The sequence below is a fragment of the Candoia aspera genome, chromosome 3 (assembly GCF_035149785.1).
Source record: "Candoia aspera isolate rCanAsp1 chromosome 3, rCanAsp1.hap2, whole genome shotgun sequence".
Taxonomy (NCBI): Eukaryota; Metazoa; Chordata; class Lepidosauria; order Squamata; family Boidae; genus Candoia; species Candoia aspera.
Window position 1 is genome coordinate 177,609,025 of NC_086155.1, and position 144,179 is coordinate 177,753,203.

Sequence of the window (144,179 nt, forward strand, 5' to 3'; positions counted from 1 at the left end):
GCCCTGAAACCCTCCCCCCCCCCCCAACATTACTTTGTCTCTCTTTTCTCCAGCTGATGGACACACAGTTCCAAACATAGCACTTGGGGGCAATTCCCACTTTTTCTCCAAATAATATCTATGGAGCCCAGAGGCCCATATGAAAATAAAGATTATGCTAGATGATGGTGCTTTGCCCTGGAACTTGGAAGCTTTCCATTTATTTCTACTTAAAATTGCTTTTGAGATACTGTCTTACTGTGATGCATATTGAAGGGTATGGCCTCTTCCTGTAAGTTATACTGTATATTCGATCAGGCTTCGCCGTTTCACTCTTTCACGGTCCGATTTTGAAGCTCCGCCCGCTTCCTGAAATATTAGTTCCTCTCCAGGGCCAAAGCAGTGACGGATGTTTGGGAAGGGATAGGCTAGCCTTCCCCAGCCACGGTTAGTTTAGGGAAGCTGGCCTGTAGTTTGCAAGAGTATCCACTAGATGGCAGGGCTAGGTCTCCGAATATCTTTGATGGCTGAGTCTTAAAGGCGCTGGGATGGGACGCATCGCCTGCCCTCAGGTCACACTTGAACTTACTGCTTTGAGGCTGATGAACTGCCTCTCTGGACGGTTTCACTTCTGCAGTTCGCGATTTATAGAGATTGAGAGGAGCGCTCTCGCTCTTCCAGCAGTAGGAAAACATGCACAGGAGAAGTTCTCTTCCCTTATTCAATATGCGGCATCAGACTTATGCAAATGCAGGCTCGTTCCATTTCACCTGGAAATTGGTCTTCCCTAATGGAGTATCTGATACTGGCACTGTCGGCTATCCCCGTGGGCCCCAGCAAATCCCGGGAAGATAAGAGGAAGGGCGAGGGGAGGGAGGTTCCCTCATTCCACTAACTCGTGTGATCTCTAAGCGCCTTGATCTCAAGGGAGATGCCGTTTTGCCCTTCCTTGCAGCGCGAACAGCAAGACGCTAAATAAAACGGAACAGCTGAATTCACACCACATTGGAAAACTGAGCAGGAAAATTATGGGATGAAATGCCCCTTGACGTTCCAAAGAACAAAACAAAACGCGAGTGATGGATACAGTTTGGTGTCCTCCTAACGTTCAGATTGACTTCCTCCCAGTGTTTGTCAACCTCAGCAACTCTAAGATGTGTGCTCTCCCAGAATTCTGGGACTCGGAATCCACACGTCTTTAAGTTGCCGAGGTTGAGAAACCCTGTCCTCACCCATCGACCTCAGTCAAGGGGGCTACCGGCGAGGAATTGTGGAGCTGCAATCTGGCGGGCGCCGAGCTTGAAATAAACTCAAAGAGCTTTCCGTCTCCCTGCTCGTAGGAAAGTAGCCCTTCAGGGACAGAGCTGTGCTTCACCGTTGTCCTCGACGGACTCTGGGTTTCAGAGACTGGAAACCCTCGATCTAGCCCGCTATCTGCGCGATCAGAATTTTGTTTAAGAAGAGATGTTAACATGGGTTGTCAGCTCTCCGGGGGAAACCACGGATTGCAGTTCAGCGGGAACGCCTGGCTTCTCATTTGTTGCTAAGTATCTTCAGTCGCAGAAGAGCAGGTCCCGGGGGTGGGGGGTGCTGGGGGGTGCGGGGGGGTGCGGGGGGGTGCGGGGGGGTGCGGGGGGGTGCGGGGGGGGTGGGGGGCGGGGGGGGTGGGGGGCGGGAGAGAAGCCACGCCACCGGCCCTCCTGCCTGCGCCGGATGATCCAGCTTCTTCGCGCCCCCAGGCTGTTTCCCGCCTCCTACCCACCCCCCGGCCCCCGCCCGCGTTTCCAAGGGAAAGGCCGGGCCGGGAAGGGCGCGTTGCTCTCGCGCAGGCTCCGGGCGCACCGCCGCTTTCAACTTTCCTTCAGATAGTTGCCAAGGCACCTTCGCAAGTGTTTTGCCTCGGCTTTATTGCTCCTGTGATAATGGCTCATAAAAGAGGGAAAATTCGTCCCTTCTGTACGTGGCTTGGCGACTGTCCCCAATGCTTCAGGGGGGGAAAGGCGGGGTGTGTGTGTGAAAGACAGGTTCCTTTCGAGGAAACAAGGAAGAGGAGTCCTGAGGTCTCTCGAAAAGTCCAGCACGTGGCCAACTGCCCACTTCACCCGCTGCCTCCAAGCGAGTGGGCTGGAGTTCACAAAAATCTTGGCACCGCCCGTTTATTAGAGATGCCACAAGGCTGTCCACTTGTTTGCGGGGGGGGGGACCCTTCGACAGATGTAACCAGCTTCTAGCAACTGTCTATTTTTAGAGGAACCACCAAACCTTTTCTTGCCAGAGAATATGGCCAGAGGCAGCGTGTCTACGCCCCAGCTCTCCGGATGACTGTGTCCCTGATTCTCCGGCTGCAATTCTGCAGGGCGAGCAGTGCCACCCCCACCCCCACCCCCACCCCCCCACTTGGCCCACCCGACTTGGAAGCCAAGCCTCACTCAGAGCAAAGGTATTCTTTACACCCCAGTCCAAGGCAGCTCGAGAGAGCGTGGCGCCCGGGACGAGCTACGCAGGATAGCCGCGCCGAGGAGCGAGAAACAGGCGCTCACGGGGGTGGATTTTTGCAGGCAGCTTCTCTTCCCCTCCCATTCCACGACGGGCTGCTAGCTAATTTTTCTCTTTCGGTAATGGGAACTCGGTTCCCATCGGGAACGGACGGTCACAGGAAATGACCCGCCCCACGAAGCGTGGATGAATTCAGTCTCAGAACGCCCTATAAATTAAATAACAGGAACAATATTGCAAAGCCAGTTTCCGTTCGTGTGGCCGAAAGGAGACCCCTTCCCCCCATACCACTATCTGTTGAGGGAGCTTCTCTGAAGACTTTGCCTCCGCAGGGCTAACCCGTTGTGCCCTCCCCCTCTCCTTCCTTCGCGGCGATAGAGGTTTCTTTGCTCCGCTTGGTGCCTCCATCAACTGAAAGAGGGTGGAAACGCCCAGACTTATGTCTTTTGCCTGTCCTGGGTGATGGGTTTACAAGCTCCTGCCTCGCGAGTATCCGAAGTGGTGGCAGGGTGATGTGAACATACTCGGCTAACAGCTGGACCTTGACATTGTCATCAGTCGAGCTCCAGCTGTTAAACGAGATGATGATGATGATCCCACCGATTTCCCCTGAACTGCGTTGACGATTAGGATGATTAATTTGGGTGGAATCGGTAATCTTTTTAAACTGCCCTTTAACAGATCTGTTATTAAGAGAATGGCGGTGGAATCGCGTTTTTAGAAAACCCGTCGCAATTTCTTGGAATTTGGAAGTCAACTCTTAGGGAACCATGAGACTTTCTTCCAAATAAATGGGTATGGGACGAGCCCACAGCCCCCTCCAGTTTTCACAGTATTTTAGCTAATCTTAGAATGAGACTGATTCAAAGATATGTAGGTTGTGTACAGTATTCCGTTGCCCGATTCCCTTATTTAATTTTATTTCAGATCCATTTGAAGGAAAACAAAAAATGATAACGTGATGATTTCCTTTCCTTTCCTTCGAACCCTTTAAACAGTTGGATCTCCGTGAAAGAGGACGAGCACGATTCGGAATTCCTTGACTGACCTAACCAGGCATTCATTTTTTAAATTACTTTTGGGGGGCTGAAAAACCCAGCCCTTTTCAACGCCTGTCCCCTGATCATGGGGGACGGCGAAGACTCTGACTTTGCATTTGGCACGGCCCCCTGCGCTTGATCTTCTCAGGCTTCCGAAGGCACAACACAATCATCCCGCCGGAGCTATCGCAACCCAATCCTATTCGCAGCTATTCGGACCTGAGCACCCCCCTCCCTCTCAGCTTTGTGGGGTGGAGTTTAATTACGGGTAAGAGTGACCCGGATGGCTGCCTTCTGCCACTTAGAGTTCAGCCACCCCTGCGCTCAAGTGCTCAGGATAAGGCGCTCTACAAGCCACTCCGCTCCAAGACTTTCCAATCTCGTAAAACAGAGAGCTTTTCCTTGAAATCGGGGGGCGGGGGTTATCTCCCCACGTTTAGGATCGTTGAATCGTTCCGGCTTGCTAAAACCGGTCAGGCCTAGGCAACACTATTAAGCTGGAGGTGAGGGATTTCGGGTTCCCCAGCGTTGGGAAATTCCATCTCTTATTATCCTGAGAATTGGCCAGTCTGGCTGGGGCTGATGGGAAAAGAATCCAACACTACCCGGAGGCCCGTAGGGTATTCTCCGAGACTACCTTAAAAGCGGCACGCTAGGCAGGAACCGAACAGGGGGAAAGGTACCCGTGGAAATCTGGTGGAACCGCTTCACCGGTTGAATTTGTTCTTCCAAATAGTCTGCACCGCTCTTCCATTTCCCCACCTCTGAATTCGCTGGAAGAGAGAGATGTAACTTTCTGCTGTAATGCGTGTGTGTTTTAAAATGTGACATATATACCCATATGCGCACACACACATATATGCATATCGCGTATATAGGTATATATGTCACATACATACATACATACATACATACGGACAGCATTTCCCAACCTGGAGACCTCCAGGCGTTTTGGACTACTGTTCCTATATTCCACCGGAAATTCTAACATTTCATCCTACTTGTAGCTAGTGAAGTCTATTCTAGAAGTATGTCTGTAGGAGCATATCGCCTCGCTATTACAGATACTAGCTGGGTTTACACGTTGTGCTAAACCACAGTTCAGTTAACAATAGTTTGTTAAACAAACCATCGGGCTAAGGAATAAGTCACGGTTTACAAGCCATAATTGGCTGCGAAAACCCCTCCTATAAACAGCACATTTCGACGCAATATGTGAACTCAGCCTTGGCACCGAAAGCTTAAATGCACGAAATGTTATTTCTTTCTATGAGCGTCGGTTGCAATGATTAGAGGGTGATCAGCAATAGGCAGTGTTTCTGAGCATTCGCAGAGTGCATCTACCCAATTGCACCTCCATTCTAGGGCCTAAACAAATCAGGTGTTCTGTATCTCCACAAGACTTTTAAAAGTGGGGTCCTTTTCTAAGGAACGCACCTCAAAAACCTCATGTTTTTCAACGGAGTAACAGCCCAGGGGATCTGAAATTCACATATCTCTTCATTGCCCGATGGCTCCGCAGACAGAGCGAAAGCCGCGTCCCGTTGCTGAACTAGGCTTTCTTTCGTGCCTCTTCCTAGGCGTGTTTACTTGAAAGTAAAGCTCAGCCAGCTACGGGAGCCCAAGGATTGCCCAACCAGCCTTTACCGCACTGAAATCGGGAAATTCGCACGACGGCATAAGTCAAAGATCGGTCTGGGGAGAAAATCAGCCAGTTCTGGTATGAAAACCTGCCCCATTCTTCGCCTTCTCGTTTCCCACCCCAGGTGAATTAGTGATGAAACTTAGAGGTGGCCGCCCTGCTTAATCGCCTCCGAAAGTAGAAGAGCCTGTTCGAAGTTTAATTTTGAAACAAAACCACAGGTAATCGTCGCTGGCATTCACCGAGATTCAGCCAGGGGAGATCAAATAGCTGTTTACTGAGTCCGCTCCGGTTAGTAATTCCTGCTGCCGCCCAGTCGAGAAGGCTTGGGGCGGGGGCTGGGGGGGGAGATTATTCACCGTAAAGCGGACAAGGCAAGTTTTCTGATTAGGCCAACTGCACATCAGTAGTTGAAGATGAGGAGTGCTGCGAGACCGGAAAACTTGCTTCATTAGAACTCAGGAAAAACCCCGCAGATATTTAATACACACTTCGCCTTTATTTTCTGTTCAAGCAACAAACACAAGCATATACAGTCCGCATACTTCAGATGAGAATTTCGTGGTCATCTATCTAATACTTAGGATTGCGGGCAAAACACTCGAGAGGATCTGAGGCTGAAGATGCCCGCCTAACTCTCTGAAATTTCTCTGGGATTGGATTGCCAGAGCCTTCGCTTTCTTCTTTTTATTATCCCATTTGCCTGGTCTCAACTGGTCTTCAGCATTTCTCCTTCCACAAATTGCAGGGCATTTCTCTGGGTGGATCGGACGCTATTGCCTGGCCATTGGGACGGGCACAGGACGGGAATGATACCTCACCGGGCGTGGCCTGCCCTGGGTAGCACCGTAGGATCTTCTGTCGCCCCTCAAGAGCTGCGGCAGCGATCTTGGCAGGTGCCTTCCGAGGGCCAAAGCTTGAGGTCGTCAGCGGCAAAGTTGGGTTCACAGAAGACCCTAAATGTTTGTGTTCGGGGTGTGGAGCGAATCAGCCCGAAATGCGAGCCTCACCTGGTAGGTAGATACATAAGGGCAATGTAAACCCTCTTCGCCAAAAGCTCCCTTAAGAAAGACACAATCAGAGAGTAGAAGTTGCTGCTACCCATTGAAGCAAACGAGCGGTGTAATTTTGCCTCTGTTGAGGCCAGTCCGATACGCTCGGGGGTGGAAATGTAGGGCAACACATTTGTATCCCTGTAGCGATACAAAGCATATATTCATGGCAGATATGACGGCACAGCGATGGTTGTATGACGCCATAAATCACGTCGGAGGAATGGCCCTAGGAACAGAAACTCTCCGCGTACTGGTGTCTGCATTTTGTAACCTTCACCTAGGCTTGTGTTTAAGTTGTTTCCTAACGCCGGCAATCCCACCTGGTTTATGCATGTTCTATCGAGTTGGTAATCAAATGAACGAACTTTGGAATCGGGCTAAATTAGGACGTTTGAGGTGCAAAAATCGGGACGAGATAGCAGAAACCCCCAGCTCAGTGTTTCTCAGCCGCGGCAACTTTAAGACGTGTGGACTTCAACTCCCAGAATTCCCCAGCCAGCATATGCTGGCTGGGGAGTTCTGGGAGTTGAAGTCCACACGTCTTAAAGTTGCCGCGGTTGAGAGACACTGCTTTAGCGCCTACTCTGGGTTGCAGATAGTGGGTGTCTATCTGCCGCCCAGACAGGGTAACCCTGGACTACCTTTCAATGCCAAACATTTTCGAGGGTTTACCCATCCAGCCAAATCCTGGTGCCAAGTACCAATCTGAAGACGAAATCCAAGCCCGTGTTTAATTCCCACTGAAGTCAGCAGTAGGATTAACGGTTACTTTGGCTGTACCCCGCCCCCTTTTTAATGTATACCTCACTACGGATCTGATGATTAAAAGAAAAAGGTTAGAATTTACATGTGCTTTTAATGGACTCGCGGGAATTTGGTTGTTCAACCTCTCTAGGTCTGCGCAGATATAAATCCTATCAATCCACGATGTAGAGTCGAGGCTTGTTGTCGCTTTCTGACAAATTGTTCTTATCCAACCCCTGGCAGAGCCCAACTCCAGCTGGCGGAAAACCTATAGAAGTTGGGCTCCTGCCCGCTAGCTTTGAATGGAGGAGACGGAGAGCAGAACGGGCTCCGTCCAGCCTTGCAAGCGATCGACGAAACCCGTCGAATCTCACGTTTGATTATGCAGAAATCCAGTTGAGTACGTATCTATATCTATATCAGTGTATTCTTTCAGACCAATAAATGCATGGACTTAGAACGCCATCAGCGTTCATCCAACCGCATGCACATTTTCTTGGGACGTAAGTAACGTTGATTCCAGCGTCCCAAGAACCGGAAGCAAAGGTGCTCCTCGCCCCACGCTTTTAGCGTATTTAACGGAAACCTACTTTCAGGACAGGTACCGTAAAGCCCAAATAGAATCCAGGCAGCCGGCTATCACCGTGGCCACGCCCAGAGTCCCATTCAAGGAGGTCGCTTTGTTACTTGCAACCCTCAGTAGTGGCTCCTTTGTGGGACGGCGCGACCCTCTGCAAACCAACCTGGACTAAAATTCCAGTGAAGGCAGAGGGCCAAATTTGAGTAAACACGCATCTTTGTTTAAATGGCAGTCTAGAATTTGAAATCCCTGTTTTCCACCCGCGGCGGAAGGCAGCTATTCAGAGTTGCATTCTGTTCAGGCTCAGAGGCACTTTTTTTTTCCAGCCCAGGCGAGGCTCAGCGCCGAGCGCAAGGGGCCCGGAGCGCGCCTGGGGGACTGGGGAGGAAATGGAGCCCGAGCATAGGAAACTGAGGCCCAGGCGAGATGCGACATGGCAAAGGCATGGGGCGGCAAAAACTTTCAGTTTTCCGTGTGCTCTTGGTTACTGTTTAACCTCCCCACCCACGTTTCAGTTTGTTTAGTAAATTGATCTGAAGCGGCTGCCGGGGCTCCGGCGCTGGCCCCGTCGCCATTAAGCAAGGTTCCTATTTTTCCCTCCGGGGCATATTGTTCTCAGGCGCCGGGCGAGCGAAAATCAAGGCCCGGAGAAACGGAGGGAGGAAGCATGGAGATGTTCAGCAGGCGCCTCTAAGCTGACTCGCAGCTGCTTTACCCGCCAGGTAAGTTTTATTTCCGCCGGCGCCTCTAGAAAGACGAGTGCTGAGCGCCCTCGCGCCGGCGCCTTGCCTGCCCGGAACGAGGCTTTCTGGGCCAGCGGGGGGCTGGCGAGCTCCCGCACCGCTCGCCGCCGAGCTGCCACGATGACAAGGCGAAAAAAGAAGAGCGACGGCTTCGCAGCTGAGGGGTCAGGGTCACGCTCCCGCTTTGCCTGCCCGAGGGCCTCCCGCCCCTTTCAGCGGTGGGGCCGCACCCTTCCGCCCGGCAGCGAAGGAGTTTCCCGCGGGCCGCTCTGGCTTCTCTTTCTGGCTGGAATGGGCGGAATCCGCTTCCCTCTCCGAAAACGCTAATTCCAGGGCGGCTATTCTAGCCCCGTTTACCTGTCCTTTTATACTGAAATAAGTTTTAACTCACTTTGACTTGGATTTAAAACAAGTTTGGAAGAGCGACAGCTGTCCTCCCCAACAACCGGAACCCTTTCTTTTATCCCACCTCTGGTGGGATGGGTTTCAAAGTAGATTGTTAACCAGAGGTTGCCCCGCGATCTTGGTTCATCTCAAGATTAAAAACAAAACGAAGCCTCTGGAAGAGGAACTTGGACAGCTTCCTCAAGCGTGCCTGAGACTTCTGGTAGTCCCAGGGCGTTCCCCAGGCCAATATAAATTCCACTGCCATTAGGAAAGAATATACCCTAGTGTTTGCTTCCGCCTGAGAGGTAACAAGTGAGTCCTGCAACAAAATTTTACAGTATATTGGTGCCTCTTAGTGTTCTGTAAACCAGGGTTCAGGCCTTATCTTTCTCCGCAGTTCAGCTCCACTGTGGCATTTCCATTTTTCTTCCTTAACTGACCAAATGCTGACTGGGATATTATAGCAGGTGGTGGTATAATCCTGCCCGTCTTTGCCCTCATTTTAGAATTCAGTTCTGCAGCCACACATTTAAGGCTGAGAGGTCTGCATAAAGCGAAGATGCTGAGAATCAAGTGAAAAAGAATGAGAGATCACAACCCTGGTGGAATGCCAACCTTTCTAAAACTATCCAACTCCCCCCCCCAACATCCTAATTCTTAAAAAAACATTATTTTGATATGCAAGTATTTCAGGCTTTGATTAATTTCACCAGGTTACTTCATACACAAGATAGTAAATTTGCACTCTTAGTATGCTTTTAAAAAGCAGCTATATGAAAAAGACTTATATTTAAAACGACAATAACTCTAAAGATATGGTCCGCTGCCACACATAGCTACTGCCTATAGCCCAAAGGGGCTAATTGTTCAAATCAATATATTTCACCTCCTCCCACTCACATATGTCTCGGTTGCATTTATTTCCAAAAATAGTAAAAGCAGCATTCATTATTTCTCTCTCCTCTGTTTTGTCTTCACAACAACGCTATCATCTACAAAAAAGTTAACTAGCTCCAAGTCTTATCTACTGCCTTTTTAGGATAGCTACCAGGACATAACCCGCATTCCTCATCTTCAGCTCTTGAAGGAATAGTAGCTTTCTCGAGAGATTGTCCCAGCATATGAGGGGAATGTTGAGGTAGAATATGGACTATTTAATTGAAATGAATGCTAGAGCAGATGGTAGCAAGGTCCTGCAGATGCCATTCTCCTTCAGTTATCCTTCACTAAGATTCCTCTTTTTTTTCAGCCTGTTATTTCCTCTTTATTTTGATTCCACTCATCTAAGGCACTCAAGATCTTAGATGGTTCTTTCTCACAATAGCCTTATAGCATAAAGTGGTAGGTGAGTTTTACCCATCAGCCTCCTAGGTCTAGATGAGGGATGGGCAATGGGCGGCCCTGCCGCTTCAATATTATTGAACTCAGTTCCATTGCCCTAGTCCCCATGGATAATGGAGGCATCCAATGGAGTTGCAGTTCAGCTCACATCCTGTAACTCCTAAGCCATCTCAGTCCTATTTTACCATAATGGCTGAAAACTCAAAGCACAATTTTAAGATAAGAAATAGTTGGAAATGGTGGTGGAAGCCATTAGATATGTATAAAGCAATTGAAAATAAATAAATAAATAAATCCAAACTCCACCTAGCCCTTGTGTACTATGTGCCCCCCACCTATGAAGTGTGGCTATTGTCCACCTGAAGATTGCTGACCTGGTCTAAATCATCATTGGCCACTACAATGCCCTGTTTCTGCACCCTTTTTTCCCCAATCAGGTGGTATTATCTTTCTGGACAGAGTGACAATTAACTTGTCCAACTCTCTGGAGAAACACCAACAGTCAGCCTGCCTGCAGAACTATTTCTACCTCTAGGGCAGGCCTGCACAACATAAGGCCCGTAGGTCACATGCCGCCTGTCAACCTGCCTTGTGCCGCTGGCATGTTTTGAAAAATAATCTCCTGCCGCCAAACGTCAACACTGCCAGGAAGGATCCGCTGCATAGGTCCTCAGAGCCACATCTGCCTGAAAGACACACTGCCTCCAGGCTAATGGACACTGTTCAGTTCCATTGCTGCCACCAAACAGCTGATTGGCATGCCAGCTGTTCTTTCACATCCTGCCATTGTTTTTAAGATGTTAATCTAGCCCTTTCCTCCCTATGAGTTGTGCAGGCCTGCCCTAGGACCTGGAGCTACCACAGTACTGGTATTCAGTACTGCAATGAGAAAAGTGACCTTGTCTTTTATAAAACCAGTAAAGCAACTTTCTCCAAGACAGACTCTGAATCTCATGTGGCATGTTGGTTACTCTCTATAGCAGTGTTTCTCAACCTCAGTGACTTTAAGATGTGTGGACTCCAACTTCCAGAATTCACCAGCCAGCTATGTTGGTTGGGGAATTCTGGGATTTGGAGCTCACATGTCTTAAAGTCGCTGAGGTTGAGAAACACTGCTCTATAGATCCACAGAGTTCAGTGCAATAAGCAATGTCTAGTAAATTCTTGAACGTGAAAGTAAGTCAATTGAAAATAGAGGACCTCTAAACATGTGGAGGAATAGATAGTTATTACTGGATCAATGGGATTTACTTTGAATCAAATGTGTTTAGAATTTAGAACTGATCCCATAAAAAAAAACACTTCTGTGTTCTCCAGTATTAGGTGTCTTTTATTTGTGTATTCATCTATTTCTGAGGAATTTGGAGCTCTAAGCTCCTTGTAGATAAAACCCAATCTTGTACCTGATAGCTTAGAAGTAGGTCCTACTGGGTTTAGTGTGGTTTGTTCCTCAAGAAGATGATTTTGCATTTCATGTAATATCAGTAGACACAAAAGCAGACTATACACCATGAAATATTCAGGTAAAATGCCAATTGTGGGGAGGCTGTTTTGAATTTTTTATTGATCCCCCCATTCTCTTTTTCTCTTCTTGCTCCTTTTTGAAAATGTGTTTAAAGGGAGTTAAGGTAGAAAACACTTAAAATGTTCTTTTGTAACCTGCTCCATGCTTCCCATAATTCCTCTGTCACTCTGCAGCTTTGAGAAAGGAAAAAACCCAGTTTAGATGCTGTTTTCATTGCTTGCTACTTGCTTCCCTGTCTCTTTCTTCCTGTCTCACAGATGCACAACAGCTCTGCCTGAGGCACACACATACACATTAAAAAAAATCTAGTGTAGGACAAGATCCCAGTGCAGCTACTTTTTTCAGAACATTGTCTTTCCTTTTTTGTGGCTTGTGCAATTGGAAAGCAGGACAATTTCTCTCCTTTCCCCAATGTTCATCAGAATTGATTAGGGATACCCAAGAAGAAATTCTGTTTCCCCATTTAACACTGAGTAAATGTGGAGGAGCAGGTCTGTTTTTAAATTGACAGAAAGAAGGGTTGCACTTTCCACTGTGGCATAAAATCCCAAGTGATATGTAGTGGGAAAGAAACTATTGGCCAGTGTTAGCTGTCATGCTGTCCTTCAAGATGGGTTGGACCAGCATTTTTCAACCTCAGCAACTTTAAGATGTGTGGACTTCAACTCCCAGAATTCCCCAGCCAGCATTCTGGGAGTTGAAGTCCACGCATCTTAAAGTTGCTGAAGTTGAGAAAAACTGTGTTGGACTATAACTCCTATATTCTCAGGCTGCAGTGGGTGATGGAAGTTTTAGTCCCATGTCTCTGGATAATGCCATTTTGGCAAAAGCGTTAATACTTTTCATTAGTATCCAACCTCAAGTTAGCAGAAACTGTGTCTTTAGTTTTTAGAGCATGGTCAGAAGGCCACAGACTCTGAGGGCTCCAGCAAGAGGCTTGGAGGGCGTAGCATGCCCATCCTGGCAGTTGGCCAAAATGTTTGTGGCTCCATAAAATGTACTAATTGAGGCCACTGAGCTAATTCAGTAAACTATGGTTCAGATACATGGAGGTTACTGTGTTGCATAGAAAACACAGTTATTGTGAAATTAGGCTCATTGGAACATCTTATCCCAACTTTTGGAATCTTTTATTTATTTTCTACTGTGCTTTTTTATTATTAAAAGCTAGCATTGGTGGGAGTAGCTCCCTGGACAGTTGTACTGAATTATTTCTGGATTCTTCAAATGTATTTAAACCATTATCCTATTTTTGTTTTGTTCTGTGCATTGCCTTCAGTGTATCTCCTGTACAAGCCTATTCAGAAATAAGCTCAGTTGCACTGAGAAGGTTTATCTCTAGGTAGTAAGTTAGTATTGGATTGAGGAGTCTTACAGCACGCTGCTGTACTAGAATAACTAGAGTAACAAGCTAGTAACTAGAGTAACAAATTAACTAGTAACAAGCAAGTCTCAGAGAATTCAGAGAGACTTACCACTAAGTGTGTATAGCAGGGATGGACCAGGTTTTGGTGGATGGGAGGGTACAGAGGTTTGATGCAGAATGCACAAGGCTAAAATACATACCGGCAGGTTATGATTTTTGAATTTGGGGAGCAATTGGATTTTGTGGGTGGGGCTTTGTTATTTAAATATGTTAAACCTTTTTTTCAGACTTATGCTACACTTCCGGAGCTTCCTGCTTCAATACAATAAGAAACTGTTACGAAGAAGACTTTAGGGCCAAAAAAGATGGTCAGATATCTTTACAGTACATTGGTGCATAGAATGGCAGATTTAACTATGAATTTAAGCAGTTCACATTTTGCTTCTATGCTGAGCTCCCCAGTGTAGACTTAGGCAAGCCACTCCCTTGAAGCTTCAGTCCTCCTTTCTTTAGTATGGAAGATGATAATAATTTATTTCACAGGGTTGCATTACATTTAGAAGCATGCTGAACTCTTGAAAGGGCAGGAATGACATCTCATACTTCTGTAATATCATACCTGCTTTTCAAGGAGGTCACTCAGAAAGCTTCTCTAGAAGCCCCCCCCAAAATTTTTGTTTTACCTTAATTTTTTACTTGTGGATTCCTGAAACAGAGTATCTAAAATAAAGTCAAGTTCCTTTTGATTATCAGAGTAACCAATAGATGACAATACAGTGGTGTATGCATAATTGGGACTTTCAGTTTTCCAACAGTGCTCCCTTTTTCCTTCAGTCTAGGTATTCAGTATAATTTCATAGCATTTAAGAAGATTTTGAGTTTTATTTCCCTACCCAGGAAGGCCTTTCTTATTATCTGGTTTAGTAATAGTGATGGGAGGGAGCCATCTACCTGGGCTATGAAAAGCTGGACAAACCCTAGATGGCAGCAGAGAAATTTAAAACCCCTGAAAACAAAACTCTGACTCATTGCTGCCATCTGGTGGTCATCTGGGTTTTTTTTTTTGCTCAATCCAGGTCTGATAGTCTTAGGGAGTGGAAATTTTAAAGACTGGAGTTGCAGTTTTAAGAACTATTTATACTAGACCACATAAATAAATATATACATGTGATTTCTTTGGTTCTGGCTAAATGTAATGTGCAAACCCAGCACTGTTTTTGTAAACCATAGTTTTTGAAATCTGAACCCTGCAAATTGTGCTTTAATCAATAAAACCTGCTTATAGAAACTGTAGCTTAGCATGTTGTGTGAACTAGGCTGTAAAGTATAGGAAACAGTTGGAAGAAAAACCAGCATGGATTAATGCAGGGGAACCAAACAGGCCCTGTCTCCCTGCAAGGAGGGGTGATACCAGTGAGCCAAAAAGCAACCATGGAGTAATCTGTCCACAGCAACAGACTGATGTTAATGTCCTCCACTGCTAGATCACATCTCAACTGCCCTAAGACAAAAACAGATCTAATGTGTGGCTTCCAATATGTGTCGGTATGTGACGGTGTGCATTGGGGCATCAACTCCTGGGACAGGTCTTTGGTTGCCATGGAGGCCATGAACTCCTGAGATGCCCTGGACTCAACATCATCATCCCAATTCCCATGGACCAACAGCCTTGGGGAGTGTATTGCCAATCCAGCAATGGAATCCAGCAGCTCAGGCAAAGATGACACTGGTCAGCAGGGAGGGTGGTACTCCACCAACAATCCCAACTGTTCCCTTGAGCCCAGCTTCAGCCAGAGATCCTCATATCCAGTTATCTGTGGAGTGGAGCCCCTGTAATGACTCATGGATGATAACAGTCCCCTTGGGCTCTCAGCTGGTACAGAACCTGAAAACCAGGTGGGCACATTTCCGAGAGGGGAACCCCCAGGCCCAACCAAGTCTCAGTAAGACATGCCATGTTGGCACCGTCCTCCAATATGAGATCATGGATGAGGGCAGCATTGCTACACACCTATCAGGCATTTAAAAGCAACAGCTAAAATCCAGGACCACCAAGGATCCAATTGCCAGGCATTGAGGGTAGAAGCCAAATACTGGACAGATAACTATGGAACATGCACTGTTAATATTTTGTAATAATGTAGTTCTTTTTAACAAAAATAATAGAAAAATGCTACTCAGGATACTGTGTTATCTATTTTGGTGAGTCTAATACATAGCATTACTAAGTTCATAAACACTGTCTTTAATACAAGAGCGCTGATAGTTTTATGTTGATATTTTTAATTATATTTATTTACTCTATTTGGCATTTATTTAAAAGGTTGCTTGATTGATATTGGGTATGCAGGGTTTGTACGTATGTGAAGATGTGTATGTTTTACGCAAATATCACTTTTAAAGCATGAATTAGAATGATGTTTTCCTCCTTTTGCTTGGCAGCATTATGGTTGACACTGAAAGGATTTTTTTTTTCAAGTTAAACATACTAAAACCCCTGCTGTACCATCATGTGCAACATTCCTGTCATGCTGTGGCCAAGTGATTGCATTTGGGAAGCTCCACAAATCTGGGTTGGAAGGTAATAGGCCCTTCCACTGTTGCTGTCCTCAGCTACCAGTATTTAAGGTCTGCTGCCTATGATTCAAAAAGTAGTAAGCCACCATTAATATTAGCGGCCATTGATAGTTGACCCTCCATGAACTTATCCAGTCCCCCTTCAAAACCATCCAAACTGGCTGCTGTTAACGTAGCTACTAGCAATGAATATGTGCTTGGTGAAAAAGAATGACAGTGTTCAGAATGACTTGGAATTCTAACATTTTAAGAGAGGGAGAGAAAATTCTTCTCAGTATCGTCTAAGCCATGCATGATTTTATATACTTCTGTCATGTTTCCCCTTACCCTCCTTTGCTCCAGACAGAACAGCTCCAGTTGCTGCTCTATTTTTTTCTTATAAAGGAGCCACTCTACCCCCCCAATCCCCCCCCCAATAATTTTGGTTGCCTATTTTTGCTCCTCTTCTAGGTCAATATTCTTTTTAAAATGATTTGTACACAGGACAAGTGTGTACTCACAACAGAGTTGTATAAGGGCATTATTGTACCAGTGGCCCTGTTTTCTGTTCCATTTCTAATGATTCTAAGAATGCAATTTGCCTTTTTTACAAGAGCTGCACACTGGGCTGACATTTTCAGTGAGCTGTCCACCATGACTTAAGGTTCCCTTTCCTGTTCCGTCGCTGCCAGCTGACATCCCATTAATGTATAGGTGAAGTCTGGATTTTTTATGCCAACCAAGATTACATTTACCATTTAAAAGTCCACTCATCTCACTGGGAGAGATCTTTTTGGACCTTTGCACAATTCCTCTTTTATTTTTTCCATTTTGAATAGTTTGGTACCATCTGCAAACATGGCCACTTCAGGGTTTAGTTCTAATTCCAGATTGCATATATGCAAGTTAAAAGGACTCAGCTCCAGCCTTCCATCTTGCATATCTCACCAATGTGAGAATTACCCATTTATTCCCATTCTTGGTTTTATTAGCAGGCATGGCAGTTAATTTTCACATAGAGGAAAATAACGGTATTAGATTCGGCTAGTACCAAAACTAAATACAGATGGAAACTGGACTTCCTATCAAAAGGGAGGGCAGTTCAGCACATGGCATAGCTTGGGCAAGAGAAAGAAGTGCAAAAATTGGATTTCACTGTAAGTAGAACTTATACTTGACAAACAGCAATTGCTGGAATTCTTTCATATTCTTGGTTTTTCTACACTACAGGTAATCCTTGCTTAACATCCACATATTCAACGACTGTTCAAAGTTACAACAGTGCTGAACGGGGGCAGGGGGGGGGCTTACAACAGGTCCTTGTAGTTGTGGCCATCGCAGCATCCCCATGGTCACATGATCACAATTCGGGTGCTTGGCAACTGGCTAGCTATTACAACATCACAGCATACTGTGATCATGTGATTGCCATTTGCAACTGCCAGTTTCCAAAAAGCAAAGTCAATGGGGAAGCCAGCAGGAGGTCGCAAATGGCAATCATATCACTGTAGGATGCTGCGACCACACGGGATTTGCCTAACGATGGCAACTAGGATTACCGGAACTGTTGTCGTAAGTTTGTGCAGTCATGAGACATTGCACCTTACAACTGTGTCGCTTAGTGATGATGTTCCCAGTCCCAATTACTGTTGGTAAGCCAGGACTACCTGTAAAACTGCTTATCAGAAATTCTTAGATTTTTGTGTGGTTCCAGCTTAGTCTGCTAGGAAGAAGCATGACAGCAGTTGCCAATGCAGAAGAGCCCCTGTCCTCTTAGGTCATGGCAGCTGAATTTGCTCGGAGACTTTAGTAAGGGAATTGTCAGGAATTTTTTTGAAAGTCTATGTACACAGTATCTATTGGGTCACCCAGTTAGACCTCTCTCTCTCTCACTAGATAAAGATACAGATATATTACTCATAATTTAAACCCACTCTATAACATGAAATTTAGGTCAGTTTAAGATTACAGCTTTAGACCCGAGAGCAGCAAAGAATGTGATTTGTCCGATCACATAATAGCAACTGAAAGGTAGGCTTGGGATGCTGAGAGGCTTGCCTCAGAATGCTTTGGCTCATTATCTTCTAACTTTATTTTTTAGTAGTATTAATGGTAATTTTATAGGTAGGCATGCAGTTTTAAATGATGATTAATTTCTTTCTGACATCTTGTTTAAGTGAACTCTGTATGAGAACCTGTCCTTGCATCGCAGCTAAGCTGAAAAAACAGGTAAAAGAGATTCCCTATTACAGTGATGTTAAGCATGAAATAAAAGCAGGGTTGCATATCCAGTATCTGTTATACGAAACCAATTCTTGTTGCTACCTGATTTATTGTTCTTGATAGCTGCTTTATTCCAGTGCTTATGCAGAACCCAGCAGGATGAAAGGAATGCTGTTCTTTTGCTGATAGGTGAAATTCGCCTAGAACATTATCACTGTAACATAAAATGCCATAACTTTAAGCAAAAGAGCATATAGTATTCTCATTTTATTTGTGCTGTATGTTATATTAAAACTAAAAGTTCAATTTGATGAACACTAGATGTGAATATTGCCTATACTAAACTTTGTAGTACATAAATCTAAGTAAATATTCTCAAGGTTAGGTCGTGAATGTATTATTATTGTAGAATTCTGATGTGATAACGTAACTACCATAATTGACAGGTGGATACATCAAAACCAAAACAAAAAAAGTGTTCTAAATTTTTAGGTACTTTGGAGATATTTTAAAATATAATTCAATCACTGTGATTGAATCAGCTTTTCACTTTACATTTTCTTTCTTCCTTCCTTTTTTTTTAAAGTTAAATTCAGGTTGGAATAACACGTATAATGTCAAAGCTGAAATCTATCAAACTGAAAGAGCCAGGCTACATTTTCAACCCTTTTCCAATTGTCAATTTAAGTTAATTGAAAGCGAAAGGTCTCGGATTCAGGATTGGGCCATTTAAACATAAGCGTGCTGCTTTCATTTCGTAGAAGGGCAATCTCCCTTCACACACGTATTTTTAAAAGGTTCATTCATAATTCTCCCTTCACACTTCTATTGGAAATGACAGAATTCATTATTTTTGAGCTTCAAACTATTTTCCTCCAACTTGGGTGATGAATTGTATGAGATTTACTTCACAACATGACATGGCAGCCCTTGAGATTTTAAAATACTATGAGCTAGCTGCCTGCCCTTTGTAACTTCTCAGGAGGAAGAGTAAAAGGAACTTTAGGCTTGCCCTCTGCATCTCAGGATCCTAGGAGGGATAACCAAATTTCTGGGCCATCATGCTTGCCATCATTTCGGCCTGCAGCACTAACAGTCAGAAGCTTTTGAGAGACGAGTTGGCCTCCCTGTCCTGCTTTAGTTCCATGATAGTAACCAACTGGCTGGTTCCTGCTCTTCCCAGATATTCCACATGTATGCTAATTCTGAAAAATGGGCTATTATTTGGTTGGGTATCTCCAAATTTCTTCTGCCAGACATGAGTATTATATATGTGTGTATGTAATTTCTTTAGACCAGGATTTCTCAACCTTGGCAACTTTAAGATGTGTGGAGAACACCCAGAATTCCCCAGCCTGCATGGCTTTGGAAAGCCAGAAGGTTCTTCTGAGCCTATGGGGATAATATATACAGGTAGTCCTCACTTAACAACCACAATTGAGACCGTAATTTCAGTTGCTAAGTGAAGTGGTCATTAAGCAAATCCAACCCAATTTTATGACCTTTTTTGCAGTGGTCATTAACCAAATCACAGCCCTTAAGCAAACCACATGGTTGTTAAGTGACTCATGTGGTTCCCCATTGATTTTGCTTGCCAGAAGCTGCCCAGGAAGGTAAAAAATGACGACTTTGTGATCATGGGATGCTGCGACTGTCATAAATGCAAACCGGTTGCCAAGCATCCAAATTGTGATCACGTGACTGCAGGGACACACCCATGGTTGTAAGTTTGAGCACTGGTTGTAAGTCTGTTTTTTCAGCACTGTCTGAACCATCATTAAACAAATGGTTATTAAGTGAGGACTACTTGTAGGACAGATCTATAAAGCCAAATGGGCACTGCATGATCCCAAGGAAAAGATGTCACTGCTTGTAGGTACTTGCAGATAGGTACTATGTGAGTGCACCTTTGTGCTCCAAAGTGCCTTTTTGCCTTTGAATCCTAAGTGCTGGACAGTTGTAATTAACAGGCTACAGAAATTGGATTGTTAGGGCAATATGACTCAGAGTTTGATTGCGCGAGTTCAGAAACTGTAGACAAAGTTTCAATTTTTCTCTGTAAAAGTTGTTTCCAAATTGTCATTTTTAATGGAGTTCAAGTGAAAAATCATTATATTCTTGTAGAATAATGTTTAATTAAATTTAATTTAAGCTAAATTGATATGGGAGGGGACCACTGGCATGTGACTTCAAGAGCAGCATTGGCGCCAAAACAACAGCATTGGTGCATATCCCTGATCTATGGAAAAAAAGCCTCTACCTTAAAGGTGAGAATAGATAACTGACTTTCAAGGAAGAACAAAATATATAGCAATTATGCTGCATTCAGGCAATAATTTTTTAAAAAAAAATCTGACAGTGGTAAAATGTTGGCATTGTTGCCCTTGGAATACAGACACATTATTTTAAATCCCATTTGCATTACTTTTGGTCAAATAGAATTTGCAGGGTTGAAGCACACCAAAGCTCTGAAAAAATATATTAATTGGAGACAACACTGGATAAATATGCATCATAGAAGAATTGTATTAATAGCACTTTGGTGGGTGGAAACTATTGTCTTTCTTTTAATGGGCCATTCCAATAACTGGGGGAAAAGCTTGCTGGAACTATCCATCCATTGTGGATGGAAAAGCTTGTTTGTCATGATTTTGCCTTAAGAGGGACTGAGAAACCCTCCTGAAATTATGATCTATCTTTTCTTGGTCTGGGGGTTGACTTCCTTTTCTCTGAGACTTTAATGCATTTAACGTTACTAAGACTGAATTTTGCAATATGGATGTATTGAATATCTTGGAAGATTGGCTGAGAAAATAGACCTCTTGTTTGTGCTAACATCTGCTATTCTGGCTGATCATATGCTAAACAAACAGGATTGCAGTTAATCTGATACGAGCTTCAGTCCAGTGCTTAGTGTAATCAGAGAATTGAAACTGACTAGCCTCTACTTTACAACAGGAGCATGCAGGCCTGCACACAAAATAGATGTCCTAAGAGCACTAAAATGAACCTGATTAGACTATTCCATATATGTGACTAAAGTATATATCGGTAATATGATTAACATTTTGAATAAATACTGTTCATATTTCAGCAGGGATGTCACAAGACATGCACTTCACAAGGCATTCATTCTGATTATAGGAGACATTGTGTATGAAACATTATACCAATTCTTCTCATGATGTTTGATTTGTAGTCTTTCATTCCTTTCCTTGATAAAGGACAAGTGAGGGAGTATATGTGGCTACTCTTCAATTAGAGAAGCCCATCATCTCAGAGTACACGACGTGGAATCATGTTAATAAATTAAGGAAAACTTTCTAATAGTAAGCAGCTTGACAATAGACTCTTCCACCTCATTAGTGGGATATGCTCTAGCAAAATCTGAATAGACATTTGCAAAGGATGCTTAAATTTGGATTCCTGCATTGAGCAGAAGGTTGGATTTAATGGCCAATGTGGCCCCATCTGACTTTACACTATAATAATCAAAGTGATGGGCATGCCTAGATTTTCCTTTCTAAACTTATCAAGTGCACAGAAAGCAGGCTGCATTAGCAAAATAGAGTTGTTAGTAACTATGGGCAGTAATAGTTCTACTTTCTTTCTGCAGTAATCTAGCCAATTCTACAGGTCTGGTTCTGGATGTTGCACTTTAAGGAGGATGAAGACAAATAGGAAAGAAGCTCAGAGGATAGTAGCGTAGCTAGTTAGTAATGTAGTAAACAAGTCCTATGGAGAAATATTGAAGAAACTCGACAGACTTAGTCTACATCTAAAGGGCTTAGGAAAGAGAAAAGTAGTTTTCAGCTAAACATTAGGGAACAATTACACCAGTTCAGCAATGAAAGTATTTATCTTGGAATATGAAGGTAGATTCATTTTTGCTGGTGGGCTTTATGTATCATCTAGACCTGTGCTTCTCAAACTTGGCAACTTTAAGATATGATACATGGCTGGCTGGGGAATTCTGGGAGTTGAAATCCACACATCTTGAAGTTGCCAAGTTTGAGAAACACCAAACTATACAGTGACTTACTGGGGAAACACTACTTTGGATAGGGATATAGAAATGAATGTATGTCTAGTCTGTGTGAGTGCTACTGTATGTGTAGCTTCACATTATTTCATTCAGTTTTTCAGTGAATCAGTCACAACATCAAGAGTTTGGGGGAATCTGCAGGTTTTGACATACAGGTTTTGGACATAACTTTTTACAATAAGTTTTTTCTATGCAATTTACCTAAGTACCTGCAATCTACTTTTTTCTTATGTAAGCACACATTATATGTATTATATCTGCACAACCTTCTCAAATCAATGCCGCTTTGCACAGACTGTCCCTCGCAGAAATAATGGATACCAGAAGGCTGTTTACTACTGTTGCCCATGGTATGGCTGAATACATTTTGGAGAACTGTAGCATGTTGAGGTAAAAGGAATCCATGCCCAGGGATATCTGCAGGGTGTGGTAAAAAAAGCCAAAGTGGCCACTATGATAGGTAGAGCTTCAATCACCCTGTTGTGGCTGCCATCTTGACTTTTTGAACCACATCCTGCAGACATCCTTGTCCATGGCTAATTTCTTTTGCATAATTAGCTCTGGATACCCTGCATAGGGAAGGGGTAGAGGTTAGACTAAATGATCTGCAACCCTTCTACCACTTTAAAATGATACATCTGTTAGCAATACTGCATTGGATGTGTTGGTGTTGATGTTCCCAAAGAAATAGGTTGTCATTACACAGCACAATTCATGTTCTTCAAGAAACAGTTTCTGCTACAAAACTATCCAGTAGCTCCCAACACATGTCTAATTCTTCAGTACTGACTTGTTAAAGTTCTTCATTTTTGCACTTTCTAAATGAAGTTGCACAACATTGATTTCTTCCAGGAATCTGCCCTTTTATTCATGACTAGCCCCAAAGCATTTTTTTTTCTAATATGGCTAAGGAATTATGTGTGTTATATCTTTAAAGAATCTCAGTTTATCAGTACCTGGATGGATGTCTGATGTGTGAGATGAGATAGGCCACTGACGATCTTCCCCCACTGACGAGAAGCATTTAATTCTGTTATTGGTATATGACATTCTAGATCACTGTTGATAATCGATAAGCTGCTAAAGGTCAGCCTTACAGCTTGACCTAAATCCATTTAGAGTCACTTTATATACCTCATTAGTAATGTAATTTAAAGCTAAAATGCCTTACCCACATACTGTTATATAGTGTCATTAGTATGTTTATTTTTATTTTTCCCGTCACACAGCATCTTGATAACTCTGTATGTGCCCAGTGGTCTCTAGACACTTACATTTACAGAATAAATAGATCAGAGGTTTTTGCACTGTGGTCCAGAAAGCTTTTCCTGCTGGTTTGCAAACAACTGATGGATGACTTGATGGTATATCTTCTTCCTTATTTACAACGAGTAAATTGTATTAGTAGAAACTAAAAACCCATTTAAATTTTTCCCTTCTCATATTATCCATATGAGTAATTGCAGTAATTTCAAAACAATCATATGCACTTTTGAGCATGAGAAGTGAGCTTATACAGAAATGCCTGTCTACTACAAAATAATTCATAATGCAGCTTAATATAACATGAGAAGATCTTTACACACTTCTAGTGAGTTTATTGAAAATTCTAACAAAGTTCATCCAATCAAGAATCATCAAGTGAATCTTTTCCCTGATTCTCCCAGATTAATGACATCATATAATTAAGTTGGGTAAAAAATAATTCCAGGCATTTGTTTGTTTGTTTATTGCAAAGATTTATGTGCTACTTGATTTTCCAGACTCTAGAGATACAAACTCCATTCTCATATCTGCTCTGGTAACACTATTAGAAGAATTAATGAAATCATGAACTTCAATGTTGTCTAGTGGTTAAGGAGTTGGATGTGGACCAGGGAAACTCAGGTTTAACCTCCCACTTGACCACAATGCTTGTTGGATGACTTTAGGCCAGTTATCTTCTCTCAGTCCAACATACTCCACAGGGTTGTTATGGGGACATATGATGCCTTGAGTTTCCAAGAGGAAAGGTAGGATAGAAATGCAATTTTATTCTTTTTCCTTCCACCTTTCCTATTGTTAAATCTTTCTCCAGAAGGCTTTGTTAAATGTGTCCAAAAGTACTCAGGTGAACTATTGTGAGTACTGCAGACTTTTTGTGAGTACTGCAGACAGTGGCGCACTTCAGGCATAGCTGCATACAGTTCCCAAACTCTGCAGTCAAGGTGCACACAAGTGCAGAATTAAGAGTGATGTAGGCCAATGTAGTACATCAGGTTTGGAAAAGCTGCTTGTGGATGGAAAGCAGCTTGCATTTGAATCATATATTCATTTCTTTTGCAATTTTTCACCCTTCCATCCCTGAACGGGAGGAGCAAATCTGCACCCCAAAAAAAGCCAGGGAAGCAGCACTCTACACTAAGTTCTTTTGATCATAGCTCCTCTGGTAGAGTGCCCCAAACACTTTTGCATAAGTAGCTGGTCCATTATCCCATGATGGATGCTCAACCTAATTTTTCAGTTACCCAGCCAAATTTATTTTATGTGGTTTCAGGAAATAGTCCTCATTCCAGCCTGCCATCTGCTAGATCCCTTTGACTACAATCCCCTTCATGCCCCATCGGCATGGGTATGATTGCAGTCTGTGATGGGAGGTGTAGTTTAAGGCTTCTAGAGAACAACAGATTGGGGACAGGTTTATAAATGTGTTTTAAAGCTAATCAAAGGATTTTGTTATATACCGCAAGTCTGTTCTACCATTTGGGAATACTTCAGGAAACTCTAAGAACAGTTCAGAAAGGGCCTTTTTTTAAAATCCATTGACAAAAGCATTTCCCCTATCTATTGAAAGTGCTCTGGAGACTTTAGTTTTATGAGGACATGCCATTCTGGAATGGCAGGTGGCTGATGTCATGTTAGAGAAAGCATCAGTGGTATGCCAGTGTCTCATGTAATTGTAGCTGCGTGTATTTTATTATTTTTTAAAATAATTTCAATGAGACACAGAGGTATGTGAGCAGGCCCTGCACTTTGTGCCTAGCTCTGTTTAAAGTGGCAGAATAGTAGATCAAGCGATTAGCATGTTGAAAATGCAGGTGCCACACCAGAACTACTAGATAAAAGGATTAGTTTGTCCTGGATGGAGACAGATGTTTACGTATTCTGGGAAATAAGTTGTTGTAAGTCAAAAGTTATGAGGTTGACTCCAGAGTTAGCATTGTGACAAATATATTCGCTGAAATTAATGGGACTTAAGTTAAACCTATAGGGACGCAGTGGCGCTGTGGGTTAAACTGCTGAGCTGCTGAGCTTGCCGATCAGAAGGTCAGCGGTTCAAATCCGTGTGACGGGGTGAGCTCCCGTTGCTAGTCCCAGCTCCTGCCAACCTAGCAGTTCGAAAACATGCAAATGTGAGTAGATTAATAGGTACCGCTTCGGTGGGCAGGTAACAGCTTCTGTTTAGTCATGCCGGCCACATGACCATGGAAGTGTCTACGGACAAACGCCGGCTCTTCGGCTTTGAAACGGAGATGAGCACCGCTCCCTAGAGTCGAACACAACTGGACTTAATGTCAAGGGAAACCTTTACCTTTACCTTTTTTAAGTTAAACCTAACTAACTTGATTTGTTGACTCACTAGGTTCAGTCTAAGCATGACTTCTCTCCTAGAATTTTTTAGGATGGAGCATAGAAATTCCTCCTAGCAGAAGGAAATACTTTTTGTTGGTTGGTTGTAAATATTTGCCTGTGGGAAGATCTGCTGGAACAATTGTCCTGATGGCCAAGATATTTATTTATTTATTTCTCAAATTTTGTCACCGCCCATCTCACTCAAAGAGCAACGCTGCAAAAAAGCTGAACAGAGAGTCTAAGTGGGTTATTGCAACAAAGGGTTGAGTTATGCCATAACCAAACCTTCTGCAGGCCAAGAAAATGCCTGCAATGTTGGCATGGTGTTAGTCCATTTGTAGATTGCTGATTAATTTTACCATAATCAATTCAAAGAGAACTCTAAAGCCAATTTCTTAACCCCCCCTGCCAAATACAAGCCACATCCATCATGAAATGAAAAAGATTAGGATGCCACATAGCTTCAGTCGGTTTAAGGTTGTTTCAGTCTCATTTAGGTTTGAGCATCCTGTCTGGATCCGACTCATAGCTTGCGTATTTCTGCTCTTTCCATATTGTATCTACTGAGTGCTGAGCTAGCAATTGGTATTAACAATCTACTGCATTTTGTAGGAGATCTCATTTTATTTAATCCCTTTGTTGCCATTCCCTCTGCAATAGCAAAAACTGCTACATACTCCCTGAAGCTCAGGTTTGTTGATGAATCAAAAAGAATTTGCAGAACTTGCGAGAATGGGACTTATAAGATTGGTTGTGGTTGGAATTCTCATATATGATTTTTTTTCTTTTCTTTCTCTTTTCTCACCCCTCCCCCTTTCATTTTGTTTGAGATTGAATTTTAGAAAGAGCTTTGTTCCAGGCATAGCTTTTGGCAGTGGGCTGCAGAGATGAGATTTTGTTGAATCATGTACGAACAGAAAATATGTGAAAATTGAAATGACAAGGTAGAGTAGCTTGGTTGTCGAGGAACATAAAATAACTAGGTTTGCAGGGAAATGAGAAGGGTTGTATGTGTAGGTGTGTATGAATCTTCTAAACCTATTCAGCTTGAGTCACAGTTTTTGTTAATATGCTTATATATTATGAAGATATAATATATAAATGAAAGAAATCTCTTTCCCCCCACATAACTGTTGCAGCTATTCCATTGTCTGATGAAATGGGGCAAACAGTTGGAGAAAGGTGGTTGAAATATTGATAAATAAGCTATTTGTCAGTAGTTTTATTATTCTGTATAATTTCTACATCATATCACTGTGTCTCTTACTCCAGTGATAGGGAATTTGTACTTGGAAATGGCTTTTCCTGCATAGATCATCTGCTCCATGAATATAAAAGGTTTATATGAATGAATAAACTCTATTATTCCCAGCTTTCACCGAGTACTGTACAGCAAAGTTGCTATATCTGTGAAGTCTCCATTTTTTTTTCACTTTCCACCTATTTCATAGACCTCAAAACTGATGCAGTGCATGAATCTGTATTTAAGTAGGGTGTATTGTTATAAATTTCAGTAGCAGTGTTAACGGATTCTTTTTCCTCATCATTTTCACATTTGCTATTGGGGATGTGTGAAGCTTTATGTGGGTGATTAGATTCAAAGGAGATTTGACCAAGTCATTCCTTCAAACAAACCTTTGAACCAATTCAAGGCATCAAATCAAATCAGGTGCCTCTGAATTACTTTGGAGAATTCAGAAATTGTTTGGAGATCTGATGGACTCTCTGGCTTTGAGGAGACTCAGACATTGTTGCAGCTGCCCTCCCATATAGGGACAAAGTTGAGGGGGCGAGTTGACTGATATGATGTTATATATCCATCCATCCGCTATATTTTAAATCTTCAGAAACATACATTTATAAAGCAACTGGTCACAAAAGAGCACCAGCATGCATGCATATGGGGAGATTATCTATCTATCTACCTACCTACCTACCTACCTACCTATTACATTAGCAGTATTTATTTGTTTATCATATTTATGTTATTCATTTAGAAAATTTATATGGCTTGCCATCTTAAGCAAATAACTTTGGGTGGCTAACAGTATAAAATTGAAGAAATTGTTCAAAAATTGGAACACACGTATTCTGTTCCAGGAATTATTTGTTTGAGCAGTTGTACTGACCATGTAGAATATGAAATATGTTAAAGAGCCCTTAGCTGTTTACTGTAGTGGATTTATTAAACCACATTATCAATAATCACATTGGGCTGGACAGGCTTCTTAGTGGGGCAATTACCTTCTTATAGACCTTTGTTCTTCTTAGTTCATAATATTGAGTGGAAGGATCTGATGGGCTGTTCCTAAAAAACAAAATAAGAAAAGAGAGAAAGAGAGAGAGAGAGAGAAATAAATACTTCCTGGATAGAAGAAGCTGTTCTGATCTCCTTTCAGTACAGCTGTAATCTTGATGAGCAATGCTAAGAGAGGTTCTTTTCTTGGTAGGTACATCTAGTGGAAATGTGAGAATGAACCATTTGGATGGTTGTTTCTCTTTTAAGGGAAGTCAAGTTACTTTCCACTTTTATTAATATTTCATCACATCATAGTTGTTGTGAAGCGCTAGTGTATTTTGTTGTTTTGGGTGAGGAATTTCCAAAGGATTTGCTTCTGAAGAGAGAAGCCAGTCTAACAAACACTTTTGTCAGCAAGCACGTGGATAGGAGTGGTCTAGCAAATAATATTATTTGCTAGACCACTCCTATCCACGTGCTTGCTGACAAAAGTGTTTGTTAGACTGGCTTCTCTCTTCAGAAGCGAAGTTGAATCTACCTCTGCAAGGTACTTTTTTCCAATGTGCTTGATAATTTTACCCTTAATAAAGTTCTGAATCTATATTTTGCTGCCTGCTTTCCTGAACAGTTCTCTGCTGGGTAATAGAGATCAAATTGCTGGTTCCCGCTATTATTAGCAGTGGGGAATTGTAATCGTTATCAGGATTACTGGGCTCATGTGGATAAAACTCATCTCCACCCAGCTGGCCTGATCACAGAACTGCTGAGCCCTGGGGAAGAGAAAGGATTTAACATTGCACATATCCCTGGTGAATTCCTGTCGAAATACATGGGTCTTTAACAGGATCACTTGGGTTGTGTGCCTGCAGGCTAATTCCTCTCAGTGATTCTATATGTGAGAACATATATGTGGCGTGTGTCCTGGGCCAGCTCACCAGTCTTATCCATCAATCTCATGTATTCCTTGAGATCTTCAGAATGATTATTATTTATCTCTTATTTTTAAACTTTATGAATCTAAGGACACTCCTCTACGATGGTACAAGTTAATTTCTGAAAATCACCAAAGGTGAAAGTTCTGTTTATACTGGATGGTTTGCAGTTCAGTTAAAACACTAATTTTAAAAGCTGGGAACTATTTTTATTTATTCATTATTCCAATTTCTATCACCGTCCATCTCCCCCCAGACATACTGTCTGTTAAGACAGGCATTTATTTGTTTGTTTGTTTGTTTATCTATCCATCTATCCATCCATCCTTTATTATTTTTATAAATAACTCAAGGTGGCAAACGTACCTAATACTCCTTCCTCCTCCTATTTTCCCAACAACAGCAACCCTGTCAGGTGATTTGAGCTGAGAGAAAGTGACTGGCCCAAGGTCACCCAGCCAGTTTTCATGCCTAAGGCGGGACTAGAACTCTCAGTCTGCTGGTTTCTAGACCATTGCCTTAACCACTAGACCAAACTGGCTCTCATTTTTGTGACCATTTCTGAACTGAGTAATTTATTTCATCCCATAAATGTTCCATTTTCTCCTAATATTTTCCTCTCTCTTTCTTTGGAAGGTTCAACTATTGTCTCTTATCAGGTAGTGGGACTTTCCAGCGTCAAGAGAGGTGGGGATTTCTCAGAATAGAGACTTTATCAGTGTTTGCTTAGAATTTATTGCTTCTCTGCCATAAAAATAGCTATATAGCTTACAGTGGCCATAAACCTATGGATCAAACTTTTTTTTTCTCCAAACAAGCTTAATGTAACTTCTTCAATAAAGCCAGATAGGAAACCCTTTCAGTGATTATTTTCAGTATTAAAGCACTTCTGATGATGATAATTATGATGGCTATTACTATAAGTTTTAAAAACTACTATTTATTAGGATATAAAATGTTTGTTCTCAAACAGGCCTGGCTGGATGAAATGTCCTTTAAGATTATGGGTTTAGGATTGGCATATCTCCTTATTCTGGATTTAAAGAGGAATCTGAATGAAAATATTCTTGCTTGCTTAAGCTCCAGTAATGCAATTAGGCATCTTGGGATATTTATGTTACTTTGACAGTCAAAAGTATTCACAAAAAGACTGCTACTCTTGGTATCTTCTGTCACCTACATTTCATCTATGTTCATTTTTTATTTCACTTGCAAAGGACAACAGTACAGTTACTGCGGAAGATAAAATGAAAAAACTTTTAGGGCAATTCAACTCCAAATTCATTTCCAAGTGTCAGTTTGAAATTCTTCCTGGATTTGCTTATACCCTAAAGCAGAAATTGGGAACTTGGGGCCATCGTGATGTTGCACAACAGCTCTAGTCAACATGGCCAGTGGTGACGGTTGCTGGAAACTGTCATTCAGCAAAAACTGAGAGTCACAAGTTTCCTTCCCCTGCCTTAACTGAATAATATAAGCCACTGTTTACTTTCTTAAGCCTAGAGTAAGGGTATACTTTTTTATGTTATTTTCATTTAGGTATGAAATAAAATGAAAAAAAAAAGTGGCCAATTATTCATAGGCCACTACAAATAGTTTGATAAGTGAAACATCCCTCTGGTTCTGCTGTTTGAAGCCAAAAAGAAATACAAGCAACTGGAAGATTGCTTCCAGGCTATCCCATGATTATGAGTCATCTTATGGATGCCCAGAAGATGTTTCCACAGAGACAGACAGCAAAGTATTATCTGTGTTGAGGCTTCAAGGAGCAAAGAGGCTTTTTGTTTGGTTTGTTGTTGTTTATTCGTTTAGTCGCTTCCGACTCTTCGTGACTTCATGGACCAGCCCACGCCAGAGCTTCCTGTCGGTCGTCAACACCCCCAGCTCCCTCAGGGACGATTCCGTCACCTCTAGAATATCATCCATCCACCTTGCCCTTGGTCGGCCCCTCTTCCTTTTGCCTTCCACTCTCCCTAGCATCAACATCTTCTCCAGGGTGTCCTGTCTTCTCATTATGTGGCCAAAGTATTTCAGTTTGGCCTTTAATATCATTCCCTCAAGTGAGCAGTCTGACTTTATTTCCTGGAGGATGGACTGGTTTGATCTTCTTGCAGTCCAAGGCACTCTCAGAATTTTCCTCCAACACCACAGTTCAAAAGCATCTATCTTCCTTCGCTCAGCCTTCCTTATGGTCCAGCTCTCGCAGCCATATGTTACTATGGGGAACACCATTGCTTTAACTATGCGGACCTTTGTTGTCAGTGTGATGTCTCTGCTCTTAACTATTTTATCGAGATTTTTCATTGCTCTTCTTCCAAGGATTAAGCGTCTTCTGATTTCCTGACTGCAGTCAGCATCTGCAGTAATCTTTGCACCTAGGAATACAAAGTCTTTCACTGCTTCTACATTTTCTCCCTCTATTTGCCAGTTATCAATCAAGCTGGTTGCCATAATCTTGGTTTTTTTGAGGTTTAGCTGCAAACCAGCTTTTGCACTTTCTTCTTTCACCTTCATCATAAGGCTCCTCAGTTCCTCTTCGCTTTCAGCCATCAAAGTGGTATCATCTGCATATCTGAGATTGTTAATGTTTCTTCCAGAGATTTTAACTCCAGCCTTGGATTCCTCAAGGCCAGCTTGTCGCATGATGTGTTCTGCGTACAAGTTGAATAGGTAGGGTGAGAGGATACAGCCCTGCCGTACTCCTTTCCCAATCTTAAACCAGTCTGTTGTTCCGTGGTCTGTTCTTACTGTTGCTACTTGGTCGTTATACAGATTCTTCAGGAGGCAGACAAGATGACTTGGTATCCCCATACCACTAAGAACTTGCCACAATTTGTTATGGTCCACACAGTCAAAGGCTTTAGAATAGTCAATAAAACAGAAATAGATGTTTTTCTGAAACTCCCTGGCTTTTTCCATTATCCAGCGGATATTGGCAATTTGGTCTCTAGTTCCTCTGCCTTTTCTAAACCCAGCTTGTACATCTGGCAATTCTCGCTCCATGAACTGCTGAAGTCTACCTTGCAGGATCTTGAGCATTACCTTACTGGCATGTGAAATGAGTGCCACTGTTCGATAGTTTGAACATTCTTTAGTGTTTCCCTTTTTTGGTATGGGGATATAAGTTGATTTTTTCCAGTCTGATGGCCATTCTTGTGTTTTCCAAATTTGCTGGCATATAGCATGCATTACCTTGACAGCATCATCTTGCAAGATTTTGAACAGTTCAGCTGGGATGCCATCGTCTCCTGTTGCCTTGTTATTAGCAATGCTTCTTAAGGCCCATTCGACCTCACTCTTCAGGATGTCTGGCTCTAGCTCACTGACCACACCATCAAAGCTATCCCCGATATTGTTATCCTTCCTATACAGGTCTTCTGTATATTCTTGCCACCTTTTCTTGATCTCTTTTTCTTCTGTTAGGTCCTTGCCATCTTTGTTTTTGATCATACCCATTTTTGCCTGGAATTTACCTCCAATGTTTCTAATTTTCTGGAAGAGGTCTCTTGTCCTTCCTATTCTATTGTCTTCTTCCACTTCCGCGCATTGCTTGTTTAAAAATAATTCCTTATCTCTTCTGGCTAACCTCTGGAATTTTGCATTTAATTGGGCATATCTCCCCCTATCACTGTTGCCTTTTGCTTTCCTTCTTTCTTGGGCTACTTCTAGTGTCTCAGCAGACAGCCATTTTGCCTTCTTGGTTTTCTCTTTCTTTGGGATGTATTTTGTTGCTGCCTCCTGAACAATGCTGCCAACTTCTGTCCAGAGTTCTTCCGGGACCCTATCTACTAAGTCCAGTCCCTTAAATCTATTCTTCACCTCCACTGCATATTCCTTAGGAATATTAGTGAGCTCATATCTAGCTGATCTGTGGGTCTTCCCTAATCTCTTTAGTCTGATCCTAAATTGTGCAAGAAGAAGTTCGTGATCTGAACTACAGTCAGCTCCAGGCCTTGTTTTTACTGACTGTACAGATGTCCGCCACCTTTGGCTGCAAAGGATGTAATCAATCTGATTTCGGTGTTGTCCATCTGGTGAAGTCCATGTATAAAGCCGTCTCTTAGGTTGCTGGAAGAGAGTGTTTGTTATGCAGAGTGAATTGTCTTGGCAAAATTCTATCAGCCTATGTCCTGCTTCATTTTGTTCTCCCAGGCCATACTTACCTGTAATTCGAGGTGTCATTTGACTGCCCACCTTAGCATTCCAGTCTCCTGTGATGAAAATAACATCTCTTTGAGGCGTGTTGTCCAGAAGGTGCTGCAGATCCTCATAGAACTGCTCTACTTCAGCTTCTTCAGCATTTGTGGTTGGGGCGTATATTTGGATCACTGTGATGTTAGATGGCTTGCCCTGAATTCGAATTGAGATCATTCTGTCGTTTTTTGGGTTGTATCCAAGCACTGCTTTAGCCACTTTACTATTAATTATGAAGGCTACTCCATTTCTTCTGTGGTCCTCTTGTCCACAGTAGTAGATCTGGTGGTCATTTGATGTGAAGTGGCCCATTCCAGTCCATTTCAGTTCACTGACGCCCAGAATGTCTATCTTTAATCTTGACATCTCACCAATAACCACATCCAATTTGCCCTGGCTCATAGATCTTACATTCCAGGTTCCAATGGTGTGTTGATCCTTAGAACATCGGATTCGCCGTTCACCACCAGCACCGTCGGCCGCTAGCCGTCCTTTCGGCTTTGAACTAGCTGCGTCATCACGTCTGGGGCTAGTTGAGCTCATCCTCTGTTCCTCCCCAGTAGCATTTTGACCATCTTCCGACCTGGGGGTCTCACCTTCCGATGGTATACCGACATATCTCTGGTTGTACTGATCCATTTAGTTTTCACGGCAAGAATACTGGGGTGGGTTGCCATTACCTTCCCCAGGGATCGCATTTAGTCTGACCTCTCTGTCATGACCTTCCCGTCTTGGGTGGCCCTTCACGGTTTAGCTCATGGCATCATTGAGGTGCTCAAGCTCCAGCACCACGACAAGGTAACGATCCTTTGCTGAAGTTTTGTTTGGTGGTAATCTGCAAATAACCAGATCTTGGAAGGACTTAAAGCAGCTGTGCTGAGCTGTTGTGAGTTGACTGCACGCAACTGCTTCATGGCTTGGAAGAGTGAATCCAAAGGAGTGTTTCTTCACAGAGACCTAATAATCAGTACTAGGGTTTTTTTAACTAAATGGTAAATTGTCATACTTCCTTCAACATCTTGAAAGGACATCTATTCAGAAACGTAAATAGAATGCAATTAAAAAAACCCTTAATGAGCTGATATATTAAAGGCATTAAAGCTGATATATTAAAGACATAATTAAACATTTTAATTAAAAGAATATGCTTTATTTAGTTAATCTCTAAGTCAGATGTATATATCTTCTAAGCAGTCTGCATAATGCGGTTAGATAATGGCAGTGTTGGATTCTGGGGCAAGTGGTGTAGTAATTTCTTTGCTAGTTAGCATGGCGCTAACCCCCCAAAACCCTGAACTACAACATTTAATTCATTTATCACCTTTGATTAAATGTTATAAAAACTCCATTTCATTAGTCAGCCAATAGATAGATTTTTTAAAAAATAATTGTATTTCCTAAAAACTGGAAATAGAAAAGCTTTCTTAGAAAAAGGAACTTCTTGCTGTGGTTAAAATGGTGCTAACACATGCCTTCACCCTCTTAAAGTGTCCTTTTTGGAATCTTTGTCCAAAAAAGTATCCATTAATTGGATGGTGGCCCTAATTTTTTTCTCTGTGTATGTGTGTGTGAATGTATGTATAAGTAATCCTGTGGCAAAGAGAAAAGTAATAACTGGCATTATTAATGTGTCATCTTACAAAATCAATGAAGAGTATGATCCCATTGTGTGGTGTTAGTTCTACAGTCTTTCTGAAGATCCCAAGTAATTTCTCCAGCCAAGGAGTGACTTCCATTAGTGGGCCTTCTCTACCCCAGTATACTGTTCAAATCTCTCTAGAATTAGGGATCCCTCTGGAGCAGACTTTGAAGGATATGGGTTATAAGGGGAGTGGCCCTGACCCTGTTAGCCTTTGGTATGGCTCTGAAGATCTGGCTTTTTCCCCAAGCATTTGGTCCAGAAGTTTAGGCAAGCTCTGTTGTTGGTGTGAGTTTATGATTGGAATGTATCATTTTCCTCAGAGGTCATGGCCTATTGTTTTTAACTGCTGGGTTTTTAGGTTTTGTATGCTGCCAAGAGTCACAGTTGTGGGATGAGCAGCCACATAAAGTATTTAAATAAAATAAATAAAAGTAAATAAATACATAAGTAGGAAAAGTTTACTTGCAAGAATTGAAGTTTTGCATTGTTTGATTTGTCCCTAATACTTAATCCTAATTAATTGTATTATATTGATACTTGATACTAATTACTAATTACTAACAGGCAATATGCAGGAAACTTAGGTTCTGTCAAAGACAGCATTTTAGTAATGACCAGGATAGTTGTTCAAGTAATACCATATTTCACTTACACCTTGTTTGTTCCAGTTGTGTGTGAGAGAGCAGAATGGTTATTATTAGCATTTTAGCACCAAGCATCTGTGGCTTTCAAGCCTGGCCACTGAAAATTGCTTGTTCCATGATAGGAAAGTAATATGCCAGGTTGCTTGGGAAGAGCTCCATTACAAGGCTAAGTTCATACGTGAGAGTCAGAAATCTTGAAGCATATTTGTTTATTTGCCTTACATTCTGCCTTTCCTCTGAGAGCCCAAGGTAACATACAGAAGGTCTCCCCACAACAGCTATCCTGTCAAGTAGGTTGAGCTGAGACAGAGTGGCATGGACAACAATCACTCAGCAAGCTCTGCAATCGGTGGGGACTTGAATCTGGGTCTCCTCAGCTAATAACTTAACTGCATCACTACGCTGGTCTTTTGAGGGCTGAGATGGGTATGGGAAATTAGTTTTGTGATATTCTTTAGCTACAAGCATTGCCTGATTCCAAGGACTGCCATTAAGAAGCACAGCTAAATAAACAACTTGGGATATGATTACTTTAGTGCATTTTCCTGGCTTTATGCCATTTTATTGCCCTTCTAATGGCTATTAGATTAGGTGTGTAAGACCTCTGGAAATGTACACATTGAAATATACAAGAAAGTAAATGGTTCCCACAGAGAATCTTGCTTTTCTTTACAACAGATGATGGAGAGACTAATTTACCTTGCATTGATAAGCCATATTATGGGTGATGGGTTTAAAAACAGGTTCATTCCTAGTTTTTATTATGCTCTATGCAGCTATGATTTTTATTGCAGTGAAGGGGCCCCACTGGGAGACTAGCTGTTATAATCAAGTGTTTTTCTTTCTTTTTTTTTAAAAAAAGACAAAGTAACGACATTTTCAATCCAAGTATGAAAAGGTTTAGTGTTGAATTACTTTTGACTTTAATTTTTAAATAAATATATCTGATATTTCCCAATAAATTTCAAAGATAGCATTAGCAGCAGTGGTTTCAAAATGACCAATGATAGTTTAGTAATTTTTCAGCTTTCTATTTTACATTCAGTGCAGTTCTCCAGGGCAATAAAAGCAAAACAGAAAAACCCCACCCGGTCAATGGAAGCTTTGCTTAGATCATTAGAATTTTGTTGGACCTGATTTACCACATTTTCTTTCTTTGTTTAATGTAATAGATGCCTAATAACTGCTATTCACCAAGCAATGTGCAGCCCATAATAAAACCATAAAAATACAAAAATGGAATTCAAAAACAGTACCAAGACTGCCAATATAAAGACTAAGAGAACTAAAACGAGTTCATACTGAACCCTGATGTTCACTAGATTAAATATTTCAAGGAATAAATTGGATTTTATTCATAAGTACAGTCATGGTGACATTTAGCACAAGAGTACAATATATTTTAACAGTCCATTTCTTCACTGAGGTTCAAAAGCTTGTTTTAGGAAGTAGATGAATATATATTTTAAAAAGGAGAATCCATTTTAAGATCATTGCAATTACAAATATATCACAATAATTAAAGCAGTCTTCCTGGCACAAGCTAAATGAATAAACAAAAGGATTTGTTTCTTTGATATGCATATTTATTTGAAGTTCAAATAATAAGTGATTACATACCAGTTTATAGATCCAGTGACTGACCAAGAATTTAATGCCTTTTGTGAATCACACTTCGCCTTTTCTTGTTTATTTCATAGAGTTCAGAATTGATGTGGGACCTAGATTCAAGTTCTTCAGGGTCTGGCTTTCAACTTAAGTGGTATTTTTTGGCCTATGTTCCAAAATAGGAATAATAATGATCTGCTCTAGGATGCTATGACGGCAAAAGTAATAGAATTTGAAAAATGTAACACAGATCATTAATATAATAATTGTGATATAGATTAGAATATAGATTATTTATAGCTGCCAAAGTTCCTTCTGATCTTAAACTCCTTGGATACCATCTAGTCTAGGACAGATGTGGCACTGAAATAATTTCCACTGCAGTGGGGAAGGATGGAATGCTGTATGAAACAGATCAGTTTGAATTTGTTGAATTACTTTGGCTTAATACAGCCCAGTTCAGTGGATTGCAGTCCTAACATTAAAATTATGAAGAGCTAGGATCATATGCAAGAAGTGTCAGTCTAAAGGAGAACAAGTTTACATGACACAATTTATTTTTTGATTTCTTTTTTCTTCATATTGTTGCTTTCTTTTGGAAATAATCCCTATCTTTGGGGTCCCTAGATGTGGGACTATAACTTCCAGCTATGCTTGCTAGGTATGGAGGTTGTTCAACAGTAATTGGGATTCCAAAATCTGAGAATCACAGTTCTGTGGGAACAAGGGTAATGGGTGGCCAAGAGCACCATGCAATATTTTTGACTCTCAGATGCAATATACTTGATTCTCAGATGACAACATGATGTTTGACAGCAAGATGAAATATAAAGTAGCATTATTTATATCAACACATTTGGGGCTTTTGGCAGGGAACAATAATGCAAGCGCTTGAGGTCTTCAAACACAAAGCAGCACCTCTCTAAGAACTAACTCTTTGAACATGAATCAATCAATCAACCAATATTTTTCATTCAAAGTAATAAATAAGTGAAATTATAGTTCCTAGATTTGTTTAATTGCTTTTGGGTTTCCACATATACTCAGATTTACAAGGTTTTGGACCAAATGGACCAAAATAAAACAAAAACAAAACGAATGTAAGGAGAAGAAAGATTAGCTTGTTTCAGAATAAAGTTAAAGTAGCCAGTATGTGTGTGTGTCAAATTAACATTTTACTTCTTTGCCACATCATGTTTTTAAAAGGCTATAACAATTCTGGTACGCTTCCTTGGTACAGATGCATCAAATATATGATGCCCATGACTGCATAGAAGAGGTGATGAAGGAATCTTCTTCCTTTATGGTCTACCTATATCCATAGATCACCTTCAGAAGTCCTGTTCTAGGTCCCTTCAGTGCTGAGATATGGTGGATCCCTACCAGGAAGTGGAACTTTTCTATGGTAGCCTCATGACTTTGAAATATTTTTATTGAGGTATTCCTGGCATCATTTTTATTGTTTTTAATGCCAAACAAAGTTCTTTTTATCCCTTCAGAGTGTTAAATACATTAATGTGTAAATTTAAAATTTATATATTGCACAAAGGCTTTTAAGATATTCTGGTTGCTGCTTTTATTGTTTATTTGAATATTTAAATAATTTTGTTTCTTTTGTGATAGATTTTAATCATTATTAAAAAAAATTGTTGTGATTTTAATGTATTTCAACTCCATTAATAAACTCCTTTTTATTAATGAGAGCAGTATTCACATTTTAATAAAGAAATAAATGAATACTTGATAAATTAGAAGTTGTGAGCACATTAATACTCAGGTACCAACTCCTCAAAATTGCTGCAGATAAAAGGAAAATTAGTTCATGGAATCATGACATTTCTGAATCTCTGGTTCACGACAGGCTTATATTAACTAATTACAACCATAACAGTTCAACAGCTCTAAAATATGTGTGAAAGTGTACATAATACTTGTGCAATTATAACAGTATTGCACAGCTGTATAATTCTTCAATAATCTTGTGTAATCCCAATCAATTCCCATATAAGTTGGGTAGAGAAAACCAGTCATTATGGTATTTACAGCTTACATTCCTGGTATTGTTTGATCACTCTAACCCCTGTCCTTTTAGTATATGCCCAATATAGGTTTTCAGGGATATACTAAAATTTCTGGCAACATGATACAATACTTTGGATGATAAGAGTGAAGCACTGAGAATACAAGTGTTGATCATGGTAGTCAATATTTCTCCCCCAAACTTCTTCACAGCTCTTAGATGGATATTGGTGGATATTCTGCTATATATCTGGAGGATATGTAGCAGAACTAACATTATCCAAAGAAGGCTGGTTGTACACGTTTCCTGACAACTGATGTCTATCGGAAAGCTCCAGGATTGTAAAAATGAGAAAGAAAAATTGCAAGAAGGTCAAAGTGAGAAATCTCTTCTATGTTATGACTGCTGGTGGTTAAAAAGGCTGCATAAGTGATCAGAAGAGAAGAGCCCTTCATTGCTCTGGGACATGCTGTTGTCCCCTTTTCATCTGTCTAGTCCTGACTTTAGTGGTCTGTGCTATCTATTTAAAAGCATGCATTTATAGCTAATGCCATCAGGCCCTAAATAATACTTCTGAATGGAAAAATCTTGAGCTGCTGATCATCATTTCAGAAAGCCAAGGAACTAAAGCATTTCCAACTTGAGGCTAGGATGAAAATCCATCCACAGTATCTGAGATACAGAGCATTGTGATTTCTGTCATCCTTCAGCTGCAGACATCTTGAAACTTCTGCTCCTGTTGCCCAGTTTGGCTGAGGGCTCATAGGGGAAAGCCCATCACACTGAAGCAGACCTTGAGAGGCCCAGGGGCAGCATGCCTTTTTGGAGCCTTCCCTGGTTTCTTTTTACTGCATGCCAGGGAATGTTTTTTCCCTTCCATTTTTTGTTCTCTGAAATCAGTAGCCCAGGAATCAGAAATTGAATAAAAATACTATATATACTATAAAATACTGTTTATATTATATTATATTATATTATATTATATTATATTATATTATATTATATTGTAATATTATATATAAAATATTTCTTTAATGGGTCCTCTCTGCTGGGAAGAGCACTCAGCTTCATTGCCTCTGCTGACCCACCTTAAACACATGCCTGTCATGGAGGCTGAGCACTTATATCATAGTTTATGGGATTTAATACAGATTACAATATTTTAAAAGATGGGATTTCTCCTTGGTCATCCATGCGGTTGAAGTCCAAAACAGATTCTTGTCTCTTCTTCCCTTTAAATGTCATGGGAGTGGGGAGTGCAAAACTCCTCCTGTCCCACCCCCATTTCCACCCTTCCTTTACTAAAAGGAAGATAGATAACATGAATTTTTACGTTGCTTTTTTTTTTTCCTATGATGTTCACCTGTTAGGAATCACAGACCCTGCTAGAGGTGCAAAAGAGATGGATGGCTGACCAAAATAAAAAATAGGAACGTTGCCTAATTACTGTGAAACAGTCATATTTGGGAACCGCTATATTTTGTGTACATATTGGACTAAGACAGGTATATAGAAGTATAGGAGGCTGCAGGACTCATGTTAGAATTAAACTGAGCAGTTTCTTTAAAAAAAAATGGGGGGTAAGTTTTATCAATGAGTATTTTAACATGGAATATATTTTTCAACCACTGTAGTTTCTTCTGCTTATGAAGCAAAATTGATTCCTTGAATCACAGGAATGTAAAATAAGACATAAGTTATTAGAGGCGCCTTCTCTCTATAACTAGTCAAACTGCCAATAAAGTCTCACAATAAACTACATATATGCCTTATGTATATATGTACAGAGTTTACATTTCATTAAGAAGGCCTGACAGTGCTTTAACAAAGGAATTGCTAACTTTTGAATCTTGTATTGCCTATTTGGTGGAGGGAGCCACATTTCCAGAGGTAAGCTTCAACTTCTTTCTTTGTTAATAAAACAAACAAACAAACAAACAAACAAACCCACCGAAGTAATGGTGGGCTCATAGGAGGCTACTTTCCCATCATGAACCTGAAGAACCTCAGGATATCACAGTTCCACTGTCACTGACAGCAACTGGTCATAGAATAACTAGTTAGTAGAATTTTCCATTCCTTAACATTTAATTTTGGGGACTGAAATAGTGGAGATTAAATATGATATGGCTTACCATGAGTTTTATACTTAATAGTATAAAAATCTTAGAGAAAGAGAAGGAGTGAATGAGTATTGACTTGGCAAAGTGATAAAGTGGGGGAAAAGGAATTTTATTCTGTACCTATTTAGCTATAAAAACCACATTTACTGAATAAGTATATTGATTAGAGTAGAGCCACTTTTGTTCTTCACTTATCTCAGTATCTTGTGAGAATCTTCATCAACATCTTGTGATGAAGTTCTCCAAATGACAAATGCATCCAAAATAGGATATTAGTGACAAGTATATAGAAAGTCTGAATATTAAAGGCTGCATGTTAAAAGAAGAGGAACTGGTGAAAAAAATAAGAGGTTTCTATAAAGTTAAAGGCCAAAATATATGGGCATTAAGAGAAATGCTTGTAAACAAATATACAAATATTTCTGTGGCTTCTGATACATAAAATCAGAAACTGATGAAAAAACAAGAATACACACTAAGGATTTGAAAAGCTGAGAGAAAGAGAAATCGACAGACTTTGTCAAAAAGTATTAAGACAGAGTATATGTTGGAAGGGGAGGGATACTAATATTAACTACTAATATTTAATACCATCTGATAGTTTTTTTCTTTAAGGCATTTTCATTCCACCCTTCATCTAAAAATGCTCCCAGAGCAATTTTAATCAACTTAATGAAAAAGAGATCCCACCCACAGGCTTATAAACAAAAATGTATGATATTAAAGGGGAAAGGATGGAGACAGACTAAATAAGCAGCCTCAATCACTAGTCCTTAATGTTAAATTGTGGCATTTATAAGGACCGACTGTGATATAATTCAGAGAAAATTAGAAAAACCTGATAAAACTGATCTTTTAGTGGGGCTGATGATAATGTCCTTGCTTTCCCTCTCATTTCCCCTTGCTGCATGATTTCCAAATGCCATCTCTTTCGGTTCTGCCACATTTGGCAGAAACTCAGAGAACAGCATCTCTCACAGACCTTCAAAGGCAGGTTCATAAGAGAGAATGTGATAGCTCAGGTACATTGGTCCCCAGTTGTACAGGGATTTACAGTTTATAATCAGCATTGTGCATTCTGTTCACGCCTAGAACAATATGCAGTAGAATTGTTTTAACACGGATTTGCAGGAGAGTAGTCACTCCCAGCTATCATCATCATCATCATCATCATCATCATCATCATCATCATCATCATCATCATATTTATTACAGCCCTAAGGCCAGACACAATCAAACTATACAGTAGCAACAATCTTACATTAATACATACATACATACATACATACATACAAAAGCAATTAATATGCCACAATCCAAATTTAATTAAGAATTGAAATAAAATACTATGTTCAGAAATTCAAAATCTAAGTGATGGTGTGGCATATTGTGCAGATGGTAGTACAAAACTGGGCAACCTGAGAGGATATTTTTGGGTCCTTGTCCGAAAGAAGTAACATTAGATAGAAGTCACTCTCCCTGCATGGAAATTTTTTCAATAATGGATATATAAGGATAACCATCTGTCTGGAATCCTTATATAGGGAACAATATAACAACATATGGCTTAGGGTTTCTGTTGAGCTGTCACCACATGGACATAGTCGAAGGTGCATAGGAGCACCCTTAAAATGTCCAAAAAGGACTGCTGAGGGCAGTGCGTCCAGCCTGGCTAAAGTGAAAGGTTTACGAAATTTGAAAATTGTGATAGATGATAGATAAGAAGCTGGAACGAACCCCTCCGGAAGAAAATGATAGATATTGGGGTGTAGCACCTTACTTAAATTTGTTTGGAGATCTACAGTATATCTGAGATTCGTTGTTTCAGGGCGGTTCTAGCATTATCAAATCCTAATGAGCACAGACTTTCCATAGAGAAGCCCAACAATTTAATTTTGCCTAAGGCTTTTTTTAGCCAAGATGACTTAAAATAATATCTAAATATTAATGAGGCTAAACCTATAGGCAACGTACTTAACTTTAGCCAGAAGGTAAGAAGAAGGAACTATGCTGTGGCATCCAATGAAATTATACCTATTTCTACCCTTAGGATAGCATTTTTGATACTTTTTGGTACCATCAATAGGGCTCTAATGAACTTATTCTGGATTGTTTCAATAGAATTGAGTTTAGCAAGGGAGCAGGTTTGAGAGCCATAGAGAAGCTGAGGGACTACCTTAGCCTGAAAGACCTTGCAAGCTGCAGGAATATAATGGGCTTCTTTGGAATGGTAGAATTTTATAATAGCTGATGCGGTACGCTGTGCAACACTTGCCTACTACAGAAAATGAGTGTTCCAGGATAAGGAAGCATGGAACTGCACTCCAAGGTATTTATAGGTGCGCACATGTTCAATTGGAGTCCCATTTATTTGCCATTTGTGAACCTTATAGTGGTGTCGGGCAAAGACTAAAACTTTGGTTTTTTCATAATTTATTAAAAGTTTTTGGTCTGTGCAAAATAAAGCTAGTGCCATAAGTGCTTTTTTCCCAGCTATCAGTCTTGCATTTTGAACCATCTGAGATTCTTTTCAAAGTCTCTTCTGTTACTGAGCACTTCGCAGGGATCCAGTGTGTCATTGTAGTCAGATACAACAGAACAGGCACACAAAAGGCACAATAATATTATTTGTGCAAATGTCTTTCTGACCAAGAGAGCCAGTTTGGTGTAGTGGTTAAGGCACCAGGCTAGAAACTGTGAGACTGTGAGATATAGATATTCTGCCATCAACCTAACCTTAGCATCAATGTGCAAGGCTCTGTCTTCAAGGAGAGTGCAATCCCATCCAACAAGGCTGAATTTCTATTCCTATATCTGACTTTGAATTAACCAGTGGGCCCTCACACTTTTGTCTATTCATCTACTGACATCAGACATGACTGTAATTCAAAAACTTAGCATCTTCAGCCTTACCAGCATGTGTTAAATACCATCAATGACTAGCTGGAATCCTGGGGGACACCAGAGGCCATGGTCTTGTAGTCTCCCACTACCACCTTCTGAAATTTTCCCTCAGAGAAGGATCAGAGCTACTACAAACAGGTTCTCTAAGTCCCAACTGAATGAACTTAGAAGAATAATCTAGACAAACTATGTATTTTCTCTTATTACTTCTTTCTAATGTAATCCTGCATGTCAAGTCTGCCCAGCCTGCTACTCTCTAGGAATGTTAGGAATTCTGGGAGTTGTAATCTAGAAATTACTAGGTTGGAGAACACTACTAGACAGGACTATTCAGAAATAATTTATTTTTTTTCATTGAGGCTTTCTGGAATTGAAACACTGAAGTTGAAATTAGCAGAATTAGCAGTGGGAAATACTCAGTCTGAACGTATTGTACAAGTGATCTGCCAATGAATTTAGACTATTCATGATATAAGAACTGACCTTTGATTAAGAAAATTATCAGAATCAATTCAATCAGTTTTTAATATACTTTTTGGAACTCCAATTCCACTCTGGATTTTTAGCATTGTGCTCTGTTTTGGAGTACACATAACTGTAATCACCAGAGTAACAAGTGTCATATCTCCCTTACTGAAATTTTATTATGAAATGGTATGTTTCTCATGGATAAGATGTTTGTAAAACTTATCTAATCATCTGTGTAATTTTTTTTATAATCAAGCACGAGTTTTGAATGACTGATTATTAATGAACAACTAGTTACCTAACTATTCTTCAATCAGGAGGCTTTTTGTTTAATTTTATAAAAGTCAAACATATCTTGCATTTGAACTGTTTGCCCTTCTTTGCCCATCTTGAAGTATTTTCTTAAATTGGAAAAGAATAAGTAGCTTTGTTTAAATGATATTTAACCGTCAGTTCTGATCACCTACCATTTAACTGCAACTCAGCAAATTGCCAGTTATTTATTTAATTATCTAATTCCACTTTGGTGCAACCCACCTCCAATCATCTCTAGGTGGCTCACAGCATACAAACAACAAATATATAAAAAGCATATAAAAATAAGCATAATGAGATGGAAGAACTAGTCAACAAGATAAACATGTCATACACCCACAAGGGGCTCCAGCACCCTAGCCCAACACTTGGGAGAAGAGCTAGATCTTCAAGATTTGGCATGCTATTAGGGTGGCAGCCACCTGGATCTCAGTGAGAGCATCATTCCAGAAGCCAGGCATTGTGACAGGGAAGGCAATTTTCCAGCGTCCCAAATAGATGGCGCTGCCTAACCAAAGTCACCTGGAGTACACCAACCCTGTCAGATTGAACTGGCTGGGCAGACATGATAGGAGATAGGCAGTCCCTCACTAACCCAACCCTATGATATGTATGGCTTTGTAGGTCATAAGCAGCATCTTGAATCACACCTGGAAATTGACAACCAGTGCAGCTGGTGAAGCAGAGGTGCCACATGGGGATGCTGAGGTATGCCCGTCGCTACGGGCATTGCTGAATTCTGTATCAGTTGAAGCTTCTGGGCGGTCTTCAAGAGCATAGCCACATAGACCTTGTGGCAGTAATTGAGCCACGAATGACTGTCAGGAAGAGTCTCCCAACCTAGGAAAGGGAGCAACTGGCACTTCAGATAAAGCTGTGCAAAGGCCTTTGTGGCCCACAGCTGCCACCTGCTTATTGAGCAGGAGCTGTGAGTCCAGGAAGACTGCCAAGTTATGCACTATGTCAGGCTCTGCCTGCTACCCAGTAAAAACACAGATGCTAGTGTAGGCTTAGGTTCTGGTTTTATTTGAGTAACAGTATGCGTGCCCTTTAAGAAAGCTGAGAGTGAGTGGAGCGCGCCGGAAAGGGATTTAAATAGCCCATGCTGGTCAGCGCTCCACCCCTTCTTACTCTGGGTGCGTCCCCGAGCCCCGTCGGTTCCGTCTTCGGTAGGTGAGGGGTCGTGGAGCCCCTCCTGTGCTCCGGGTGTTTCCTTGATTGCTTCCCTGGCCGGTGATGGTTCATTGCCGGGCGATCAGGTTCGTAATCTCTTTGACAGCTCGGGCGTGCCTCGTGGTCTGGTCTTGTCAATTGCTTTCTTTGCAACATTGTATCTTTCTCTTCCATGCCTCGGCTAGAGTTGATACTTTGTTGTCAGCACCTGTTGCTCTCTTTTGTTACCTAGTTGCCTTTTCCCTTAATCCGCCCAGGACCCATTTCCCTGCATTGTCATGTGAGCCGTTGCGATGTCACAAGCATCGCAATGGTGATCATGACATACTGCCCCCCTTTGAGAAGGTTAAGCCACGGGTTTGGAGGGATAGGTGGTATGGAAGGTGTGGGTCAGGTCGGGGGCCTGGACATCGTGGGCAGCGACCCACTCAGGGTGTGGAAAGTGTTTCCACTTTACTAGGTATTGGAGGGAGCCCCGCCGCTTGCGGGAGTCAAGTACCTCCTTCACTTCGAAATGTTGCCCGTCTATCATCACTGGGGGGTGTGTGTGTGCGTGGGTGCCACCGGGAGGGATCACTTGCCAGCTTGAGTAAGCTGCAGTGAAATACCGGGTGCAGTCTCTTTAAATTATGGGGCAGGTCCAAGTGCACCGTGACTGGGTTCACGATTTGTGTCACCTGGAATGGTCCAATAAACTTGGGGGCCAGCTTCTTTGACGGTTGCGGCGATTTTATGAATCTGGTGGATAGATAGACCATGTCCCCCACCTGAAACGTTGGTTGCTGGTGCCGGTGTTTGTCCGCTTGCAATTTGTACGCGGTTTGTGCCTCTTTAAGTGCGTCCTTGATGACCGGCCAGGAATCTGCGAGTTTCTCACCCCAATCACAGCCGGCCACTGCTGGGGACGGAGGCTGAGGTAGTTCAGGGATGGGGACAAACTCCCGACCCAACACCACCCCAAAGGGGTTTTTTCCCGTGCTTTGGTGTATCGCGTTGTTGTATGCGACCTCTGCAAATGGGAGGAGGTCCACCCAGTCGTCCTGGTGGTAGTTTATGTAGGACCGGAGGAATTGCTCCAGTGTGGCATTAAGGATCTCTGTGGATCTGTCCATCTGGGGATGCCAGGAGGTTGACAGGGCTTGCTGGGTGCCTATCAGTTTCAAAAAAGCCCGCCAAAACCTCGAGGTAAATTGTGTGCCCCTATCGGTCACCAAGTGGGAGGGGCAGCCATGTAGGCGGTACACGTGGACTAGGAACAGTTTCGCCAGCTGTTGGGCTGACGGGATTGAGGCGCAGGGTATGAAATGGGCTTGTTTTGAAAAGTAGTCTTTTACAACCCAAATGACTGTTTTCTTTTGGCTGGGTGGTAAGTCTACTATGAAGTCCATTGAGATTTCATCCCAAGGGCGGGAGGGTTCAGCCACGGGTTGCAGCAACCCCTGGGGTTTGCCAGCCGGTCGCTTGGCCATAGCACACACTGGGCAGGACGCCACATATGTCTTGACGTCCTTCCTCAGCGAGGGCCACCAAAACTGTCTCTGAGTTAGGTGTAGGGTTTTCAAAAACCCGAAGTGACCAGCCTGTTTGCTGTCATGCGATCTGTTGAGGATCGCCTGCCGTTGTGAGTCGGGTACATATAACCTTCCCTCCGCCCATGTGAGGTCCTGTGCCATAGTGACCTTGTTGGGGTTGGCGAGGAGCCAGGGGTCAGATTTTAACACCGTTGTAAAATCTGCCCGTAACCCACCTGGCATTTGAAGTTGCCTGCGTCTAGGGGCGGGTTGCACAGTAGTTATTTGCGAGGGGGGGCAGGTTGTCCCCGAGCGCGTCCCCGGGTGACAGCTGCCATACCCAGTTGGGAATCGGAGAGCACCGTCTCTACGATGTCGGAGATAGGCTCCACATCCTGGGGCAGTCGGGAGAGTGTGTCTGCTAGGAAATTCTTTTTTCCTGGTATGAACTTCAGCTGGAAGTTGAACCGGCTGAAGAACTGAGCCCAGCGTATCTGTTTGGGGCTGAGGCGCCAGGGCGTACGGAGCGCCTCAAGGTTGCGGTGGTCTGTCCAGACCTCAGACGGACAAGTCGTCCCTTCCAAAAGGTGACGCCAAGCCTCCAGTGCTGCTTTAACCGCAAATGCTTCCTTTTCCCACAAGTGCCAGCGCCTCTCTGTCTCTGAGAATTTCCTCGAGAGATAGGCGCATGGCTTCAGGATTCCAGCAGCATCCTTTTGCAGCAGGATGGCGCCTATTGAGAAGTCAGAGGCGTCCACCTGCACCACAAAAGGCCGTTCGGGGTCCGGGTGAGCTAGAATTGGCTCCACTGTGAACAGCGCTTTTAGCCTGTCAAACGCGGTTTGACAGGCAGGAGTCCAATTAAGTACAGCCCCTGGGTTTTTGACCTTGCGTGTCTCCCCGACGCCTTTGGTCTTGAGCAAATCAGTTAAGGGCAGGGCAATTTCCACAAACCCCCTCGCGAAGGACCTATAGAAGTTCGCGAACCCAAGGAAGCTTTGAAGCTGGCGCCTTGTGCGTGGGCGTTCCCAGCTCAAAACTGCCTGAACCTTTGCGGGGTCCATCTCTACACCTTTGTCAGAGATTCTGTACCCTAAGTAGTCCAAGTGCAACTTGTGGAATTCGCACTTGGACAGCTTAGCGTAGAGTTTGGCTTTCCGGAGCTTAGTGAGAACTTGCCTCACTAGCCTCTCATGTTCCCTCTGCGTCCTCGTGTAGATGAGGACATCATCCAGGTAAACCAGTACACCCTTGAATAGATGTTCATGCAGTACCTCGTTGATGAGTTGCATGAAGACCCCCGGGCCCCCCGCAAGACCGAATGGCAGTACCTTTTATTGCAAGGAGCCCAAGGGGCAGTTGAACGCCGTTTTCCACTCGTCCCCCTCCCTGATGCGAATTCTGTAATACGCCTCGCAGAGGTCGAGTTTGGAAAACACCCTTCCCTTTGACAAGTGTGCCAGCATGTCCTTTACGAGGGGTAGGGGGTATTTGTTGGATAGGGAAGCGGAATTTAATCCGTGGTAATCGGTGCATAGTCTCAGGGTGCCGTCCTTCTTTTCACGAAATAGGACAGGTGCTCCAACCGGCGGGTTTGCTGGTTCTATGAAGCCCCTGGAGAGGTTTTTGTCCAAGAATTCCTGCAGCGCCGCTAATTCTCTCTGGGTCATGGGGTAGATCTTGGGCTTGGGTAATGGGACGTCTGGGAGCAGTTCAATTGTGCAGTCTGTCTTGTGGTGGTGGTGGTGGGGTAATTGGTCTGCCTCCTCTTCTCCGAAGACATCTACAAAGTCCACGTTGCTCCGGCAGTCCTTCTGGGGTGGGGGGGTCGTGGGTTTGGTCGATGACCTCTGCCCTCACCACCATCAGAGCAGATGGTTTGTCTGGTGTCGGTGCCTGGTAGACCCCGTCTTTGAACTTGATGGAGCGTGTCCTCCAATCTATGTGTGGGTTGTGGCATGTTAGCCAGGGGATCCCCAGTACTACTATGGGTTTCCCCACCTGGGTTACCACAAAGTCTATGGATTCCTTGTGGGTGCCCATTGTCAGGGTGACCTTTCTGGTCCTCTGGGTGGCCGGTCCCCGTCCCCCCCCCGCTGTCGAGCCATCGAGTTGTTGGAACACCAGCGGTTTAGGGAGGGGGGAGCAGGGCAGTTTAATGCGGCGACAATGTCTGGGTGGATCAGATTTCTGGAGCATCCAGAGTCCACCAGAGCCTCGACTGCGATAGCTCTAGGGCCATACAAGAGTTCAATTGTCCCTGCCAGGATGGAGCAATCGTCACTCACCCTGGGGTTGTTGCATCCCTTCTTCACCACCTGCCCAGCGGTGCTGCTTAGAGCAGGTGGGGGGCGTTTTCTGCTGGCTGTTCTTGGGCGTTGATCACATCCCCTGCGAGGTAGGCATCCTCGTCCGGGGTTGCTAGCGCTCCTGTCATACGTCTGGGGGGGTTGGATGGCTTGTGCGGCGTCTTCGGTGTTGGTCTGGGCGGGCGATCCATTGTCCTGTTCTTGAAACAGTCCGCCGCTCAGTGGCCCGTCTTCCCACACCGGGTACATTGCCCGCGGGCAAGCCTCCGTTGTTGGTCTGAGTGCCAGGTTGGGCCCGACTGTGGGACTGGTCCTCTTGTGCTGGGAGGGACTTTGTCATCTGTGGTTGCGAGCAGGAACGTGCGCTGAGCGTGCTCCGCTTTTCCGGCTAGGCAGATCCACCCGTGAAGGGAGGCTGGGTCGTCCCTGTAGAGTGCCCATTGTAGTACCTCCCGGTTGAGGCCACACTTGAACATGTCGATCAGGGTGGCCTCAGACCATTCCGTGATTTTGCCTGCGAGGACCTTGAACTCGAGGGCGTAGTCGGCCACCATTTTTCTTCCTTGGCGCAGCGCTTGAAGTGTGCACTTGGCCCTTTCTTTTGCCAGGGGGTCCTCAAAGTAATGCTTCAGCTCGGCTAGGAAGTCATGGAAATTGGCCAAGGCTGGGGCTTTGGACTCGGACATCTGCACGTACCAGTCCACAGCCCTGCCTTGGAGCTTGGTGGCCACTGCCAAGATTTTGGCTGCTTCTGTGCTGAAGTAATGGCCGTATTGGGCCATGTAGTCCCTCACATTTGTGAGAAGGAAGGACAGTTTCGTAGGGTCCCCGTCAAATTGTACGGGGAAGTCTTTGGCGAACCCCCAATTTGCGGGACCCATGCCTGTGGGTGGTGAGGGATGGCTCCCACTGGCCTGGGGCCACGAAGCCCTGTGACAGAGTCTCGTGCTTGGCCCCTTCTGCTCGGGGTTGTTGGCAGGGTGGGTAGGGTGCCCCGATCCCCTCTTGCCCCCTGTGCCGCCTCTGTCTTGGAGCGCTCGCCTACGATCATTGCCAGGGACTGGAGCATGTGTTCCAGGTCTCGTACCCTGGCTTCCAGGGCCGTGACCCTGTCTGGATTGCCCTGGTCATCCGACGTCGGTGCTGCCGGATGCTGTTCGGTCTGTAGTCTTGCGCCTTCCTGCTCGGGCGTTTGGGGGTAGCGGAGCCTCCAGGTGGAGTAGGGTGTTCCCGTCCAGGGTCCTGCTCCGCCGGCCCATGTGAGGAGTTGTTGGTCCCCGACTTCGTCTTCCGTCGGGGCTCTCCTGTCTGGGTTGGAGCTCCAGGTCTGGAACTGGGGTGCGGTGTGGGCAGGGAGGGTGTCCGTGTCCCATTTTGGGTGCGCCACCTCCAGCAGCTGTCGGGTTGCCTCTGCCTCTTGCGGGCTGTCCTTCACGCCTCTGGTGCGAAGTGCTGGCTCCATTGCTGTCCCCAGTTCCGTTTTTGCCAGTTGATCTCTCCCGCGGAAAATTTTTGTTCGGTGGAGCTTGGCGACTTTGGTTTGGTGACTCTCAGCTTTATGTCAGGCTCTGCCTGCTACCCAGTAAAAACACAGACGCTAGTGTAGGCTTAGGTTCTGGTTTTATTTGAGTAACAGTATGCGTGCCCTTTAAGAAAGCTGAGAGTGAGTGGAGCGCGCCAGAACGGGATTTAAATAGCCTGCGCCGGTCAGCGCTCCACCCCTTCTTACTCTGGGTGCGCCCCCGAGCCCCGTCGGTTCCGTCTTCGGTAGATGAGGGGTCGTGGAGCCCCTCCTGTGCTCCGGGTGTTTCCTTGATTGCTTCCCTGGCCGGTGATGGTTCATTGCCGGGCGATCAGGTTTGTAATCTCTTTGACAGCTCGGGCGTGCCTCATGGTCTGGTCTTGTCAATTGCTTTCTTTGCAACATTGTATCTTTCTCTTCCATGCCTCGCTAGAGTTGATACTTTGTTGTCAGCACCTGTTGCTCTCTTTTGTTATCTAGTTGCCTTTTCCCTTAATCCGCCCGGGACCCATTTCCCTGCATTGTCATGCGAGCCGTTGTGATGTCACAAGCATCGCAACGGTGATCATGACAACCACTCTTGAATGGGGAAGTGCTACCTCACCCAAAGTTAAAGATGGCCTAACATCCACAACCACTCAGTTCTGGTAGGATTTAGTTGGAGATGGTTTTTCTCCAACCAGACCCACACAGCCTCCAAGACCCTTGAGCTGATATTTGCCATCTATCTCATAGCTGTTTTGCTTCTAAAAAATGAGACTGATCACCAATTTGTTTCAGTGAATGCAGTAGAAAATAATGACAGGGAAGTATTTTTTAGAAAATCCACACATACTTGCATTTTATAATATGAAGTCACCTCTTTACCTGGACCTTTCTGTTAGAAATTGTGAAATATTTTTTCTCTCTTCCCATTTTAACGAGGAAGTTCTATTGGGTATTGTTCTACTATTGCTTTAAATTCTGTTTTATTGTAAGCATTTTTCATCATTTATTTATTTATTTAAATTTGTTATAGCCACCCAACTCCAATGGACCTCCTTCCTGCCTTCCTTCCTTCCTTCCTTCCATCCATCCATCCATCCAGATTGTCCTTGACTTATGACCATTCATTTAGCGACCATTCAAAGTTACAACAGCACTGAAAAAAGTGACTTAGTTTGGGTGGAACCTTTACAGATTCTTCTTCTGTTGCTTGCCATATTTCTGTATGTTCCATCTGTATGTTCCATCAATTCTTGTAGCCTTCTGACTTGGTAATGACTGAAGTGCTGATCTCACTTCATCTTCTAGTACTGAAAGTTCTTACAAATTGGGAATATCCATCTCTACTGTAAAAAAATTCAGTATACACCTTCCAACTTCCTTTGGTCTTTGAATCAGTTCTAGTGGACCATTGCCATTCTTTGGTATACCAATTTGAGGTTGGGATCTCCTGAGTTTTCAGATCTTTTGGAAGTCTTTGTTTTTCTGTTCCATCTTTGATTCTTCACAGATGTTGTTCTAATACTGCTTCTTGTCTCTTCTAGCAGCTCTTTGAAATTCTTTGTTAAATACCTTCCTGAGATCTCTGTTTTTCTTGGCTTTGGCTTCTCTTCCTTTATTGGCTATTTCCACCATCTGTTCTGACATCCAGTTTGCTTTCTTCTATTTCTTGGTCTTTGGCAGTCCCTTTTCACATTAATCCTTAATGACTTTGATTTCATTGCACAGTTCCTCTGGTTCCCTGTTAGAGAGGTTCAGAACTTCAAAGAGATTCTTCTTGAAAACGGTGGGTATATACTCAAGAACTTACTGTGGAAATTGGTTGGCTTTCTTCTTCCGCCTTAGCTTGATTTGGAACTTGCATAGGAGCACTTCTTGATTTGTTCCAGTCAGCCCCTGGCCATGTCTGCTGTTACAGCTCTTCCACCTCCTTGTGTCAATAATATAGATAATTTAATTTATGTGATGTCTTCTTGTGATATCAGTGTATAAAGACTGTGTTCACAAAGAAGAAATTGAATTGACAGAAATTAATACATTGTTCCCTTGCTTCATTTCAATTTCCTAGTCCATACAGCGAACTGATTTTAGCTCCATACTATTTCGAGTTTTGGCATTCCAATCTCTAACCACAAGCAGCACATCTTGCTTATATGTCATTTCGGTTTCATATTTAATTTAATCATAAACCTCTTCTTCTGCATAGCAAGGCTGGAGGGTCATCTGTCAAAGATGCTGTAGTGAATCCTGCACTAAGCATAGGGTTGACCTCGTTGACTTCTAAGGTCTCTTCCAATTCTTTCATTCTATCTACTGCTCTCTATGGAAATTAAAGACATAAATTAAACTCTCTATTTCAGTTTTTCGTTCTTCTCAATTTTAAGATGTATTCATCTTAAATTTTGATATCACTCTAAGTTTTAAAGAAGAAAATTACATGACATTTTATATAGAGTGTGCATTCTCATATATGAATTTTTGAGTGCACTTTTCCCCATAAAAGTGTTTTGCAAGCAATTTTCCCTATTATCCTGCATATGTGTTAATTATTTTAATGAATATGAACATTTCCCCCCAATATGTATATCTTTATATTTGTTGTTTTTAAGAAGTATGTCATAAAATTTGGAAAAGTTAGCTTTTTGAAGAGTGCCTGTGTTTAGGTTTATGTACTGGCTTGGAAGTATGGTACTGAGTAATTTCATATCAAGCTAATTTAAGTTAGAACTGCATACATTTCTCCCACTGTTCTCGTTTCTTGATGGCAGCATCCATATGTGGACTTCCCACTTCTACTTTATGGGAGCTGTTGGCATGTAAAAAAATCTTCCAGCTTAATTTATTTTGTATTTAATTTAATTTAATTTAATTTGATTTTTGTTTTTGTTTGGTTTTGCTACTGATATATTTTTGTCCATGTAATGTGCTAACATATTTTTATTACACTTCTACATTCCATATACTAGGTTTCAGTGAATTCTTTTTTTGAAGGGAAAATTGCTGTATATTTTCCCTTAAACAAATAAATAACCATTACTGTTTGCTGCTGTATGTGTGCCAGGGACATAATATCTACTCAGAGTATGACTCATTAAGTTTAATAAGAGTTTTTCTTTGCTGTTTGTATATCTTCTAACACGTGGATCCCCAGTATGTACATGACCTCAAGTACCTGCAGATACTTCACTTTCTATTTACCAGGTAACCTGCTCTACCTGACTTTTTACATTAAAAAAAATGGAAAGAAATGGAAAACAGCAGTGAGGCAGCCTCTTTGAGTCTCTTGATTTCAAAGAATGCCTCTTGGCCTCCCAATGGTCCTATAAACTTCCCTTAAAATTTTTAAAAATTATGGATGGCTGCTTCCAATGCTGAGTTTGGAAGTAGTAAATAGGGAACATGCTTCTAGAGTGGGTAGCAGGTTTCATTCTGGTCAGTTAGTGCTTTCTAACCAGTTATGTCCTCTAGGGCAGCCATTTGGTGAAAGTGGTCTCAACATATTCTTACTTTTCCAAATGTGCCCACTAGACCAAAATACAATAATAATAAAATAAAATAAAATAGGATAGGATAGGATAGAATGGTTAGGATTACACCCTAAATTCTAATTAGCTCTAATTCTTCTTCTCTTTTCTCTTTTGACTTTTTGACCACAAGAGATTTTATGTTTAGAGTATAACATACAACGTACTGCTTGAGCACATAAATGTATAGGCACAACTGATAAATCAGCACTCTTCAAGTTCGTTTTGTTTCTTAAAGATATGCAGTTCAGTTTCAGCCTATGATTGATGAATGCTGTAAAAATCCTGGAATACTGATCAGTGTGGAAATTAACCATTGCTTTTGATTTACTCTGGAAAACAATGGTTGAGAACCAAAGGCTGTGGGTGGTGCTACTGAACAATCCCTTGGATTTCCCCCATTTCGTCTTAGACCACAGCAATTCATGCTGCTTTTCAGATGACTCCTTGGAAATATAGGGTAGGTTCTAAGAAACTGGCATTAATGGTCTTAGCCCAGTTTATAACCCAACACCAGTTTATTACAACCTGCCCTATATTTCGAAGAAATCATCATATAGACAGAGGAACTCATGATCTAATATATGCACTTCTTTTAACTGACCTTGTAACATATATTCATTTGAAGAAGCTCATGTTCCTGACATCTTCAATCACTTCTCCAGATGGCAGACCCCACATGAAGGATGGACATCTTACCTTCCAGATGTCATGAGGAACTCCCATCCCTTATTATTGCCTGATGGGAACTGGAGTTCAGCAATAGCTGGAGGCTACCCATTGTTCATCCCTGACCTGTATAATTTTTTTCTGGAAATATATAGCTTTAAGTTCACTCACACGTTGGCCAAGATCACCTCATGGAGCCAGTTGTACAATGAACATCTCCACATGGTGACTGAATGTGCAGCTGACTTGTGACCCATTCAGCCACATGGAATACAAGGGGTATCAGAAATGGTAGGGGTATTTGACTTGAAGGTGCTTCTTTGGTGAGGATGTGGCAAATGTCTTTTGTGAAGAGATATCCAGGGCCATGTTGTAACATGCCAATCTAAGAACTCTCAGTTGCTGCTTAATTTGATTTTCTCAGATGGTGTATAGAGAAATAACCTTGATTTTTATTAGCTTGTTTTCAATTTTATAACATGATCAGCAAAAGTGATTAAATGCAATAAGAAAACAGGACGATTAGCACACAAAGAAGTTTTACTGATAATGTTGGAATGCTTTCTGATAGCATTCTTATCAGCTAACTAGTTGTTTAGAATCTTTTTTCAGTACAAGACAGTGACCTGCACAGCCATTCTTCATTTTAAAGGTAGAATAATACAGGATTTTTCCTAGAAAGGGCAGCATCTCTTTCAGTTTTTGCTTTGTGGTAGATAGAATTTCATATATTGTGTTATTGTTATGCAGTATACTTTTATTCTCAATTGGTCCCAATTCCTTCCTTGGTGGCTATGAAACAGTGTTACCACATAATATAATTAGTTCATGACATGCACTATTACTGGCGTGTGTGCATGTGTGTACACATCCACACCCATACACCACTTTCTGTTGTGTTAGAAAAAGGGCTAGATTGGCCTCCTTTAATTTGGCACTGTGTAGAGTTTTGAAATTGAAACTTCCAAACCTCCTACTTCTGAGAATTGCCAACCCACTATATTTCAAGGTTGCCAGATTGGTGAAGGCTGGTGTTGATTAAACTAGTTTTGATTGTGCCAGAACTGAGAAGTACTGAGAACCAAATATTGAATAAAATTCTCCACAAGCTTTGTTGATTTTAGAGACAACTATCACACATATATATTCTCATATTCTAATAATTATACAATATTTAGTTTAGACATGGTTTTTAGATGTTGTTGTTTATTCGTTTAGTCGCTTCCGACTCTTCGTGACTTCATGGACCAGCCCACGCCAGAGCTTCCTGTCGGTCGTCAACACCCCCAGCTCCCCCAGGGACGAGTCCGTCACCTCTAGAATATCATCCATCCATCTTGCCCTTGGTCGGCCCCTCTTCCTTTTGCCTTCCACTCTCCCTAGCATCAGCATCTTCTCCAGGGTGTCCTGTCTTCTCATTATGTGGCCAAAGTATTTCAGTTTTGCCTTTAATATCATTCCCTCAAGTGAGCAGTCTGGCTTTATTTCCTGGAGGATGGACTGGTTGGATCTTCTTGCAGTCCAAGGCACTCTCAGAATTTTCCTCCAACACCACAGTTCAAAAGCATCGATCTTCCTTCGCTCAGCCTTCCTTATGGTCCAGCTCTCGCAGCCATATGTTACTACAGGGAACACCATTGCTTTAACTATGCGGGCCTTTGTTGTCAGTGTGATGTCTCTGCTCTTAACTATTTTATCGAGATTTGTCATTGCTCTTCTTCCAAGGATTAAGCGTCTTCTGATTTCCTGACTGCAGTCAGCATCTGCAGTAATCTTTGCGCCTAGGAATACAAAGTCTTTCACTGCTTCTACATTTTCTCCCTCTATTTGCCAGTTATCAATCAAGCTGGTTGCCATAATCTTGGTTTTTTTGAGGTTTAGCTGCAAACCAGCTTTTGCACTTTCTTCTTTCACCTTCATCATAAGGCTCCTCAGTTCCTCTTCACTTTCAGCCATCAAAGTGGTATCATCTGCATATCTGAGATTGTTAATGTTTCTTCCAGAGATTTTAACTCCAGCCTTGGATTCCTCAAGGCCAGCTTGTCGCATGATGTGTTCTGCATACAAGTTGAATAGGTAGGGTGAGAGTATACAGCCCTGCCGTACTCCTTTCCCAATCTTAAACCAGTCTGTTGTTCCGTGGTCTGTTCTTACTGTTGCTACTTGGTCGTTATACAGATTCTTCAGGAGGCATACAAGATGACTTGGTATCCCCATACCACTAAGGACTTGCCACAATTTGTTATGGTCCACACAGTCAAAGGCTTTAGAATAGTCAATAAAACAGAAATAGATGTTTTTCTGAAACTCCCTGGCTTTTTCCATTATCCAGCGGATATTGGCAATTTGGTCTCTAGTTCCTCTGCCTTTTCTAAACCCAGCTTGTACATCTGGCAATTCTCGCTCCATGAACTGCTGAAGTCTACCTTGCAGGATCTTGAGCATTACCTTACTGGCATGTGAAATGAGTGCCACTGTTCGATAGTTTGAACATTCTTTAGTGTTTCCCTTTTTTGGTATGGGGATATAAGTTGATTTTTTCCAGTCTGATGGCCATTCTTGTGTTTTCCAAATTTGCTGGCATATAGCATGCATTACCTTGACAGCATCATCTTGCAAGATTTTGAACAGTTCAGCTGGGATGCCGTCGTCTCCTGTTGCCTTGTTATTAGCAATGCTTCTTAAGGCCCACTCAACCTCACTCTTCAGGATGTCTGGCTCTAGCTCACCGACCACACTGTCAAAGCTATCCCCGATATTGTTATCCTTCCTATACAGGTCTTCCGTATATTCTTGCCACCTTTTCTTGATCTCTTCTTCTTCTGTTAGGTCCTTGCCATCTTTGTTTTTGATCATACCCATTTTTGCCTGGAATTTACCTCTGATGTTTCTAATTTTCTGGAAGAGGTCTCTTGTCCTTCCTATTCTATTGTCTTCTTCCACTTCCGCGCATTGCTTGTTTAAAAATAATTCCTTATCTCTTCTGGCTAACCTCTGGAATTTTGCATTTAATTGGGCATATCTCCCCCTATCACTGTTGCCTTTTGCTTTCCTTCTTTCTTGGGCTACTTCTAGTGTCTCAGCAGACAGCCATTTTGCCTTCTTGGTTTTCTCTTTCTTTGGGATGTATTTTGTTGCCGCCTCCTGAACAATGCTGCCAACTTCTGTCCAGAGTTCTTCCGGGACCCTATCTACTAAGTCCAGTCCCTTAAATCTATTCTTCACCTCCACTGCATATTCCTTAGGAATATTAGTGAGCTCATATCTAGCTGATCTGTGGGTCTTCCCTAATCTCTTTAGTCTGATCCTAAATTGTGCAAGAAGAAGTTCGTGATCTGAACTACAGTCAGCTCCAGGCCTTGTTTTTACCGACTGTACAGATGTCCGCCACCTTTGGCTGCAAAGGATGTAATCAATCTGATTTCGGTGTTGTCCATCTGGTGAAGTCCATGTATAAAGCCGTCTCTTAGGTTGTTGGAAGAGAGTGTTTGTTATGCAGAGTGAATTGTCTTGGCAAAATTCTATCAGCCTGCGTCCTGCTTCGTTTTGTTCTCCCAGGCCATACTTACCTGTAATTCGAGGTGTCATTTGACTGCCCACCTTAGCATTCCAGTCTCCTGTGATGAAAATAACATCTCTTTTAGGCGTGTTGTCCAGTAGGTGCTGCAGATCCTCATAGAACTGCTCTACTTCAGCTTCTTCAGCATTTGTGGTTGGGGCGTATATTTGGATCACTGTGATGTTAGATGGCTTGCCCTGAATTCGAATTGAGATCATTCTGTCGTTTTTTGGGTTGTATCCGAGCACTGCTTTAGCCACTTTACTATTAATTATGAAGGCTACTCCATTTCTTCTGTGGTCCTCTTGTCCGCAGTAGTAGATCTGGTGGTCATTTGATGTGAAGTGGCCCATTCCAGTCCATTTCAGTTCACTGACGCCCAAAATGTCTATCTTTAATCTTGACATCTCACCAATAACCACATCCAATTTGCCCTGGCTCATAGATCTTACATTCCAGGTTCCGATGGTGTGTTGATCCTTAGAACATCGGATTCGCCGTTCACCACCAGCACCGTCGGCCGCTAGCCGTCCTTTCGGCTTTGAGCTAGCTGCGTCATCACGTCTGGGGCTAGTTGAGCTCATCCTCTGTTCCTCCCCAGTAGCATTTTGACCATCTTCCGACCTGGGGGTCTCATCTTCCGATGGTATACCGACATATCTCTGGTTGTACTGATCCATTTAGTTTTCACGGCAAGAATACTGGGGTGGGTTGCCATTACCTTCCCCAGGGATCGCATTTAGTCTGACCTCTCTGTCATGACCTTCCCGTCTTGGGTGGCCCTTCACGGTTTAGCTCATGGCATCATTGAGGTGCTCAAGCTCCAGCACCACGACAAGGTAACGATCCTTTGCTGAAGGGTTTTTAGATATGGAAGATGAAACCATTTTTAAAATTTTAAATCTAATCTAATAAAATAGTCAGTTGTAACCACCAACAAATATTTGGAAAGCTCATTTTATCGCTTCTCTTCTGCTTCTCTTACGGACTTCTTGTTGAATGCTGTTTTCATATTGAAAGTCTAAGGGACCTATGCCCATTTGACAACCAGCTCTGAGGTTTTGCTTAGTTATAAAACCTTCAGCTGAAGAATTGTTTTCCTGTTTTATTTTGAGAACATATTAAGATGAAATGAAAAAAAAAAGGTTGAAATGTGAGCATCTTTCCCCAGGATCATGTGGCATCTGCAGGGGGCTCAGTTATGGCTGCTCTATGTTTTTGCTTCTAGCCTGAAATACTGTCCTGTCCTGGTGGAAACTATTTTGTGTAGAACAAGAGCATAAACTTATTTATATCTCCATATTCCATCTTTCTCTCTCACACCCAGATATGGAAACACACCAAAGAAAAAACTGAAAGTAAGAAAGGAATAAAGGAATGTGTCTAAGTTCCAAGTGATTAGTCATAAAATTATAAAAAATGTCATTAGCTATTGAAGGAATAGACTTAAAATTGCCAGTCCAGAGCCCAATGCATAACAGTGGTCATACACCTAACCTGGCTTTTTGTTGGAGCATTGTGATGTAAAATTTGGGAGACTTCAGTTTCTCCCCTGTTATGGTCAGATCCCTCTTTGGTGGCCCTGGTGTTCTGCCCTCCACTGCAAGGAGGCTGGGCTCATTCAATCGGTCCACCCCAGGCAACTAATTGACTCAATTCAGTTTCAGAGGGAACTTGGAGTTGTTCCTGAGGATCTGCTGCATGGTCCAACCAAAGCCCTGGTGGCTGCCTGGAATGACAAGGCAGCTGGGCTCTGGATGGGACTGCAATCAAGTGGTCTCTTCTCCCCCAGGAATCCCTGAATCCTCCTTGGTTATGGAGGAGTTTAGGGAGATGAAGTAGGTGAAGAGATGCCTGGAGCACTGCTGGAGAGCTACCAGGAATGAATCCAACCAAACACGAGCCACTATTATGGCCTACCTTGTCTCTGTAAGGGCATCAATATTTATCTATCCTTCTTGCATCCTTGGATAGCTGCCAGTGGCTTTTTTTCAGATGACTTGAGCCCTCCTGGGTGGGAGTGGTTTGCCTACAAGGTCACTGTGAGAAATATGCTATGCATCTGACAGATAAAGTCAATCAGGTTCACGCTATGTTTGACTTAGCCTTAGAGCAGGTCTTATGGAGGTGACTGGGGCTTGGTCTGGCTTAGTTAAACTGGAGGGAGTTGATCCTGTTGGGCCTGATTAAGTGGGCAGTGTTCTTGCAGCTGCTAGCTCAGCCATCTTTGATTTAGATCCATTCCCCTCCTGATTGGCTAAGGGTTTTTTGGAGGTGACATGTGGTTGGGTCTTGGCGGTAGTGAATGCCTCTAAGAGAAAGCAGTTTGTTCTGCTATCCTTTAAGAAGGTGGGGGTTTGCCCCCTCTTCAAGAGGCTATTACTGAACTTGACTGTACTGGAAACTTTTCATCCAGTTTCTAACCTTCCCCTCAAATTATGGGGAAGTTTGTTGCACAGCAGCTTCAGAGAACTCTGGAACAACCGGATCATTGGGACCAGTTTCAGTCAGGATTCAGGCCTGGGTATGGCCCAGTGAGAAAGCATTGATCACACTCTTGGATGACCTCTGGAGGGAGCGGGTTGGGGGTAGTGCATCCATCCTTGCTCTTCTTGCCCTTTCAGCTGTTTTTGATACCATCTTTCATGGTATCCTTCTGCATTGGTTGCTAGTATGCTTCTGGGTTTGATTCAAGATGCTGGTAGTTACCTTAACCCGAATGGCTTGGGGATGGATTACTTGTGGGACTGTCTTTCCCCAGTGGTATCTACCCATCCTGTGAGATCTAGAATGAGAGGCATTGTCTGGGTCCTGTCTGTTAGGAAGAGTCATGTGGTTGAACCCAGGAGGAAACAGTTTTCGGTCATGGTGCCCACCCTCTGGAACAAAATTTCCCTGAAGATCAGACTTGTCCTGACCCTGCTGGCCTTTCATAAGGTCTTGAAGACCTGGTTTTATCATCAAGCTGGGGCCTGGATGTGTGGCTGAGCCCATATCATGTCTATGTTACTTGTTGTTGGTTGGTTGGTTTTTCTCAGGTGCTAAATACAGTAATGTTATGTTATGTTATGTTATGTTATGATATTATTTCATTAATTACATATAATTTTGTTATACTGTTTTTGTCTTGTTTTAAACATTGTTAGCTGTCCAGAGTCATGTATTTGTGATAGGCAGCCATATAAATTGAATGAATGAATGAATGAATGAATGTTACATGGGATGTTTCAAAATATTCTTAGATTCTTAGAATTTTCTATTCCTGCAAGTAGGTTTCTGGTGATCATTTCCTGGTGTTAATGTATAGCTTTTTCCCTCTCTTATGAATACTGCCCAAAACTTCTTTTCTTCATTTCCACAGTGAAGGAAGACAGGGAATTTGCTGATCTGAGGAAAACAGAGCACCCAGCAACTTTCCCTGTAGGACAGGGATCTGGAAGGCTTCCTTACCTGGCCAGTTTATGGTAAAGTAAATCCAATCCTTAAGCTAAGGATTATGCTAGCATTACTCAGATAAGGTTTATGCTAAGAAGCATCCCATCTGCCTATCCTGTATGGAGCAAGGTGGTGGTGAGTTTGTTAGTTCAGCCCAGAAGCATTCCAGTTCAAAACTGGGCAGGGATTTTTGCCCATATGCACAGTTTTTAGGTTAAGAAGACTTCACTTGTCTTATTCAACAGGAGCTCACTCAACATTACAATGGAGGAAATAAATGGAAAAATGAAAGACTGAATAATATTTCTATGCCCATTGAATAGTTAATGTGTATTTGATTAACAGCTTCAGATATCTGAGACTCTTCTCCTTTGAACAAGGTTCAGAATACCATGTTAACTATTAATGAGATGCAACAAGTCACTGCTTTATAGCTCTTTAAGGGGAATGTATTATACAGAAAGTGCATTGCCAAGTAATGAATTACTTTATTCTTTTCTATGTGTTGTAGCCTGTTGGTAAATGCTCACAGAACATGTAACTGAAATTCTGATTCCAGGATCTGGCAAGTAATTCACTGTAAGTGCATATTTGCAGAATGAGTGCATTAGCAACATGGGTGCAGTAGCAGCAAAGAAGCATATTCATTACTTTTTAAGAAAATGCTAAAAGAGCCTTTTGTCTCTTAAGTCTGCTTTGAGCAAATTAATTGTTCCTTTGTGAGGGAAAGGACTAAGACTTCTGCTTACACTCCTTTCCTTGCTATGAGTAAAACTTAGAATAACTATAAGTATAGAAGCATATACAGTACATCTCCATGCAAGTAGGACCCAAATATTTAAACCATTCACCTTTCTTGTGGTTGTATTGTGAAGTTGTTACTGCATAGCAGAAATTCTACATGCTGTGAAAGAGGACTGATCAAAGGCTTACTCCCATGATTTGCTATGTTTTCTGCAACCTACAAACTTTGTGATAAACCCAGGTTCATATATATATACACACACACATACATACATACATACATGTGTGTGTGTGTGTGTAAAAGTTTCCATGAAATATTATATAGTTATCACAAAGAACTGGTAAGGGTATATCATAAAAAGGGGAAAGATAGAATTAGAATGAGACATGCTCAATTGGTATCATAGCTCCACCCACTGTACTATGTGACGCAGTGACAGTTTATACTTTGATTAGCAGTCACTGAGGCCAGGGGAAAACAAGTGTTGATTGGATCTTCTGTACTGGAGAAACAGACCATTTCCAGAGTCAAGTACAGTAATGAGAATCTCAGACTCAATTCTGGACATGGATATGGCAAACTACTCTGAAGTCTTAGATCCAAGTTGCACTAATTTAGAGTTTGAAACCATGCAGGTGTTATACAATGGCAATGGTGAGTTTGAATGATTGTATTGATGAATGGATGAGGAAGCAAACGAGATTTGGGTCAGCCAATTTTTTTACTTTTCATAATGCTGGCGAGGGTTTTTTTTTTAAGCAGTTTATTTATTTATTTATTTATTTATTTTCTATCCCGCCTTTATTATTTTTATAAATAACTCAAGGCGGTGAACATACCTAGTACTCCTTCCTTTTCCCATTTTCCCCACAACAACAACCCGGTGAGGTGAGTTGGGCTGAGGGAGAGTGATTTTTTTGTTTAGATTTTGTTTTTTATTCATGAATAAACATATGTTAATGAATTTATACAATCTTGATTGTTGAAATTTATACAATCTTGATTGTTGATTCCTATCATTAATAGATTAATCCTATTTATATAATTGGTAAGAATTTTGGTAAGAATTGTGTCTGCTTGAATTTTGGGAGCTAAATTAGATGAATAGGAGAGAACTATGTAACAGAGATATCAATGGATAATGAACCTTATAGGAAATAATAAAAGACATATAGTAAAAATAATTTATTGAAATAATGGGGTAAATTTATTTATTATAGAAGCTAAAAAGCCCCTCTTAATATGAGATACCAGAAGCATGGTATTAGCAGTTATATGAAAGGAATATGGATAGGCTGGTCTAACTTTCCTGTAATATTACTTACTATTGTAATTTTAGTTGGTATAGTCTTTGGAGATTGCATTAGGTTGCATGAATGTGCTTCCCTATATAATGTTAATAACAGTTTCAAAATAACATTATCATTTTTATTGTGCAGAAAATAAAATGCCAATTTTAAATACCGTACAAGTAATTTAATAACCGTACAAGGGTATCGTCAGTCAAATAATCAAAAGAAACAAGCAATTTTTCTTCCTTTTTACCATTGTAAGAGAAATGTAAGTGTTTTGGTCTATTTTTTATGTGCTAATTACAACAGTTAAGATAAAAATATGGAGAGGAGGAATTGGTGGCTTTTGATTGATTATGTCACATAAAGTCCTTTTCAGCTCCTTGGGATCACGTAGATAGACTGTCTCCATGTTGATTTGTCTCTCACCTGGTCTTTCAGGTCTTCCAACAGTGCACTCATTGCCTCTGTAATTGAGTCCATCCACCTTGCTGCTGGTCATCCTTCACCTTCCTTCCAACTTTCCCAGCATTAGAGCCTTTTCCAGAGACTTAGGTCTTTGCATAAAGTGTTCAAAGTAGGATAATTTGAACCTGGTCATTTATGCATCAAGTGAAAACTTTGACTTGATTTGTTCAATGGTCCATACGTTTGTTTTCTTGGCTGTCCACTGTATTCTTAGGAGTCTTCTCCAGCACCAAAATTCAAAAGTATCAATTCTCTTCCTATCCTGCTTCTTCAAAGTCCAACTTTTGCTTCCATAGAGTGTCACATGGAATACTATTGCTTGCACGATTCTGATCTTTGTAGGCATAGATACATCATGGCATTTGAATATCTTTTCCAAGGCTTTCATGATTGTTCTACCAAGCGCTAATCTATGGCTGATTTCTTGGCTACTTGTTCCTTTACTGTTGATGGTTGATCCTAAAAGGCAGAAACTATCCACCACTTTGATATCTTCACTGCCAATTATAAGGCTGGTGGTTCTACATGTTGTCATTAGTTTGCTCTTCTTTATATTTAATTTTAGTCCCATTTTTTCACTTCTCCTTAACTTTTATTAGTAGAACTTGCAGATACTTTGCATTTTCTACTATCAAGGTAGTGACACCAACATAGCACAGGTTATTGATGTTTCTTCCTCCAGTTTTAAAACCACGCTCATCTTTTTCCAATCCAGCTTCCCTTAATATATATTCAGCATATAGTTTGAACAACTAAGGGGAAAGTATACAGGCTTGTCACACCCCTTTGGCAACCCGGAGCAAATCTGTTTCACCATGTTCTGTCTGTACTGTGGCTTCTTGACCTGTATATAAGTTTCTCATGAAGATGGTGAGATATTCTGGGATTCCCATTTTTCTGAGCACATTCCACAGCTTGATGTGATTGACACAATTGAAGGCCTTTCTATAATGAATGAAGCACACAGTGACTTCTTTTTTATATTCTTTGGCTTTCTCAATTATCCAGCCTACCTCAGCAATAATGTCTTATGTTCCTTGGTCTTCTCTAAAGCTGGCTTGAACATCTGGCATCTCTTTTTTCCATGTAGGACTCTAATCTGCATTGGATGATCTAAGCATTATTTTGCTACCATGTGAAATTAAGGTTAATGTACAATAGTTTGCACAGTCTGTTAAGCCTTCTTTTTTTGGTATTGGAATGAAGATTGACCTCTTCCAGTCAGTTTGCCACTGTATCATTCTCCAGATTTGCTGGCATATCTTGGTTAGAACCTTGAGTGATTCTTCTTTTGTGGCTTGCCATATTCCATTGGGTATTCCATCAGTTCCTGTAGCCTTCTGACTTGGCAATGACTGGAGTGCTGATCCAACTTCATCTTCTAGTAGTACAGGTTCTTGTAAGTAAGGAATATCTTCTAAGATACCTTGGATGTTGACGTCTCTACTGTACAGTGTTTCAGTATACTCCTTTCGTCTTCCTTTGAATTGGTTGCTATCTGTCCATTGGTGTCCTTTAACACACCAGTTTGGGGTTGGAACCTCCTTATGAAATACTTTCCTTGTTTTTCCATGTCTATCCATCTTCAATTTCTTTACAAATGTTGTTGTAATATTGCTTCTTGTCTTTTCTAACACCTCTCTGAAACTGTTTGCTAAATTCCTTTCTGAGATGTTTGTCTTTCTTGGCTTTGGCTTCCCTTCCCTCCTTGGCAATTTCATGGTTTGTTCTGACATCCAGTTTGTTTTCTTCTGTTTCTTCATTTTCTTTTCATTTCATCCTTAATGACTTCTTTAAGTTATTTCATAATTTCTGTGGGTCTCTATCATGAAGTTCTCCTTGAAAATGGTGGGTATATGTTCAAGCTCATATTGTGGAAACTTACTGGCTTTCTTCTTCTTTAGCTTAACTTGGAACTTGAACATGAGCAATTCATGATCTATTCCACAGTCAGCACTTGGCCATGTCTATGATGCTATAATTGAGCTCCTCTAACTCCTTTTAGTAATAATGAAGTCAATTTGATTTCTATATACTCCATCTGGTGATCTCAGTGTATAGAGGCATCATTTTGCTTGTTTGAAGACAGTGTTAGCTATGAAGAAATCATTGGAGTGGCAGAAATTGATAAGTCAGTCTCCTGCTTCATTTTGCTTTCCTAAACCATACATTCCAACTACATTTTCCTCTTTCATGTTTCCAACTTTGGTATTCCAGTCTCCAATCACAAGCAGCACATCTTGCTTGTATGTTCTGTCAATTTAAAATTGAACTTGATCATTAACCTCCTCTTTTTCTGCATCAGCGGTTGGAGCACTTGGAGCATAAGCTTGAATGATTGTCATATTTAAGAGTTGTCCACAAGTCTAATCGATATTATTCGGTCATTGATTGCATTGTAGCCAAGTACTGTTCTTGCTATACCCTTCCTAACTGTAAAAGCAACACTATTTCTTCTTTGTTTTTCATCTACTGAGTAATAAATAGTGTGATTTTTATGACTGAAAGTGTCCAATCCTGGTCCATCTCAATTTGCTGATGCCTAAGATACCAATTTGTAGTCATTTCATTTCGTCTTTCACTGTGTTGAGCTTTCCAGTGTTCAAGGTTCTTATGTTCCATGTTCCTACTGTAATTCTATCTTTGCAGCTTTGGATTTTCTTTTCCTGTATGGCAACAACAGCAACTAGATGTCCTGGAGGATTTAATCTAGACACATCATAAACACCATTAGTACTCTGAAAGATACTCGGCTCTTCCTCAGTAGCATAAGTGCCATCCAACCTGAGGGGCCCATCATCCAGCACTACATCACCAGTCATTTTATATTTTCTGCTCATGTGGTTTTCTTGGTAAAAATACAGGAGTGGTTTACCACTGCTTTCTCCCATGAAATATCAATTGATGCCTTTACCATTGTCACTAAAGTGATCATCTGCGTCCAGCATCTTTCTATATCGCTGCTGCCCAGTATAGGTGCCTGCTTGCTTTAGCTGGGCAGCTGGGATGGCCTTCACACCTTGGGTGATCCTGCTGGGAATATATACTTTTTGGCATACAGTCCTGACGTTCTTCGCTCATTCCTCACAGGAACAACCCCCTGCCATATTGAAGCAGCGCAGCAAGACTTGTGGGGTGGTGGTGGTGGTGGAGGGAAATAGGTGGCTACTCTGAAAAATACTCTTATGTCTATTTAGAGTGGATATATTTAACATACAGTCATACTTCTAGAGTGCCAATATGCAAGCACTAGTGAGTTATTAATCATGATAAAATTTGGCAAGCTGTTGTTTAGCTGAGAGAATTTCTTGCTATTTGATTAGAATAACTTTTAACTTCAGTTGGATTTGAATTGTCTATGCCTAGATTTATTTTTTCCTCCCAATGCAATCATGACTGAGTCAGATATAAAGCAAAGAGTATTTAATTTTCCATATATTCCATATATATTAAGCAGATTAGGCAGGCATGGCTGTGGGAGGACTAGGTAGTAAACATGTTTGCCTGAATTATTATTTTTTATTCAGTAATGTTTATTTTTCATATCAAGTTAACTGGAACTAAATGCTGTTATTGCTATTTTTTTTAAGGATAATTCTGTATTTCATAATTATGTAACAAAATGAAAGCAGAGATTTGACCTTTCAATATTATAGTCAATAGTAACAGAGAAATTGTGTCCTGATGATTTTGAGTGTGTGCACTCATTTTGCTTATTTAAATATTCCTATCTTTCATATATTTTTGAAATTTGACAAACAAACAAATAAATAAATAAATATAACCTGCCGATCAACAAATGAAAGAGATTTAAAACAAGGGGTTGGAAAAGCGAAGCAAAATTGTGGGCAGAGATTTGGATAAAGCAACCCAAGCAATTTAGTTTCCTTTTATATAATTGGAGTTTGAAAATTTATGAAGTAAATGTTGTATAAGACCAACATATTTCCAGTGTAAGTATTAATTCTATGCTGATGGGCCTTTAGGCCATTAAAATTTATATTTAATAGCCTAGAGACATCCAAAAAATAATTTCAAATTTTAATTGAAAAACAAAATCTGTGGGCTATTACTGTCCTTCCTAGAATTACAGGTAGTTCTCGACTTACGACAATTTGTTTAGTGACCATTTGAAGTTAAGACAGCCCTGAAAAAAGTGACTTACGACCGGTCCTCATGTTTATGACCGTCAGAGTGTCCCTGCAGTCAAGTGATCAAAATTCAGGCGCTTGGCAACTGGCATGTATTTACAATGGTTGCAGCTCCCAGGGTCACATGATTGCCATTTGCAACCTTCCCAGCTGGCTTCTGACAAGCAAAGTCAATGGGGGAAGCTGATTTGCTTAATTACCATGGTGATTCACTTAATGCCTGTGGCAAAAAAGGTTGTAAAATCAGGTGTGACTCACTTAATGACCACTTTGCTTATTAATGGAAATTCTGGTCCTAATTGTGGTCATAAGTCGAGGACTACCTGTATATTGGAGGAGATATACTGGTGCTGTGCACACTGCACTGCTCATGACTCTATCGTTCATCATGGATGATGAGGTTGTTGGCAGTATGCCAATTCATACATTAACATCATCATCTCTGGTCACTTGCCAGTCATTTCTGATAACCCTACAGTTTTTGGTTGCTTAGGCAGAAGTGTCCATTGGAAGGGGGTCAAAAAGTCAAGATGGTGGTCACAACTGTATGGTTGAAGCCCTGCTCTTTTTTATGTAAAAAGGGGGAAAGATCTTGATCATGTGATCATGGCCGGCTTTTTTATTTATTTGTTTTTATACCCCCCTTCCTCCCTCCACCCTATGCTGAGGCATGAAGTGATATACAATCATACAGAGAAGTATAAACTACTAAAAAGCAGCAAATCATAGAAAAGATTTAGAATAATTGAAAAATAGAATTGAAAGGGGCCATTGAAGCTGCCTTAAAGTTTGGAGGCTACTAATAGCTTTGTATTAATATTGCAGATGGATTCCTGCAAAATTAGTTATTAAAACTATGTATTCAACATGGAATCTACACTTGAACTAAAAATTAAAGATGTATTTAGAAGAAACCTAGGAGATATAAAACACCACACAGTAAATCCTGTTGGCCCCATATAGAACTTTGTCTATAGTGGACCTGGCCCCCTGAAAATCCACTCAGCCTAATCTGTTTATGGTTAATGTAAATGTGTGCTAGCCTTTAACTGAGAATTCCACCTGAAAATCCCATTGGTCCTGTCTTCCTGTTGCATTAGCATATGGATAGACCAGTCTGCTCAGAATCCTGTCAACCTCATGTGCCTCCTGGTGAATATAGAGCTGTGTTAGCCTCTGGTAGACCTTCAATAGAAGGGAATATATGTAGTTCAGCGTTGATATGTAGCTTGGGGTCTAATCCTCTGGTAGACCTGCCTGTTCCCAAAACCCATAGATGGAAGGTAAGCCAAGATACCCTTTCAGGTGTGGAGTAACTCAGAGCGGGCATAGCTTCTTTGTTTCCATATTCTTACTCTCCCATACTACACTTAGAAGCCTGTCATTCAGCATAGGCTTCCCCCACTTTTCTGGAGCCCTGCTCAATCCAGAAATCCAAATTAAAGCTTTTCTGGCAGAGAATTATCTAGCTACGACATTCAGCTATAGAGAGGCCACTATCACTCTGGATAATTGATTCTGCTATTAAACTTCTCTGTTAGGATTTGTTCCCCAACACTGAAATAGAACCTTCCATCTTCTAATTTAAATCTATCATTCTTTGTCTCTTGGGATGTTACAGAACAGGTCTTGGGCCTTCTATTTAACATCCTTTCAAGTACCCAAAGTTTATTCTCATTAGTCACTTCTTAAGACTAAAAATTCCAAATTCCCTTAGTGTCTCCTTGTAAGACTTACATATTCTCTGGTACAGAAAGCTTCAGAAGTAAAGTTTCCCTTCATGGGATAGTGAAAATATGTTGAATCCTTTTCTTTTCTTTCTTTCTTTCTTTCTTTCTTTCTTTCTTTCTTTCTTTCTTTCTTCCTTTCTTTCTTCCTTTCTTTCTTTCTTTCTTTCTTCCTGGCATATATTTATTTATATGACTGCCCAAGTCAAATAATGTGACTCTGTGATGCACAAATGTAAAAAGGAAAATCAATCTCACAATACAGAACATTAAACATTAAAACAAATGAACAGTAAATTATGAACACAACTAAATCTATTATAACTCCTAAAAATGTAGATTGTACTCTTTATGGCCCACAGGCCTGGAAAAGAGCTGGGTCTTAACTGCCTTCCTAAAGGTCTGCAGGGTCAGGACCAGTCATCTCTCTATCAGAGTGGGTGGATGGGCAGAGATGGTGGTCCTGGGGGAAAATATATCTATATCTATATCTATATCTATATCTATATCTATATCTATATCTATATCTATATCTATATCTATATCTATATCTATATCTATCTATCTATCTATCTATCTATCTATACGTACATACACACACACACACACACACACACACACACATATACTTTTCATCCTTTCTGCTGCATCTTAATGAATAAGCAACTACAAAATTTCTCTATTACTGTCAAGAAAACAATACGGGTGTGTCCATGAAATCACTGGGAATCAAACTCAAATTGAATAAGACCTGACTTTATAGAATACAAGAGATATATTACAGTACATCCATTTGGATACCTTATCTTGGAAAAGCGAGACATAAATCTCTACGGCTAACACCTGACATTGTCCAAGCCAGCATTCCCTAGTCAGATGTCCTGTTGTCCTGGAATTGCAGCTTGAAGAATTCTGGAATTGAATCCTGGACACTTTGTGATGATGTCCATTAGGAATAATGTGTTTCCTTTTCTATATTGATAATACCTTGTTATTTTAGGTTTTTCTCCGAGAATCAACACTGGTAGGCATCCACTTTTAAGTAATTTGAAAATTAATGCACAGTGGCTTTTACCAGCCTCTTAAAACATGTTGCCTTAAGGCAGGAACTTTAAGTTATTAAGATATTTATGCAGTTAGATGCATGGGCAGAGTTGGACAATGTGTCAGCACTATAGCTTTCACTGTATGTTTTGGAGTTAGGTCCCTCCCCAGAGCACTGATTGTTAGGAGCATCATAAATTCTGACAAGTGGGCCCGATAGGTTTGAAAGCATGCATTAGAATAACAATAAGAAGTAATTAGGCATGCTGTGTTCTTTGTGTTTTTTAAATGGCAAGTGCTAATTAAAGAGAAGGCCTGTAAAATCTTCAGGATGGTAACATTGAGCCCCCGTGTTGTGTTTCTCTTTCTTCCCCACTCAATGCTCAGCTTCTAATTATGTACTTTGTTCTTCCCCATCCCCAGACAGTTGTTCAGCAGAACCATTCAACATGAACAGTACTGACAGTGCAGTTGGTGGTATTTGTGCAATATGTGAGGACCGAGCAACTGGCAAGCATTATGGTGCCTCTAGTTGTGATGGATGCAAAGGTTTCTTCCGCCGCAGCATACGAAAGAACCATGTTTACAGCTGCAGGTAGGAGCAATATTACTGTTAGGGACACTTTATTTATTTTAGTTGACATATTTCTATCCTACCCTTCTCCCAAACCCAGAATTGAGTATATAGTAAAGTCAGAAGTAATGAAGTGAGCAGATAATAACACAGTTGTGGAGCATTTGCTTTCTGTGTAAAATATGCCAACCTTAGTCCCTGACATCTATAATTAAAAGCACTTGAGTTAAGAGTACACACACAAAGAACATAAAATTCTAACATAAAATCTTAAATTAAACCATTGTCACTAAAATTGCAAAGCCAAGAGAAGCCCTTCAAAGCCTTTCAGGAAAGCTTTCTAGAGCAGCTTTGGCCTTCTCCAGACATCTCTTGTGAGAATTCTACAAAGTGGATGCCAAAAATGATTGTATAGCTAGTTGCTGTATGCCATGACACATTTGACGATAGTATCTGGAGCGAAGATTCAGGTGTTGCATAGAACATGCAGAGATGAATAAAGCAATCATATAATCTGAAGTGTTGAGTCTTTGAAGGTCAAACTAGCACTTTGAACTAAGCCTGGAAATGTGCTGGTTATCAAACAAGTCCAACACATAGGTGTAATAAATTTTAATTTATTAAATTAAAATCCTGTTTTTCCAATGCAGAGAGTGCTCAAGGGCAGTCCATGTAAAGCATGTTGCAGTAATTATCTCATGATAACTAAGCCATAAATGTCAAGGTCCAATTTTGACAGAAAGGCCATAAATGAAACAGTAGTCAAAACTGGGAAAGGCATTGCTAACACGTACACATCCAAAAGAAGTACTGACTTGAAGATCACTTCCAAGTTCATTTAGAGGAACCACAACACTGTCCAAGATACACTGTATGGATTGCATTTGATGTTTACTGAAGGCTTTAAAATGTACTAAACTTAAAAAAAAAAAGATTAGTAAAGATCTCCATGGATTTGCACCCATAGCTGATACATAGAACATCTGTCTTTAACTTTGCGCATTATAGATATATTGGGGACCCATATTAGCTGGAAACTGTGAGAGTTGTAGTGCCAACACATATGGGTAAAAACAGATCGGGAAAGGCTGTCATGTTACCAGAAATATGCTTAGCAAGTGCTGTTTTTTCTCTTTTCTGAGTAAGGTACATGTTCCATGAACTTTTTTGGCTGCAGGGAACCCTAAATCCAAGAACAGAAGGGAGGGAGACAAAGATCCTTGATTCTTACAAGACCCATGTCTTAAACTAGCTTTCCCCAATTTGAGGGCATCCAGATGTGTGATCCTCAATTCTCAACAATAGCAGTTCTGGGCTAGTGAATTCTGAGAAGTGAAATACAGAAAACTGGAGTGGGGTAGGGGGTGGGATTGGCCTGCAGTGGAGAAAGCCTCCTTAAACACTTTGTGTGTTTGACTGTGTACTAGTTAGTGTTGAAGAAGTCACTGACACAGTCAAGAAGCATTAACATCTGACTTTTAATCTTAGTAGAGGTTAGCAGAGGAAATTTGAATTGCCTTCCCTAGCAGCAATTTACAATACTAAACCCCAGTCCATTTCATTTCCAAATAGCACCAAATGTAGATTTTGATCTTCAGAAATTGCTCCTCTAGCAGCTTTCACTGCTTCTTGTTGCCTTACTGTGAGTCCCTTGTTTTATTCTTTAGTTCCCCTATCTGTCTTATTTTTCTTTTTCCTCAACTATGACTAGATCTGTGCTACAAGGTGCCCTCTGGCATTTTGTTTTATCTCCTTCTCATTTTTTTGAGAAGGTTGCCTAGGATTGCTGCCGAAGTTAAAAAGTACTTCCCCCCCCACTATTACTTTTGTAGACTCAGGTCTTCTTTTCAAGATATTTAGTTATCTTGAGATTCTAGCTCAAATTAATCACAATCTGTATGTGTTACTGTTGAAATTGGTGAGCCTTTTGCACACATATTCTTAGATTTCAGTTATGCTGAATCAAGAGCAATGTATGTGCCTATTTCTACTGGGTAATTTAAAATATAGTAGCTCATCTCTTTGTATCACTCCTTGCTCAAATCATGTTCTAATACTACTAAGTAGACAAGAACCATCCCACTCTCTCTCTAATCAGGATATCTTCCAGTCTGTTTTATTTTTTTAAATAAACTGCATTGCTTTCCCCCATGGTTTTTAGACCAATTTTAGAACAGTGTCCTGGTATGAAATAATGATGTAGGGTCAGGAAGCATTCAGTGCACCTCAGGCTGGAAATATTTCTTAATTCTGATGAAAGAGCCTCACTGCTGGGTTAGTTCATTAATTTGCTTAAAAGATATATTTATCAATCGCTATTAATAAAGATAAATGGATCCTTTCTGAACAAAGGCGGTATATCTCTTGGATCCAGATGGAGGGACACATAATATGGAGAGACGATGCTTTAATGTTTTGAGTGACTACTTTATAGAAGCATCGTTTTGACCACTTGGAAGCTAACAGCTAAAGTAGATAAGCCTTTATTCTGATCTAACAGGACTCCTTTCTTTTGTTTCCTGCTCCTGATCATATTCAACAGCAGGCGAGGATCAAAGGGAGGCCAAAAGAGTTATCCTAAGCATTCGTGAAACCGAGAGCAGAATTTATATGCCTTGCTTTCAGTAGATGATGAATAACCTAATGGGATTTTACTTGCCCATCAGAAGGAATTATTCCTGTTAGAAGAATGGCAAAGAGAAATGTTTCAAGTCTGATTAAAGAAAAAATACCGGTGAAGGTTGAGAGTCAAAGACATTGTTTTGACAGTGCCCATTAATTGTTTCACTTGTGCTAATCAGGCTCCTCCTGTACTTGGGCTCTAATACATTTACCCTTGATTCTGTCCAACAGATTTAGCCGGCAATGTATTGTTGATAAGGACAAGAGAAATCAATGCAGATACTGTCGCTTGAAAAAGTGCTTTTGTGCTGGGATGAAGAAGGAAGGTAATTAAAAAAAAATGGAAAAAAATTATATAAATTAGCAGGAAATAAAATATATATTGATTAGACACAGATATATTTTACCTTGGAAGGATTTTTTTAAAATAGAAGTATAAATACATCTTTTATACATTGCCTTGTTATGCAATTTTTGTTGACAATGCTAAAAATTGGTGTGGTAATTTCAAACATATCTAAACATACATTTGTGGTACCATAAGGCAGAAAATGCAGCTCCCCAAGCTTTGTGGAAATAAGTAGTACTGATCATACTGGTGGCACCTAATGTGGCTTTGTAGATGAAATGCTGGATTCAGATAGAAGACTTGAATTAATAGAGGCTCAGCAAATATCTTTTCAGGTGAATTTTAGTGTGGCATGTTCTTTCGGCCTCAGTTTTTCATATGTAAACTGAGAACAGTAATGATAATAATTTATCAGTGATGGTTATGAATTATGATATCTTATATTAATATTACTCTTGCTTCATTATAAAGCACATTGCTTGTTAATACTTACAGAAATGATGCAAAATCCATGGAATGATTGATGGAACTAGATGTGAATAATAAAACTAGTATATTGTATGGTAGATTGAGAATCTTGTCATCTCATAGATGGAAAAGAACTGTGTAGTTTAGTAGTACTACTAGTAAATATTTTATTTAGATATGTAAAACATATTTTTTACTGGATAGTATGTACAAAAAAGTGAATTCAAAGTAGGCCTATGTGGTTCAAGATCCAAATCTATGACCATTGATTGGATCACTGGGGCTCAGAGGTTTAGTCCTCAGGCTAATAGTATTTCTGAGTATCTACTTAGACATTTCTTCATAAAAATGAATGGCTGAATTTATTCTAATGAGGAAAATTACACAACAAGGTATTAAAGAGGATTGTGTGATAGATGCTATAGAACATCTTGGTGTTTGTTCCCAGAGGGTCCATGAAAAGATGAATGCTAACAGTTTACCCTACCCTAGGAAAAAAAATCCACAGTGGAATGGATGGAAATTTCTTATTTTCTAAAATGTAAAAAGTGAGAAGTTTATTCTATCTTTGTTTCATGTCTACACAGACTGGTGTTGTTACAGCAGCATCAGACACTTTGCAGATCACAGTTTTCCTCCCTGGGGCTTGCCTTCTGTCCATGCGACATTACAGGATCTTCTGGTCTTTCTAGAGAATACTGGGGGATGGAAGAAATCTCTCTACCGAGAATCTAATGCTGCTGTTAGTGTACCAGGAACTTTAAAGATTAAGCAAATCTGTAAATGATCCCTTGATCACCTTATAAGATTTGAAAAGTAACTATGTCTCCTCTATTTTCATCCAGTCTGCTAAATATTTCTATGGATTTTTAAAAAAAAATTCTCTGAAAAATAACTTGAAGTAGTATTGTACTGATAGTCACTTTTGATACTGAAGGATCAAAAGCTTGACAATTAATTGCATCCTGAATGTCTCTTTTCTCCAATAGACTTGCCTTAAAAGTAATTAAAAAGAGCCTCTGAAGTTGCAACTGGGAAGACTGGCAGGCAGAGAGTCATCTGACACCCCCATTCCCACTGGGTGGGAGCAAATCATTAATTTCAGTTGCTTTACAGCCAATGGGGAAAAGATTTCATTCATTCATTCAACTTATAAGTTGAACTCATAAGCGTCCAACTCATAAAGTGACTCTGGGCTATGAGGCCCTTGAGTCTTTTTTTTTTTCTTAATAGCAAAAGAAGCTAGAAGGGAAGTTTTGAACAACAAACAGCAAAAGGAAACTGGTTCAACAGTTCCCAGTTATGGCCACAGAGCCTGTTTTTCATTAAGTAAACAAACAAACAAGATTGGCGGGAGGGAAGAAAGAGATGACTATCCATGCCAGCTGCTCTTTGTATACAAGTTTAAAATTTAACCCCATTAGTAATTGAGTTGAGGAACCTTTTGGATAAAGAGGAAGCTTATACATTTACATCATAAACAAAAATCCCATCTGTTCTGAATTCTGTTTGGAAAAGTTACATAGTAGTTTATTTTCAAATCCAAATGACATAGCAATGCCAAAGCCATTAGTAGAGTAAGAGGAATAACATTTAAGTTTCTTTTTCAATTGTCACTGACATATTCAAAATAGAAATGTTGTCAGCTCAGTTTCAGATTATTCATAAAAAACCATTTAGTTTACTTGTTTAGTTTGTTCTGAGATGGTGCATGAGAGCCAGATAAGAGAGCAATACTTTATTGCTTAATTTCATACAGTGAATCCTATGCATGTCTTTTCAGAAATAAGTTCTATTGAATTCAAGTAGTGAATTCATACTGCCAGGTAAATATCCAGAGTCACCTTGCCTAATCTATCTCCTCCAGATGTGTTGGATTGTCACTTCCGTCATCCCCAGCCAGCATACACATTGCTAAGACATCTGAGGAATGCCACGTTGTGGAAAGGGTGAGGTATAGGAATGCAACATTATTGTTTTCTTAAAGAGGAGTCTCAGATCTGCATAACAGAAGATATCAAGACAGTCTTCCAAATAGTTTCTTGACCACATTGTTGTAGTCTTTCTTTATTGTTCATCAGGATCTGATTCTCCTGGCAGCTGTACAATGGCTATATCAGATCTAATCATCCTAAAACTTCAGTCGTAGGATCTTTGTGGTAGTTTCTTGACATGCCCATGACTGTACTGTTCCTCACCTCTTCCCTCTTTGTCCATCCTAGTCTTACCTATCCTTCCTGACTGAAGGCTAATTTGAAAACTTGCCCAGGCTGTGATGTGAAGAATCATAGAAAATCGAAGTAATTTAGGGGAGAAAAACCTTCCTGGCCATGAAGAATTACACCAGTGAACTTCTATGCTTGTCTTTTATATTTTTCCCAGGTTTTCATATTTTATCAGCACTTAGTGCTACAAATATGATTTTGTCATACACACACACACCACAACACCTTTCAGATGAATTATGTGCAAGCTAAGCATCTATTTCTGAGAAACTTTGCAGCTTTTTTAAAATTACTTTTTCCTCCTCATACAGTATATCCCTCCACTTAGCTTGGCAAATCAAAACAGGTGATGATCTCTCTGGTATAATTTTATATTTAAAGCTTTTGACTGCATTTTGTTGTTCAGGTGCTAAGTTAAGGAATGGAATAGATAGCATTTCTCCAGTTAAAAAAGACTGGGACATCATTCTTGATTCATGTCTACATGATCGTTTATCACTTAGTGTTTATCACTGCATGACATTTCTTATTATGACCTTAATAAAAGGCCCATCAAAGAATGTCCTTGGCTAAGAATCTAGTGTGTCTTCACCATAAAGTGCGTTCATTCTTCATATAAACTGCGAGCACTATATAGTAAGCCGAACACATTTTTTATTGAAGCATTGATGCTGCTTGTAACTTCTTGGATGCAGATTGCTTTACTAAAAATCACAAATGGATAACAGGAAATACAGCCCCCACTTGTACAAAAAGTGATGAGGTTCTGCGTGGACTAAAGAGATACGTTGATTGGAATGATGCTTTTCTGTCCTTGATATGACCTTATGCATAAACTTCTCTTAGGGGGTAGCCTTATTTATTCTTTTTAATGGACACCCCTCGCTGTTTGTTGTTTCACTGTGCCATACTCGTTACATATACTCTTATATGATTGTGTCTCCTGAAATGCTATAGCGAAATACAGAATTGGAAGGAGTTGAAGTCTGCAAAATGAAATGATCCCATAGCAAAAGAGTGAATGAAACTTATGCCAAGTCTTCCTACTCTTTGCTCTATGGAGTCTAGGATCTCTTCGGGAAAAGGACTGAGGACTGTAAAGGGAGAAAGGAATTGGCACCTTACCTGCCTTCTCCTAGGGAGAAGCCTCCATCTGAATTTAAACAAACGCTTTAAAAACAGTTTGAGAAAAATGTAATTTCCTGCCATGCATTTCTTTGGATGCACATGTCATATGGTTTAGTTAAGCTAGTTTGGGAAAAGGTATAAAAATCTGCCCATCATAAATTGTGAAAGTGGAAAGATTACACTGTGTACTCTATAGTGAAAGTGCAATCTGTCTCTCAGACTTCTTTCAACTCTTGGGTAACAGCATGCCTCCGTTTTTCCACACACCACGTTCTACCCATTACCATGAAGGATCCCACAATAATTTCTTCCAGTTATCCATTCCCCCTTCCCTGCTTCAAAAAAGTTAGCCAGCATTTTCTTGATATACTCAGGGTTTTTTTTTGCAGGGGTACATTTTAGTTTTCTTGCTATTTATTATTCCTTTCCTCTGAAGAATTTTGGAATTTCTGCTTTCTGATACCTTTCTTTTGTGTGTGTGTGGTAGAACACTCTACCACACACAGATCCAGATCCGGTGTTCTTGCATCTCTAATAGTCATGTAGAAGATGTATTTCAGCAAGTACCATTTGTCATCGCATGAACTTTCATCTTCTAGGCCATTATCAAAGGTGCAACAGCCCCCTTTGCCTTGCACCAGATAGTTCTATATTGATTAGGGAAAGGCCAGGATGCATAGAATCAGTATCAACTTGATGACCTACAAAACCACATTTTCTGCTCAACATGTTTGGTTAACCCAGGCTAGGCTTGTTAAATGTTATAGCAGGCAGAAAAAAAAAAGTTCACTGGCTTCTTAGTATTTCAGTCTGTGTTTCAGTTTCCTATGATTACAGTGCAAACACCTTTGGAGTCCTATGATTAAAAAAAAAAATGCTTACATGAGCCATTTAGACTTTTTTAATGTTTTCAGCATTAAACTCAAATAATAGTTATAAATAACAACCATAGTGAGAGTATCAACATTGTGTTGTTTATTCGTTTAGTCGCTTCCGACTCTTTGTGACTTCATGGACCAGCCCACGCCAGAGCTTCCTGTTGGTCGTCAACACCCCCAGCTCCCCCAGGGACGAATCCATCACCTCTAGAATATCATTCATCCACCTTGCCCTTGGTCAGCCCCTCTTCCTTTTGCCCTCCGCTCTCCCTAGCATCAGCATCTTCTCCAGGGTGTCCTGTCTTCTCATGTGGCCAAAGTATTTCAGTTTGGCCTTTAATATCACTCCCTCAAGTGAGCAGTCTCGCTTGATTTCCTGGAGGATGGACTGGTTTGATCTTCTTGCAGTCCAAGGCACTCTCAGCATTTTCCTCCAACACCACAGTTGCAAAGCATCGATCTTCCTTCTCTCAGCCTTCCTTATGGTCCAGCTCTCGCAGCCATATGTTACTACAGGGAACACCATTGCTTTAACTATGCGGACCTTTGTTGTCAGTGTGATGTCTCTGCTGTTAACTATTTTATTGAGATTTGTCATTGCTCTTTTCCCAAGGATTAAACGTCTTCTGATTTCCTGACTGCAGTCAGCATCTGCAGTAACCTTTGCACCTAGGAATACAAAGTCTTTCACTGCCTCTACATTTTCTCCCTCTATTTGCCAGTTATCAATCAAGCTGGTTGCCATAATCTTGGTTTTTTTGAGGTTTAGCTGCAAGCCAGCTTTTGCACTTTCTTCTTTCACCTTCATCATAAGGCTCCTCAGTTCCTCTTCGCTTTCAGCCATCAAAGTGGTATCATCTGCATATCTGAGATTGTTAACATTTCTTCCAGCGATTTTAACTCCAGCCTTGGATTCCTCAAGCCCAGCATGTCGCATGATGTGTTCTGCATACAAGTTGAATAGGTAGGGTGAGAGTATACAGCCCTGCCGTACTCCTTTCCCAATCTTAAACCAGTCCGTTGTTCCGTGGTCTGTTCTTACTGTTGCTACTTGGTCGTTATACAGATTCCTCAGGAGGCAGACAAGATGACTTGGTATCCCCATACCACTAAGAACTTGCCACGATTTGTTACGGTCCACACAGTCAAAGGCTTTAGAATAGTCAATAAAACAGAAATAGATGTTTTTCTGAAACTCCCTGGCTTTTTCCATTATCCAGCGGATATTGGCAATTTGGTCCCTAGTTCCTCTGCCTTTTCTAAACCCAGCTTGTGCATCTGGCAATTCTCGCTCCATGAATTGCTGAAGTCTACCTTGCAGGATCTTGAGCATTACCTTACTGGCATGTGAAATGAGTGCCACTGTTCGATAGTTTGAACATTCTTTAGTGTTTCCCTTTTTTGGTATGGGGACATAAGTTGATTTTTTTCCAATCTGAGGGCCATTCTTGTGTTTTCCAAATTTGCTAGCATATAGCAAACATTACCTTGACATCATCATCTTGCAAGATTTTGAATAGTTCAGCTGGGATGCCGTCATCTCCTGCTGCCTTGTTATTAGCAATGCTTCTTAAGGCCCGTTCAACCTCACTCTTCAGGATGTCTGGCTCTAGCTCACTGACCACACCATCAAAGCTGTCCCTGATATTGTTATCCTTCCTATACGGGTCTTCCATATATTCTTGCCACCGTTTCTTGATCTCTTCTTCTTCTGTTAGGTCCTTGCCATCTTTGTTTTTGATCATGCCCATTTTTGCCTGGAATTTTCCTCCAATGTTTCTAATTTTCTGGAAGAGGTCTCTTGTCCTTCCTATTCTATTGTCTTCTTCCACTTCCGTGCATTGCTTGTTTAAAAATAATTCCTTATCTCTTCTGGCTAGCCTCTGGAATTTTGCATTTAATTGGGCATATCTCCCCCTATCACTGTTGCCTTTTGCTTTCCTTCTTTCTTGGGCTACTTCTAGTGTCTCAGCAGACAGCCATTTTGCCTTCTTGGTTTTCTCTTTCTTTGGGATGTATTTTGTTGCCGCCTCCTGAACAGTGCTGCGAACTTCTGTTGATAGTTCTTCCGGGACCCTATCTACTAAGTCCAGTCCCTTAAATCTATTCTTCACCTCCACTGCATATTCCTTAGGAATATTAGTGAGCTCATATCTAGCTGATTTGTGGGTCTTCCCTAATCTCTTGAGTCTGATCCTAAATTGTGCAAGAAGAAGTTCGTGATCTGAACTACAGTCAGCTCTAGGTCTTGTTTTTACCGACTGTATAGATGTCCGCCACCTTTGGCTGCAAAGGATGTAGTCAATCTGATTTTGGTGTTGTCCATCTGGTGAAGTCCATGTATAAAGCCGTCTCTTAGGTTATTGGAAGAGAGTGTTTGTTATGCAGAGTGAGTTCTCTTGGCAAATTTCTATCAGCCTGTGTGTGTGTGTGTGTCTGCGTGTGTTTAAAAGAATTGCATTCTAAGTGCAGGAATGGTTTCTTTGGTTGTCCTCAAGAATGCAAAGTGCATAGACAGACGGTATAAAGAGCATTAGGTGGAGGGGACGAATTTGTCCTCCAGTTTGAAATGTGTGGATAGGGCAGATTTAAATGTATTGTAGAGAAAATGATCAACTTTGGTGCCGAAAAACAGGAATTTTAATCCTCTCCCCATAAGCCATATTGTTGACTGCTTCCCCAACAAATAATAATAGAAATGTGCATCCTTGTATGTTACATTCCTCTGGATCTCTCCTTTGGGGTGACATGTTTACCTTAAAATAATTTCTTTTAAAAAAATGACCCCCCCAAAACCACCATCAATAGATAAAATAAAAAGCATAATTGCTAATTCTATCACTAATGCAATCCACAATTACTGTGTGTTTCATTTCTTCATTAACATATTTGTCAGCTTACTTCAGTCTTTTTTGAGTCAGCATGTTTATCCTGTCATATCAATGAATTGGCCACTAAGGCAAGCTACCTTTCATTAGTGTGTATGTGTGTGTGTGTGTGTGTATGCCCTCAGGTCAGTGTGTTTGTGTGTATATGCCTCTGAGTCAGTCAGCTTCTGGCAACTGTACGGACAAGTCCCTGCAGTTTTCTTGGTGCGCGCACACACACAGATGCACACCCTAGTTTTTCAAAGCATGCACACACAAAACACAGTTTCCTATCAAGATAGTGTTGGCTCTGGGTGGAAATTAGTACTTTAGGAACAATATATGGATTACAATTGCCACGATAAAAGGTTAAAAGAGAGGTGCCATTCTTCCCCATGGCCAAATATAGATAAGACCATCTTTAGTTTATGTAACTTCTCAATACCACTTCGAACGATAATTCAGTGCAATTATCTGCAGGCAACCAAATATGAGTAACTTGTGTTTTCTTCTTCTTCTGTTTCTTCTGTTCCTGCAGCTGTTCAGAACGAACGGGACCGAATAAGTACCAGGCGAAGTGCCTCAGATGGCAACACCCCTCCTTCTATTAACACCCTGTGCCAGGCTGAAGTGCTTTCTCGTCAGGTATAATAATCCACCATCATTGCCTAAAGAGTCACCTCGACCTCTTGAATACTCTCTGAGTCCACTTTTTATAACCATATATATTCTTTTTGCATTCGTAATAATGATATAAGACAGGAAGGTTCTCTGAAGAGAATTCTAATTTTATTCAGCTTATCTTGTAATAATACTCAATGCACTTTTCACTTTCAAAATAGTTAACTGCATGATTCAGGTAAGGAGGAAACCATTATTGCTATCAGGTATAATCTGTAAGGAGTCCTTATGAGATGTTTCTCCAGTCGCTTGGAGTACATCTGGAGAAGTCAGGGGAATGTCAAGGACTGCAAGACGTGCTCTAAATATTTGCTCTATTGGTGAAAACTATATTACCATAAAAGTGATATGATACAATACGATATGATACGATATGATACGATATATGATATACAAAACCACACCATATAGTATACAAATATACTTCAGGATACAAAATACTTCTACTTGTGTTTCTTTTTCTTGCTCTTTTTCTGTGTGTCTGAACCAACAGACGTTTATCATGTCTTCCTTCTAAGATACTTTTTCCCTTGGTATTACATTAGCTTTGATTCCCAACATCATCAGGTCTTTATTCTTCTACAGCTTTTTAGCTCTTTCTGAGCTTCTACTGCATTGCATACAAACACTGCAGGGATGGGTATCATCTATGCAGCTGCAGATGTTCTTGGAGGCCCACTGTCTTCAAAAATCACCCCAATTGATGACTTTCTATGGAAACAGAGTTAATATGTAGGCCTGTGCAGGCAGTATCTCAGTCCATGGGAGGGAGGTTGAAAATTGATTCATGTTGCCTCAGTACACTGAATCAAAGGGTTGAAGTGAGGCAACTTGGTTTGGACACATGCTTTGAACTGGTGGAAGGGCTCTGTGAATATGTACCACATGTGCAGAAGTCCCATTTAGCATCTGGATCTAAGAGTCCAGCTTTTTGAAGGGCTGGTATTGTGGGTGATTGTGTCCTGGATACAGCAATTGGGCAACCTATGTATTCTAAATGGGCTAGCCTTGAGTTAGAAAGAATAAGTACGTGATTTGAAGGTTCTCTCCTAGTGTTATCACTGTCATTGGAGGCTTCAGTGACCTCTGTAGTCAGGAGTGTCTGTTGTCAACTTTGGCTGGTACACTGACTATGGCCTTTCCTGATTAGGGATACTTAAATTAACATTTTTCATATGCAGTTAACCTCACATTTAGAGTACTGTAAGTCATTCTGTGGTGGTTAGCTTTATACCTGGCCTGAAAATTGCAGCTAGTGAAGAATGCAGTGGCCAAATAGCTGAACATGCTCTAAGCCATGCAAGCCTAATGCCTCTGTTGAAGCAGCTGCACTGGCTGCTGCATGTGTCCAGACTGAGTGTCATCTGGTGGCTACTCAGAGATGGGCTTTCTCTGTAATGGAGCCTATACTCTAGAATATTCTCCCATTCTGGAAATCCTTGCAACAACTTATTATGTATGTATGTATGTATGTATGTATGTATGTATGTATGTATTTAATTTGTATAGCTGCTCATCTTGCAAGTGTGGTTCTGGGTGGCTCACAATTAAAACAACAGAAACAGTAAAAAATAAACACAACAGTATACAGCTATCTTAAAACCATGATTTAAAAAATCAATAAAACATAATCATAGTCAGCCAGTGAATATAAATTATATGGCCATTTAATATAGCCATTGCCAAGGTTCACTACTACTGCCAGACCCATAGACAAGATGGCACAGCCAAGTCTTCAAGGCCCTTCCTAAAGGCCAAAATGGTAAGTGCCAATCTAAGTTCTGGAGGAATGATATCCCAAAGGGTGGGCACCATGGCAGAAAAGTTTCTCTTCCTGGGTCTTTTCAGATGACATTCCTTAGTAGATGGGACCCATAACATGCCTTTCCTGCTGGATCTGATGGGACTGGTAGATATACAGCATCTGGGGAGAGTCAGTCCCTCAAATATCCTGGCCCCATTCCATGTGGGGCTTTATAGGTCATTACCAGCACCTTGAAATACACATTGAATATTGTAGAGCTCCCAGTGCCAAGAAATTGTAATTGTTTTTTCTGTGAGTAATAGTAATTGTTACTGTATTTGTTTTATTTTATATTTCTGTATCTTACTGTTTTATTGTCACACTGGCTGCAGATACTGCTTTTGTACCTCTTTAGAATTGGTTGACTGGAGCACTTTATAAATTCATCAATAAACGGATATCACTTCACTCAAGCTTTGTCTGTTCAAGTATTGGATGAATCATTCAGATTTCTTTTACATTCTTTCCCCTTATCTTTTTAATAAATATTTCATATTGTTCTAATTTATTGTTTTTGTTATAGTGTTTAATAACAACAAAGCACTTTAAGATGCAATATATGGGGAATGGTATGGAAGCACATTAAATAAATAATAAATATATGAGCTATGATCACTCTCTCTGGGGTATATGTAGGGCTTATTTTTATTTCTATTTCTGTTGAATTCTTGAATAACAAAGATATTAACTTATTTGAAAAACATGTCTAGAATTATAACAGACTTGTAACTATCATCAAGACTGGTATAGCCATTTGAATCTTTAACCAATTCGAGTCTTTCTGTCACACAGATTCCTCTTTCAGGTCTCAATGTTGGCACTACTGACATCAGTGTTAAGAAAATTGCAGGTATTAGTGATATCTGTGAATCTATGAAGCAACAGCTCTTGATTCTTGTAGAGTGGGCAAAATATATTCCAGCTTTCTGTGAATTACGGCTGGATGATCAGGTATGAAATAATTAAAGCACCTGTTAACATTGTAAGAAGTAAGCCTCTCAGTTTGGAGAGAATATCATTTTATGTTTAAAACCAAACTTAGGATCCTTAAGCTTAGATTAATGGAGAACTGGTTATAGAATCAGAAAGAAGTGTGGTAGGGTTCAGCCTGGGAGAATGTCAAATAGGATCAGGTTCCAGAATTCCCTGCCACATAGGATGGAGCCAATATATTTGCAAAAAACATTATCAGCAAGTAGCAAGTCAAGGCAAAGTATGTTTCCTGAAAAGAAAGCATGATTTTGGAAAATCCACTGCTGCATTGCAGGAAAAAATCTTTTACTTTTTGATAAGAATTTGATGAAAGGAAATCGGCTTTTGAACGTGTTTTCAAAAGAGAATATAATTTATAATATAATATAATATAATATAATATAATATAATATAATATAATATGGTAAAATTCTCAATTACTAGATGGCCAAAGAGTGTATATGGAAGTTCTATCTTTCATTCTATAATTATCTAATAGACTGCAGCCATCTGGCTTCCCACGCTTCAGTGAAACCCCAAAGAAAGGCATCACATGGAATTCCTATTATTTCAAACTGGTATGTGACAATAACTGGGAAGGCTTCAAAGTGCTGGAAAAAATTGTAATGGAAAACAATACAGCTGTATCACCAACAGTCGTACTCTTCCAAACCCCCCAAAATAAAGTACGTTCAAAATATCCTGAAGAAAAAGTTAAAAGAAATTCTTAAGTACGTTGAGAATCAGAAACATCTTTTTAGATGTTCCTTTTGTCCCTTTGACCCCCTTTGCTGTCTCTCTGTCATGCAGAGAAAAAAGAATTATGGGGAAATATACATAGTTGTAAGCTATGTGTCAAATTGACATCTAGTTTTCACTCTATGGAGAAAACCCCAGATTCTTCATTTGCAAAGAAGGATTGGGAGCGTGAACCTAGTGTGTTGAGGGGGACTGACTACATTAGATCTCAGAAGAGCAAGGGGAGGAAATAGCTGAATTCAGATAGTGCAGTATGTCATAATGTGGGTTTTTTGTTGGTGTGAACAAACTATGGTTCACACTTATTGCAATTTGTAAACCATAAATGAAGAGAGGGATGCACTGATAGCTGGTGGGGCAGAATAAAGACCAAATTTAAATTCAATTCAATTTATAATTAATTAATTAATTGACTGTATCCTGTTTATAAAAGATAAGTTAATGTACTATATTCAATATTTTTAATAATTTTCCTCTTATGGTCCAAGGTTATTTAGGCTGCTATTTTGTGTTCACTTAGCCATGAATAAACCATGTTGAATTGAATAGGGCTTACGTACAGTATGGATGCTCTCCATTGGTTTTAAAGGTCAAGAATGATTCAAACACAGGACATTCCCACTTCCTGCCTCATTAGAGAGGAAGAAAATAGCTATTTGGTGATGAGTTTGGGAAGTCTCTGAGGGCCACAGCGAAGGTTTTATGGGCTTCATGAAGCTTAGCAAGTTCTACAAATCTAGCTATCATTAGTTCAACAATCCATGATTAAGCAAGCTGTCACTCAAGGTGATACAAACTCAGTGTCATTGCCTGTTTTTCATGAGATCTTTGGGTATCAAACATGTTCAGGAGTGGGAAACAAATTATCAGGAAAATAGATTCTTTAAAAGACTAAGAAAAGATTAATTAACAATATATTTCTGAAGCAGAAGCCTCATGTCTTCAATGTATTTTCTGGAGGTCAGGGAAAGGAGAAGGCTTTAGTAGGAAGAGCTATAATTCAGATTATTCTAATTCAGTTTTGATTTCCTTTGATGTTCTGTTTTAATATTTTATGTACATTTTGTACTGATGTTTTATGTGCTTTTTATATCCAAGGTTGCCCTGTTAAGAGCACATGCTGGAGAGCATCTTTTACTTGGAGCAGCAAAAAGGTCTATGGCTTACAAAGACATCATTCTTTTAGGTTAGGTTATATTTATTTTGGTTTTTTTTTAATCAACACAACCCTAACTATATTTACTGAGAGGTATGCTGAGGACTTCAGCTTGCAGAGCATTAATTTGGATCCAGAATTAGGTGTACATAACACAGGAGGATTTTTCACTGAGGCAGGACTGTTCTGCATAAAAGAAGAATATTCCTTACCTTTAAAAGTAACTCAGTATCTCCTATTCCTACCATACCTTATTAATTTTATTTTGCAGATGGGGTGGTTGATTCACTGTTGTAATTACTTAGAGGGAGATTTTTCTTGGAGAAAACCACCTAAAATAATGTTGCTTATTTCCCACAAGCATGACCCTTGCAATGAGGGATTTATTTTTCCTCATGACTGGCAGAAGAAAACATTTTGGCTCATTTCCCAATCCATTGCATATGGTTTGCATAACCTCTGCCTTATTCCTTTTCTCTGCTTTTGGAGATATTCCTTGGGGATGGAATGTTCATATGGCCCTGCTGGAGCTGGTTCAGACAGGAGCTCCCATTTCCTCCCCTCCACCCCCAATACTTAACTGAAAGGTGAAAGGGTTTCTACCATCAGTAGGTAACATCTAATTCCCAGCCCTAAATTTATAATCACAGCCTTCAGCAACTGACCACAGGCAAATGCAACCTGTAGGATTTTGTTCTTCAGAGTGGCCAACCAGTTGCTTTTGGGAAGTCTGCAACAGGACATGAGTTTGCACAGTGTTTGGCCTTTCAGCTGTTCTATGTATAGGAGATCTACTTTACCAAGAGTTGTTTTCAGAAATATAAATATTTAGATAAGTACACAATTATGAAGTGAAATAATATAATGTACAATTGCATGTTTATATAGAGAAGCAAATTATTGCTGGCACATAACATGGAAAAAAACTGGTGTGTATTGAAAAATGATTATTCATCTGCAGAAATGTTCTTCAGGAAAAAAAAAAGAAATAGGAACTAGCTTTGTTTTAGGCTACAGATATCATTAATAATTTTGACCTGATTTTATTTCTTAAGGTAATGATTTTGTTATCCATCGCAACAGTTCTGAAATTGAGATTAGCAGAGTAGCAAACCGGATCCTGGATGAGCTAATACGACCATTTCAGGAAATTCAGATCGATGATAATGAATACGCGTGTCTAAAAGCAATTGTTTTTTTTGATCCAGGTATATTTCAGAATTTCCTTTCCAAATGTAACAAAAATGGTTGCTTTCCAAATATAGCAGAGATATTAAAGGACTTCGTGTGACCTGGGGTTGTCATCTAGGTCTTTGTATGGTTGGTTCTCAAAGGATTTTATTTTAACTTATTTTGAAACATCAGCATGCTAACTGGGAATTATGAGTTCAGCATATCTGGACAACATCAGATTTAGAATGGATATTTTGGATTTTCAGTGAAACTTTAATCCTTGTGCCAGCTGAGAAATGAAGAGGTTTTCTGACAGCCCTGCCTTGGTGTGTCATCAAGTCCTAAAGAAAGGACTAACAGAAATACAAGGCACCTTCTGAAATTGGTGCAGAGCAGGCAACATAATTTGCCCTTATATGCATGTGGGTGAGACCTTAAAGTTCCCTGTCTTGGCTGGCCTTGAGAGCTTATCTGTTGTCTCTCTACAGATTTTCTCCAAGTAACATATTTATTGCCCCTAGCCCTGGGTTGTTCAAGACAAATTCTGCAGATTCAGTGTTCATCTTGCTGGTATTCTAGCCAGGTGCAGATGGTCTCAGTTGTCTCCTACCTTCTGCAGCTGTACTCCAGAAAGAGTCAGGGCTTAGTTTGCAACAACAACATGGTTTAATCTTGGAATATTTTCTGTGATAGAAATAATATTGAAAATCTGTAATTAGAAAAGTGCTTCTAAGCATGTGCAAGGTTCATTAACTTTGCCATGCATAATCACATGTTATCCTATGAAGATGAAAGGATTTCTTTCCAGACACAAACATTGCTGAGTTTGTACAACATGGCTGATCTAGCTTCTTTAATCAACAGAATCTGTGTGGTGCCAGCACACAGACTAGGATAACTGGGTCCTTTATGCATTGACTATTTTTTCAGTCCTTCTTACTTATTCTAAAGGAGGTTGGAGACTGTCGTTTTCTGTCTTTTTAAAAAATAGAAACATATTAAGGAAAAAATTTCATGGTGAAACAATCAGAGCTGGTACCATCATGAAGTCAGGAGTGGGAGGTCTTTTCCCCCTACCCCTTTCTGTCTCCTTTTTAAACCTTCCCCCCCAAGCCCCATGAGAATGAGGGGGGCAAAAAATTAAAACAGAGTCCTAGATAGACCCTAGTTTTTTTCTAGGATTCTTTGAGATTTCATTTTTCTTACTCAGAACACATTAAATGTATTAATAAATAGCTTCTATGACATGGATCACTGGAAGGAGTTAGTTTAGCTTCAAACTGCCCCAGCGTTGTTCAGGGCTAAAGCTATCCCCACCTGATTAATTGCGAAGGTTAGTTAACCACACTAGAATGTTTGCATGAGATGCTAACTCCCATCCAGTTAAACATATTATGATAAAGGGATCACTGTGTTCTGTCTGTAACACTTCCTCACTCTTACCTTCTTAGAGCCATTATAGGAGATTAGTTATTGGAGAGTCAGTAGGATAATTCTATGATTCGGCTGATTTCCCCAGTTATTTGTTGCATATTTATGTAACTTTTCTTTGTTATTTGAAGATGCAAAAGGACTGAGTAACCCAATGAAGATCAAGAACATGAGGTTTCAAGTTCAAATCAGTTTGGAGGATTACATCAATGACCACCAGTATGATTCCAGGGGTCGTTTCGGAGAACTCCTTTTGCTTTTGCCCATGGTCCAGAGTATTACCTGGCAAATGATTGAGCAAATACAATTTGTAAAGCTGTTCGGTATGGTTAAAATTGACAGTTTACTTCAGGAAATGTTGCTTGGAGGTGGGTATGTTAATTAAATGATGCTCACATTTATTATGTTTGGAGACAAATCATAATGGAGTGATTGATCCCGTGGTAAAGGATATTGTTCCAGATGGACCAATGGTTAGAATCAGTGCAACACAATTCATATGTATAATATGATGGATGCTGACCTTTGGATCCAAGTTGTGCTTAAACAACAATATGGGACACAAGTTCATTATGATACAGTACATAGACTTGAAACTCCTCCAAGCATATAGGTTTATGAACTTCCACATTAAGGAATATCACAGCATTTTACAGGCTATTTTATTAATTGTATTATTTTTGCAAACTATGACATGATTGGTGTAAAACCATAGGAATGTTTTCCCAACCAAACATTTCCGAACCAGACATCAGACTTAGGACAGTGACTTTGTTTGCTGAAAACTGCTTTTCATGAACAACACTGATTATCTGAGTAACCATGCTTTCATGTTTAGCTAACCCTTAGATTACAGCTAACATACACTGATTTTCATCCTTACCTGTGTCCCAATAAATGGGATGCTGAATTTCTTTTTGACTAGAGAAACATACTTTGGATAGTATCAATCCATTCACTTGAGCTGATACTTGTTTGGTGACACTGTTGCAGGTACGTTTAATGATGCTACTAATCTCCACCCAATCCATCCTCATCTAGCCCAGGATCCAGTTACTGGGCAAACCTTGCTTGTAAGTTCAGTAACAGCTCCTGTTCATATGGAACAGATAGGTAAGTTGATTAACAATGGATCATTTTGTTATAAATGTAGTTAGTTAATTAATCATTAAATAACTACATTTAATTAAGTAATTACTGGCTCTTATTTTTTTCAGTAACTTCAAGGAATTTGTATTCCATAATTCCATACATACTCGTGTCATGTAGGAGGAAGGAATCTGTTTTTATGCCAGTTGGTCCAGAAATGATTTAGAAACAAATCTCTATTTGTTGATCAGGGGAAAAAATGCCAGAACGTTATTGTAATTTTGTCTCCCCAGCCACCCTCCAAGTTCATTGTCTTGCTATGAATAGAGAATTTTTATTTGCTTAATAATTGCTTTCAACAAGAGCAATTTGAGAGCATTTTAGTCTATCAAATTCTGATTTAAATTGTACTCCCATTGTTTTATTGTCTGATTTTAATGGGGTTTGTTTTTTGTTTTTATAAAAGGTTATTGTTTTTGCATACTGTTCCAGGATTCATCACATCATCATCTTCATCTTATTATTTTGTGGGATTTCAAATTCAAAATTTTGTTGGATTTCAGTATTCAAATTGATACACACATAGAACATAATATATCAGACAATGTGTTCATTCGTGTGGCAATATTTGGTGATAGTTGAATTGATGAAAAACAGCTGGATGAAAACCATCAGCTGTCATACTGAATGTAATTGGAGCTCTTGGTGCAATACCAAAATATTTAGAAATTTTAAGATTACTGGACTTGACACCACTAATTTTGCAAAAGATTACATGGAAGAGCATACATTTTATAGTGATACTTCCATTACTCTTAGGTCCTTGACTAGGTCCTGAATCATAGAGTCTATAGAATCAACATCCAGTCAGTTAGACAGTGATAATCATTTGGATCATATCATGAAATTCTTCATCATCATATCAACACAGTATTACAACAGATGTTGAAACATTGGGCAGTTATGAGTGAGGATCCCACTAAGATACTCTGGATTGTTGCTTAATGTCAGGGATGGACAATCTTTTTTAGGCTGAGAGTGCATTTCCTCAGGTCTAATTTGTTAAGGGCCATGAGAAGCTAAAGATGATGATAAGGCCTGAGCTAAAAGTGGACAGAAACAACCTTTCTGTTTAGCACCTTCCCCATGGCCCTTTAGTTTCTAAAAATGTGTCTCTCTCATACACACAGAAGAAATCTAAACAAATGTATTGCATAGGAATTTGCCATTGGTCCCAGAATCACCTGTTTTCCATCCCTGCTTTAAGTTCTGGGCCCCTGCTGTGACTGTGCCATTTGCAAACATCCAGATTGCAGAATAGCCTTATGCTTAGAGTGGACCTAAGATTCTTGCATTATTGCAGCTGGCCTGGTGGAATTAGCCAACAGTCAGGTCACTTAATTATTGGATCCTGCTTCTATGCTATGCCAAATTGTGTGAGCTGTAACAAATAAAAGTTGTGGCCATTTGTAATTCAGTTCACCCAATGCTGGTTATTGCTCCCACTCCCACTCCACACTGCTAGCACAGCCTTGATTTGATTATTGATAATTTCTTTTCAAATTTTTTTCTAGCAACTCCTGAAACTCCACTACCTTCACCTCCACAAGGCTCTGGCCAGGAATACAAGATATCTCCAAACCAAGTTACAGTTATTTCACAGCAATCTCTTCCAAAACAAAAAATGTTGTGATATTGATCGATGGGTCTTTTATAATATAAGCACTGCATTAACAATTATGACACTGGAAAACTCAGGGCAGAGAACTTCAATCCAGTAGTAAAGAGATAATGAAAAGGGCTTTGGTTTTATTTGTTTGTTTTTGTTATAATTTTTGCTCACAATATTAAATGCCTGAATTCAGATGTAATTTGTGGATGTTAATAGTTGAAAGCTGTGCCTTGTTTGTAATGCATTTGAATAATCATTGAAGAGTATTAATATATTGTCCCTTCATATCATGTGTCATCTTAACTGTTACAAATTAGTAGCAGAATGCAAACCTGATTTCAATAAAATTACTGGCTGAAATATAGAAATAATGAAAAAGCAAAGCAAGCAGTTTTAACAGTTAATCAAAACAGTTATTCCATTTTCTTGAATACAGAACAGAGGTTGACTGCCAAAATGTTTCCTACCAGGCTTGGTATGACTTATGTAAGTATCATGTAGTGACACCTTGAACAGGAGATGTTACTACAGAAAAGGCTGTGGCTGCTGGTACTTGCCAACCAGTGGATCCATGGAGCATCATTCCCAAGCAAATGTGCCGAGGCTTGCAAGCTGTTTGAAAACAAATCTTAGTAACTGTTTGCCTTGTGTTCCTCTGGGAAGCCTAAGTGCTGGATTTCCCTGGTGGTCTCATTCCATGTACTCACCTGAACTCATCTAATTTAAATGCCAATTTTTTTATGCTATGTGCAATCTTGGTCAATGACCACTTTAAAGATACTGGTCTATCTGAATCTGAATGATTTCCTAGGATGGCAAAGGTTTTTCACGATTCAGAAATGAAAACCTTTGCTCTTTTAGAACTCTTTTGTATTGTTATCTATTTTACACAAACTACTCTTTTTTAAAGAAAAAAGTGTATTGTAATTTATTGAGAAATGATTTATTTTCTAAATGTAGAATTATTTTTGTATGTCTAATTGTATAAAATCAAAATTACTAGCTTTGTTTCAAATGGTATTGTGTTAAGTTGTTTGAATATGATGTAATGTATGAATATAGGCTTGAGTAGCCATGAAATGGGTACCGCAAATGTTTTTAGACTGTTTTTCATCAATGCTCAATAAACAGATATTGAAAACATATGAATGTGAAATGGGCCTTGAAGTAACTTTTTCTCTTCTGCATAATGTAAACAGTTATTTTTTTTAAGTTGGCTGTCATAGCTGTAAGCAGGAAAAGTTAAAACTTATTGAAATCAGATGAAAACCACGTAATGGTTCTAAAGAAATCAGAAGAGCTTTAATTAGGCTAGATTCTTCCCTACTCTGTTCATTGCACCCCCACCTCTGAAATTTCTAAGAAGCAAAAGTGTCTTTGAGAAGGATAGCTGCTATTTTCAGATCAGAAAAGAATTTGTGATTGGCACAGTAATCCAAATGAGCTGAAATTAGGGAGGAGATTTCATGGAATATTTAGTGCTAAATACAAAGTTCTGTTCACTTGGTGCAGCTCAGGTGGAAAGTAGAGGGCCTTTTTATTCTTGTCAACACAACAGAATGTGAGGAAGAGATTAAGTAAAGGATTTTGTTCATCAGCATGATAATGCTCTGAAAACTGAACAGAACAGGACCACATCTGATGTGGGCAAAGAAGCTGGTCAAAGAAAGTTTGAAAATTGATCAGATTCAGCTGGAGACTGGAAAAACACATTCCAGAAAAATATCCCACCAATGCATCTTTTTCAGAGAGGCAACTGGGCAGTGTTATGGGATGTTGGTGACTGCTCTTTTCTAAGCAACCCTCCACTGTACATCTGAGTCACATGACTCAGTATATCTTCTGTTTCCCAGTGCATACAAGCTCACAGAGATGTAATACAAGGAGAGAGCAGAAATACAGACACATATAGCTGCAACACATCACATAGAAGAAAATATGGCCACTACAGTTAGAATGTTTGGAAAGTGTTCTGCTAGCTACATGCTACATTTCCTCCCTACCTGGTTAGGAATTAAAACATTGGAGATGCAAGAGTGACATTAGTGGACTTGCTTCCACTGGTCTAAAGACACCACTCTGGGTGGTGGTTTTCATTCACCTATGGAAAGTTGATGTCCTTATTTGAGGAATATCAATGAAGGGTGTTGTTGTAATTATATCATGAAGGAGCAGGGGAGGATTTGGGAAACACTTGTTTTTTCCACAATTCCTTAGGGTTGTGGTATTCTGTTAAAAGGTTTCTAACTGTATGGGGGAAAAACATACCTAATTGTGATCTAAAATCTGAGGGAAACTTTATTGGGGTAGGTTTACTTAAAATAATAGCTGGTCCACTTTATTATTATATTTAACAGGAAAGTAGTGACTTTATGTCTTTTAATTCTTCGCTGTAAATCAAGCTTGCAGCTACTGGGCTTATTTTGGGACTTGGATTTTTGATTGATATATTTTTGTTTTGCTATTAATTATGTGGAGCTATTTCAGCTGGAAGACTGTGGAAAAAAAAATAAATCTGAGAATTTCCTGGATGGTTTTACAGAATTGTAGTGACGAAAGTGAGAGGACATCTTAACAACTACTGTATTTTCTTTTTCCTTTTTAGTACTTTAAATATTATAAATTATTCTAAGCCAATCTTTCCCAGTGCCCTCCAGGTATACAAGATTTGACTCCATCTTCAGCCTAATATGTAGGTTAATACTGTGGGAGTTTTAGTACATGTTTGGAGGACACATTGGGAGTAAACTGATCTCAGTTATATGTTGGATAGCCTTACCTTCCAATATAGTTTATTTCAGGCACTGATACCAAAGGACAATCTTTTTTATTATAAAAAGTATATAATGTAATAAAATGAGAAGACATCTTCTAATATTTATTTGACCTTTATAGTTTGAGTAGTCACATTATCTGTGGATACCTATCCATATTACACTGTGCTTATTCACCTGAATAGTAATAAGATAAGGAGTATTAAAATGGTGACCACAGAGAGCTCTAGATAATTGCAGAAGGGAGGGAGGGAAGGAAACTCATTTTTCATAACTAGTGATTTGCCTATTCAAGAAAGAGAGAAACAGATTCAAAATCTCTGGGAATTTAAAAATAACATTGATGTCAAGCAAGTACATAAATAGAGCAGCTGAAAATTACCTCTGTATAAAAAGTGACATAGATTAAAAGGTTTCTATAGACCAGGCTAAATAGACTCAATACGTATAGATTTCTATCAGAGTTGGAGTCAAGTTTTCTTTCTCCACTTAATATTTTTATTTATTTATTTATTTATTTTCCAAATTTCTGTTACCTCCCATCTCTCCCAAAAGGGGGACTCTGGGTGGTTCACAATAAAATCAAAAATTAAAAGCATATAAATGACAATATAACAAACCAATAAATAAAGATAAAATAGATATAAAATCCAACAGGTGAAGATCTTATTCGTTGGGGAGAGATCTATGGTATTAGCCATCCCCAAGAAGAACTGGTGCCCCTCCCACCCCAGGCGAGGCAGCAGAACCAGGTTTTCAAGTTCTTCCAGAAGGCTGGGAGCGAAGGGTCCTGTCACCTCCAGGGGCAGAATGTTCCAGAGGGTGGGTGCCACTGCAGAGAAAGCCCACCTCCTGGACCCCGCCAGGTGGAATTCCCTTACTGGCAGGGTTTGTAGCATGCCCTCTCTGCATGACCGGGTGGGACAGGTCAATGTTAAGGGGATGAGATGGTCCCTCAGGTAACCTGGTCCCATGCCAGGGAAGGCATTTCCCTGGCTTCTTATGAAATATTTTATATTTCATTTTTACTCCTGCCAAATGTATGGAAAATAAGAGAGTCTTATGGCAACTCAGGGTAGAAAAAAATGTGGCTGAGCAGCATTCACATAACATAGGTGTTTGATCCTTTTTGAACCTGGATCTAGCACATGCCCAAATTGCAGCTTCCAATCTACTCAAATCTTAAACAGCTGACCAGAGGGAATTAGAGATCAAAAGACTCCAGTGTAATGTTATACCAAGAACTCTCTTTTAAACTATAGAACTTCAAGGGTGTGTGTGTGTGCACATTGCTACAAATCTTCAATAAAGTAGCTCTGGACCTAAAAACATGTCAGTATTTACAGTAAACCATGGTTTACATGGGCAAGGCATTACCTGGATGGTTGTGGCCACCATCTTGACTTTTTTCACCCCTTCCCTGTGGACACCCCAAGGCAGAAACAAGTACACAGCAAATGGGTAGCCTCACAACTGCTGAAATGAAAATGTGGGAGGAAGACACCCAGCGTACTAGCAATCTTGAGCTAAATCTGGAGCTAGGAAAGAAATAGGAGTATCTCAAAACATTAATGATAAGAGATGGATATTTCAGGATCATTATCTGGAAAAAGTATGTTTAGCCCTTTAATCTTGCATTCTGAGAAAAAAGTTCAAATGCCTTTCAGAGACCCTGCCTTTATGAATTCACTAATAAATGTTTGCTAGAGCTTGGGCTTATTCAGCTTCCAAAATTCTGCATATTAACCTTTTACAGCCTTGACATAACCTTAGTGAGACTCACTGAATGCCTTTTTCTGGGTTGCAGTCTGCTGTTAGGGACTTGGCACCTAGAATCAAACCTTGGGACTAATATATATAAAGCATAAGATACCTGGGTGTTTTCTGTCAGAAAACTTCTTGTATGTATGTTGTTGTTATTGTTATTGTTATTGTTCTTCTTCTTATTATTGATATTAATATTTTCTGCAATAAATCTACTTACTTGCTTGGGAATGTGGAGTGGGGAGAGAGTCTAATCACGATATCTTGAGAGTGAGCGGATTCTGTTCCCATACTCATTATTTTGTTTGATCATGTTTTTGGAAGCTACCTTTACTATTACATTTTGATTAAATGAAATCCCTTCTTATGAAAAACACATAGCTAAAATTGCAAGATAGATCTATGGTGGCCATAAATGCACCCCTTAGTCCATTAACGACGATCATGCACTCATGCTGTGCCGATGATGTTAATCTAGAAATTTATGCAATGACGCCACAGCCACCTCCTCACCAGACACAGAGTAAATGTTTGTTTTGGTATATGTAGGCATGGTTTGAGATATTAAGAGCAGGCTTTTACTGTGGGGCCAAACAGGCTTGATAATGCCAATAGTCTGCAGATCACATCAGCAAGAAAGAGATTTGGGGAGGGGGGGTGGTAGAATCAAATGAGAGCAGTGATTCCTTTTGAACCCTGAGATCACTGGCGTGCTTCCGCTGCAGATCCTGCCCCAAGGCCTAAAATCTATTTACCATTTATTTCTTCTAGCTGAAATGGACAGATCTGGACAGCTCCTCTTCCTAGATAAATTAATGCAGCAGTTTTTATATTCTCCTTAGTGATGGGCAGACTGACCCCATTAGTCGTCATGAGTTACCAAGCTATAAATCTAACACTTTAAATTTGTATTAAAGTGCTCTGTGATATATCTCAGAGCAATTATGAATTTAAACTTAACCAATAATACAAGGTAGTCTGAGAGCTTTTGCACCATGTTCTTTTTTATTTTCTCCCATCTCTTTAAAAGTAAAAGCCTTTCTGAGAAGCTAATAAGTGCTGCTCCCACTGCATACTTTCAAAATGGGTCCGGAATGGTTGCTATAAATGGAGCAATGCAAGCAGGAATGGCACTGAAGAAAAGAAGGATGGCCTATAGGGGAAGCCATCTTTTCTTCTTCGCTATACATCTTATGGACACAAAATTAACATATTCATTGAGTGTCATTTCTAGGGACCGTTCTCAATCTACTTTATCAGTGTGGTTTCTCCGGAGCTACATTTTCTGGCCTCTCATGTATTTGTAAAGATTTTTATTTCTAGAAATATATTGTTTAAAAGCTTTTGGATCACCTTTTATTACTAAGTGTTTACTAAAATGCCTTTTCCCTGCACCAAGGCAGGCTACACAGGGCAGGCATAAAAAAACAAGCAGAAGCAATTTAGTTTTAAACTTGGGAAATTCCAGAGGGTCATTATATGTTGAAGAATGAGGAACAGGCCACTCACAAATCAATGAATATTGTCTTTTGCGCCATCACTGATCCTTATTGCTACAGGAAAAAGTCATAAGACATTCTTATCAATAGGTCACTGTTACCCCGTGAAAGCTCATATTTGGACCATTTTGTAAAAAAAAAAATTCCCAGATGACATTGAAAAGCAGAACATAATTTCAGATCCGATATTAATGTATAATTATTCAGATGTACAACTATTCAATCTTCTTTCTCTCTAGCCTAAAGGAGGCCTAATTCAAAAATCCATAAGGCAGAATATTTTGCATTCTAGGTAAACATTTTTATTGTGAATGAGAATGTATTTGCAATATTATATTTCAAAGGCTCTGATGCACTAGATTGGTGCAGCAGAGTTATCTTTAATGCTTTTGTGGATGTCTCAAGAGAATAACTCCATCATTAAAGAAATGTATCATATTTATTACCCTTTCCCCCACTATCATTTTTCCTCATTTTAATTCACTTTTTCATTCCATTGTATCACATAGGACTTTATTTTCAAAACGACTATGAGTCTTTTTCAAGCCTCTTTGGAAAATGTAAATATACAATGTATTTAATACTGGTTTTATTAGTTATACCAGAAAATATCATCAGGAATTGTGTTGCGTGATTGTACTGTAATGCCAGAACAGCTCATTTGGAATTCTTCTCTAGCTTGTTAACTAACACCCTAGTCACAGCCTTCTTTTCCCATACTTTTGGTATATGTTTATCCATCACAAATCTTGTAACCTGAAATCTATTCCAGTTTAAGAACCCAGTGAGCTTTTAGGGTTAAGGGTGGATTAGAACCCACCCCCTTCCCCTGATGCCAGTCCATCCCCTCTGCATCAAAGTTGAAGACTAATGTAACGCTATTATCCTTATGGGTTTTATGTGTGTTGTCTTTTCCTTTTCAGACAGCTAGCCAAAGCAAAAGTGATGTTGCTTTGTTCATTTTGTGAGCTTTGCAGGCAGATACCCAAATGGAAAAGTTGCATTGTGGATGAGCATTAGGGGTGGGGGGGAAACCAAGTCAAGCAAACTTCAAGAGAAGTGTAATTTGCTATCTGTTGTTCAAACATGACATACATACATAGTCCTCATGCTCTTCCCTTTCATAGTTGGCAACATTATGCAGAGTGCAGAAAGGAGTAAAAATTAGTAAGCCAAAGAGGGGGGGAAAAAACAGAAAAGAAAGCAAAAGGAAATACAATTAAAACTACCAATACCATTCACTAAACCGCTTCATACTTTTCTATCCTTGCAAACCAGTTTTACTTCCATCACAATACACTGCCCTGTACATTGCCTTTTGTTCTATACACTTCTCATCAACTCCATCCAACCAAGATTTCATTGATCCCCCCCCTTCTCTGAACTCCATTTACTGTTCCTTTTAAAATATGTTCTGCAATTTCAACTGCATTCACTCTCTCTGTATGACCAAATCATCTGCATCATGGTCACCCACTTTTGTATTCCATCCACATTCTACAGCACTTTGGCCCTCTCTTTTCTTTTTGAGGACACTCACTTAAATATTCCATTCCTGCTGTATTCAACATCTGTGTTCCTCTGGCATGCCCGACTCTTCTATATAACAAAGTTGACAGAAGCATTATTTTATATACAGCCATTTTTGCTTGACATTCATTCCTACTGTATCCAGCAGACTTGGCTGACACACCTAACTCTCACAAACTGGGATGAAATGTTCCTCACAACAGAACATATATTACCTGCTATCTTTCTACAACCATTTGTACATTTTAAAGTTTCCCCATTTTCCTATTTTTGCTAAACTTCCTGGCAAGGTACTTATTTATCTCCTTGCTCTAGGTTTCTTGCCAATTATATATAACTTACGATCATTCACTCTATGATCTCTGTCAGACTTGGTCTTTGATATATTAATTTTCAGATTTATACTCCTTATTGCATTATACAATCACTGCAAATCATTTCAGTTCTCAGAAAACATGGCATCATCTGCATGTCCCTTACATTCGTGTCCTGAACCACTATACATCTAAAATCAACTCAAGCTTTATTTATACATTTATCCATAAATACATTAAACTAATAGAACATCATAATCTTTGTCTTATTCTCTGCTCAGTGTTGAACAATTTGCTATTCTCACTCTTGTTTTACTTCTGTCATATAAAGCTCTTAGCAGTATATGATTCAAACCTATTTGTGTTATTATATGCTCTATCATATTGCAAATACACAATACCTCCTTCCAGTTATTGTGTTATATAACTTCCAGTCATCAGACAGAGATGTGGCTTTCACATACACATTAAGTAAATTTCATAGCTACACCATAAGCAGGCCACTTCCATATTTTAACATTTCTCTAGTTACACTATCTATGCCTGCAGTGCTACCATTTTTAAATATTTTCATGGCATTTATGACTTATTTTTAATAATTTTTGACATTAATATTTATAACATTATTTTCAATTTCATTCCTCAACATACAATATTACTCTCATTCTGATTCAAATCTCTAAAATACTCTTTTCACCATTCCCTCAGTTTAGTTTCATCCCAAATAATTTCATCACTTACATTTTTAATTTTATTCAATTTGCTTGAGGGTCTTAGTTCTCTTTCAACAACTATGTTTTTTTTTAATTTCCATCAAATTTGTTTTGCATTTTCTCTTCCTCTTTTGATATTAACCATTCCTCTCTTCCTGTTTTGATGTTAACCATTCCTTGCTCTTTTGACTTTGCAGTTATCCTTTTCTCTATATACATATTATACCTTCTCATTTTCGGCAGCAATCATTTTCTTCTATCATTATTGTTGCATCCATAGCTCCTTTCACTTCATCATTCTACCAAGCATCCTTTTTCTTACTTCCTATTAGCATAGCTACATATACTTCTACTACACTTTGTAACATTTTTTGCACTTTGTTCCAATCAGCTTCCACATTCTCTTTCCTTACATCCACTTTCCGGTCATTCGGTTGGGCAATTAATCTATCTTTTAATACTTTTTATATGGTACTTGCACTTTTTCTTCAATTCTTCTACTGTCACTTTTGTTTCCTTTCTTTCCTTCCTTTCTTTCATGCCCATTTTCCCTGCAGATCAGATATACAGTTTGGTATTTGGTTAATACAACCAAAAAATTATCTGTGCCATATTCAAAACAACATATTATTGGATACAACCTAAGAATGTAGAGGTACTGTATATGCAGCTTATTGACACACATTCAGATATGTTCATAGACTGTGTTGAAGTAAATGCATTGCTTATATAACCTTATATTTGTAATAACACACTTATTCTAAATATAAGGGCAACATACAGTTGCTTCATTGATTTGTCCTAGGGTCATTTATGCCACTTAGGAATTATTTTATAATAAGCAGTATAGAAATAGTTTTTTAACTTGATCAAAAATAGATGGTCTCTTTCTTTCAGCTCTAAAATTATATCATTTCTCTTTTGGTATTCATATGGTCTCATTTCTATTTATGTAATGGCTCCAGAAGGGGGGGGGACCCTACATAGTGCTATGGGTTTTTGTTTTCTCTTTTTGCTATGGTTGATGGTAAATCTATATTCCCAAATGGGAATTTCTTTTGCAGAGTGTAGAATCAAGAATAGGTCACCATGTGTTTGCTGAGTCAGACATGCTGGCAACAAGAACTCCCAATCTAGCTATAAGTTCAGAACCACAGTCATAATCTTGTTCTTGAACTGCATTCTCAAGCTCATGATAGACATAAAACTTCTTTTACAGCTTTTTAGCACAGATTTCATAGTACTAAGTAGGAAACAATAAGCATATTTAGACTGCATTCAAAAGCAAACCTGTTTCAACGGAAGTAGTTCATTAATTCCATGCTTTTCCATTTCCATTTATCTGGGCAAAGGCAGAAGAACATAAATCTGAGGAATTAACTGTTATTCCACCTAGACTGTTATGCAACCTTTTTTATTACTGGAATCTTTTCATGCAATAGTCAAAGAAAGCAAGGAAACAAACAAAAGAAGAAAGAGAAAAAAGCAAAGAAGACCAGTGTGCAAAAAAAAAAAAGCATTTCTTTTTGCACACTGGATCTTGAAGTTTCATTATAGTAAAATTCTAAATGCTTCAAGCAAACAAAAAATGCAGAATCAGGTCAGCTATACACGAATGTCAGTAGACTGGATGCAAAATGCACTGCAGGCAGAAAAAGATGACATTTATCAGTCATCCATACATCAGTAACTAAAACAATTTTAAGGTTGTCTAGACAGGCATTTATTATTTCTTAAATTTAAAAGCTTTAGTAAAAAGACAACAGCAAATGCTCTATTTATATTTGGGATTTTTTTTTTCTTTCAGGAAAAACAAGACAGGCAATGGAAAAATAGTAGTTTTCAAACTGAAAACTATGGATTTGCTGATTTCTAGAAATATTTTTGACAGATGAACTCTGTGTGAGCAAATGCAGGATAATTTATTGGTTTATCTCAATGGCAGTTGAAATCTATTAGACAAGTGCATATCTTGTATAAAATTTTTTTCCCATACTTTAATGGCTTCAATATTGTGGGCAAAATCCAGTTGTGAAATAAGCACTTTTAAGACACACTGAGTTCCATGACATTGTTAAGCACATGGTTAAATCTTTCCAATAGAAACAGAAAAGGGTTAATTTGGGCTTCATATATTATTTATTTATGATGCTTGTATCCTGACCTTCCATTATACATTCTTACCACTTTATCTTTGTAATCTTTCTACAAAAAAAAGCTAGGCTGTGATAGTTAACTGATAAAAATGAATGAAGATTTGAGTGTTCCTAATTCTAGCTTAACACTCTGCATTTTAATATAGAAGTATAGTTCAAAAAAACCATGTTTAGGAACTATATTCCATATCGAAGATACTGTAATAGAAGTGATAACCATCCTTCTCTTATTCAGGTTGCATCTTCTTACTGTCAACCTGTCTTTCCTTCTGGTCATACAGGGATGCCAACAGAGTATGGTCAAAAAGGTCATGATGGGACTGTAATGGTGCCTCCTACAGTACATAAAAAACAGGCAGATCTTCAATTGCACCATTGCAGCTCCCATCTTGACTTTTTTGACCTCACTCCTGCAGTGGAAGTTGTCTGCTACTACTTGTGTATAGATACTCAAAATACTATTTGACCAAGTTGGGTTTGGTAAAATTAATGGGACAAGTATGGAGGTCCATTCTTCAAGCTGATTCAAGTAAATAAGGGTAGTGCCGACATGAATTGAATTAGTTGGAATGCCTAGGGCAGCATTGGGTAGCATTTGTCTAATAGACTGTGTAGTCTCCCCTATGTTTTCTTTCTGGCCATTGAGCTACCCCCACCCCCACCCCTATCACACTTAGTAGCCAACTGCCAACAAATTTTGTTGATTTGTCATCAGTTTTAGGATCACATTTTGCAATAGTGAAATTCATTTTTCAAAAGGAGTGTAAATTTCTGCTGCTCCCCTGTAATGTCATATGAAACCACTCATCCAAAAATTGTCCCCACTGGCTTTTTGAGGCCAATGATAATGAGTCTCAACAGAGCAAAAATTATGATTCGATAAATATCTGTTGTTTAGGTAGATTTCACAAGTCTGAGCCTCCAGCCCAACCCTTCAATAGTTGAATCCTTTTTGCTCAAAGCTTACTTGCTGTTCACAGTTCTTTCTCTTTTGACTTTAGGCTTGCCATCTATTCCTAATATCAAGGTGTGGTTTTGTGTTTTGTAGCCTTCCATTTCAATGTTCTCAAGTATGCAAGCAGAACATAAACCACGTAATTTGCATGTACTGAATGATATGTAACATATTAGCAAAGAATTCATCAGTTATGTTGTTTGGTCTGGAAGCTATGCTATTCAGGCCTAGTTAGTACTTGGATGGGATACAAAGGCTGAATGGTAGATTGGAAAGTTGAAAAACATTCCAGAAGAAGACGTTGGCAAACAATTTCTCTACTTTTGCCAAGAAAACTGATGGTTGTGTCCTTGCAGTCACCAGGAGTTGAATTTGACCAGGAGTTTGAGTTTTTACTTGATTCTTTCTTTAAAGTGGATATACTTTTCCTAGCTGGCCATAGAATACAGAGTGGAAAAGCACTCATTTTGCAGGTTAATTTATACTAATGAAAATTAATTTCTAAATATTTCTAATGCTTTCTCTTTACCTAATAAATAAAAGTTAAACCTCAAGATAATAACAGTGTACCCTGAGCCAACATTCAAAAAATGAAAGTGCAGTAAACCGTCTCCTGAATCCCATCTCTTATATTGATAAAGGGAATGACCTGTCAATAGAGTACAATACCCTATATGATATATCCAGAAAATAATCATGCTAGAGAGAACCCCATGCTGTGTGATAGAGAATGTCCTTCATATTCAGGGCATATGGATAAATTATTCACAAAAGGAAAATGTTATGCTATATAACTTACTACTGTGCAGCTAATTTGAATGGTAATTCAGCTGGCAAATTGAAACCCAGCCATCTTAATTCTTGCCTATGACTTAGTTTACACAGAACGCTAAATCTGGATTTTAAAACCATGCTTTGTTGACTATTACACGTAGCCTAGTTCATTCATAAAGTTAAGCCCTGACTGACATAACTGATGGAGTAACATAAGCGAGCTTTATTGTAATGTATCACTGAGTCCTGCCAAATGCAGGCAAAGTCTTGCCTCTTTCCATGGAAAGACCTGTGATACTTGTATGGCACTGGCTGTCAAGGAACACAAATACATCACAGATTGAGGAAAACGCCAGGTTCTGGTCTTCTCAGAGAATCATGTTCCTTGTCTCTATCTGCCTTGCAGCCACATGCAACAACCTGTTTGCATGTTTCTCCTACTTTTATTCTCCACGCAGAGGTATGGCCATGCACCATACCTCTTGAGCAAGGAACTTGTGGGGATAAAATGGCAAAACATGTGCACTGAGAATACTTTAAAGATGGAATGGGTTAGTATGGAAAGATGGTGTAACAAAATGGTATTTGGCAGGACAATTTATGTTGTTCCTCCTCCTTCTTCAATGGTGAACAATATGGAACCTATGGATATCAGAAAAGAAGACTGAACTTGAATATTTGTTCTATGCTGTGACAGGTAGTAGTTTTAAGGTAGAGTTTCCAAAACATAATTATGCTGATAGTCTGATAATGGAGCTTTGGGAATGTTGTTAAAATTCAAGTGGAGGGCTCTCTTTTACTTATCAATATTTCCTACTTAGAGAGTTACAAGTAGTCCTCGAGTTACAAGGACACTTGGGAATGGAATTTCTGTTGCTCAGTGATGCGGTCATAAAGCGTGACCGCAGCAACAGCAATCCCGGCAGTTCTGGTTGCTGTTGTAATCCCAGAACTGCAAGGGTTGTTAGGCAGCAAGAAGCAGGAGTCCCAGACAAGGAGCATGGTGCAGTGCATGGGTGGCATGGTGGGGGGGGGGGTGCCACGGGCAGGTGCTATGGAGTGCAGGAGTGTGCAAGTGCTGTGGGGGGGTGCCACACTCAGGCAGTATGGAATGTGGGTGGGCTGGTGGGGGCCATGGGTGGGAGCCACAGAGCACAGGCAGGCTGGCAGGAGCCACTACAGAGCATGGGTGGGCAGGTGGGGTGCTACAGTGTATGAGATCCCTGGGATCTTGTACTCCATAGCAGGGCTCCTTGGGAGAAAAAGTGGCCAGAGTGAATTATGGGAGCAACTTGAGACCTTCCCTGTTGGCTTCCCCATTGACTTTGCTTGTGGGAAGCCAGCAGGGAAGGTTGCAAATGGCGATCAAGTGACTGCGGCTCGCTGCGATGTTGTAATCATGAGCTGGGCACCTGAGCACTTGGATCATGATCACATGACCATGGGGATGCTGCAATGGCTGCAACTTTGTGGATCAATCATAAGTCCACCTTGTTCAGTGCTGTTGTAATTTTGAACAGTTGCTGAATGAGTGGTCGTAACTCAAGGATTACATGTAATTTAAATTTTGATCATTTTCTTACCTATAGTTAAATATGAAATTTTATTTTTTACAAACAGTATTTTTAAGTAAACCTTTTCTTTTTCTTTTCTTTTTTTGGGTGGGCTATACCTTATATATATATAGATTGTGCTGCATATTATGTGTATTTCAAAATATTGTATCTAATAAATAAGTTTTGTGATAAAAAAAAAATTATGTAATTTTAAGTTTCCCTGATACTAGAGGGTTTTTGTTGTTGTTGTTGTTTTGGTGCCTTTGAGTCAGTGTTGATGCCTGGCAACTGCCTGGACAAGTCCCTGCAGTTTTCTCAACAAGATTTCAGAAGTGGTTTGCTGTTGCCTGCTTCCTAGGGCTGAGAAAGAGTGACTGGCCCAAGTTCCCCAGCTGGCTTTGTGCCTAAAGCTGGCTTGGTGCCTAAGACTAGAACTCACAGTCTCCCAGTTTCTAGGCTGGTGCCTTAACTGCTACACCAAATTGGCTCTTGGTACTAGAATAGGGGTGGGCTAACTTTTGGTGGCTGGGTTCTTATGCCCTAAAGGCCATAGTGAACAGGTGAAAGGTGAAAGGTCCCCTGTGCAAGCACCGAGTCATGTCTGACCCTTTGGAGGGATGCCACTTTTGTGATGTTTTCTTGGCAGACTATAGAGGGGTGGTTTGCCATTGCCTTCCCCAGTCGTCACCTTCCCCAGCAAGCTGGGTACTCATTTTACCGACCTCGGAAGGATGGAAGGCTGAGTCGACCTGAGCCGGCTACCCAAGAATCCAGATTCCGCTGGGATCGAACTCGGGTTTTGGGGAGAGTTTTGGTTGCAATACTGCCCCCTACCACTTTGCACCACATGAGGCTCTACAGTGGACAGGACAAAGATACAAAGAAGTCAGAGAAAGATTTTTTTCATTTTTTCCCCCTGTATTTAGGAATGGAATTCATTTTTGTTTTCTTTTTTGTTTTCAAAATATGCTAAGGTTATTGTAATGTGCATGCTATTATTTCTTTAAAGCAGGTCTATATTTTAAATTTATATGTAATATAAAAGTGCCTTTAACACAATGCTTCCCATAAACACACACACGCATAAACACACACACACAGTGGTTTACAATTAAAGCAGTTGATGAAAACATTTAATGACATGGGAGAATAAAACTCTTTGGCACCAAAAATACAGTAAGGGCCGGGTCAGATGTCTTTTACCAGGGAGGCATTCCAAAGCTTGGGGGTGGGGGCCACTATTAAAAAAGACCCATCCCAAGATAGCCACACTTCAGCGTGGAAGGACACTTGGAGCAGGCCATCCAAATATGACTTCTGGGTACAGATAGGAACATTTTTCCTACCACAGGATGCTGAGGACAACTGATTTTTGGTAATAGTGATTAGAGAAATATCTGGTTGCTGCAGAGAAAAAGGGAGCTGAGAGCTGAACATCTTTTCTGAACTCAGTAAGGATTACTTCGTTAATGACATGCATGTAATCCTAATGTTATTTATAGTCCAATTTTGCAAAAATCTGGGCATTCTGGTCTATGACCAAAATTAAATTGATTGACTGAGTGCAAAATCTGGGGGATTTTCTACTGACTTAAATATAACCACCCCTTATATTCAATCCATTGTTAAATTACGGGAATCCAAAAAGACATGTCAATTATTAGGATAATAAAAATATGGAAAGAGAAATTAGTACATTGAATATGAATTGCCATTTCCTCTAGCAACTATGAATGAGTTTTCATTGCTGTGTTATTTTTTCCCCCTGCCCAAATAATGTTAGCTCTGGCTTCATCGATATCTACTCTTACCTTGCGATTCAATGTTTTCTTTTCTATTGCTATCAAGGCGGCTACCCACTAGGTGGAGCTGTAACAATAGGTTTCTTCTATTTATGATAATAACTGGAAATGGTCATGAACCAATTTGAAAGGCAATGTTCATTTTAACAATTCAGATACACTCCTGTTAATTTGTATTTTATAAAGGTTGAGCAGCCTTCACTGAATGTCTTGTTAACCAGAGTTTTAGATTTGCTTCTAAATCTGCCATTTGGGCAGTGGAGAATAATGGTTCTCCTCCCCCTCCTCCCACAAGTGATTGCATGGTGTCTGTATGAAGCATACACATGCGTGTATGGCCATATATGAATGCATCCCCTCACCTACAGGAGATATGATTTTCAGTGCAAACCTTCTGCCTGGGTTTAAAAAATAATACCAGACATATTTAAGATCTATACCAAAATGGAGAGCATGATGTCTTCCCCATGATCAGTTCAGCTGCTAAGTTATTCAGTATCCAATAGAGAAAAAGAGAGAAATAGGATAACTAAGTAAATAAATAAAGTGGATAAATAAGACAGAATAATGACATCAGCAGGCACAAGCTGATTACCATTTATTTCCCTTTTCCATTTGTATAAAGCATGAGAATAGGTTGTGCGTTAGCCGACTGTAAAACATTGCATTTTGACTGGTGACTGACTCACTTATTAGCACAGCCCCTTAAGCTGCACAATTTGTTTGTTTGTTTATGTCTTAACAATTAACAGTGAAATGGTTACTATTTTATTTTACCATTAGCATTCCAGCATGATTCTGAACTCTGTATTCAAAGACTGACATGGATAAGCATGGAAAGCTTTGAATTCAAAAGGACTCTTTACCACTTCCTTCATTCAATACTTACTTGTAAAATATTAACAGGAGTGTATCTTCATTCACATTTATTTATTTATTTAGGGAGCCATAGAAAAATATATCTCTACAGACATCTCTCAGCAAATTAAAATTCAAAACAATCCAGAAATAAATCTAAGAGGACACTATGATATTTCTGAGTTACCAGGTTCTTGATCAACATCCCTGATAAGAGTGTACTGCCCCATCCCTCAGTTTGGTCCCTTCCTAAATGTTTAGCTTTTAACAAGCAGTGTGACTATTTGATTCACCAGCCAAGATGGTGGGAATTACATTCCAATTCATCTGGAGGGCACAGGTAGGGAAGACTGACCTATTATTAGACAAGCGTAGGTAGATGTATATTGTTATTCTGAATATTACATCTTCTTAATTGCAATCTTGTATATGATAGAGAATTAGATTTATGTCTCTTTGGGAGGTTCAGTGCATTGCTGATTTCAGTTTGCTCTGGAAATAAATTCTTCCCTCTATGTGCTAAATCAGAAAACACGGCTTTCTTAGAGGCATTTTAGATCAACTGCTTGGTACATAGTAAAACTATTCCCAGATGGTCACGTTTCAGCCTACACATAAGAAAACTGCATGATACAGAGAAGGGAGAGGGAGCTGGCAGTGAAAGAGCAACATTGCCAGAGTGAACAGTCCCCAAATTAGCCCCACTTCTTTTTCTAACACAATAGACTTTAAGCTGATTGGAGACATAATCACTTTTCCTTTCTCATGTTTTTCCAAGAATGGGAAACTGCATTAGTGTTGTTTGGGAGCATGGTTTGGGTATATTAACTAGGGAAATTTTGTGGGAAAGAGGGGAGGGTTCAAAAAAATTAAGATGGCAGCCATGGACTCCATGATTAAAGCCCTACCCTTTTTTACATGTATCACAAAGCCATACATGCAGGTTCTTTCAATTCAGTTGCACTGATTGATTATGTGCCATCAAGTAGTTTTTGACTCCTAGTGATCACATAGATTTTCTCCAAGACTATCTATCCCTAACCTGTTCTTTCACGTTTCCCTACAGTGTACCCATTGCCTCTGTAACTGAGTCCATCCACCTTGCTGCTGGTCATCCTCTTCTTCTCTTTCCTTCTACCTTTCCCAGCATTTGAGCCTTGTTCTTTGTGCCTCTAGTGAGAACTCTATGTTGATTTGTTCAATGATCCATCAGGTTTTCTTTTTTCTGTCCATGATATTCTCAGGAGTCTTCTCCAACAACAAAGATCAAAAGCATCAATACTCTTCATATCCTGCTTCTGTAAAGTCCAACTTTCACTTCCACAGAGTGTCACTGGGAATACTATGGCTTGCACAATTCTGATCTTTGTAGGTACAGACACATCACAGTATTTGAATATATTTTTCAAGGCCTTCATGGCTGCTCTACCAAGCGCTAGTCTGTAATGTACAGTATTTCTTGACTGCTTGTTCCTTTATTGTTGATGGTTGGTCTTGAAAGGTAGAAGCTATCCTCCACTTTGATATCTTCATTGTCAATTCTTAGGCAGGTTCTTCTGCCTGTTAATGTCTTAGATTCTTTGTCTGTGAAGTTTCACTCCTAATGAAAATGAAAATCACTTTGCCTTTCTGCCTGAGATTCAATAGCAATCTAAGAGAGATAGATATCTGGAAACTTTATGTTTGAATCTTCTATATAGCTATATTCCCCATATATTTATATACCTGAGCAGGGGGTTCTGTGGTCATCAGCAGGGCACATCCTTTAGTAGACTAAATCCAGATATCCCTTGTGTGGTTTTCTGTTAATAACAATTGAGAAGTAAGGCATATTTGTTGAACAGTGCATTGTCTCTAATTTGGATATAGCTCAACTTAAAATACTGTTATTCAGAATAACTGTATCAGCAAAAAAATTAAAAGAGTTCAGTTGAAATTATTTAAAATGTCTTATTTAGGTACATATATACAAACAAACAGTTTCTGAAACATGTTTCCATGATTTGAATGGAGAAGATAAATTGTGATTCACAATGATTTTTACAATCATTGTGGTATTTTCCCCCCCAGTGGTCACTATCAGAAATGGCTGCTGGCTAATTCTAGGTACCACTGAGTTTATATAATAGCTCGATCCACACATCAAAGTAAGCCATAATTTACAAAACATTCTGATTTGTAAATCATGGTTTATAGATTAGCATGATTCCGTGAACCATTCATTTGGTTTATTTAATATACCATGGTTAAGGAAATCTGCAGGGTGAGGGGGGGAAGGTAGGTATTCATGATGAAAGCAGAGCTGCAGCATAATAAACTGTGGAGAGAAAATAAAAAAAGAACTTGAAAGGTGGAAAAATCTCCTGGTTAGGATTAATAGTGACAGTTAAATGAATATATTACCCAAGTTACATTTTTTATTTCAAATGGTGCCAATTTCAGTCCCAAATAAAACTGTGCAAGATTGGCAAAGAACAGTCAATAGATTTTATGGAGTAGGAAAAAATCCAGACTAAAATTTTACAAGACTTAAGAAACAGGAAAAATTGCTTTTCCAAATTTTAAATTATGTTAGTATGCAAGCTGCTTGTCATGAATAACAGAATGGATAAAATGCCAGTTAGTAGTATGTCAGTATTAAAAGGAGCTGGTCTAGCCAATTGACTTTACAGATATTGATGGTATAAGGAAACATAAGGAGACAAAAACCTAAAAGGATACATTATAAGTTTGATAAAAATATGGAACTTCTTAAAAGTAATAAGTCCAGCAATCTCACCATTAGCCTCACATTCAAACACTTTCTATTTGGGGATAGTAACAGCAAGAAAAGTGCAAACACATATGCAGATATGGTGCATTGAGATTCCAGAAACAGATTAAAGACACAGCAAGAATTATGCAACCAGAGCAGGAATCTATCATGGTTGATACATTTATACATTACCAGAAGACTAAGAAGTGATCTTGGGAAAGAAGGAGGGATTTTAAAAAAACATGGCAAATTTGAAATACTCAAACAGAATCAAGGTAATCTATTAGGACACATATATAAATTGTTATGAAATTATGATATGGAGACGAGACATGCTAAAGATGTAAAACTTTAAAGAAACAATAATGATACAACAGTAGGAAGGATTATGGAAAAATCAATAAAATTCATCTCAAATTATAACCAAAGGAAAAATGGATACAAAATGTTTTAGAGATGTAAATACATGTAAAGATGTATTACATGTATTTATATAACTCCACCAGTAATTTAAAAAATAGAGAAATCATATAATATAAAATGTTGGAAATGTTATTCATCATCAAAGTTTGCCACTGCCCATCTCCATGCAGAGGAGGGAAAGAATGTTATAGTAAAGAAGGAACATTTAATCATGTGTGGTGGTTATGCAACAAACCTTCAAAAGTATTGGAAAGAAATACATAGTATCATACAAAAAAATCTAAAAATAAAACTTGAATTGAAATCTCGAATATTTCTACTAGAATTTTCCCAGAATGTATAAACAATAAATATCATAATTTATTCAGATCTGTGTTGATGGCTGCAGGGACAAATTTGGCACATCATTGGAAAAGAGAAACTTTGCAAACAAGTTTGCAAACCAAACTTGGAGACCACACAGCAATGGTGAAATTAAGGGTATATATTCACAATGGAACTTTAACTAAATTCAAGCAAGAATAGTTCCCTTCTATATCATATATTATACAAAAAGGCATTTAGAGTATGGCTTCTAAGGAAAAAGAAACATTGAAATTGATGAAAGGATTCAAATAGAAATTATAAATGTTTCTTAATACAGTATATTGGTTGCAATCAACAGCCAGGAGGGAAGAGCACAATTTGTAAGCAAGTTGTTTTTAATAATGTTCTAATGATTCTTACTCTTTTCATATTTTTTCATTCTTTTTTCCTTTTCTGTATATTAATAGCAACCTTTCCCCCTCCCATTTTTGTTTTTCTTAAAAAATTTCATTGCAATTCATAATTTCATAATTTTATTGTATGATCCATATTGTATTACTTGTTATTCCTAACATTTGTATTCTTCATAGCACTTTTGAGATCGAAGTTTTGAGTTGAGTTTTGAGATCAAAGATATTCAGGTATCTTTAATCACTTACGAATTTGGAAAACCATAATTTCATCACAATGGTAAATTCCTTGTTACTTATCTGATTCGATTTCTGTATTTTTTCTGTTTTTTATTGCATACTGCTTTTGTATCAATGTTGCTTTGGTCATTTTGATGAAAGCAATAAGATCCTATGGATGCTGCTGTCTATCAGGATTTATTTATACTACAAGTTGTGTGCTTGTGTACATGTGTGTCTTTGTGAATGTGGGTATAGCTTCATGCATGTATCAACCTTCGTTCCCCTAACGATAATGGATATTTTAAAAAATGAACTTCCATTATAACTGAGTCTATCTACCTTGCTGCTGCTTCTCTTTCCTACCACATCTTCCAGCATTATAGACTTTTCCAGAGAGCTAGATCTTTGCATAATGTGTCCAGAGTCATTGAATCAGGTCATTTGTGCCTCAAGTGAGAACTCTGTTTGTTTTCTTGGCTATCCACAATATTCCCCAGCACTAAAATTCAAAAGCATCAATACTCTTTCTATCCTATTTCCAATTTTTGGCTTTCATAGAGTATCACAGGAAAAAACATTTCCTGAAGAATTCTGATCTTTATAAGTATAGGCACATCCAGCATCTGAATATCTTTTCCAAGGCCTTCAATGCTCCTACCAAGTGTTAGTCTTTAGTGTTTTTCCTGACTGTTGGTTCCTTTACTGTTGATTTTTTTTTCCGTTCAATCATGTCCGATTCTTGGAGACTCCCTGGACAAATCCCTGCAGTTTTCTTGTCAAGGTTTTTTAGAAGTGGTTTGCCATTACCTCCTCCCCATGGCTGAGAGAAAGTGACTGGCCCAAGGTCACCATCTGGCTTTGTGCCTAAGGCAGGACTAGAACTCATGGTCTCCTGGTTTCAGGCTTGGTGCCATAACCATTACACCAAACTGGCTCTCTCTTACTCTCTCTTAGTCTTTCTTACTGTTGTTACTTGATCCTAAAAGGCAGAAGCTCTCCAGTCTAAGTATTTTTTTCACTTGCTTCACTTCCAAGACCTTCTCAGGGAACCAAAGTGCATCCCAGAATTGACAACCAGTACGGGGTGTCTCAGGCATCCAATGCTGTGGCTACCTCCAAATTCCAGAGAACAGCCAGTCATGTGGCAGAACTGCTGATCAGGTCACTCCCCAAGTGCCAGCTGGAATTCATCTCAATTTATCATGCATTTGGGAGAGACTATTCCAATAGTCCTCCATTTTTGTAGTGATGGCAGTAATGAGCGCCTTGACTAGAAAGTAATGTGATCACTACAAAGAACTGATGACAATGTCGTCCAACTTCAGGTTACGTGCCATTTGCTATATGATGAAACCCAGATATAATAGATGACCACCAATGAATAGGGGTTGAGATAACCTTGGATATGTCCACAGTTGTCATGGAGACCAGGCACTATCAGGGCAATGAGTATGGTCACTGTCAAGGTATCACCAAGTGTCATTGCTAATCACCTTCCCCGGCCCTGCTATTTAGGCTGCTGAAGGACATGAAATCTGAGAGGGCAAATTTTGCTACCAGTCTTTATTCTGCTCACCTGAGTTTCTAAGAGTAGAGCAACTGAGGTAAAGAGCTCCAGCAATCTGACCTCCGTAGCTCTGGGGAGAAACCAATACAGTGGGAACCTGCATCAAATTGCTGGTTCCTCTTCTTCTGTAATGGCATGCCCAACTCCTACAATCAGACCTCCTGCCAATCATTGACCAGCTCCCCTGGGACCTAAAGTCTTTAAATCCCAATGGAGTTATGTATCTCCTTCCCCTCTCTGTTCTATCACTCCAAATGGGAGCTTCTACCAAGCTGTTTGCTAGAGAAACAGCTGTCAAACAGCCATTCTTTCTCCTAATTCCCTCACCTAGTCCAACCTCATTCCTTGCCATCAGTTTATACACCCAATGTCATTTCTGTGCTTAGTTGTCTCTAGATTTCAGCCAGGTCAGACTTCTATTCTTTCCAACCTTCACTAACTTTGTCTTCTTCCAACATCTTTCACTGTTTCCTCTTCTAGCATCCTGGCCAGCCTAATCCATTTTCTCCCAGCTCACTCTCTCTTCCATAATAAAGACATGTCCTTTCACATACCTTCTCTCAACAACCAGCATTATACTCTCCACATTCTAACAAATCTGACACATGACTCTAAAAATTGAGCATAAGTGAATAACAGGACTCTAAAAATTCTAAGCGGGCATAAGTGACCCTTACATCTGGGCACTATTTGCAGCATCCAGTCCAGCAAATTTTTCTACAGTTTAAAGAAAAAATCAGATGAATATTTCATATCCATTTACATTCTCAACAAATGGAGGCTTTGTATGCATTTTGCCACTATGTTACAGTATATACTGTTAATGTAAATACCTCAAGTACTTTTCTTTAAAAAAAAAGCACCACTTGTTACTCTTCTTTGACATTAGGATTTCCTAATGTAAGTTTTAAAATCCATATGCTTTAACATAAACTTAAACACACACACACACGCAGAAAACAAAAAATGTAACTAGAACTGTTTGAATGCAATTTTCAGTACTGTAGTGTACCCTCTTCAATTGCTGCTTTGAAATCAGCTCCTAATGAAATTGTGTCAGAATTCGTTTACATCTCTAATCCAGAGTTGCTTTCAGGTACAGGTGAACAGAAAATATCAGGGCTGGATAAAAATGAATTAATAAGTCAATAAAAAAGGCTTGTAAAAAAATACACTGTACCAAGTTTTAAAGACTCAGAGTAGCAGCTTATGGTTGTTTTTGAGGAGGTGGGACAGTGAGGTTAATATGAACAAGAGGAAGCATCAAGCAGGAGTAACAAAGAACTTGAAGAAAATATTCAGAACTCCGTCAGATGACAAATTAGAGTTGGTCTTTTGTTAGCTGATGTTATCAGCTACATGGAATGCTTCTTTCAGCTGGATGAGAAATTTAAAAAAAAGAGAGAGGACATTCACATTTTGATTCCAAAGTTGGCATCTGCATTCCAGAAAGGAATGTTACTATGGGTTTTTCACTGTAAGTAGCTGCCCTCTTCCCAGCTCAATTTATCAGTGCATCAGTCATGGATTGTTGTTTGCCAGATCTGGAACGTTTTTCTCATTCCAATCCTGGTATGGTGCATTTGGCTCAAGCCATAAATTGGGAGGGATTGTTTAAGGTAACTTCCTATCAAACACACTGACAAGGGAGGTTTAAAATTTGGGATGACTCTCTTCTGTTTTAGTACATGGGCGTTCAATTTTGTTTCTTTTTTCTTTAGGTTCATTTGCACTTAAAGAAGGGAGCAGCCTTTTTTTAAGCTGTTGCTGACATACTCAAAGCAGAAAGTATATTTGAGATATGTGTAAAATCTCACAAGGCTCACCTAAGTCCTATACAGAATGACAAGTAAAAAAAACCCCCAGCAATCTCTTTACAAACCTGAGAATTGCATGCTGTAACTAAGTGCCTTACCAATAAGCTTGGTGTAGGCCATACAAGCAGCATAAAATGTGATTGTCATGGGTACTCTGTACATAATATATTCATCCCAAGGTGCACATAGATTTTTACTATTAGCTTTAAAAAGATTCAACTGCATGTGAATCTGAATGTAAAACATAATGGAAGGAGGAATGTGAATCAGAAGATGTAGTATTTAGTGGCACAACAAGAATGAGGAGCTATGCTTGGGATGAACGCCAGGGTGGTCCTTTGGTGCTGGAGATACATACAGACAACAATGGTATCATTTTGTTAAATCAGTTTTAAGCATTCACTACAGTTTCTGTGTATTCCCCATCTCAAAATGGCACAACTGGAACTGAAGTCAGAAGGGATTTTGAGGGCCATGAAAAGAGGGTTATTGGGGCTTCATGCAGCCCTGGGACCATAGTTTGTCCACTAGTAATCTAGAAAATCACCACGAGCATGCTAAGAATCAAGGTTACTTTCATTATTTAACCACCCAGAGTCCCCCATATGATGGAGATGGGCGGTGATAAAAATATGATAAATAAATAAAAAAAATAAATTATTATGGCATATAGTTGTTTTAAAAACAAAACAAAACAAAACAGAACCCTGCCTCTGATCAATTTACAAATTTTCCAGGCTACTTAATACTGCGGTGCATAAAGACTGTCTGCCTTTGTTCTGAAGTTTTGATCCAAAACACACACTGCATATTATTTAAGTTTTGATTAAGTTCTGATTTCACTGCTAGCTAAGGATTTATAAATAGTTGAAATTAGCAAAAATCTCTGCTTGCTTGTGGTGTTAAGAATGTATGTGCAGAGAGGGGCTGAGGAGGCCAAGGCCCAGTTGGTAGTCCAGGAGTTTTTTTCAGAATAGTTCTTCTATGTTCTATTTCAACTATGCTAAGTCTATTTTAAGTTTATACCACCGTTTTTGTATGCTTCTTAGTTCAAAATGGTAGAAGTTTAAAATTTGGCAGTGTGGTTAGAAGTGACTGGGGTTAAAGAGATCCAGGGAAGCAAGTAGCTAATATATACAGTTCTTGAGTTAGACAAAACAAATAATGCTTGTATGAGTATATTGTACCTACAGCAGGTAGAAGGAAGGAAGGAAGGAAGGAAGGAAGGAAGGAAGGAAGGAAGGAAGGAAGGAAGGAAGGAAGGAAGGAAGGAAGATCGGCTGGGGCAGGTTAATAACTGATTAATAGGCTGGTTAATAACTGAATAGAACTGTAGGCTACAATGGGAAGTTGAAAAAAAAAACATTATAGAAGAGAGCAGTGACAAAGCAGCTCTATAACGTTGCCAACAAAACTATGTAGAAATCACCAGGAATGAATCTTGACTTCTGGCACATTTTACCTTTCGTGACAATGTTGTATAATATTATTTGGGCACCATGACTTGAAAGCTTTCTAATTTCTACACCTTATAATTTCTAAACCACATAACCATTAGACATTAAATGGGCAGGATCCAGTCTGCTTTTTTTAATGGAAACTTACTTGGATTAACATTTTAGTGCTTCAATTATCCATATTTTACCACACAATTCTCAGCTGAAAAATATGAATATAAGTCTAAATACAAAAAAATATGGTTTAGGCTACTATGCATTTTAGAATAAACACACACTAAAATATATAAATATAAGTTGCATACAAATATTTGTAATTAAGAAAATGCAAATTTTACTGCACCTTCTTTAAAATAATTGAAATATTGGAATGGATGCAAAAACAGAAATATAAATTGAGGTATAAAAACTAGCCTGGTCTGGATACATATTTTTATCACTCACAATAAACCATTTAACCTGAACCAGTGATTAGAGTTTCACTCATACTGGAAGACAGCAAATGTTGTGTTTCTCTTGTGCCCAGGGTCACTGGTTTCAAGATGGCAGGCATGTCCAGGCATTTGAAGCCCTTCCCCTTTTTACCTGTGTGCAATGCATGTGATGCATATTAAAAAGAAGTGGGTCTTCTATCACTCAGTTGTGCCCACCATTTTGAAGCCACTGACCATCATTGCAGATACCCCTGCTTGTGCCTCCAGAAAATCTGAAGGACCAGTAGAAGCCTCTAAAGCTATATTTTAGTGATACAGAAATGACTTTTTAGGCAATCCCACATAAGGCTCATTATATCAGTCTAGTATGGTTGTAGAATGACTCACCCACCTTTAGTGAAATGTGACTACTTAATTGTTACAATGCTTTAATCATGCCCATTTATTTTTAACTATGTTTCAATCTTAATATATTATGTTTCCTTAACCAAATATTCTAGCATTGTATTATTTTTTAAAACATTTTTAATAGATACGACCTAAAGTTTCATATTTCTACTACCACTGGTAAATAAGGAAACTATTTTTTTCTTTGACAAGACTGTTCAGCTCAGCAGATGCCATTTGAAAGTGAGTTAGAAGACTTAGAAGGGTTGTTAGAAGGGCTGTTTGGAAGTTAGAAGGGCCGTTTGGGAGAATATTGTCATCAAACTTCCAAAGAACCATCACTGTAGTGTTTAGCAAAATTGCTTTTGGTAAACATCTAAGTTTAGTGAAATTTTGATATAATTGCCTAGAATTATGAGCTTATAATCTCTTAGAATTAGAACTCAACTGAGAAACAACTTCAGCTCCTGAGACTGCTTACGATGACAATTGCTGCTAAGTCCTCTTTTGGTGATGAACATTTTATGGGAAAGCGAGATAACTTCTATCAGGCAAAGCTAGGACTGAAACATGACAATACAGGCAGTTTCATATTAAACCTTCATCATATTGAATAAATTGGAAAGACCTTGGAAAGTGAGTTCTAAAATATATGTGCTCCTTTATATTTAGTGGAGGATAAAATATTAATGACTTTTGGAATTATATGAACTGAGTTGAGCTACTGGAAAGGGAAGTCTGCTTGCCAGTCATGGCACTTCCTAAAATTGTTTGCCCCTAAACCACTTGGGTTTTAAAGATTAAGCTTTGGGCTCTCAACTGAATTTTGTTACCAATCATCCACTGTTAAAAATGAAAAATAATCTGTTATCAGATAGTTAAGTATCTATACTTTGGGGGCAAGTGAAATAAGAAAAACCTGAGTGTCCTGTGCACTACTGCAAAATGATGGTAGAAAAACTGATGAGATTAAAGGAGAAGAAACTTGCCCCAAAGTTGCACTTAAGGCAGAAGTGAAGTCTGAGCAAACTTCTCCTTCAAAGATGTAATTTTCTACCTCAGCAGAAGCCCATTTCACAGAAAGGCAATGTGTGAAGCTATAAAAGCAGTAATTTGCCCACAATCTAATTACAAAGCAGGGTTGGAGTTTTAGCTCCTGATATCAACCCATTCCTTCCAACCCAGTTTTCCTTCTCATTTAGAATTGATTCCCAAACTCTCATATGTTATTATTTTTAATGCTCAGTACATCATTTTTAAAAAAATTAAAGAATTAGAATCTCTAATTCTTTCCACAAAATACTTTTTTGAAATTTGCTTCCTCAGAACTAGCATCATTTCCCCCATTTGTGCTTATTCATGAAGAGCAAAATAAATTATTTCCATCAGGACTGAGTTGTTTTTAAGAATCTTCTTATAGATTAAAATCCAAAACTTGCCCTGATCATTTTTCACACTCGTGTTCCCTCACACTTTCAGGCTTGTCTTGGCTACATCAGCTAAATTTCCCTTGAAAGATTGAGAATCTATCCAGCCTCACTCAGTCACAGTCCAGGAGGAATTCAGTCATTTCAAAAAGTCTCATTACATAAGATCCTTTTATTGCCTCCTATTATTTATCTTTCTTGTGCGATCACCTTTTCCTACCCCTTCTTCTTCTTAATTCAAATTAATCAGGTTGTGCAGTGAATAGTCCTTCTTTTCCATAGAAAATTCTTTTGAAAAGATTGAAAAGTCCTCAGAAATCACAATGCTCATAAAATGGTGGAGGAGAGGGGGAAGGAGGAAACCTTTTATTCTTTCCCTTAGACTTCATTGACACTATGAAGTTTCACATAATTTGCAGACTGCATCTCATAAAATACTGGCAAAATTTATTCATTTCAAATTAAATAGATGTAGCACAGAGTAATCTTTCTCTATTAAATATGTCACTTTTTGCAATTGTTTCTTAATATCCCTCACAGCTTCCATCTAAGATTAGCACTTTCTTTGCGGCCACAGTTTCACTAACCTACTGAATTATTCACTGAAGCAGAACCTTCAGATATCAGGTTAGAAAGGCCTTGATTATGGCAGGAAGTGAACTGTATAAACCATTTTTCTTTAAAAGAAAAAAAAAACCCTTATAGAAAAATCAGAAATCTGTATCAAGTGTGCATTTTAAAAAGTTCATAATTGATAGGAATTTAGTCAGCTGTGACCTTTTGCATTTTGTTTATAATAATGTACAGTAACATTTGGACAAAACTAGAAAACTGTTTTTTTGTTTTTAAACATTCATATATGAGGCACTTACTTAAATGGAGTCAGATGTAGATAAATTTTATTTGTTAGTTTAAGGTGGAAGGATGCTGAGTGCATTATTCCTGAATGTGTCTTACAACAGGGCTGGTTGTTTACATTTTGATATCCTGATTTTGATCTTTCGCTACGAGTGTTCCGCAATATTTTAACCCACTGTGGCAATGTTATAAAACTTACTTTTAGCGGCTAACTGCCAGCATGGGTCATTACTTTGTGCCAGTCAAGTGTTGAAAAGTTGAATCAACCAAGGAGACAGCAGCTCTCTTTGCAGGTGTTAAAATCCAAAAACTCACCACTCAGCTGCTTGATGACGTGTCCAGAGATACCCAGGAATTTGAAATACAACTTTGACACTGAGCAGGCTCAAAGCATCCACTTTCTGAAGGTGCCACAATGGGAAGAGAAAGAGCATTCTGTAACATCTGCTAGAAGAAGCAACTTTGACCAATAATTCATCTGAACATCTTTCAGCCTTTCAAAGGTTTGTTGTTCTGTGGAAGCTTTTGATATACTACTGATAACCAGTGACAAGAACTGAATGATCAAGCAACTGCCTTTTTCCAATTTCAGTCTAAAATTACTTCAGAAATTAACTTTTGCGGTTTTATAAATCCATGCTGTTAGGTTGCCCCAACACCAGAATAAGCAGGCAACTGATTCTGGATGGCAGAAACAGATGATGTTGCCTTCTATGAATCCCCCATTTGCCTTCAAAGTGACCTTATGGTGTGTTTTTCGCTCCATTTCCAAAGTACCCATTTCTGTGTTGGGTTGCCTCTATCGGTTTGGGCTAAAGAGCTTCAGTTTGTTGCAGGCTAACCTCAGCAGTTCATTGGCTACTTTGCAGAGTAGCACAAAAAGTTGAAATAACACAAAAGCTATGACTTTCAACTTTAAAAAAGAATAGTTTTTCTTTTCTGAGTAGCTAGTTTCTCTCCTGGGCTTGATTTTTTTTTTAAATGTCCAGAGATTTTACTGTTTTCCAGGCACATAAGATAGAATGGTTTCACTCTGAGTTCCTCAATAGCTCCAAAATATTTATATTGTCTTTCACTGAGCTTAATTCCATTATCATTAATGAAACTAAAGATTTTTATAGATAATCATACTCACTCAAAAAGTAGACTATTCACCCTCCATAAGGAAAAGTTTCTTGAAAAAAGACTATAAACACAACAAATCTGGTGCAGCTTCTCTGCCTTGTCAACTAGGGAGGCTAACTCTCATTGAAACCTACCCTGGATTCCCCTCCCCACTTCAAAGTCACACACTTGAATATCTGTGTACAAAGATTTGTGTTTATTGGTGAGAATCACCACATTCCAAAACAAAAAACAGAAACAGAAACAAATCAACAAAATAATAAATAAATAAATAAATATTTGAATTAATCATTACTGCTTAAAATGAATTATTAAATAAATTATTCTAGTTATACAATTGATTCTTCTATCTGGATATATGCACATATATATACCATTCCTACACAAATTACTCTCTTGCACATGCACACACACTCAGACAAAGAAAGAGGCTGTAGTAATCTGACCTCTGTAAGTGTGAACCTATGTACAGTTACTTATATAAGTCTCATTGAGACCATGTCCAGTAGTAGCTGTGCAAGAGATTAAGACTGGGTAAAGCTCTTGAAAGGAGCATTTTGCAAAGCACAGCCCTGTTCCTTGAAACATTAAAACATCTGCTTCCTTTGGAAAGCTCAGTGTTACTGCTTCAAAGGATTTCCACAGCTTCCTGTGCATATGTGTACATGCTAGACAATATACTGTATGGGAATTGGGAAAGAGATCCTTCAGGTATGGAGTTTTTTTTTTTTCTTTCTGCTTGCTAAGAGAAATGAGATGATAACATAATTGAGACCTTTATGCTGGTCTGCAAGGACAAGAAAAGTTTAAATCCCAATGAATTCAATGACTATTTTTTCCAGATAAGTAGTTATCTGAGGGTAAGTACTTCGGGTTAATAATTCCAACTGCTTTCATTCAGTGTGCTAGCCTCATTCCTATGTCATTCCCTACCGCACGTAGATAGAGTGTCTGTGCTGAAGGCCTTCATAGCTATGTTCCACTACACTCACACTCCCTCACATATGTGCATAGAGAAAAAGAGAGCATTTGCAGAAATTTGAGCTCAGCAAGCATTACTCTGTAGCAAGATCTTCATAAATAATTAAAGGAGTAGCAGGTTGGTGCAAAGTAGAAGGAATTTGCTGGAAGAATTATAGAAGTTAAAACCTGGGTGTTCAGGATCTGGGTCCTCAACTAGTTAGAACCAAGGGAATAAGAACTTCCGTGGAAAAAGTAATTAGGTGGAGATTAAGGAAGAGATAAAGCAGCTGCTGTCAGGCAACTTGGAGGCTGTGAAAACATTTAGAGCTAGGGACCTCTGGACAAAAGAGGGGCTTATTCCAAGGAGTAGAGAGGCAAAAAATGAAACTCACAAGAATTGAGAGAGGTTTGAAAGTGGAGCTGGAGGAGAGGAATAGAACAAAAAGCTGAGCCAGGAAGCAGGACTAAGAAAAAGGAAGAAGTTAAGCTAGACTTAGATTTAGACCCCTAAGACAGGGGTCCCCAAACTCATTGATCCCCAAACATTATATGAGAATAATTTAATAAATACTGCTTTAATAGTACTACAAACAACAACAATAACAATAATGACTCCTTGGATAGTCCCATCAAACTTTGGGGGTCAATATTGACCACTTGGGGAACCCTGGTCTAAGAGATAAGGGAATAAGTGACAAAGCTTTAAAGCAAGAGAAAAATATAACTCCTGAGCAAAAGAAAGGTAAGAAGGAAAAAAATGAAGATTTTCACCCTGCTTCACTCTGCTAGCCAGAGTGCCATTCTCTATAGCTAACAGAGAAGAGGGACTGCTTGGGGGTGCAAGGGTATCAGGAGTCTTGCTTGGCAGTGGTTAGCCAATGGAGGAGAGAGAGAGGCTGGAAGCTTCTCCTGTGAGGAAATCACCCAGTAAATCAGCTGGGAGAGGACTGAGGCTCAGAGAGCCAAAAAAAGAAGCAGACTAGGTCAGATGGGCTAGATGGAGGAACACATATCAAACAAGTAGGTGGAAACAGAAAAAAATGCTACAAGAAATGTTTGCAGACTCAGCTGTTCTTTTGGGGTCTTTTTGCAAGGGAAGGAAGAGAATCAGTTTGTTAAAATATGCAGTGTGCTTTTTTTAAAAAAAATATTCATGGCACCTTTGAAAGGATGAAGTTCTAGATTCTCCGCAAGACCCTTCTGCCGAATACCATGAGGCTTCATCCCCTCAAGTTCAATAGCTTAGTATCTAAGGTTATTTTTGTTATCTGTGTGATACTGTCTTTGTATGTGGATGGCTGCTGTTTTTTTTATTGCACATACTAAAGCTGTTCTTACTAGTTCCCAATTAGGGATTTTTTAAAAATTGAATTTACAATAGAAGGGAGAAGGGAAACCACCCCTTAGAGCCTCTTCCTGGCTGGTCAAAGATTTACCCTATGACTGCAGGGGCGCTTCAACACCTCCCACTCACCTGTCTCACCCTGTCTGAGTCCTTTTGGCCCCTGCATTCCATGGCCATGCTGCCCTGTGCTCTGCCTCCAGCTGACCTCCGCCGTCTTCTTGCTTCCGCTGCTGACCAACCACATTTGGCCTGGCCCTTGCGAGGCAGCTGTGGCTGCATGAGGCTTTCTTTCTGAGGTCATGCATGGCAGTTTCCTAGTGAGACCTGGGGAAGAGGGCCTCCTATGGCCAGCAACTGTCTTACGAAGGGCCAGGCCTGGCATGCCTCATCAGTGGGAGCAAGAAGACAGTGAAGGTCAGCTAGGGTGGTGGAGCACAGGTTGGCAGGGCTTTGGAGTGCAGGGTGGCAAGGGCAGCTGCACCTGCAGCCGGACTGGGGTGGCTGTGGGTTTCTGGGGTGGTTTTGCACTGTGCTGCAACTCAGGGGCTTCTTGCAGCCCCAGACCCAAGAAGCCCCTGAGCCACAGGGTGGCAAGCAGCCCCAGAGTCACACAGTTCAGGAGCTGTTTGCTGCCCTGCAAGGCAGGATGCAGGAGGGCCAAAAGGATGGGGGGCTGTGTGGAATAGGTAGTTGGGGGAAGTTGAAGGGGAGGCAGTCCCTTACCTTGGAAGAACCAAGGGTCAGGGCTGGCAGGGACCAAGCTGGGAATGGCTTGGATCAGGGTGGGTCCTTGGCTAACAACCAGTGGGATTTGGTTGATGATGGCAACAGGGAGTACTGGGATTGCCTTCAGTAAGTGATGCAGTCATGTGACACCAAGCTTTATGACCGCATCACTTAGTGATGGAAATTCTGGTCCCAATTGCCGTCGTGACTGGAGGACTATTTGTATAATTTCAAATCATTGTATTCCCTGTGACACTCTATGGAAGTGAAAGTTGGACTTTGAAGAATCAGAATAGGAAGAATATTGACGCTTTTGAACTTTGGTTTTTGGAAAAGACTCCTGAGAATACTGTGGACACCCAAGAAAACAAACAAATGGATCATTGAAAAAAAATCAAGCCAGAGTTCTCACTTGAGGCACAAATGACCAGGCTCAAATTATTCTACTTTGGACACATTATGCGAAGACTTAAATCTCTGGAGAAGGCTCTAATGTTGAAAAAAGCTGAAGGAAAGAGAAGAGGATGACCAGCAGCTAGGCAGATAGACTCAGTTATGCTGGTGATGAATGCACTGTTGGAAGAAGTGAAAGACCAGATTAGGGACAGATCATCATGTAGAAAATCTGTGCAATTGCTAAGAGTCAACAATGTCTTGATGACACATAATCGATCAAAAGATACAATTTACTTATATGCTTATTCTGTGTAAGCTGTGTTAGGTCACTATACTGTTTTTTGTTTCTCATTTTCCCAACATGTGTTAAGTGAACATTGGCAATACACCCTCATCCCAAACTTATTTGTGTCTTTCAAAAAGAGTTAAAAGTCACAATGGTTATCTAAAAGGTATCCATAAGAACCTCTGCAACCAATTCTATATCTCATACATTTTTCGTTTTCAACAGCATCTTCTATCGTCAGCAAATATAATATGATCTCTTTGCCATTCACAGTTAACATTAAAACTAATACAGTAGGCAAAATTAGATGTAAAATGTAAGCATTTGACTGATCTTAATCATATATACACTTGTGTGGGCACTGGCCTCTCTTTGTATCAATAGAATTTTTTTAAAAATCCTAGCTTAGCCTCTGGGGTAGAATAAATGATTATAAAAAGAGGGGAGTTATGGGAAAAATTAAGTTTCCACCACCATATGAAGGGTAGATTTGTTCAAGACTGGGCTACTGTGTGTTTTCTCTTATATAAACTAAAACTGGGAGCAGAACAGGACAATATGAATTCTAGGCCAGAACAGGACAATATGAATTCTAGGCAATGTTTAATTTGAGCCTGAATTATGTTGTTGATAATTACTTGGATTTGGTAAAAAATTCTGTAAACAACTTATGTAAGAAATAAGTCCATATGTGTATTTCCAAATAAAGCATTGCTTAGCTTACTATTTGTCTCATTGCCTGCTTACTTTTCACAATATTTATATGTTTTATTGATAGCACTACATTTGTGTTGTTTCTATGGCTTAGTATCAAACTTGAGGTATAAGCAGGTCCAAAGTACAACAGTCCTTCCCTGAAGGTTGTCCCAGTAACTAATATTAATTTGTTTATTTTTAATATTAATATTTTTAATATTTGTTTTCAATTAATAGTAAATGAAAACAAATACAATTATAAGAGAGAATGGCCATCGTGCAGACAATTAAACATGGGTACCATGGTAATGATGATGATAAAAATGACAGTATAAACATGATTTCTGAGCACATGTATGGCTTGGTAAAAGGCCATAAGTCAATAGTATTAAACAAGAAGAAGCTTCCTTGATTTATTGCTTTTGCCGGCTAATATGCATGTCTTCCTTCAGGAAGCAATGTAGGTTTGCATAGAGCTTCTAAATACTTTTGTTCTTCCATATATATGCAGGAAGAGAGTATTTCATACAGACTTAATTGCTTATAAATAATTTGGGATCCTTCACTAATGAAATGTTCAATACTGTGTGAAGAAACACACGTTCTCAGAAGATTATATTTGCACAACGAAACATGTGAACAGAACAAATTCTCAATGGATTATAAGAGGAAATTAATGATCATTTGTATTCATCAAGTTCATGATAATATGTATGTATGTATGTATGTATGTATGTATGTAAATTAATAGGAACCCACAATATGAGTTATGTTTATAAAGCAAAAAAGCAGTTAAAGAAATTTCTGCAAAGTATGGTTAGGTAGGAAAATATTTTTGAACATTATGGTTATATATTAAAAAAACAAGGAGTCAACACATTAAATTGATTTCAAATGATTATTCTCACTGACTGATTTACATTTTTGTGTGAATTCTAAGTTTTCTCAGGGAAGATTCTGTATTATACTACAACTGGACACTTGTATCTGTAGGCATAAAGTAGTGAGAACATGGCAACATCCAAAATTAAGTATCAGCCCTTAGAGGTAGTCCAGACAAGAAGCACAAACCATGTGTAGTAACACTACCTTTATTGTAAGATTACAGAAACAGAACCTTGCAAGTCTAAAGGTGCCTCTCCCCTCTCTTACTTGTACTCTTCTGAAAACTAGGGCAGGTCCCTTCTGAGATGTTTTCTCCACCCCCATCCCTCCTTCTGACTCAGATTTTGTTTCTCAGACCATTGTCTAGGCTGTGGCTCTTCCTCCTGTCTCCCAAGGTCATTCTCACATCCCAAACATTGTGATGAGAGATGCTTGGGTTAACTGATTAAGGTGGCTTCCATTATGAACTGGGTTATTGAATTTATGCTGAAATGTATTTTAGCCAGTACACATCCAATTATGGTTTTAAATACTGTATTTCATTAGGTAAACTTGCATGGAGCATGTGTTAAATCATTTGAAAGAGTTTATAAGTGCCAAGGTGATTACCAAGATTATGGCTTTTGAAATTGTAATCTTTTCTGTCTCACTTTATTTTCATGTTTTTGACAGTTTAATATTTGATATTCAAACTAATTACCAGTGATATTAATAAAATCATTAAGGATGATTCTCCTGTGTTACATACATCAAAATAGTATGCTAAATACATGAATTTTGACAAAAAGTTGTATCCCTTTTCCTGTCCCTCACATATATTTATGTTGCAAATGCTCATGCATTCCCATAGGCATACTCTTTGGCTGAAGTCATTTCGATTTTGAGAACATAAAAATAAAAAGAAAGCCATGAGAGAAAACTTGCTGATTTTCAAAATGATTGGCCTGGCAAGTCATCAGATAGAGGTGTTTCAACAGCAAATTGGAGATGTTGCCTCCCTCTTCTTGACTGCCCTGCTTTTATTGTCCTTTTTATGCTGAGGTGGTCACTGTCCAAAACAAAGCATTACCTTGCAGTTATCCATCATTTTTATTTTAAAAATGCTGATTGTGGATATATTGGCTCCAGAGATTCTTATAATTACCTTAAAAGCTGATACTGTATTCAGTAGCATGCTAATTTCCTAGTTAACTTTTTAATTAAAAAAAACTAAACCTGCATCCTGAGAGTAAGTCACCACATGGACCTCCTTGTTGGTGGGACATAGCCAATAGTATCACGACTTGAAGAATAGTATAAGCTTGCTTGGGGCTTTTCTTGTGCCTTATTCTTAGAAAATCTGTCCTAATGTTCTGCAGCAGCATCGTCCCTCTGCTTTTCCTCAAAGGGTGGGGTCTTTGAACAAGACCACTGGACAAGAATCTGGAGCATCATAAGAGAGGAGATGTAATCACACTTCAACCCTCTCCCTACTGAATAGTCTCAGACATGGATATGCAGCTGCCTGGTTGTTCTTCTGCACTGGCAACCCAGCAGTGCAGATAAGCCCCTGGTCTTCTTCCACCATTGGTTGGTGATAGTTCCTCGTGATCATCCAGCAAAGGTCGACAATTTTTTCCTTCATCCCAGATTTTTTTCCTTCATCTCAGATTCAAATTTGGGATGAAGGAAAAAAGTCTCATCATTCTGAAAGAATGCAGTGCAGGTGACATTAGCGTATGGGTGAGAATGAGACAGAAGAGCACAGAAAAAGTAATTGGCCATTTGGAGACTCAAGAATAAATAAAAATGACAAAGATGTGGTAAGTATCTACCTAATGTAGGGTCTATTAGTTTTGAATAAGTAGTCTAGTATTCTTATATATACATGGCAAGAAATGAATATAAAAGCATGGATGGTTTGATGATTTATGATGAAAGATTAAGGGAACTAGCAAAGGCAATGGTATCATCTGGACTGTTGTTGGTGTGTAGGAATCCATAGATTGGTGGATTATCAGTGGTACAACCAACAAAGAGAAAGCCAGTTTGGTGTAGTAGTGAAGGCATCAGGCTAGAAACCAGGAGATTGTGAATTCTAGTCCTGCCTTAGGCACAATCTCCTGGTTCACAAGCTGGGAAACCTTGGGCCAATCTCTCTCTCTCATTCCTAGGAAGAAAGCAGTGGCAAAAACCCACTGGTTTTCAAAAACCCAAAAAGCTTTCCAAGAAAACTGTAGGAACTAGTCCAGGCACATCCAATTATGGTTTTAAATACTGTATTTCATTAGGTAAACTTGCATGGAGCATGTGTTAAATCATTTGAAAGAGTTTTCACCAGGAGTGAAAAATCTATTCAAAGGCACCCCCCAAAAAACAACCAATAAAAGATTCAACAAGCCTTTTCTCTTTCGGAGATCATTGAAAAATATATGAATGTGAGAAAGGAAATGTATGTTTATTGATTTAGAAATAATGTAGGATACAGTGAGTAGGCTTTCCTCTTCTTTTTCTTACTACAGACTTTTAACTTATTTGGCATAGTATTTCTTAATATTTTGGTCTTTGACCACAAACTCTAATTAACTTTAGCATTTCTTAGTCCCTTTCTGTAATCTGAATAGCTTGATGAATAGGTACATATGGTAAAATGAATTAGCTTAAATTATGGAATGTTCTGTAGGATGGAATTGAAAGTTGGTTGCTGAATGTGATAAGAGCAGTAAATGATGGAACTAAATCATGTGTGAGAATGACTGGAATGCTTAACAAATTGATTCAATACTTTGATCAATGCGTAAGACAAGGATGTTGGATGATCTTTTTGTTGTGTTTAGTGTATTTATGGAAAAATGCTTAAGGAATGCTTGTGGCGATGATAGGGGTGGTTGGCTAGGGATGTCTCATATGCATATCTCAGTTTCATATGCAGATGATGCCATCTTGTTGGCTAAGAACTCAAATGATTTGCAATCATTGTCTAACTGTATGATGCAGCTAGGAGTATGAGTCTGAAAATTAATGTGTCAAAGCCCAGAGTAACTGAGTTTGACAGGGAAAATGAAGTGAATGATTGCAAGAACAATGTTGAAAAGCTTGAACAAGTAGATGAATGTTTGCATCTTTTTACTAAATATGGGGAAATGGATGTTTGCTGAAAGAAACAAAAAAAACAGCTATGTATAAGAGTGTGCTTGTGCCAGCTTTGTTTGGATGTTAGGGATAGGTGTGTCAGGAGAAACATAAAAATTGAATGCAGTGGAAGTGGGTACTTAAAAAGTATATATGGTTAAACCAGAACAGTTAGGGTCAAGTGGGTGCTGGATGAATGTGGACTGAATACAAATGTAATTGACTAGTATAAAAAAAGTACATTGAAGTGATTTGGTCATATATAGAAAATGAATGATGATTAATATACTGGTGTAAGCTTTCACAGCTGCTATCTGTTGAGTAGTGTTGGACTGCAGGGTTTAGTGACCATGGCCTTGACTGTGGTTTGCCTTTGGTTTGCATAGGAGACCACCTTGCCTCTGAAGATGCCAGCCACAGTTGCCAGCAAAATGTCAGGAAAACTGTTGTCTAGATCATGGTCACCAAACCCTGAAGCCCAACACTGCCAGTGATGATTAAATTGCAAACAATTTAACAAAGAGTGAATGGTCAAAAGAAAGGGGAAGATTGAGGAACTTGTGGTTGTATGAAAAAGAGAGGCGAGCAGTTTAAGGAACAAGAGGCAACCATTATATGGTTGTAGTTAAGAAGCAAGGATGTTTTTCGAGGATAAGAAAGTTTGGAGAGGTACAGTGAATGGGTATAAAATAGATTTAATGATATTTCTTTTTATTTTCTTACTACCGTTCTGTGTTCTGCATAACATTGCTCACTCCAAATGGGAAATAGGGTGATGAGAATGTATGTACATATGTAGAAACTAAGCCCCAGTATGGAGATATGTTGCCTGGTAAAAACACATTTACTAACTCCCTTTAAGTTTTGAAAGATGACATATAATCGTGGTTATAGTTATGCCTGGCTAATAATCATTCAAACATCAACAAGTCATTGATAGCCACCCTTAACATTTTATTTATTTATTTTTGTGCATGTGCAAATAGGCAGCTAATACAGAAGGTTTAATGTACCTCTGCCATAAATTCCCATCATAATGGGAAAAACAATTGATTGGTCACACATTGGGCTGGCATGGTTATAATGAATCTCATCAAGAATTCTGGCTTGTTTCATTTCAATGTCATATCAGTAAGTAGTAAAATGCTGAGGTATACACTTCTTAAATCAATCACATTTGATCGTTAATTTCTGTATTCACTTTACTCCTCCATTCCTTTGGGGGATCTGCTTCTTGCCAAAATGAAATCTTCATGCAGGTGACTTCATGCACATTGCAATAATCAAGGAAAGGGTGATCGACATGGTCTTATATGGGAAGCCTTCTTTAGATGATAATGTGTAGATAACAATATCCAGGATTTGGACTGGATGACTTCCAACTCTACAATTCCATTATATTAGTCCAAAATGTATTAAATCACCATGCTGAGTTGGGAAGTCTCTTCTCTTCACCTGCTTCCCTGGATTTCTGCCACAATCTCTAACCCTGATTATAACCCTGGCAATAGTTTCAGTAGGGCTGTCCATTAATGGCATACCCAGTGAAATGCCATGGTTGAAAAATTTGTCTCTCACCATCTGGCATATTTGCTTCTAATTTGCACTTTTATGATGTTTTAGTGCTGTTACTAATGTTTTGGCAAGATGCCTAGATTTGTAGAGTATAAAGACAGGTTAAAAGTGTCTTAATAAGAATACACACTCACACAATTTATGTTTTTAACATACACTGAAGTATTCTCTATATAGGAAAATCATAATGTTATGTAGTGAACCTGCGGCCATCCACAGCCCTTGCTTAACATTTTTCAAAGCTTTTGTAGGAGTCTTAAAGCCAGAAGGCAGAAAGCAAACTAATGTGACACATAGTGTTCCCTTATTTCCAGATTTGTTTTTTGGTTTACTTTTCCAAAAAACAAAACAAAACACCTTGCTTCCATTGAATCAACATGCATGGAATTGGAGAGTTCAAATTTACTGTTGTGATATCATCCAGGAAAAAACATTATTAATTCATTCTTCAGATTACATAAATGGAGTCTTGTTACAGAAGTTAGACCTTTCTGAATCTTTAGCTGAGTAAACAGTTGCAAGGTTTAGTTCATTCATTCCTCTTCTCTGCTTTTCTTTTCTCTGCATACATCCTATTCTTGGGTATTTTTATTTTGTTTTCAAGACAGGAATGTGATGACTTACAAAAGAGCAGAAGTGTTTATTTTTAGGAATGCAATGTAAAAATGCCACTTAAATTTCAATAAGATATCATCAACAAAAACAAAGAAGAGGACAAGCTGTTATATAATAACAAGCTTATATAATACACAATTTACATTGCCCTTAATAGGAACTGCTTGACACCCTAAGAATGTAAAAACTACCAAATTACCAATAGACTAGTGTACTAATTTGGTATTCTAAACACTTTTAAACAAAAATAATTATTTAAGTGCTATATTTCTGGAAAAAATAGTGAAAGGAAAATAAGAACAAATTATTTACATTAAAATAACATTGAACATTCCATTGGTATGTGGATCATAAAGCAAATTTCAAAGTACAGGTCCTCCTGAAAGTCTTGTTTTAACTCCCTCTGTACAATATGGAGCTAATATGCTATACTTTAGAGGTGCAACATAACAAAAGAGAAAGGATAATATCAAATGTGTTGGGACTGATTGCACCAAAATGGGCTCAAGGACAGAAGAAAAGCACTATACTATTAGTCACATCCATTCATATTGTAATGGCCAGAAAGGGGCCCTTTTTACAGAGTCTTTTGAGAAAGAAAGAAAAAAACCATTTCCATTCATTGTTGCTGTGGGTGGATGAGCTTGGCCTCCTCTTGTGTCAAGGAGGTCATCAGGAAGAGTTGGCCTGCAAGGAAAAGAAGAAATGGACAGTGGAGAAGAGCAGATGATAAGGAATTGCCATAATTGCTCAGCTGGACTTCCTCTTCTCTCTTTACAGAGGCTATCTGGACAATTAGCTAGATCAGCATGCTGGCTGGGGAATTCTGGGAGTTGGAGTCCACCCATGTTAATTGCTGAGGTTGAGAAACACTGAGCTAGATGAAGAAGCAGCAGATGGTGAGGTAATACCATGATCCCATGATGTCTCTCTATCCAACTCTTCCTCCTCACAATGAAAACAGTCTGTGAGGAGAAGCAACAGGATCATCTCCTTTCAAAGGGATAATGCTACCTGGGCTAATCTGAATAGTCCATTTATATTATAGTAACCTGGTGTCATTAACAATCTGATACTTGGGTTATCTGGTTGTCTTTTCTTTTTCCTTCTTGTCTCCCTTTCCTTTGGTTCCATGTATTTTTAGATAGAATGTTTGAAGGCAAGGTCTTGATAATGCTACCAGAGATCATAGCCCTTGTAACCAATGGCTGGCTTGAACGTTTAGCTTAAGTTGTTTGGTACTTCATCAGATGCATTGATGAAATGACCTACTGTTCACAAAAGCGTATGCCTTTCAATAAAATACGGTGGTTTGAAAAGGTGCTACCACATTCCTGGTTTCTCTTTTCTATCTTTTTCTATGAATCTATCACTTCTGCCTTACATTCCCATTTTCACAAGGAAATCTGACACTTCCTTCACATCTCCTTCCATACCATACTTGGTAAATGCAATATTCCCTTCTCTGTCTTTAGATTAATATGTTTAGAACCAGGAGATTGATGCGCTATCCAAGCTTGTGAGCAAGAGAATAATTGCTTTCCTGTGTTTTTGGGAAAACATGTTTATTGGCATCTGTAGAATAAAATTGTTAATCTTTTGAACTTTAATGCTTCTCTGAGTCAGCAATTCCCCACTGCTTTTAAGTATACTTGTTGAGCTAACAATTCCCTATTGTTTGAATGTTCTGAGAATAAGATTGGGGTAATTAATCCCCATATGGAGCGCCCCTTGAAAAGTGTCTGAAAGCTCCAATTGATGCAAAATGCATCAGTGAGGCTACTAACTGGTGCACAACACCAGGAAATTATGTTGCCTGTGTTAAAAGAACTCCACTGGTTGTCAATTGCTTTATTAGCATAATTTAAAATGCTAGTACAAAACTGTAAAACTGTAAATGACACAAGGCCTGACTAGCTGAGGGACTGCCTCACCTGTTATAAATGTGTCCAGACACTAAAATTAATAGGACAAGCTCTTCTGAAGATGCTCACTTTGAAAAGCCTGTTTATCAGGATGAACTATGGAAAGCACTTCCTTGGGACAATTAAGATACATCTCATTAGGCAGGTCATTAAATGCCAGTGATTTTACTATTTGTGTTTTCATTCTTTTTTAAAAAAACTTTTATTTCAGAATGTTTTATTTATTTGATTTAAAATATCTTGAATAGCCAATTTAAACTGAAAGGTGAGATAGAAATCAAATGCATAAATAACAATAAGATGTAAATGCTTACTTCTGTAAATCAGTTGTACAGCCTTTTGTACATACCTGTACATGCCACACCTTTAATAACAGAACTTTGAGGCCAATTAGTAGCCAGATCCCTGCCTAAAAGAGTTGTCAGACACTTGGAATAGAGGACTCCTGATAACAAATAGGAGGAGAATAAGAAGAATTGACATGCTATACATGGCATTAAAGAAGCATATCATAGTTGGATTTTATGGTGACTAACATTTCTGGTTTGGAGGACTAAGTAGTTTGATTTATCCTTATGTTTCTATTTTGTTATACATTTGTATGGTAGGTAATGTGATAGTTTGCACATTTCCAATAATTTGTGTAATTTAATATTTCTGCTATTTTAATCCAAATGTAGCATTAATCTGCCTTTATTTTTATGGCTTACTATTGAAATTGGATGGATGGACTGGACCTTCTGAATTTTAAAGCTGAGATGGAGAAAGTCAACTGTCCCTTACCTGGAACTTTGGCTGGGATTTGGAGTATGCCAATAGTCCTTCTGTGCTGTGATTTTCATAATACATGAAGGTCACCAGGTTAGAAAAGGCTGTTGTAGAGCAAACATGGATGTTGCGTGTATGTCTTTGCAAAGCTAGCCTCTCTAATGAGTTCAATTCAGCAGTGTTTCTTGGCAGAAGAGCCCAGTGATATATAACCATTACTAGTGCTATTGGATGGTGTGAACAGAGGAAAAATATTTCATAGCCGTGTCCATCAACTCAGCGCTAGCAATTCTCTCTGAATAGGTCAAGAGTCCCTAGTTCTTTATTAGTACATCATGTGTAGTAACTCTACTATGATCAATAATAGAGCACATATTTTGCATGAAAGAAGGCCTCTGGTGCATCTCAAATTAAAAAGCATTGCAGGTGGTAGGTTTAGGGAATAGTTCTGAATGACACCTTGGAGGACCAGTGTAGGTGGAAAGAAGACAGCATTGGCTAAATAGATCAATAACCTGACCCAGAATAAGGCAGGGTCATATGTTTATATGTTCAGTATCCCATGGCCAACTGCTTACTTACATCAAATGAAATTTGGAGCTATTAGCCATAGGGGTCAATGAATAATGCCATTCCATACACTGTCCACCTCTGTATCAGTCAAAATGAATTAGTAGCAATGGATCCAATAAAATAACATTCACTAGAATTGCAAAGCTTTGGATTTAATTTCATTGAGTACTTCACTTGTGTACAGACCGTAATAAAATACTATTCATTGGAAGTAAAGGTGTCAGAATTAAGTCCTAAATAATATTTGCTTATGCAGTGAAATTGACTGCAGCATAGTTCATGCAAGGAAAATATTTTGTGATGAGGCTCTTTTATGCTTTAAAGCACAACAGTGATTTTAGTTCAATTACATAATAAAACTACCTTAATTTTCTTTTCCCTTAAACATAAATGTCTGTGTGTGTGTGTGTGTGTGTGTGTGTGTGAGAGAGAGAGAGAGAGAGTCTGTGTCAGTCCATACACACACAAAATTCATATACAATTCATTTAAAAGAAAGAATATTGTTCAGTGTGAGACAAGGACTTAATGGGTTAAAAACTATGTAAATGTTACTCTAGTTAAATTACAGCTTGTTGTTCAGATGAATACTCTCCACTTCTCATATAGCTTTAAATTATGGACAAATGCTTGCAATTGTGAACTACCCACATTGTGGCTGCCTGTTCCCAGGCTTCATCAACCCGAGCTGTCCAATGGGATTACTGTAAGCTTTCACGGCAGTCTGCCAGCCACTGATCAGAAATTCATATCCCTGGATGTTAGATTGCTCTCTTTATTCCATTCCACCCTTGTGATGGCTGTGATTGCTGTCATGGTGTTAGGTTAGAAATTAGCATTTTGTGGCCCAAATTTTGCCATCCAGAACATAATCAGGAGATAGGGAGGAGAAGGGGGGAATAAAAAAATATCAAAGAATAGTAATTTCTTTTGTCAAAGAAGGAAAATGCAATGCTGCTATGATACAGATGTCCATAAAACTTAGATCAGAAAAATTTTGTATTTACAGTCCTATTTAGCAAATGCATCAGCAGGTGGTGCTTCCTGCAGTCGGGGGATAGGAGATATTTTTTTAATTTAAAAAATAATAAAATAATAATTCCTAGTAAAAGTATAGGTGGGCTACAGGAACTCTTACATTTAGAAGGAGGGGGTGGTGGAGACAGAAACCAGAATCTCTAGCAGATAGTTGCAAGGACATGCTGAATTAATCACAAGAGGCTGGTTAGCAAGAGGTCAGAGAGACTTCTTAGCATCATTTGGGGTCATATGTCTAGAGGCGGTAGCAGTTTGTGTGCATGTAATACCTCCTTTTTGGTTTATGTGTCTGAGAAAACAACAACAACAGATGAATGCTTATTGTATAGGACTGATGAAATGAGAGAAATACTGGTAGATATTGCTAGATCTTTGTCTTTGTGGCTTTACAAATGAGTTGTATTTAGCTGTAAGATTCTACACCCCCCCCCCCAACATACACACCTTTTAAATATTTTCTATGCAATATGTCCAATAATCCTGATATATTGCTTCTCACACTGTCTTGTATAGGATGTGATTAAATAGCACAGAAATAGTCATATATCTATTAATGTTCTGTCAAAACAATTAGTTGATGGTTAATTACAGAGAGTGCTTTAAAAGAACAATTTTGTTAAACCTTTATATAATAGAAGGTAGGACCATAGCAGCATGTTATTCTTTCTAGTCACTTTATGGACATGCTAATTTCAGCCCCCACCCCTGTCATTTGCACTAAGCAAGCTGGAAGAATTCTGACAAGTGAGGTGTACAGATCCTGCAAGGAGCCTTGATTTTTATCCACCCAAGCCTATCTGTCATCTTTAATCATGCAAAAAGCAGGATTACTTAATCATTTCATTTTATTGAAAAGAAAAAGATTTACATTAAAATGATGACATGTAAGGGAGGGGAGAAATTGAAAATGATTATCAAGAAAATGTAATCTGGAGACAAAAGCTCCATTGGTTTTGTGATGCTCATTTAAAGCAATGATCTAGTAAAGCTAAGATATAAAAATAATAATGATCTTAGCTACTGGAGTATAGTCATATTTCCTTTGCATTTTAAATGTACAGTTGAAAGTAGTATCAAGACTCAAGGACAGTGTAGGTTGGAGGAAAAAGCATTATTTTTCATCTCTTCTCCTTTTTAAAAATATACCTGTTGTTTGGTAATAATCAAACCCAGCTAACCAGTGTATTCTTTATTTTATGTACACTTTTATTCTTGAATTCTCTTGAATGGTATACATGGCCAAGATGTTCTAATTAGAAAAGTAAATGGTAGAATTATTGTTATCTTCTTTCTTCCAAATCTAGATTTATGTAGCTATATTTTTAGGAGAGACGGGGAAAAAAGTAATCCATCATATGCTGTGAAGGACTGTTTCCTATTCTGTGCATTGCTTTTAGAGACCCTTTACCACTCTAAATATTTCAGACTGCTATTTTTTTAAGCACCTTGCCTCTTATACTGACTCCCAAGTTCACATTTTTATTTTCAAAATTATTATAATAGTGGAATGTCTGCATGTTTAAAAGGTTTAACTCTCTGTTGCTCTGAGTCTGTCACAAATTTACTAATTTGTAGGTGATGGAAAAGTACAGCAGAAAGAGGGGAATCAAAACTTCAGCAAGAAAACAAGTTGGTTGGTTGTTCTAGTAAATTTTCTCTAGTGTCTTTCAAAATCCAGCAAGTATTTTGAATCTCTACAGCATTACTAAATGCAATGTATTTCAAGACTTTTATTTGGTTTATTTTTAATTTAATTATTTCCCAAATATTTAAAAATGCATTTCTCTGCATTGATAAAAATTTGTTGCATATGCCACAGCCAAATTATAAATGGAAAATCACACTCTGATCAAATATATACATGATGAATGCCACAGTCTTAAATATAATTATTTTTCAGTAAGCTTTACTAAAGACTTTATTCTGAATGAATTGGAAGTATTGCAATTAATATATCTGATTGCCCAGAGATAATAACTGGCATGAGGAAAAGATTGTATATGCGTTTCTTAAGCTTATATGTTTCAACTTTTGCTTCCTCTTTAATTCAACATAGAGCCCAGAAATAACAATAGAGAGAAAATTATATTGTACCAAGAAGTTTATACATCAGTTTGTTTTTGTAATGCCAACAGGTCTGGAGCTAACTATGGATTTTGTTGTTGTTATACTGAAACTGTTGAATAACCATTTGCCTGCTGGCTGTGGAAGAACAGCCTCATTAACAACTTTCTGCAGTACTGAAAAATAAAATTGCTTATATGTGTGCATGGGTATACACACAGGGCTCACACATATTACTTTTCATGTTGATCAAAACTTCTGTGATAACAATACGAATGACCTTACTTTAAAACACACTAAGGAAAAAAGAAATCCTCCTACTTCCTTTGTAAGTTTTTTTTTTTTTAAGTATTGGAAAAGTCATGAAAATGATACTTTGCTTTTATCATTTTGAGCTGTGAAACCACTCTAAGAAGCCATTTTTTTAATAGTATAACAGTTCATAATATTTGATTTTTAAACACATTTAAGGCTAAGCCAGTTAAAATACATATTGTTTACCATACAGTTTCTTTTGATCTCTCTAAAGCAGGTCTGCAGCTTTTTAAAGAATCTGAATAACAGCTTGGAAAGAATACTATATTGGCAAATATGTGAGGCTCTGTGTGTGTATCAAAAAACATATACATGTTTTCCGTAATTAGGAAAGTATCATCCAGGAAAACATCTCACTATATTTTGACTTCAGACAAATATAAGGGATTCTCTTTTTTCTTGTGCTTTGTTTGGACAGAACTTTGCATGCATAACTCCTTTCCTGTTTTGAAACATTCTTTTTCCATTAATGATACACCAGCAAATGTTTTATTTTTTCAAACCATATATGCTGTGCTTATTTTAAATGTATGTCTCTCATGCCCCAAAACTGAAAAAATGCAATCAGCACAAGGTGTTTAAAATAAATGTATATTTATTAAAATGTATACTTACTAACCCTTAGGGTTAAATAGCTTTTTGCTTGTTATAAATGGCCTTGAACTTAATAATAGCATTATTGATAGGTAGATGTAGAGAGGAAGATTCATTGTCTAAATTTAAATCAGCTTGCACTCTAGTTACCAAACCAGGAGATGTATTTTTTATGGAATATATCATGAATATATTTTATTGCTTACACTTACAGTTGATTTTGATTTTTGACATCAGTTATGCTTTTATGGTAAAGTTTAAATTTTGTCTTGGGCAGCACTTAATCCTATTTTCTTACACTCCCTGCCTCCCCACCAGGTTATCACTTTGCACAACATTGTCCTTCCTGCAACAGTCTAAGTCAGCAATATTGTTACATTCATTTGTTTTTCATTTCTGGTGAGAATTTCTTGTATTTAAACCTTCAGCAAAGAGAATAGAATCTATTAAGAGTCTAATGATATTCTCAATACTGAGTCACATCAACTGCCACAGTGTTCCTATCACTAGGTGGCAGTATTACATAAATACACTTTCCTTTGGATTTCAAAAAGAATGGAAGCACTTAAAAATGACTTTGCATTGTTTTTATATGTATATAATTGCAGGTGTAGCAAATTTAATCTTATTCAATAAGTAGGAGAAAACTTTCCTGGCAATTTACTATTTTTTTTAATTTGAAATTGACAATATTTGCCTAGCCTCTTTTTCCTATTAAATATGATTAATTAAAACAGTAAATGGTCTTAATAGGCATTTATCGAAAAGGTGATTCTGCAAATCATCTCAATTACATCATATAAATTTTCAATTGCACTTTACATTTGGTCAATTAAAGCTAATGCACAATGTCAGTAAAAATTGGTAGCTACAATATATCAAATAGCTGCAAGTGAATCATTTTCATGAAATTAATAATGCATAAATTCAAGATCACCTTAATATTCAAATACAACATAGAATAAACTTGAACATACTGTATACCATTCTTACTAAATGATTAACCTGAACAAACCACCCTTACTATACCTATAATCTATATTTATTCCACCTTTCCATGCAAGATCTTGTTTTTCTTATGCAATATCTTCAGGTAAGGACTTTTCAAAATTAAAATGTGAAGTGATATTATTTACAAAGAAGATATGTGCATAAATTCAATATGCCTTACATATATTTGTCTGAAGGTATATGGGTATATATATATATATATATATATATATATATGAAAGAAGATGACGAATAGAAAGGCTGAGACACACAGTACAAATGGAAAATTGCCACAGTTAACCCGAATGGGTTTGATGATATGAATCTTCATCTAGAGATGGCAATTTTAGCATTAAATTAAAAAAAAATGCCATACTGACCAATGCTGCATCCCCGCTTCATGTTTGTGTCTTCTACTTCTGGGATTCAGCTTTTCTATTGTGCCATCTCCAAGAAATACATTCATCATTGTGTGCTAGAAGCATCATGCTGTACTTTTAGTAGCTTTTTCTCTAAATCAGAAAACATTTGCCGACAGAGATCTTAGTGGCCTAAATGGCACTAACCATTTTGGGTTCAACAGCTACCTTTTGCTTTAAAAACAAAAACAAAAAATCTAAAATTAGCATATTGGTATTGTGTTGGAGAAGAAGATATAGGATAATCTTGCTGTGGAAACAAGATAACGATGTATAGAAGCAATGATGAAATGTGTCTGATGGATAGTTTAGTTTTCTTCTCTACCACCATTTCGTTGCTGCTGTGGGATTAGAGAAAATGGTGGTTACTTATAGTTTATGGAAAATGTAAATTTTATGTTAACCTTTTTGCAGAATCCCGTTGTACTGTCAGCATCAGGTCTGGCATATTGAATTTAGAAATATCCAAGCAAAGACTCTGTCCTGATATTAGAATATCTGAATATATGTGCAACAACATGTCATCAAACTGGAAAGCAGGATGCAGCAGGAAGCAACTACAGATTGAATTATGCATAAGAACTAATGTTCATCAATCTTGTACAATGGGAATTACAGCAACATCTACTGTTGTAGCAGGTCTGTTTTTTTCTTAAATGAACATAAACCTCAGTCTTATTATCTAACAATTTTAAAAATTGTATAATTCAGGGAGGAGAAAAAGTTTCCAAACCCTGTTTTCTGTGCCTTCTGACATCTCAGTCTCAAAGTTAAACCAGAGTATAGGAGAAATCCAGTCTTTTATAAATGAGAACTTTTATCTAATTCCTGGTAATAGGATTAGATGGTACAGCAGTATGAACAGATTCACCTTATTATAGTTTAGAAAAAGGCTGTAGGGTTGTTGTTGTTTTGTTTGGGTCATGCTGACTTTTTGTCCTGTTGAGGCACAGCACAGAATGGAATAGATATAGAATCTGTGACTAATAAAACTGATTTTATTAGCCACATTAAGAACCGAAGTGTGACAAGCAGAAATAAAGAATCAGGCTGGGATACAGAGGAAGGTGTGGGCAGCACCGGGAGAACATTAACAAAGACATCTATAAATCAAAGTATGACACCTATTCTGAGCAGCCAGAAGAATACTACAAAAGCATTTTCTTTGAAATTATAAATATCCTGATAGTTAAAAATTTAATCAAATTGCAGGCAATGTGATTATTAGAATGAGCATAATTACATTTTACACATTTAATTTTGCACTTAATGCAATTCAACTTTTAAAAATGGATTTCTTAAACAGCCAAGATCACAGTGTTTAAGATCACAGTGTTTTTGTAAAGACACCATTTATTCTGAAGCAATTTTGGTCTTATTTATTTATTAGGGAAAATAATGATTTCAATGAGAGTTGCATTCAAATAAGAGTTCTTCAATGCAGAAATCAGAGCAATGCCATTTTTAAAAAGTCAGAAATATACTACATTTCATGTGGCTCTGTATCTGCTTTACTCCTAATATAGGTGATACCTACTAGCATGTTGGCTGGGGAATTCTGGGAGTTGAAGTCCACACATCTTAAAGTTGCCAGGACTGAGAAACACCGCTTTAGGTGAAATAGAACAT

The 144,179-nt window shown here is 39.3% G+C and overlaps 1 protein-coding gene across 3 annotated transcripts; it reads left to right on the plus strand.

The window, feature by feature from the left end:
• The first annotated feature begins 8,057 nt into the window (after positions 1-8,057).
• Positions 8,058-94,530, plus strand: HNF4G (hepatocyte nuclear factor 4 gamma). Of its 3 annotated transcripts, none has more exons than XM_063299402.1 (10): positions 8,058-8,258; positions 71,961-72,132; positions 74,965-75,059; positions 83,187-83,293; positions 85,926-86,084; positions 87,963-88,050; positions 89,076-89,228; positions 90,756-90,992; positions 91,618-91,737; positions 93,288-94,530. In XM_063299402.1, exons 2-10 carry the CDS (start codon positions 71,987-71,989, stop codon positions 93,404-93,406), a joined length of 1,224 nt encoding a protein of 407 aa, XP_063155472.1. In that variant the 5' UTR covers positions 8,058-8,258; positions 71,961-71,986; the 3' UTR covers positions 93,407-94,530. The 3 variants fall into 3 exon arrangements, with proteins under 3 accessions (XP_063155472.1, XP_063155473.1, XP_063155470.1); XM_063299400.1 differs by lacking the exon at positions 8,058-8,258 and adding an exon at positions 63,304-63,509; XM_063299403.1 differs by lacking the exons at positions 8,058-8,258; positions 89,076-89,228 and adding an exon at positions 63,303-63,509.
• Positions 94,531-144,179: the final 49,649 nt, after the last annotated feature.

What these genes read in the sequence shown, in the direction of transcription:
- HNF4G (XM_063299400.1), top strand. Translation starts at nt 63,395, where the DNA reads ATGAGAATCTCAGACTCAATTCTGGACATGGATATGGCAAACTACTCT. An exon ending in AACCATGTTTACAGCTGCAG is followed by an intron (nt 72,133 to 74,964) that starts GTAGGAGCAATA and finishes TCTGTCCAACAG; the next exon opens with ATTTAGCCGGCAATGTATTG. An exon ending in TGTTCATATGGAACAGATAG is followed by an intron (nt 91,738 to 93,287) that starts GTAAGTTGATTA and finishes ATTTTTTTCTAG; the next exon opens with CAACTCCTGAAACTCCACTA.